The 121,896-nt window shown below is 43.9% G+C and overlaps 3 protein-coding genes and 1 long non-coding RNA gene across 4 annotated transcripts; 2 read left to right on the forward strand and 2 right to left on the reverse strand.

Moving 5' to 3' along the window:
- Positions 1 to 8,697: 8,697 nt before the first annotated feature.
- Positions 8,698 to 24,613, reverse strand: LOC137464597 (V-type proton ATPase subunit S1-like protein). The gene is made up of 7 exons (XM_068176016.1): positions 24,412 to 24,613; positions 18,423 to 18,463; positions 17,552 to 17,613; positions 15,169 to 15,416; positions 11,998 to 12,048; positions 10,926 to 11,169; positions 8,698 to 9,326 (listed from the first exon to the last, which is right to left on the reverse strand). Exons 1-7 carry the CDS (start codon positions 24,498 to 24,500, stop codon positions 9,024 to 9,026), a joined length of 1,038 nt encoding a protein of 345 aa, XP_068032117.1. The 5' UTR covers positions 24,501 to 24,613; the 3' UTR covers positions 8,698 to 9,023.
- Positions 24,614 to 36,005: 11,392 nt separating this feature from the next.
- On the forward strand, positions 36,006 to 38,146 carry RPS23 (ribosomal protein S23). The gene is made up of 4 exons (XM_068177350.1): positions 36,006 to 36,143; positions 36,757 to 36,916; positions 37,671 to 37,791; positions 37,992 to 38,146. Exons 1-4 carry the CDS (start codon positions 36,140 to 36,142, stop codon positions 38,136 to 38,138), a joined length of 432 nt encoding a protein of 143 aa, XP_068033451.1. The 5' UTR covers positions 36,006 to 36,139; the 3' UTR covers positions 38,139 to 38,146.
- A 4,109-nt stretch (positions 38,147 to 42,255) lies between these two features.
- Positions 42,256 to 102,441, reverse strand: ATG10 (autophagy related 10). Its single transcript, XM_068177476.1, has 8 exons — positions 102,351 to 102,441; positions 100,156 to 100,281; positions 95,951 to 96,070; positions 64,502 to 64,625; positions 57,953 to 58,050; positions 44,523 to 44,620; positions 43,205 to 44,254; positions 42,256 to 43,173 (listed from the first exon to the last, which is right to left on the reverse strand). The coding sequence occupies exons 2-7, from the start codon at positions 100,267 to 100,269 to the stop codon at positions 44,131 to 44,133; spliced, it is 678 nt and encodes a 225-aa protein (XP_068033577.1). The 5' UTR covers positions 100,270 to 100,281; positions 102,351 to 102,441; the 3' UTR covers positions 42,256 to 43,173; positions 43,205 to 44,130.
- A 2,343-nt stretch (positions 102,442 to 104,784) lies between these two features.
- Positions 104,785 to 108,528, forward strand: LOC137464786 (uncharacterized). Its single transcript, XR_010994423.1, has 4 exons — positions 104,785 to 106,930; positions 107,791 to 107,856; positions 108,157 to 108,285; positions 108,464 to 108,528. It is a non-coding gene; the product is annotated as an uncharacterized lncRNA (long non-coding RNA).
- Positions 108,529 to 121,896: the final 13,368 nt, after the last annotated feature.

A 121,896-nucleotide genomic window follows, 5' to 3' on the forward strand; every position in this document is an offset into this window, starting at 1 on the left:
CCCAGGCATCTGTGTCGCTATTGGGCACGAAATGAGTACACAGAAGCTTGGTCAGTTCAAAAGAGAAAAAAAGAGTTTTATTCAAACATCTGGTATTTATAGAATTCCGGAGGTGACAGTGGATTGGAGGATGGAATTGCCACCTCTCCAACCACACTGGCCAAACCAACAGTCCATCAGTTCTCTCCTCCCACAAAGAAGAATGCTAAACAATCATTATTTACACGAACAGCACGTGAGAACTCCAGCAGAAATATGCAAACATTATCAGAAGTCTAAAGAAGTTTTATGAGAACTTTAAAGCTTTCAAAGGCACTACAAAAGAAAACTTAGCACTTTTAAAAATCTGGGCAACACATCAGCATTCCTGTATTAAATATATTGCCTTCCCCACACTGGCAAGGCTCATCACAGCCAGCCGTGACCTGACCCTCTCCTGGAAGAGGAAGAAGTGCCTGAGGCTGGTGGCTGCCCCTCTGCCTCACATCAGCCGTGTGCTGGACCACGGGAAATCCCATCTGACAGCCACCAGGGGCGAGCAGGGGAAGCTCTGCCCCCGAGGAATAACTCGGCGGGAGGGGAGGCTTGTCAAGGATAAAACCACTCAGAGTTCAAGAGAGGCTGGGAGGAAAACAAGGAGAGGGAAGAGAGCAGGAGGAAGAGGGGGGAGAATTCCTTGCTGTGCTGTGAGGTGGTGCCCCAAAGCTGGTACTGGTGAGCAGCCAAGGAGGAGGCCAGGCAGGATGATGCCTTGTGAAGGCTGACCTGGAACAGAGGGACTAGATGGAGCTGAAGAATAAAGTGGGGTTTATTAAAAGGATCTCCTCCATGGATACACCTTGGGCAGCACAATGGCCACAAAAATGGATGACCAGTCGCAGCGTCTCACACTTCTGTTTTGCTAATGTTTTGGTCCATTGGCACATTGGAGTTCATTGTCCCATTCCAGCTTTAGCCCATGCAGTCCCATCCTGCTTGTTTTTCTCTCTCCAGCCCACGTTGTTTGTGCTCTTGGGCCTGGGATTTGGATCATTTGTCCTTGGTGCCCAGCTGGAGCAGGAATTGTTTGGTCTCCCTGCTCTGTGCAGAGAGCTCAGCATCCCCTCACATGAAGCTCAGAACTGCACACTAAAGCAGCACAGAACCTGAAACATATAAAAGCTCAAACCTGAGGCATCAAAGAGTGGTGTGACAAGGGCACAAGCAGAAACCAGCAGAGGGAAGGGTGTCACCAACCCTGTGTGGCAGGAGGGGACAAGGCCACAGGCAGGATGCTCCAGGGGCTAATTAGAGCAGGTGCCAGGGGGAATATCCCCCTGTCTGCCCTGGGGTGCTCTGACTCCCAGGAAAACATTGACTTTGACCCTCATTCATGGAGAAGGCCTCCAAAGCTTCAAAGTAAACCAGAGACCACGAAAGTGTGAAATACATTGTAGAGAGTTGTTTAGTATGTCACATGGGTGAGAAATTTAGGTTTTAGGATTTGTGGCATATTGTAGATGGGTACAAGATGGAGGGTACAGGGTGTTGTCTCCAGTTCCTTTCTTCTTTGCTCTTCTTCCTTCTTCTTCCTGAGTTTGGGTGGTATCTTGTAACTGGGTAGAAAAATCCGCATTGCGGGTCTCAAGGGGTCAGTTATTGGGTTGGAAAGGGAAATAATCTAGGTGTCACTTCTTAACTGGTTAGTTTAGTTTTTTATTTGACTTAAAAGACCTTGCAACACAAGTTTGTTAGCCATTTTTGTGCTGTTTTCGCGCATGCAAGGTCTGGGTGCAGACAGTGTGCTGAAGTTTTGATAAGATAATAAAACAAGAACCTGAAGATCGAAAAAGTCCCATTCATCTGCTTTCCCTGACAAAGGACTGCCAAAGGAGGGTTTCCCCCTGTCAGAGGAGCCCTCAGGGAGTTGCCCAGCGCGCGGCCTGCAAACTCACACCAATCTTCCTGAGTGACAGCCAGGAGGGGACAGCACAGGCTGAGCCCGCACAGAGAGGGGTGAGATGGGCAGAGAGAGCAGAAATGAAGCTTTCCCAGCAAACACGGGGCCAGAGGCTCCTCTCCCTGCTGGAGGGACCCCTGGAATGTTCCAGATGGCACAGGGTGCTGGGGTCACCAGCTCCCTCCTGATGTCCCCCGCTGGGAGGTGTTATAAACGCCTATCACTTGGTTTTTAAAATTTTAAAAGTTTAATAATAATAAAATGGTTATAAAAATAGTAATACAATTAGAGTAATGAAAATTTAGAGTTAGGACAATTACAAGACAATAAAAAGCAAAGAATTACGGACGTCCGGATGCTCTTGGGCACTTAAGCCCGATAAGCATGCCTTGTGAACAAAGGAATAATCTTTAAAAGCAATAGCCTGTTGCATATTCATACATCTCATACATGATGCATAAATTCCTTGCAAATTAAGAACTTTTCTGGTTTTTGTCAACTTCTTCCCCTTAATGCTGGTGGTTCCATAAAGACGGAGAGAAGGTGGAAGAATGTTTGTCTTTTCCGATAAGGAGGCAGTAATTCTTTATGGGCCCCCATCATTGTCATCTCTGTGTGAAGAGTTTCTTCATTATCTCATCTCTTGCTTGAGCTAGTAAAAAAAAAAAAACCCACATACATAGGTTCTATTTTAACTACAAAACTACATTTACCATACTATTAAAATGTTAATACAGCACTTCTAATCAATATAACATAATGCATACAGTATTCAATTTAATATTTGCGAAAAGCCAATCATAAAATATGCATTTTTCACAGAGGGGGGACACAGGGCTCTGCTCTGACCCACCCGTGCCAACTCCAAAGCCCACTGGAGGGATCCCCACTGGCTTTCCCAGTATTTCAGTGTTGCCCTGATTTTTAAAAGTGTTAAGTTTTCTTTTACAGTTCTTTTGGAAGTCTTAAAGTTCTCATAAAACTTCTTCAGCCTTCTAATCTGCTTACATATTTCTACTGGAGTTCTCACACACTGTTCATGTAAATAATAATTGTTTTACATTCGTCGCTGTAGGAAGAGAGAATTGATAAACTGTTGATTTGACCAGTGTAGCTAAAGAGGTAGCAATTCCATCCTCCAATCCACAGTCACCTCTAGAATTCTATAAATATCAGATACTCGAATAAAACGCTCTTTTTTAACCTTTAAACTTACCAAACATTTATATACTTACCCCGTGTCCAATAGCAACATTTCAGTCAGACTCCTGTGTTTCAAACGTGGCCAGAAGCGGTAGGAATAAATAAGGCACAGCAGCACACAGGGCATCTAAAAGGGTTTACACACCAGCTGAGGGCCTGATTCAGCAAACCAAGGAGTTAATCCCAACCAAGCAAAGCTTCTCTCTAAGGCTGGGTAGGTTCTGCTTATGGGGGTTTCATTCTCCGTGATTCATCTTTCAATTATTCCCTGCATTTCCTTCAAAATGCCCAGCCGTTCTTCCCATTGTGTCCTGGAGGCAATGAGATTTTAATAATTGCAACTCACTTCAGAGTTTGGCAGGATTAAAAGAGAAATTAGTGAGGTCCCAGTGTCAGGCCTAGATCCTGCATGGCTTGCACATAAAGTGAAGGTTCTCCCTAAAATTGGTTCTGTAGGACAAAGAACAACAAAAAGAAAATATTATAACGTGGCCTGGAGATGTCTTCCTGGCAGTTAGCCAGAGGAACAGAACCAAACATACTCAGGCAGTACTGGAGAATGATGCTCCAGCTACTTCCACACAAATTGCTACCAGGGATTTGTGTCATTCACTAAGCAGATTTTCAGGAGAACTGAAGATTTCCTGATCACTTTAATGACATGAAGAATCTGCCTTTGGAGAGGTTTACACTATAATTTCCCCTCTGCTGGTGACCCATTAATCTTCCCAACTCTGCAGCAAGATTATATGTGTAATTCTGCCCCTTTTTGATCTTCCCTGCAGAGTTTTGCAAAATTTCTGGGGCTGCATGGCGTATTTTGGGGACAACAGTGCCAGTGGACCTTGGCAGACCATGAGTTTCACTGTAACTGAGTTTATGCAAACCATTTCAACCCTTGAAAATTCCCAGGTGGCACCACAGGCAACAGCCCTGACACCGAAGGGCTGTAAGATTTTTTTCTTGTGTTGTATACCTCGAGCCCGTTGAAACAGATCTGAAAAGGGAGAACATTAATACCGAGGATGTGCTTGTTTGGGAATGGGTTTAAGGATTTCCACCAAATTCATTTTGCTGATTAGGGGCAGGATTAGTCATGACCCCATAGTCCCATTTCACAGGCTGTGTTTGCAGAGTGGTTGAATGTGGGGTTTTTCAAGAAGCGATGTTAAAACTGTCCCTTTCTCTCAGACTTCACACCTGTGCAGTTATGGTACAACTGGAACAGAGCTTTTCAGTCTCTTGAAGAGCCTTGACTGATATTTTGGGACAGAGAACTGCAGCTGGGAGTAAAAAACCTGCTCATTGTTGATAAGACAAAATGCTGCAAATTCCTTTTCACTGGAAAGACCAGCTTTGGCTTGAAGAAAACAATGGGGAACCATGTCCAGAGCAGAAAAACTTGTGTGCGTGTGGTTTTGGGAGGCGTGGGGTTTGGAGGTTATGGTTGCTCTTTTGTTTTCGGGTTTTTTTTTGTTGTTGTTTGGTTGGTTGGTTGGTGTTTTTTTTGTTTTTTTTTTTTTTTTTAATGAGAGAGGACTGATAATGAATTCTTTCCACTGCAGACATGCAGAAATTGCAGAAAAGCTGTAGACTGGCTCCAGGACACCTGGGAGGCATCTCAATGGGTAAGGGGCATCATGGGGCCAAACAAAAATGTTGCTTCATTTAGCTGGAAAACCTCCTTTTCCAGCTTCCATCCCAAGTGAGTATTCCTTCATATTCCCAAGCAGTTACCTACAAACGGAAAATTATTTGCAATAACCAATTCAGATATTGAGGCAGCCAACACAGAGCATGCTGATGTACCAGAACCAAAAAACTCACCCAGAAAAAGCACTCAGACAGAGCTGCAAAATGTTCAGGAAGGCTGTTCCAAATTTTTCCGGAACTGAAACTCTTTGTTAGGCTTCAAACATAACGTGAGGCATGAGTAAATTTTCACTACTGACTGAGGAGAAGCAAGTTGCAATTTCTGATTTATGATAAGTTATCACATTGAAGGAGAAAAAATTAAAAAATAAATAGTATAAATTATATATGATATATAAAATAATATAATAGAAATATAAATATATACTTATTTTTATATAATTTATTTTTACATATACTTTCTATATATACTTTATATATATATATTGTTTACATATATAAATTTATATTATAATATAAATATTTACATTATATAGATATATAAATATATTATATATATATTTAAGTGTAAATATATATATATATATATATATATATATATATATATATATATATATATATATATATAAAATTGAGCACTCTCTTCTGATTTTGCGTAGGTTTTGCCCTATAACATCAAATTTTGTATTGATTTACTGTATTGTTACAGTGAACAAATTAAGGGGTGACCTAAGAACCATTAAATGAGATTTCAGGCCTATCACACACCAGTTAAATGCCATGTCACAAGGCTTACTGGAGGTGGAGAGCACCTCAGGAGGTGCTCAATAATGGTGAAGAACAGACCCACCCTGAAAATGCCCTCTGAGCTCCTGGGGAAAGTTTCTGAAGTGAGAGGTTGCACACAGCTCTTTGGAAATCCTTGATTTAAAAGGAAAACAGCAGAAATACCAAAGCCGCTGTGCCAAAAATCAGCGTTTCAAGGATGAGAGGGAAATGCCACCATTTAAAAACCTTGAAGGAAAGAAATAAATCTATTTTTCTGGCTCCCTGGAGCTCAGTGTTACTTGCCAGCTGGTGGGCTCATGGTTTGTCTCCCTGCCTTTACAGTGACAAAGGCTCTGATTATTCCTTGTGCATTTTTAATTAATGCTGAGCCAAAACTCCACCACTTCTGTTCAAGCAACAGTGCTTAATGTGCTGCCTGAAAATCCAGTTTCCTACCAATGTGAAATTGCCAGATACTGAGGTGAGGGGCAATTACACAACATTTTAACTACTGCAGATGAAATGTATGAAGAACAAATGTTTTCATTTGCTCAATTCAGCATTGTCACAGCCTGTGAAATTTATCCTGTTTGAGCTAAAGGAAGTGAGACTTTTCCTTTCAGCTCTGAGTGGGAGTGGATGGGACCCTGAATTTGGAACACTGAATCGGATTTGAAAAGATGCTGTGGGGTTTTTGTTTGAGTGAACACATGTATGTTGGAAAGCCTGAGGTGTTCTCGTGCAGAAATGGAATTACGGATGTGGGAAAAAAGCTTGTATTTTATAAACCAGTCTGTTAGTGCCACTGCATCTTATTTCCGTAGCACACAAATAATTATAGCTTGAATTCTCCTGTTTCAGGACCAAGGCAGTGGAATGTCTGTGTTGCTCCAAAATGTGCATTTGATAAGGATTGTTTGGCCCACATGGGAATGTAAGAATACACATTTTTGTGTTTTTCAGCCATGGTGCTTGCTTTTATATGTGGCACCAGGAAACAGAAACTGCAATCAAGATGATTATTTTTTTTTCTTTTCCTTTTTCCACCAAAGCATCATTAACTTTTTACAACTACATGGCTCATCCTTCCAGTCCTGTGACCAACAATGCATTTCCTGTCTAATTCAATTAGTGTATTTATCCTTTCTAAATTCTCCTGTTATTTGAGTAGATGACACAGGGCCTACCTGGCAGAGGAGAATTACCTGGCACTGCCAGCTGCAACACAGAAAAGTCACAGCAGAGATAACTACTGTGTGTACTCCTTTCCCCGGGACATCCCAGTCATGCCATGGGTTAGAGAAAGCTGATAAACTGAAAGAATTTTTCTTTTTCTTTTTTTTTCATTTTTACCCACGTTATCTTTTATTTCTGAAGTTTTCCTCTTAAGTTACTAGGCACTAATTATTGTCTCTTGTTCAGGAGGGGCTGGGAGGGACACACACACAAGCCTTGAAATTCTGCATCACAAAATCTGGCCTGGCACATGCTGGAGATTTTGCAGTGCTGAGCATGTCGAGCACTAAGCCAGCAGATATTCGCCCTGAACACCGAGGAAAAGCAAAGGGAAAACAGCCGGGTTGGAAAAGGGGATGAGGAGTGAGGGACAGGACCAGAGGGAAATTCCCTCATTCCCAATCTCAGTCTTGTTCAACCTTCTCCCAGCAATGGTGTTGATTTGCCCATTTAAACCATGCAAGGAAATGAATGATCAGGTCAGAACTATCCTGGCAGCACCATCAGACACCAGCCAGGAGGAGAAATGACCTCTGTGGGAGGAAGAGGCTCCCCTGTGCCTCAGGAACTGGGGTTTGGGAAGCCCAGCTCAGCCAGGTGAGGTTTTCACATCAGGGACTCACAGTAAATTTGACAGTCAGGCTGCCTCTGAGCAGTGCCATGTTTTATTTTCTCAGCCCCAGGCAGGACAGCCCAGCTCTCTTGAGCACGAGGGACATCTCCTGTTTGGCCCTGGCACCCTGAGCTCTGCCCAGCATCAGCCACCTCTGTGTGCAGGACAGGGGACCAGCCTGGGCAGGGTTTAATTCTCACCTTCTCCTGCCAGCCGCACTCAGACATTCATGCTTTTGCTTGCTCCCTTCATGGAAAAGATAAAAGTTTGGCAGCAGCTGGCCACAGGCAGCCTTGGCAAGTCCTCAAAAGCTTGTCTATTACACCTGATAATGTGTCAAAGATATATTTTTTCCCTCTGAAGTGCCTCCCTAGATGAACTAATCTCCGAGGACTCCACATCTAGTCTGTGTCACCTGTACTAATAAACAGAACACATGTGGGCACCTCTGAAGGTGTCTAAAGACCACTGCAGCACCATTTGCAAAGGATTCAAACAACCAATTAATTCTGTAATCTGAAATTTTAAAAAGCCATTTGCTTGCAGATCTGGTTTTGATGGATTTTCTATCATGCCGTGGTTTCCATTACTTGTCACATAACAGCACTACATTGCTAAGAACATTGCAGTGTTCTTACTCGCTTGAAATCGGGGCCAAATTATGGCTAATTTGGAGTTCCCAAACGTTGCCCCTAATAGAAGAAAGGATGAGTGGGGTGGCAGTATCCTAAACTCTCAGAAGCAGCAGTGAAAATCATAGCACAGTGTCCTTTTCACTGCTGGCAGCTTCCACCTCTCTGTTTATAAATATATTTTCCATCTGGCATTCTCCATTCAGTTACAAGTCCTGAGGGAGACTGATGGGATTTGGTAGAAAAGAAATTTACCCGGAATTACAGGATATAATGCTTATAATCCATCTCCTGGCACGGAGCTGAGCCGGGGAGTTGAGGGTAAGCCTTTGTGAGCAGATGTCTGGTGTTTTCCCCTCAGATCCTTGGGATAAACCTCCAGCTTAGACACAGGACAGCACCAGGGTGCTGCTGTCCTGCAGCCACTATCTCATCTGGGCAGTGCATAAAAACACACCTGAAGTGGCCCTGAAGATTCCAGAGTAGGAAAAGGAGTTTATGGGGACAAAAAGGAGGGGGTGTGACTTGGGAAATTAAAGGAAAACACATCCTGAGAAAGAAACTGATGTTGTTTCGTCAGGACACAGAGCAAATATAAAATGGGGGGAAATCTTGCCTTCTGAAAGAATAAGCAAAGAGTTTGGTTTGGGGGGTTTTTAAACCTTTATTTAATTTCAAAGTGTCCATTACAGATTCTTTCTTCAAGACTTGGTAAGCTGGATGAAGAGCTATATAATTTGGCTTTTTGCTACAGGAATAAAGTCCCACAACACGAATATCTCTACCTCACAATGGAAATTTTTTTTTCTCACCTTCTTTCCCAAGGCATCTTTGAGATGATTATCAGTGAATAACTGGCTAAACAGTCTGTTACCTACTTTTCCTTTCATCAGCTGGTAAAAAAAAATCTGCACAGACTACACACAACAGTGCCAGCAGAAGGAAACACCTCTTGTTTCTCTGAGACACATACACGCTGCTAAATATAGATTTTACCAAACTGTTGGTTCCTGAGTTCGTAGGACTCGTTCCCACTGTTTCTCAGTGGCTCCTTCTCATCTCCCATGTCGCTGTCCTTCATCTGTGCAAAATAGGCAGGAGAAGCTTTGCACTCGTAGTGCCTGTCGAGGGATTTCAGGTGGATGAGCATGTGCAGAGCATAGGCCAGGACCAGCAGCAGAATCAGGGACATCACCAACCCCATCAGGATTGCTGGGGAGAAGAAGGATGCACAGTCTCTGGCGTAGGCAAAATGTCCTTCTTGGACGTTAAAACCTTGAATCTACAGAGAGAACAAGAGGGATCGTGTTAAATAAAGTACTGTGGGTTTCATTAGCTGGCAGTAAGAATTTCTGATTTAACACCTGCACAAGTTTGTGTCTCCCACTGGCAGCTGGAGCTAATGCTCAGAGTTTATCCAGGTCAGTCTTCTGAAAGTGCCAGCTCTTCTAATCCCCTCCACTCTGCTGCCCAAAGGATTTGCAGTTGTGCTTCAAACAGAACCCTCCACGCTTACTCTTGATGGCTCAGAAATATTTAATTGCAAGCATGGTACCTTTCATGCTAACTGTGCATCTCCAGCCTCACTTGCTGAGAGTCTCCAGAGTTTTTGCTTCAGACTGCACAAACTGCAACATGACAAACCAGGAAATATTCTCAAGTGCCTGCCCTAGGACAAGATTTTTCTCACCAGTTCCACATGGGTGGCATGTGTCAGCAAACCAGCTAAACTAGAGGAAGCTGCACCCAGCTATGGAAAACACCAACAAGTTTTATTTGTGGCTGCAGTTCTAATGTGGATTTTAGCACTCGGGCACGCAGGAAATTGACTGACTGCTCCACTAAATCAGTCCGTGGACATTTTTCACACAGTGACAAAAGCTTTTTCCATTCTTTTTTCAGCTCCTCATGGCCTCTGACTCAGGTATCTAAATGCAAGACACTCTAGTCCGGCCATCTTAGGCTCCCTCATTGTCAAACGCAGAAGAATTGGCACTTTCAGAAGATCATTAATCTCATCCTAAAATAAGGACTTAAGATGGGTCAGGGGAATTATCCAGGGGCTTTAGAGGGAGGCTGGGGTGACTATAATCAGGGCATAAGGTTAAAATTCCTAGGCATCAAAAGTGAAGTGAGATGAAACCCATGCCCGGGCATGTGCTGCTGTTATTGGTGCTGAGTGTGAGAGCTCAGCTCAAAACGATGCAATGACAAGAAATCAAATTCAGTCACCACTAGAGGGAACACACAAGCAGAAAGACTACAAAAAACAGCCTTTGATTTCCTTGGACAGGAAAAGTCTTAGTTTCTATTTTGTGCTCCATGTGATGCCTTGGGATTTTAGCTGTTATATTTTTCATGTGTTTGTGATCCTGCAGTTCTTTAGTGAATAGCACCAAGCTCCATATCCAGTGTCAGCTGCTGCTGTCCCATTTTGGGCAGACACAGCAATTCCTCTCCAGGCCTGGCAATCAAGGACACCTCAGTGCCTCAGGGCCCAGAAATGCAAACAAAAGTGACCTGGGGGAGAAACCTGGGCTAAATGACTTCATGAGCTGAAGCTGTAATTGTTAGATTAACCCCCAATGTGCAAATGGACCAAACTTATAGAAGTTTGAAAACCCGTTGTTCATTTTTGGGTGTAGCCACTGGGGGGCCTTTACATGCCCAAAATGTACCTGAAGGCCCTTCAATAAATGTAACTGGTTTTTATCCTCTTAACTTTGCCTGGCCTCTGTTTTCAGGTAGCCCCAAAACACATCACAGGTGAGGCACAAGTGTAAACTGTGCAGGGAAGGTGACAGCCCTTCCCCGGCACAAAGGGCAAAACCTCCCCTCAGCCTATCCATAAAATCCACCTGGCTGAAATCCATGGCATCACCTGGAAGTCGATGAAAGTGACCTCCCAGAGCTGGGAGAGGTCGTTGGCAGAGCTGGGGACCAGCAGAGCATCGTATCTCTGCAGGCTGCTGACGTGCTCGCAGTGGAAGGAGTGGGTGGCGGGCGCGTGGATCCCCGTGGCGTTGAACGTCGCCTGCACGGAGTGGTTGTAGAGCAGCTGCAGCCTGTGCAGGCTGAACCAGTTCTGCACAGACAGCTGGTAGTAGCTGGTGGTTAACAAGAGCCTGGGAACGCCGTGTTGGAAGAGAGGGGAGTAAGGAAATCAGTCAGCGGATTGCAAATGTCAAATTCGCGCACTGAACGGCTCCGCCAGGCTCGTTGGCGTGACCAGTTTGTACCAGAATGAGCCGTCCTTGGAGCTTGGGAAGGGAGGGACAGCTTTCCACAGAGAGGGGCAGAGGGGGAACAGCTGCCCAGGGAGGGCCTGGAGTGTCCCTGTCTGGAGCCATCCCGGCCCCAGCTTCTGTGCCACTGCTCCACTGGACAGGGGAATCGCACCGGATCATCTCCAGAGGTGCCTTCCAGCCCCAAACACCCTGGGGTTCTGTGGTTTGAGGTTGTTTGCTGTGGCAGCTGAAGCAGTCTGGTTTCTCCCACAAAGCAATAAGAATATGAGGGGATTTTGCCTAATTACTGGGAAAAATATGAATGCAACACCGGTATTGTACCTGCACCCAGTGTATGGAAAGTCACTTATCAAGAAATGCTGCTCTCTTCTATCACCAAGAAGCAAACATAAAGTAGGTCCCAGTCTGATGCCCAGACCACAGTGAATTACCAAGGTTCAACTAAAATCTCAGACGTGGGACAATTCTACACAAAAGAAATGACCCAAACTTGTCCATGAGTAGAAAACTCAATGTAGAAGAAAAAAATGCCTTAATAAAACAAGCCAGGTAACAGACGTGCTGAATGCAGGTGTTTCGGTTACACATGAGTTTCTTTCACATTGTTTTTGCTTAAATAAATTCTCTTTAATTCCCCAAGCTACCACATAACAAATGTATGTTACCATGTTAGTATCTGGTAAGGATTTTATTATATAAACTTACCTGATAACAAGTCCCTTTAGATTGTCAATGTCACCAAACTTCAGGGAAAGCCTAGGTCAAAAAGCAAGTAACATCAGGCTAGGAAAAAAAATCTGAGATCTTCAGAGAAAAAAGTACTACAAAATATTAAGCTCAGTTATACATGGAATTTTTTGCTCAGTCTACCCTTAAAAAGTCAGTGGGGAGAAGAACCTGAAAGGATTAAATCTTCCTCCAGTGAAATATACTCGTCCACCTGTTAATTGGAATGAGACCCAGACTACCTGGAAAGAACAGAAATCCATGTTTAACTTCCAACACAACTCAACCCCACTGCTTCCCACCTTAGCTGACAATGAGGCTCAGTGGATGTCTGTTCTCCATCTCAGTCAAGCATCACCCCTGCCTGTCATTAGAAAGTGTAAACAGAAACCTTGTCCTCATCTTTTTAAATATCAGAGCATGAAAGAAAACAGAGGTGAGAGCCCAGATTTCCACATTCCTTCCTTACAGCCTCACAAATGCCCTGGCTGTGAGGCAGCTCTGCAGTGCTCACCTGCAGCAGCCTTGGGCACCTGAGGTTCAACAAAGTGAAAGGCCCCAGCAGGTTAATTAATGCAATACATGATTAGGCTGAATATATTCTCCTCGCTTAAAAGTAATGTTTTGCCCCTTAAAACCGGCATGGAGATTCTCATTGTTCGAGTGAGACAAAAGGAAAACATAGTGAAAGCATGCAGGTTCTGAAAGGCCTCCAAAATTAAAGCTGAAGAATACTTGAGAAAACAAAAACAAAACAAAAACCAACAACAATATTAAAAAAAAAAAATAAAACCAGTCAAAGAAAAAAACAGCCAGCCCCACCATTTCATAGGTGACCTAGACTTCTTGGGTAACACACACTGGTCCTCTAAGACAGGACACTGGATCCAGACTATCCCTTGCTTTATTAAAAAGGGAAGTCAGAGATAGTTGAGGATTAGACATAGGCAAATGTGCCATTCAACTAAAAACCCAAAAATTCAGCTTGGATTATTATATCTGATACCATTCTCTGTGTTTCGAAACACTTAATTTTGCCTGAGTTTATTTTCTGTTAGGTTAAAATATTTACTAATCAAACTAAGATTATTTTCAAATTGTAGGCCAGAAGAGAGGGAGGAATGTTTGTAATCACTCTTTTATTTTTAACATAACTTTAATCCATTCTCTACCTCTGCCTGTCAAAAGAGTGCTGGATAAGTTCACATGCTGATGATGTAATACTCAAACTGCCTTGCTGAATATTGTGATGCTGGGTTCTTTTCCAATTTCACTTTTAGCTTTCTGGTAACTTCACCAAAATGTCTGTGCACCTTGTGCTGTACAATCACAAAGAGGGAACACTCACTTTTCAGTGAAAACACATTCAGATGTACAGGTAAAATGTTGTACAGGAGATAAATGAAACTGCTGGGTTTGGTCATGTTATTTTTATTGCTGTTTGTCTCATTAAAGATTTAAACTCCCTTTATGGGGTAGAATCAGTGCTGATGTTCAATTAGGATTTTTAGGCCTCCCAGAGTGGAATCTGGTGTGAGCCAAGAGGCCAGCACACTGCATGGGGGGAGAGAAGCAATCAGGCACGTGGCAAAGGAAGCCAAAAAATACCACCTGCCTTCCTAGAACAGCCAAGGCACTGGAGGATTTTGGATGCAGTGGGGTTCATGTTTAGGTCTCACTCAGGGTGAGAAGCATAAAAAGAAAAATTTTGCTGAATGCTTCTCACTCAGGGTGAGAAACAATAAGCAAAACTGTTAAATGCTCTTGATACTGAAGAAATTAATGACAGGCTGGTGTGCAGAGCTCAGGTTTCCAGACACTCTAGTGCCACAGGGCAACCTCTGATGAGCCCACTCTTTGTCTCCAGCACCTCAAAGATCACAGCCTGGGATTTGGGGTGACTATCCAAATATACACCTGCACCCTGTGCAGCACTGCTGCTGATGCCCTAGGATTTCAGCTTTTATAACTTTCACGTGTTTGTGGTCCTGCAGTTCTTTGGTGTACAACTCCAAGCTCCATATCCAGTGTCAGCTGCTGCTGTCCCATTTTGGGCAGACACAGCAATTCCTCTCCAGGCCTGGCAATCAAGGACACCTCAGTGCCTCAGGGCACAGAAATGCAAACAAAAGTGACTTGGGGGAGAAACTTGGGCTAAATTACTTCATTAGCTGAAGCTGTAATTGTTAGATTAACCCCCAATGAGCAAATGGACCAAAATTATAAAAACAATTATGAAACAATTATACAAACATTATATAACAATTATAAAAGCAATTTCACAATTATTATAAATTGTGAAAACCCATGACCCATGGTCAATTTTTGGGTGCAGCCCCTGGGGGGCCTTTGCATGCCCAAAATGTACCTGAAACCCCTTCAGTAAATATAACCACTTTTAATTCCCTTCATTTTGTCAGGCCTCTGTTTTTAGGCAGCCCCAAAAAGGCATCCCTGGCACACACACCCCATGAAGGGAAAATTAGTCAAGCGCAGCACCTAAGCCCCGCATTCAGCACCGGATCCCCTCTCTACCCCCACAGGCAGCTGTGTAAAACAGCTGGAGGTAAACCAGACCAACAGCTTCAGCCCCAGGGGCACTGAGAGCAAGGCTGGCTGCCCCCAGGAGGGACTACACCACTGCAACTGCTCTGCAAGGGCTGCTCTCCTGATGCCTCCGAGTGGCTGCCTGGAGCAGGGGCTGGATAAGATTAAGAGAATAAAGTGGGTGTTTATTAAAGGCAATCAATAGGTACATTTTGGACACTCAGAAGCCTCTCAGAGGCTACACCCAAGATGGACAGTGGTCACAAGTTTTTCTCACAATTATAAGTTCGGTCCACTTGCATTTCAGGGGTTTAATCCTCCAATTCCAGCTCCAGGTAATGAAGTCATTCACCCCCAATTTGCTCCCCACAATTCACTTTTGTTTGTACTTTCAGGCCCTGAGGCTGTCGGGTGTCCTTGAGTGTCAGGTATTGTTTTGTCTGTCCAAAATGTGAAGAAAGTAGCTATGACTATGGATTTTAAAGTTATACCCTAAAGCAGTATAGGATTTGAAAAGTATAAACGCCAAAACCTCAAGGCACCGCTCCCACATGCACTCCCCGGAGTGGCTGTCTGGCCCCAGCAGAGCAGAATTCCCCTTACGTGGCGCTGTCCTCGCTGCAGTTTGAGTCCCCCACATCCACGGTGGCATGGACTCCAAACGTCCTCTCTGTCAAATCCAGCTGGGTGTGGTTCTCAAACCTGATCAGGATCCTCCTGGCCCAGAACAGGATGCAGGGGGTGCCGTTGATGGTGACGTTCAGGGGGCTCCAGTGGCCGTGGGGGAACCCAGGGTGGCTCCAGGGTGCTCCTTCCCACTGTCCTCCCCTGCTCGAGTTGTAGCTGGCAGCCTGAGAGGGACCACACAAGAGATTTCTGTCAGAAGATGTGGTTTTAGGAGTTAGCAGAATACCTGAGGCAGCCCTAGGCTGAGGAGGCAGAGGGACACCCAGCTGTTTCCCCTTCCCACCACGGGGATGGCACCTCACAGGACACCCAGCCCCAGCACAGAAGGTGCCCCCCTGTGAAAAATGCGCATTTTATGATTGGCTTTTCGCAAATATTAAATTGAATACTGTATGTATTTATGTTACACGATTAGAAGTGCTGTATTAACATTTTAATAGTATGGCAAATGTCATTTAGTAGTTCAAATGAAGTTTTAGTAGTTAAAATAGAAACTATGTACGTGGGAAGAAAGGAATGAGATACTAGCATCGAGATAGCAGCCGCAGGACACCTAAATCTTCCAGAGAAAAAGGATTTATGGCTCCCTAATTAGAAGAAACTAATTTCTTCCTGCCTTACTCAGCCCTGAAGATGCCATCAAGATTAAGGGGGAGAAGCTGACAAAAACCAGAAAAGTTCTTAATTTGCAAGGAATTTATGCGTCATGTGTGAGATATATGAATATGCACCAGGCTGTTGCTTTTAAGGGCTGTTCCTTTGTTCACCAGGCGTGTTTTTGGCAGCTCAGTGCCCAAAAACACCCGGACCTCCGAAATTCTTTGCTTTTTATTGTCTCCTAGTGTCCTAATCCTCACTGTCCAAATTTTTATTACTCAAATTCTATTACTATTTTTATAACTATTTCATTACTAATAAACTTTTAAAATTTTAAAAACCAAGTGATTGGTGTTTTTCACACCCCCCCCCTCAGCTGAAGACTTTCTAGAGCACCTCTAAGAATTGCTTCAGGAAAGGACTCAGGTTGTGCCAAGGCCACAGCCCACCATGCTGGAAGCACACTGGGCAGCTGTGCAGGTGAGAGAGATGTCTGAGTTTACACCCACCTGCAGGCAGCTTGGCTCACCGTGGCTCTAAATCAGGGAAATACTGCTGCAGAATGGGATGGATCAAGTAGGGATCCCTGCTTTTACAAAATCAAGGCTAAAACCCAGGGACTGCAGCTTCCGTGTCCTCTGCAGACACCAGAAAACTGCCAGCCCTTAGAAGCCAAATTTCATAGCAAAAAGACAATCTGACTTAGGGCGCAGAAAGAACTAAAGAATTTAACTGCCATTCTCAAATTTCACACTCAGATTTCCAGTCACCACATCTGTCCTATCCAAATAGGATAACACACACAATATCTGCATGACTGTTTTTACCATGTCGTATGATTGTAAGTTCACATTAAAACAGGAAAGGCTTTCTGAGTCCCAGTCATAAACAGCATCTTAGCATGCTCCAGAAGAGACACAGTTAAGCCCCAAGGTTTTTTCTTGGCTTAAAGAGAGACTTTTTTTTTTTTCTCTGCATGTGTGTGCTGTTTAGATTAGCAAATCATAACTCTCAGCTCAGACCCTGAAAGATCCCTTTTGATACTGGACCTCACATATGGCACAAGGATGTTTTAGGATTAAATTTAATAAGCACTGACAGCAACAAGCTGAAAGCAAGGCAAGATCATAGTCAGGAAATGTGCTGAGTGGCTATGAGTGCATTTATATAAATGACAAGGCTGTCTCCTCAGAAGCCCATACGAGAGAGATTTATTCAACATGTTACTAACATTGGAATGCATCACTTTTGGTAAGCTTATTTTGGTAAGGAAGCCTTTCATGCTCAGTTTTTGACAAGACCTACAGCCTGGTCTCAGGTAAAAAACTCCCACTAAAAATCTGAAGTTTTGCTTCAGCTCTTCCTTCAGTACCATGAGAACGAGACCGGTCAGAGCAGTGAAATCCCACTGTACAGAACGTGGATATGTTGGATTTTGGATTGGATTTTTGTTTGGATTTTGTCCCAAACCCACGGCCAGCCAGCAACAGCAACAGCACCTGAGGTGTCACTGCACTCCTCAGAAAAGCAGAGAGTATTTGTACAAGTGGTGAGGCAGAACTGTACCACAGTGTTTTTACATGGTTTTGTTGGCTGTTTCTTGAAAACAAAGTAAATCCAATTTAATTCAGCAATGTAATTGAATTGAAAGACCTAAATGTGCTGTGAAAAGACTTCACAGATCCACTCCTCCAGGCATTACCTGTGCAATTGCCCCTTGATTGACATTAAGCTTTGGCTCCACACGACCACTGTAATGCTGACCTGCAGAAGAAGGAGTGTTATTTCATTATTAGCGTATTATAAACATCCATTTATAAACACATTTACAAAACCACACATCTATAAAATGCCGCACATTCTTATGCAAAGAGCAATCTTCTCTGCACAGAATGTGTGTGTCAGAATTACTGCTTTTGCCTTGGAAAATGCTCGACTTGCAGGAAATACTGCCTCCACTGCATGTATTTTCTAATTTACCTTTCTTGTTCACCAGAGTTCCCCTTGTTTTCATTGGACACCTTGTCACCCTCACTGGGAGGAACTCCAGTGCCCCAAAATGACAGGATTAAGTCTATATTTGTATTTATTCATCTCAAACACATTAAAAGCTGCCTTTTTCTTCGTGCAGCAAATTCATCAAAGGCTATGTGCAGAATTGCCGGGCAGAAGTGTGGTAACTGTGCTGGGAACTTTCCCCCTGCACTGCCAGAGACAGGAAGCTGTGACAAATGCCCTGACATCCCAACTCCTCCTTGCCAGGAGGGTGAAGTTCCACAAGCACAGGTCATTTCACGGGCACTCTCACAGCTCCATCCTTCAAGCACTTAAATCTCAAATTTTCATTTGGTTATAAAAAGGTGAAGGCTTTTTCCTTCCACATTCTCACTGCATTACGGAGTTGGATAGTAAATTATTATTTTAACAGGAAAATCCTTCAAAGGGTATTTTTTAAGAGAGTTACGCGATAACAAAACATGTGACAGAAGAGTCTCCCACATCTGGGAATGAAATCTTCTACAGCCACACTGACAGAACCAGCATCCAGGGATGCAGCCCACTGAAAGTCTTACCAGTTCTCTGGAGAGAATCTTGATCTGAAAATTCATGTGAACTAGGAGAGATGAGAAAAACGTTTATTGTGCAGCATCTGAATTCCAAGTCTGCAGCAAGTTCAGTGGGGGGAGCTCCTGTTGCTGCTTCACTCCACAAAACTTTCCAAAGGAAACTCAGGACTTTGGCTGGTGAAGGCCACAGAGCAGGGTAAAATATCCCAAAGCTGCTGTAGCCTGGCTGAAAATGTCTCATTTTCAGAGATGACTCAGCTGGTCCAGCCCTGACAGGCACTCCCATGTCCTTACCATGCTGTCCCATCCCATGGGATGTCAGTTTTGGGTTGGGAACAGAGCCAGTTCCAGTGCACAAGCAGGGGAATGAAGGAGAGCTCAAGCCACCCTCGCAAGGGAGGATCAGAAGCAACATGTTGGATTTAGAGCAAAAGCACGGGCTTGGCATGCCTTAGGCACAGATTTACACCACGTGAAGACAGCTCCTGGATGGTTCCAGGCAATAACAAATCCCATGGGAGTCACTGCAAGGCTGGGCTCTGGTGAGGCACATCTCAAGTGACAACTACCAGGCTCATGCATTTTTCAGCATTTGACTTTCTTCTTAGGCATAAGTCTTCAGCTGGTGTCAGCACAATCAGCTTTCCCGAGCTAGAGACTCAAGTCCTGTGGATTCACAAAACACCAACAAACACCTAAAGATCAAAGTCCAAGAAACCAGGACTCACTCAGGACCAGAATCCTCTCCATGAGTCCATGAACACTTTCCACATTACAGCAGCTTCCTTGGGACTGCATTCCCCTTTCAGTGGATTGATGTGCTCCTGTGATGGCCTCTGTCCCCTTCCCAAGACTTCCATCAGAATTCCCACTCTCCCAGCTGAGCACCAGCCCGCTGAACCTGCACACCGTGCCCTCAGTGCCCTCCAGACCAGCCTCACCTTCCACTGCACATGGGAATACACTTCCATCTCCTTCCCTTGCCCCATTTATTACCATCTTTCCAAACCAACACAGCAGAAAAAAATTTGTGGAAATATTTACACTGAGGCTGGCATATAAATATTAGGAATTAGAGCAGTTCTCAGTGTTGATGTGCAAATTTCACCATAGTTGTTGGAATTACAAAGCCAGGGCTTGGCTCTCCTGGGGAGTGCTTGGACAGCAGAGTGAACCCTCCCCTGGTGGGGTCAGGGCAGGGGGATTTGTGTGACACACGGAAGGAGTGATCCCAACCTAATTTCCATCAAAGCATCCTCAAGGGCTGACAAATGGGACAGCCTAAAGCCTACCCTGCTTGCTGCCAGGCTGAAAAGTTCACCTCTGCTCAACGTTTATCTAGCAGTGTTATGTGGTAAGCACATTTCTCTCTCTCTTAAGATTTTTCATAGAAGTATACAGAGAGAAAGAAAGAGAAAACAATTTTTATTTCTGCCCTTTGTTTTTCTTATGTGAGATGTGTTCAGAGAATTGTTTACTTAAAGTGATTGCTTGGTTGGATTCCGGTGAGGATTGTTTGAGCCTGATGGCCAGTAAGATACACCTGTGTCTGGACTGTCGAGAGAAAGTCACGAGTTGGGAGTTAGTTAGGTATGGTAGTTAGAACAAGTAGGTTTGTAGTATTAGTATCTCCTTTAAATAGTATATTAATGTATTATAGCATAGTTATAATAGAGAAACCATTCAGCCTTCTGAACTAAACTTCATCATTTCTTCCCACTGGGTTCACCTACATTTTACAACAGTGTTATTTACATGTGGAGAGGCCAACTTTGTCCTCAGTGGCTGCTCTGAAACCCCAGTGGCTTCAAGAAGCACTTTCAGAGTAGGTCTTCTTTCTCCCAGTGCTTTTTGGGTGCCAGGGTTAGTGCTAGCCTGGGGTCTTCAGGGGACTTGAGGCTGCTCATGCCAACAGCAAGCAGAGATGGGTAGAAATATTCAGATTCTGACACGCAGGTAACAAAAGATGTGGCTACAATAGAACAAAATTTGCTTCCTTGCTTAAACAAAACCCTCTCTGAGGCTGTTTTACACTTAGGAACATGGGTCTTGTAATCTGATGCAGCTTTTTTCATCTCCTCCGGTCCTTCCTCGTGACAGATCGTGCCTTCAGGCTGAAAAAGGTAATTTGGGAGGGGCATTTTTTTCGTGATGATAGCTACAAAATCAGGGCGTGCCAAAAAGACATGAACCTACATTATTTAGTTATACTGACTTTAGTTATACTTAGTTGCAGCTATATATATATATATATCTAGTTATGCTTAGTTATACTTTTAGCTCCTATCCATATGCATAATTAAACACTATATGCATATATTCATAATTAAGCACTCATAGCCATTTACTCCAGCTTGGAAATCACCATGCTTGTGGTACCTGGACTAAAATGTTGGGGTTGGAAGAAGAATGGTGTAAAACTGTGCAATTCATTCCATTCCCTGACAGGTTTTTATGCTGGGTATGGAAGAAGAAAGGTTAATTCTGTTTTTGTGACTGCCCATTAAGAAAAATGAATCCTCCACACCCCATGCAGGCACAGCCACTCCGGGAGAGATGTCACATCTCTGCTTTCAGCATGAAGACACTCAAACAGAGATGAATGTGCACAGCTGGTGAAATATTCATGTTTTCATGAGGAATGCAGAGCAGCGAGTGACCCGGGAGCCACCACGGCACCGTGACCACGCTCAGCCCTGCGCCAGGCACTGGGAGGGAGGTACCTCCAGCCTGTCGGAGTCCAGGACATCCCTCTGGCTGCCTCGAGACCCTGGCAGGGGGCTCGGAGACCTTGGCACCAAGTCAAAAACACCTGTGGCTTCCATTTTAGCCCGCGGAAAAAGCTGCCAACTTTGTGTGAGGAATTACAAGCCACAAGGGTTTGAGTAGTGTGGTATCTGAATTGACACACGGTGGAAAAGCAGAATTTTGGGGTTTTTAGAATGGGGTTCAGGGGTACAAGATGGAGGGATTTGGGCGTGTCTTGGCCTTCTTCTTCTCCTTCTCCTTGCCCTCCATGTCTTGCTGTGATGGTGACACTTTTCTGTTGGTTTAACTGTCTAACATAAGTGATATTGGCACGTTACTGTAAACATGGCACACAGAGTTTTTGGTATAAAATGTGAACACCGCCCTGAGGGCAGACAGAATGCCATGGCCGACCTGCTGGACAGAGCTCAGCAGGGCAGAGAGAGAATGTTCTAGATAAGGGACAATAAACAACCTGGAGAAGCTGATCCTACACATTCAGACTCCTTCTTTGGCCGCATGGGCTGGGGAACGAGGACTTTTACACTCTTGGGGTCACCTGGACACACAGAGACACAGGGACTCCGAGACCAGCCAGGCCCTCCTGCTAATTACTCTGTTAATTAGCAGTGCAGAAGGCATGCAGTGCCAGCAGGAAGGGAAATCCATCACCCCATGTCAATGTCACTGTGGCGCAGCCAGGCTGTCGCTGGCGCACGGGGACAGTCCCATCCTGCTGTCCCGGATGATCCCGTCCTGCTGTCCTGGTTTTGGGGCAGGCACGGGGGGATGTGGATTGTTACCAGCTCTGTCACCTGCCTCTTACACTCAGCCCTGAGGTGTCACCAGGGTGTGATCCATGGCAGGGCCACCCTGCTGCCAAAACAGCAGCTTTTCCACCCAAAAGGCCAGCTGGGGAATCCACAGGCAGCAGAGCCCTGTGGTGCTCAGCTGGATCATGTCCCGTGGAAATGAAAGTATTGAAAGTGAGAACAGGGAAAATAGCTACACGCAAAAAAAATATGCAATCCCTATTGATTGTAGAAATGGTAATTGCATGTATGAGAGAAAAATAAACTAGCCAGCACTGGAGCATTATCCACAGCAAATAGTTTCTAGCACATTGAGTTAGAGACTTTTTTACCAGCCTCTCTTACTCTGAAATTTCAAATTCATTTGATCACAAGTGGTGTATGTTTTGATAAGCCATATTTTCCCTTACCCACTGGTAAACAGCTCTCCCAGATGTACCCAGGCACGTATGTTGTATGCTGAATTTACCACACCAAGCATAAGAACCCACATGAAATTGGATTAGCCCTAATACAAAGCACTGGAATGACTAATCACTGTGTAAAACCCAATTAAATAGGATTATAAGTATAAAGAAGTGTAAATTTCCTCTTACCAGATGACATTATCCATCTATGTAAGATAACCAAGTCTGTCTTGTTTTTCTGCAAAAGTTGATAAATACTCCAGCTCTTGAGGACTTCCATGTAAACAGCATTTTCTCCACTCAAATAACCACATGAATAATCCTGGCACTCAGCAGGGGTGGAGTGTGGAGGCCACAGGCAGTTTTCATGCCTTGTCCACATTTCTACTCTTCATATCACTGCTCTGATAAAATGCACAGATGGGAAAATGCACTCTACATCTACAGAAACAGTATTTCTGTACTTCCATTACTGCAGGGTCATCTCCCTAAGACTGATAATCTCCGGCTGCAGAATTCCTCACTGGCTGCTGAACTGGTTACAGTTAATTTATGAGACATCCAATTGGAAAATAACATGTGACCTCTGAAATGCACTAAAAATAAAATTATGAAAGGTGAGGAGCACCTGGGGGCAATGCACTACTTGTAGTCCTAAGGACACTCAACATAAAGAATTTCAGTGAAGTTATTAATGTTATAAATGTGTAAGTTTGGAGAGACCAGATTCAAGGAAAGAGAAACATCTAAGAACATCTAATGTTCTAAGAAACATCCTGACAAAAAACATCAGTGACTTTTACATGCCTCTGTGTAAGTTTTATCAATAAGAAATATCTAAAAACCCCCTCCGACTCTTCTGGTTTTTTAATGTGCGATTTGACCCAGGGAGACAGATTTTCATAAATATTTTACAAAGCACTGATTACTGGGGCTGATGTGCAATTTAATGGATGTCCAACAAGGTCTGGATCAGAGCAGGATGACACTCAAGCTTCCATTTTTAACACAAAAAAGAGAAACTGAGCTCATATGACTTCTAGCAAATTAACACTGTGCAGGTACAATCCCACTACCAATGAGGCAAAATTCCCATTTGATTCACTGGCATCAAGATCATGACTTCATCTGTTAATATTTACTGCAATAAAGGTCAGGTAATGCTCTACTCCTTGTTATCTGCCAGATTTTGGTCTGATTGAAAGACAAAGAAGTGAAATTTTACTAAGAAGAGCAGTAAGAAATCTGAGAACTGGTAGGGGAGAGCAGCAAGTGAGCTATTTAATGAAAACATATTGTAGTATTTACCAGTAACTGGCTACCAGATCTCTTAATACAAGCTTAAGCAAATCACCACATGTCCTTCTTGCCTCGAATGCACAGATTTTACTGACAGCTGCAACCTTCAACAGCATGATTGTTCTGTGGTTTTGTGTTTGTTTTTGGTGACTTTGGGCATCATTCAACTCATATAGCTCAGGCTGTTTTCACTTTCTTAATGCTACAAAGCCCCCTCTTCCCCCTGCTGTGATCTGGGCTCATTGTATTTCATTAGACGCTGAAACAGCACTACTAATAATAAACCCAAATCTCCAGTAATTTTTAAAGTTTAATACTCACTTGCAATATTGAATTCACGCTTCAAATATTCTACACAAGCAGAATATTTTCGTGCCTGTGTTTCTTGGAGGAGTTTTCACACCCTTGTCATTATATTATTTATAACTCCCTTTTCCCGGGGACCAGGGAAAGTCAGTATGGGAGTCAATAAAACAAAATGAAACTTAGGGCGGACGCACAGAAAACACCCGATTTTAAACAGCGTTCACAAAATTGTTTCAAAGTTACATCTCTAACGCGCCGCCTGCTTCAAAATAACTAATTTCTGCTTTAGCCCCGGGTGTTTTCAAACCTGGAAAAAAAACCATAGCCACGTCCTCGCATTCTGAACGCGGCACGAACGACAGCGTTTAAAACCTGCGCGCACACAGCTCCGCCAGCGTTCCGCGACAGCGCCCGGGTACCGACCTGTTCCCCGCGGGGCTCTCCTCCTCGGAGCCGCCGAGCCCGCCGCAGGCGAGCAGCAGCAGGAGCCGCAGGGCAGCGTTCCCGTCCATGGGGAGCCGAGGAGCCCCTCCACGCCCGGCACATCAGCGCCGTGCTCCGGGGGCGGGACAGCAGCGGGGGCGGCGGCAGCGGGCGGAGCCGCCGCTCCATCCCCGCTCCATCCCTGCCTCATCCCCGGCTCCATCCCCGGCTCCATCCCTGCCTCATCCCCGGCTCCATCCCCGGCTCCATCCCCGGCTCCATCCCTGCCTCATCCCCGGCTCCATCCCCGGCTCCATCCCCGCTCCATCCCTGCCTCATCCCCGGCTCCATCCGCTCCATCCCCGGCTCCATCCCCGGCTCCATCCCCGCTCCATCCCTGCCTCATCCCCGGCTCCATCCCTGCCTCATCCCCGGCTCCATCCCTGCCTTATCCCTGCTCCACTCCCTGCCTCATTCCCGGCTCCATCTCCTGCCTCATCTCCGGCTCCATTCCCTGCCTCATCCCTGCTCCATTCCCTGCCTCATCCCCGGCTGCATCCCCGCTCCTTCCTTGCCCCATCCCTGCTCCATCTCCTGCCTCATCCCCTGCCTCATCCCCGGCTCCATCTCCTGCCTCATCCCTGGCTCCATCCCTGCCTCATCCCCGGCTCCATCTCCTGCCTCATCCCCGGCTCCATCCCCTGCCTCATCCCCGGCTCCATCTCCTGCCTCATCCCCTGCCTCATCTCCGGCTCCATCCCTGCCTCATCCCCGGCTTCATCCCTGCCCCATCCCTGCTCCTTTCTTGCCCCACCCCTGGCTCCATCCCCGCTCCATCCCCACTCCTTCCCTGCTCCATCCCCACTCCATCACCTGCCCCATTCCCGCTCCATCACCTGCCCCATTCCTGCTTCATCCCTGCCCCATCCCAGCTTTTTCCTTGCTCCATCCCTGCTCCTTCCTTGGCCCATGCCAGTTCCATCCCTGTCCTAGCCCCGCTCCAGCCCCACTAACGCCACCCAGATACCTCCTGAAGCAATGATCACTCGGTCTGGGGAAATTGTGCCCGGGTGAGAGCTGTTTGCTAAGGGGGAAAAAGGAACAGCGTCAGAGGGGCTCTGAAGTTGTCAGCATTCAGGAGCACACATCTTCACGGGATATGATTCCGTGCAGGTGCTTTTATTGCAGAGCTCTGGGAATCGGGGGTGCAGACCCAAATCTGACTCCCACGTGGCTCTGGAGCTGAACGTATTTTATAGTCTATCTTTATGTAACTTACATATTAATTATCAAACTTACATTGTTCTATTGTATACATTCACTTTATTCAAGCATTAATTTATCGTGATCTCTCTCAAGCCCCTGACCACAGTTTCCCATGATTATTCTTACGATTAAACAGTAATTATATTTAACTACCAAACAATCATCACATCTAACAATTCCATCATTTATCACATACTGGTCACACAGGTGCAGCTCTAGCAAGCACAAGGCCTATACTTTCCCAGGGCCTACCAAGCCTAACTTTCCTTCTAACTCCCCAAATCCCCATGATTTTAAAATCCTTTTACTATCAAAGTCACACTGAGGTTCACTTCTCATCTGTACTTAAGCCTAGCCTTAAAGGGAGGTGAGGGGGATGTTTACAAGCAGCTCTGGAATTTCTCCTTCTGTTCACAGAAAGAACTGCATGTATTCTGAAGTCTTATAATATCTTATGTCATCTACATATTATAAAGATGAGATAGGTATATGTATGTTAAATACCTTAGCTGATAATATGACTTATCTTAACTGATAATATGACTTAACTGATGTGAAAGCAAGATACTACAAGCTTTGGAGCCAAATGTTTGGAAGCAGTTTCCTTTCTTCAACACTAATGCACTGCATTCCAGCTTTCTGGATCAATTCTTTCAGCACTTTGAATTCTAAAATTACTGAGCAGTTTGGGTTGGAAGGGATCCTAAAATTCACCCAGTGCCACAGGCAGGGACACCTCCCACTGTGCCAGGCTGCTCCCAGCCCCAGTGTCCAGCCTGGCCTCGGGCACTGCCAGGGATCCAGGGGCAGCCCCAGCTGCTCTGGGCACCCTGTGCCAGGGCCTGCCCACCCTGCCAGGGAACAATTCCTGATTGCCAGTGTCCCATCCAGCCCTGCCCTGCAGCAGTAGGAAGCTCTAGGCCAGGCCCCAGCTGTGAAATGCACACAGAATTCCAGTGTCTGTGCTTCAGATCCAGACACCAAAGCCCCCACACATCACTGTGACTACAGGGCGTTGGGCCAAGGTCATCCTCAAGAGATCTGTGGGTCAGACACATTGGTACGCCTAAGAATCATGGATCCATAGAATGGTTTGGGCTGGAAGGGACCTTGGAGATCATCTAGTTCCAAAACCCTTAAATATCAGGCAGGACACAGCCGTACACGACCCTGCAGGCATCAGACACCCAGTCCTGTCCTGCTACCTGCTGATGGCACCACCAGTGAGGCTTCAATTTGCTGATTAGGAGCTCCTGCCTGTGGCATTCCAGACATTAGAGACTGATTGGGGCTTTAGCATTGTAATCATTAAAAAGGATTTGCCATCTTAATTCATTTCTCCTTCTGGGATGCAGAGGGTATCTGCTCATCTGAGAAATCCCCCAGCAGCTTGTCCTCTGTTGAGCAGCTTCTATCCAATTTAAGGAAGAGTAAAGATGCTTATGTGAGAATCCCAGATTGAAAAATGAGATGAGGGAATGTAGGATTAAGCAGAAACCACTTGAAGATAACCCCTAAATTTTCTGAGAAGCATCAGCAATGCATGATGCTAAAGTTAGAGCAATTACACCACAAGAGACACACGGCTCAGTTAAAAAATTTAAGCAGCCCAGGGAAGGAACAGAAGTGTCACACACTTTTCCAAACACACAATTAGTGAGGTCACTAATGTCCCTGTCAGATGCCTTGACACTCCTGGCTCCTAAATAAATGGAGGGAGAGGCATAGAGGGGCTTTCTGTTGGTGCCTTGAGATTTGATCCACGTGCATCCATTTCCCAAGCATTCCTCATCCCCTTAGGAGTAAAAGCTAAGAAATAAAAACTCTGAAATACAAACCAGTAGGGGCCAAAGTAAGAAAAAATTGTGTCCTTTGAGTGCAGAGAAAGTAGCATAAACAATACATGGCAGCCCACAGGTAAAGTCAGCACAGGCTGAACCCCAGATGATGCTTTGTGACAACTGAATGCCCCCTTAGCTGCATTTCCACCCCCTATGTTTCCATTTATCAGTTTATATCTGCTTTCTTGGACCACCATTTCACCTCAGAAAAAATATTGCAAATTTGCTCGGAAAAAAATGGGGTGGGGGGGGGTTGCAGACAACCCACAAAACACCAAACTGACAGCATAGGTTAAGCCAAAATAAATCAGTGAAAATATCCTGACTCTCTCGCTGCATATTAATGCTAGGGGTACTGATAGTAAATCATTAATCAGCAATCAACTGAAATATTGGTGAAGCAAAGAGCAAGAGTAAAAGCCTTTCCTCGCCCCTTGACTCTTGCTGATAGTAATAACAAATCAACATTTCTTAAAAATGCTGCTTTTTTATGAGGTTCAAGCATAAACGAATACACTCGGTACCTGAAAAGAAATCAGATCCACATTCTGGTGAAGAATGATGACAAAATCAGCATCTCTGAGTTGCTGGGGTCTGTAAGAAATTCTGAATAGAGCTTTGCATGCAGCAGTCCTGACAAGGACATCGTTAGGGGAGCTCCTGTGATTCCTTTTTTGAATTGCTGTTGCAATTTTGTCTGGTTTATGTTGAAATCAACCAGAAGAAGCTTCATCCTTGAACTTTTGGTGGCCACAAATGAACCACCTGTTGGGCAAAGTCAGTAGGAAGTCAGCAGAATCCCAGAATCCCAGCACCACTGAGGCTGGAAAATCCCTCCCAGCCCATGGAGCCCCAGCTGTGCCCCATCCTCACCTTGTCCCCAGCCCAGAGCTCTGAGTGCCACCTCCAGGAATTCCCGAGACACCTCCAGGGATGGGCACTCCAGCCCTCCCTGGGCAGTTCCAGGCCTGAGCTCTTTTCCATGGAGAAATTCCTGCTGCTGCCCACCCTGAGCCTGCCCTGGCCCAGCCTGAGGCCGTTCCCTCTTGTCCTGTTGTTTGCAGCCTGCAAGATGGGCTATGCTAGGCTGAAAAGTGTCCAGTATTCCAAGCAAGCTGCTGTTTATCATCTTTGCCCCCCTCTTTGGAGATGAGGTGTTGGTTGTGGTTACTCCTGATGAAGAACTCCTCCTCTGGTGCCTGCACACCTCTCACTCATTAGCTTTAATATTAACTTTACTCTTATTTGTTGCCTCAAATCAGACGTGTTTTTAACTATTACTTATTTCAGCTATTAAACTGTTCTTACCTGAACCCATTTTTGGTACAATTCCCTTCCAGGCGAGGGAGAGGAATGAGGGGAAGGCTGTGTGGTGTTTAGCTGCAATCTGGTGACCAGACAAGGTGCCACTTGTCTTTTCCCCACCTCCTACCCAGGCAGCCCAGACATTCCCACCCCCAGGAAGGAGGCACTGCAGCTCTTATTGTACTCTAAACAAAGCTTTTTTTGTTTGTTTGTTTGTTTGTTTGTTTTTTAATCTGCCTCGCAGGAAAGGTAATTGTATTCAGTTCAAGCCAGTGCAAAGGCTCACAGTCCTGTCAGGGCTGTGAAGCAGTCAGGGAGTGACAGGTCAGACGTGGCACCCTGGCCACCCCCAGTGTGTCACCGCTGTCCCGCCAGCCCCTGTCACACAGAGTGACCAGACGGACACTCGTGGAGACCCTGGGATGAGAGCTGTGCTGCAGGAATTGTGCACAGGCTGGGTTTGCATGGCACGAAGAGGGATAATTTATCCCTGTGGCTGCGTCTCCTCAGGCACACAGAGCACAAATCATTTCCAGCTGTTTGCAGTTACCTCCCAATGCCATCTCAGGTCACCACGAGGCTTCCTAAATTAACCAAAGCATGAGGTGTCAGCCACTTCACAGGTATCAGCACTGAACACATCACCTTTTAAATCTAATATATCGTTGCTGCTCTGATTCACAGTGCACTGACAATGCTACAGAAGCATGGGCAGAAAACTGGCCTCAAAATGCACAAAAATCTTGTCTCAGTTCCAACACCATCCTCCCTCTGGGAAACTAACCAGGCCAAAAAGCATCCTTCTGGGATAGGATGCAAAAATTAATCCTTCTACAGCTCGTTTCTGCTTCCCTGTGAGGGTGGGCAGGCCCTGGCACAGGGTGCCCAGAGCAGCTGGGGCTGCTCCTGGATCCCGGGCCGTGCCCAAGGCCAGGTTGGACACTGGGGCTGGAGCAGCCTGGCACAGCGGGAGGTGTCCCTGCCATGGCAGGATGGGATTTAGGGTTCCATCCAACCCAAAATAGTCTGGGATTCCAGGATCACCTTTTTGGGTCCCACATCCCCAAAGGATCCCATCCCTGAGAAATCCCCATGCAGACTCCAGACCTTCTTGCACCTTCAGGGAAGGGTTGGTGGGGGGAAAACCACCCCAAAAACCCCCCACAAAAATCCCAGTGTGTCACAACCCAGCTGTCCCTGGCTGTGCAGCACCACGGGATGCCTGGCATCAGAGGTCAGATTAGACAGGGAGTTTCAGGATAAGTGGTGGGATTTTGGGTGGATTTGTCTGCTTGGCCAACCGAGACATTTAATTTTAGAAGCGCTTATCTGGCAGCCCTCTCCAAAGCTGCCCACAGTGCCCTGAGGGCCGTGCCCAGGAGGGGAGTTCTGCAGAGAGGAAGGAGTCTCAGGCTCTCTGTGGGTCCCAGAACCACAGATTGGTTTGGGTTGGACACTAATGGTCATCTTCTTTCAACCCCCTGTCCCTACAGGGACACACCTTGAGGCCACCTGTGTCTGCACACATCTCACTCATTAGCCTCAATATTAACTTTATTCTTATTTGTTGTCTCAAATCAGACGTGTGTTTTTAACTGTTATTTATTTCAGCTATTAAACTGTCCTTTATCTGAACCCATTTTTGGTACAATTCCCTTCCAGGAGAGGGAGAGGAATGAGGGAGAGGCTGTGTGGTCTTTAGCTGCAATCTGGGGTTAAAACATGACATTTTGGATTAAAAAAAATAAAACCAATAAAAACGAGCAGTAATTTTAAAGAATGTGGTGAAACAAATAAAATCTGTCTCAACAGAAGTGTCCCAAAATCCTGGTGTAGTTTAAAAAGGAAGAGCAAACCCCACAGTAGCTCCATGGCAAACCATCTCTTTCCCAGATCTTGACCTTTTAATGAATATTTGTCCAATAAATACCATTTTGTCGTGGTATATTTATGTTACATTCACCAATTGCCTCCCTATTCTCCCTAGCTGACTAGCTCCCTAGTCAGCTTTTAAGTACTCCTAGTATTCCTAACTTTGTAAAGCAAAGCTGCAGCATTTCCACAAAGACAAAATGGTTTTGAAGTTACCAAACAACTACTGCATTCCAACACTGGAACTGCATCTTCAGGAGCTGACTTTTATAACAGCAATGTTTTCTCCTCAAAGTGTTGATGGGGTTTATGGTTTTGTTTGGGATTGCTTGGGGTTTCTTTTGCAGGGGGAAGTTGGATTTTTTAAATATTCAGAAATTTTTTATTAGTTATTATATAAAAACTGAATGTAAAACCAGCCCTATGTAAACACACAAAATACGTATTTTTCCACTTAAGCCATGAGCACAGGCTGTGTTAAAAATGATGTGTTTATATTTAATTACTGCCTCTTCAGAGTCATTCCCAAAAGGGAAGGGAGCGTTCATGATTTGGATGGATGCAGTCTGGCAGCATGGACGGAAGCAGCTTTCAGAAATGAGAAATACAAGCTTGTTTCTGTTACAGGACTTCGCTCTGTGCAGATCTGCTCAGGGGCAGGGCAGAAATTAAAGTCACAATGCCCCTGGATCCCTGGCAGTGCCCAAGGCCAGGTTGGACACTGGGTCTGGGAGCAGCCTGGCACAGTGGGAGGTGTCCCTGCCTTGGCAGGGGTGGCACTGAGGGGGATTTAGGGTCCCTCCCAACCCAAACCACTCCGTCATTCCATGAAAAGCTGCAAGTAAGAATCACAGAGCCACTGAGGTTGGAAAAGACCCATAAAACCAGTCAATCCAACCATCTCCCATCACAGCCAAGACCACACCACCCATGTCCCCAACACAGCTTTTGAATCCCCCCAGGGATGGGGACCTACCCCTGTCCTGGCTGGACAGCCCTTTTCAGGAAGGAATTCTCCCAATATCCAACCTGAACCCTTCCTGCTGCAGCTTTATGCCATTTTCTCTCATGCTGTTGCTTCGTCCCTGAGAGAAGAGACGAATCCCAGCTCGGTACAGGCTCACTCCAGGCAGAAATCCTGGTTCAGGCCCCACCAGTCCCTGGGCACATTCCTTGCCCATTACAGACCCTCTGCAGGACTCCATCCCTCCATTCCAGGGGTGCCAAAAGGCCTCTGCGGAAACAAGAGCAAAAAAAAAAACCCAAAACCTGCATTTTTACCTGTCAGTAATCACAATCAGGTGATGTTTTATTGGCAGTGCCATGAATGGGGTCCCATACTGTTGCATCCCAGGTTTGGGTTCACATTATGGGTTTTTTCTTTGTTAGCTTTCCAGTTCTCTGTACCCTCGTGCATCCCCCGAGTTTTTCCCTACTCCTGTGGTTTCCGTGCCCGTCTCCCCGTTCTCGCGGTCCCAATCACCCCAAAGCCCTGTGTCCGTCCCTGCCGTGTTCCCATTGGTCGCTGTAGTACACATCATCATCGCGATGTCTGTATCCATTGGGCGGGAGGGCTCCCCATCCGCCCTGTCCCTCCCCTATTTGATCCCACTCCTCGGCATGCCTGAGGCCATTTGCGTCCATGCGAAGCTGGGATCGGCTGCAGCCTTTCCATCGCAGCTCTCGCAGCCAATAAAGCATCCAGCCGCCACGCGGACGGATTTGGACGAATTCCCTGCCTCTTTGTTTCTTCCCTCGCGCCGACGGCGAAGCGCAGCCAACAGCCCACCCCGGAGCGCGGCAGCAAAAGCGCCCGGAGACTGCGGCGAGCCCCGGCCCCGACGAAAAGCTGGGACGCCCAAGCCGGGCGTTCGAGAGCTGACCGGGGCTGAGAAAAGTAACGAGCAGCCGTGCCATACACCCAATTTCATAAACCACAAGATTGAAATTTAGCAGCAATTTTTAACTGGGGTATAAAATAATAATAATAATTTAAAAAATCAAATATAATGAAGTAGTTACAAACAGAAATTTGGCAGTGGTTCAGATAAAGCATAAGCAAAACCAACCACGGGGTGCAGGGTACGGGGAGGGCTTCTCGCCCCGCCTCACGTGCAAAAAACAAAGGATCCAAGCACAACTTTTATACTGTGTGCCAATACATATTCATCAGTAGTTCCTGTAAATCTCCTCCCATTTTCAATTCTTGAAATCCACGCCACTCTACTGCACAGCTCCCATGTCATGGTCCTGTGAAAAATGAGTATTTTATGACTGGCTCTTTGCAAATATTAAATTGAATGCTGTATGTGTTATGGAGGGTTATTTTGTAATACTGTATTGATCCTTTTTAAGTAGGGTGTTAAATATAGTTTTAGGTTACAACATAATGATAAAATAGAAACTCTGCGATGTAAGATATTTTTAACTAGCTCAAGAAAAGGGATAATCAAGAAACTCTTTGCACAGAGGTAACAGCGACACGAAACCTGAAGAGTTACAGCCTCCTTATCAGAAAAGAAAAACATCCACCTCCTCTCCTCTTTATGGAACCACCAGGATTAAGGGGAAGAAGTTGACAAAAACCAGAAAAGTTCGTAATTTGCAAGGAATTCATGCATCATGTGTGAGATCTATGAATATGCACCAGGCTGTTGCTTTTAAGGGCTGTTCCTTTGTTCACCAGGCGTGTTTTTGGCAGCTCAGTGCCCAAAAGCACCCGGACCTCCGAAATTCTTTGCTTTTTATTGTCTCCTAGTGTCCTAATCCTCACTGTCCAAATTTTTATTACTCTAATTTCATTACTATCTTTTATAACTATTTTATTACTAATAAACTTTTAAGATTTTAAAAAACGAGTGACTGGTGTTTTTCACAAGTTGATGCCAGTTTTGGTTTGTGCGAAAAATGCCAATCACTCTGTCGTGGTTTGACATGGAAGTGATTTTTTCAGGAAGTTGGGTCAAACCAATCAGTGGTCAGGTTTGGATATTGGCACCTGGAGTGACCACTGAAGGTATGGACATGCCCCTGAGAGCACAGGGAGTTAAAAGCAAGAACTGCCAGGGGAGATTTCTCTTTGGTTCTGGTCAGGGTGCAGTGCAGATCTCCCCTGCCCAGCCATGGGGCTGGGTGGGGAGGGGAAGCCATGCGGCCTGGTCGAGGTGAGCTGAGAGGTAGAAGGACTGGAACCGAGCCAGCTCCTGTGGACGGAAGGGTGGAGAGAAGTGGAGATACCTTTGTTGTCCCCCCCTCAGAGGGAAGAGACAGAGAGTCCAGACGGCACCTGTAACTTTGCCTTGGCCTTGGAAATCGGCTGCTGGGCAGAGATTTCAGCCATCCGCGGAGTCTGAACTTTTAACCCTTTCCTGGGAAATGAAAGCTTTGTAAAATATTACTCCTCCTCGATTTGAAGTACAAGAGAGACAGTCTGGGATCCGAGATGATGGAAGAAGAAATTATCAAGTTGGAAGGAGATGATGGAGTGGCTTGTGGCTGGACTTTTCTTGTTAGCCATAGACTGAACCAAATTCTCCTAACAGAAGCTGCACTTAGGGGGGTGCGTTGGTGTGCCAGGAGACCTGTTTCAGTGATTACCAGCAGAGGAGTGGAGAGAACAGAGGAGAGTTGGAGAAGGTGTGGAGAAGCCCTCTATCTTCAAGGAAGAAGAAGAGGAGAAGAAGACCTCTGTTCTTGGACCCTCAGCCCCAGGGGAAAATGGGGGGGACTGTAGTCCCGCAATGAGAAACTGAACTGTTGTCTCTTTTGGTCCACGGCAAAGCATCCTTAAAGGAGCCCTGTGAGCAGTCTGTCCATGCACGGTGGTGAGAGCACTGTGACATGGAAAGGAGAGTGTCACCATGGCAGATTTTCTCCGGGCGGTTGCCATGTGTGACATGGAAACACAAGGGTGGCAATTGTGTTTCCTGGGGGGTCTGTGGCACAGGAGAGACTCCTGTCTCCCTTGAAAGATTGAGTATTTGAATATCTGAAGGGTAGCAACTTGATCAGGATCCTGGGTGGTGTCTCACTGTTGGGTTTGTTTGGAAATTAGGTGGGAGGAGGAGGGGTGTTTTGGAAGGTCTTCATCCAGGATTTAGTGTTTGTAGTTTTATAGTAGTAGTAGTTTAATAAAGTTCTTTCCTTTGTTACTAAGATGGGCCTGCTCTGCTCTGTTCCTGATCACATCTCACAGCAATTATTTGGAAAAGTACATTTTCATGGGGGCGCTGGCATCGCGCCAGTGTCAAACCGTGACACACTTGGTTTTTAAAATTTTAAAAGTTTAACAATAATAAAATAGTTATAAAAACAGTAATACAGTTAGAGTAGTAAAAATTTGGAGTTAGGACAATTACAAGACAATAAAAAGCAAAGAATTACGGACGTCCGGATGCTCTCGGGCACTTAAGCCCCGACAAGCACATTTTGTAAACAAAGGAATCACCCTTGAAAACCATACACTGTTGCATATTCATACATACTGCATGTTTATGCATAAATTCTATTTAAAATAAGAAACTCTGTCTGGAATATGTCAACTCCTTCTCCTAATCCCCACGGCGTCTTCAGGTCTGAGCAAGGCCTGAGGAAATTAGCTTCTTCTGATAAGAGAACCACGAATTCCTCTCCTCTGGAAGATTTAGGTGTTCTGAGAGTGTTCTCTCAAAGCGAGTGTCTCATTCCTTTAAAAAAAACCCCACATACGGAGTTTCTATTTCAACCACTAAAGCTTCATTTTAACTACAAAACCACATTTACCATACTATTAAAATGTTGATACAGCACTTCAAATCGATATAGCACAATACATGCAGTATTCAATTTAGTATTTGCGAAAAGCCAATCACAGAATGCGCATTTTTCACACAAAATATGCCTTTTTCACAGTTCGGCGGTCAGTTCCCGACTCCCTCCATTCCCAAGGCCGAATCCAGCTCCTGCATCCTGCGTCCCACGTAAGAAACCCACCTGCCTCCTAACAGTAATCACATGCACTTTTCCAATTGCTTCCCCAAATTATTGACGTAAGTACAGCTTTCTCAGCGCGAATCACATCCTTGTCACGGAGGCTTTTTGGAAATGGCTTTTGACGCGAAAGAAACACGCTGGGCATAACAAACCGTACACGACCCACAAAAGCGAGCGCCTCGGTGCGGGTGGCAGGAGGAGACGCGGTGCGGTAATAAATCAACGCCGGATTCCTGCGCCCAGCTCTGGTTCCACGGTTTTATTTCCCAATTTTCCGCGGGGCCAGGAGGAACGCGCGGCAGCGGGGCTCGAACCCGCGGCGCCTCTGCTCGCCGGGCCGCCCCTCGCGGTGCCGGTGGGTGTTTGGGTCAGGCGCGGCGCGGGCAGCCCGCGCGGGTCCTGGCGGGCGCGGCTATAGGCGGCGGGCGCGGAGCCTCCTCCCTCTTTTCTCGCTCGGCAGCCGCGCGGAGAAGATGGGTGAGCGCCGCTCCGCGCCGGGAACGGGGCCGGGCGTGGGGCCGCGCCCGCGGCATCCCCGGCGGTGCCCGCGGCATCCCCGGCGGTGCCCGCGGCGCTCCGCAGGCGCTGCCCGCCCTCCCGCAGCCGGCTGGGCGCGGCGCGGGCAGCGCTGCGGGCCGTGAGGCCGCGTCCGCCATTACCCGCAGCGTGGCCCTCACGCCGCCTTCCCCTCGCGGCTCCTTCCCCTCCTCACGCCGCCTTCCCCTCCTCACGCCGCCTTCCCCTCCTCACGCCGCCTTCCCCTCCTCACGCCGCCTTCCCCTCCTCACGCCGCCTTCCCCTCCTCGCGGCTCCTTCCCCTCCTCACGCCGCCTTCCCCTCCTCACGCCGCCTTCCCCTCGCGGCTCCTTCCCCTCCTCACGCCGCCTTCCCCTCCTCACGCCGCCTTCCCCTCCTCACGCCGCCTTCCCCTCCTCACGCCGCCTTCCCCTCCTCACGGCTCCTTCCCCTCCTCACGCCGCCTTCCCCTCCTCACGGCTCCTTCCCCTCCTCACGCCGCCTTCCCCTCCTCACGCCGCCTCCTCCTCGCGGCTCCTTCCCCTCCTCACGCCGGCCCCGTCTCGCCTTGCAGGGAAGTGCCGAGGCCTCCGCACCGCTCGGAAGCTGCGCAGCCACCGCCGGGACCAGAAGTGGCACGACAAGCAGTACAAGAAGGCGCACCTGGGCACGGCGCTGAAGGCCAATCCCTTCGGGGGCGCTTCCCACGCCAAGGGCATCGTCCTGGAGAAAGTGTGGGTGCTCCTCCCGGCTGGAGTGGGCGTCCCAGAGCGCCTGGGAGGCAGCTCCCGCCGAGGATGGGAAAGAACGGGGATTCGGGGTGGTGTTTTTTCCGAAAATGGTTGGCGGGGGAACAAAAATAATGATCATGGGGAAAGAATCAGTTTAAAAAGATGGGAGGGGTTGGCAGAACTTGCAGCAAAATTAGAAATGTGTGGGTTTTTTTTCAAAAGCTAGGGGAAAGCAGGATTTGTGGCAGGAATTGGAGAAAATGAATTTATTTTAAAAATAAGGAAAAAAAGAGAATTTTAGTTAAATATCAAGGGAAAGCCAAGATTTTTTTTTTTTTGTATAGGTGATAATCTGGATTTTTTTTTTGGCGGAAATGGAAAGGAAATAGTGTTTGTGTGTCATAGATCCTACCTCCTTCTTCCTTTTTTTCCTCCTCTTCGAAAATTTATTAGTTTCTTTGGGATGCTGCCACAGCTGTGGTTTTGGGGCAGTGTCTGTGATTTCCGTTATTTTAGGGTGGTTTTTTTTTTAATTACTCTGGAGATGATCTGAGTTTCTCTTTGGCTTAGGAAGTGGTATTTTATGGATTCAAGCATAAATCTAGATTAATATATATTAATTATTGATCCAGTACTTCTAAACACCTGACAGGTGTTGAGATACCGAGTACAAGGTGAAAAGGTTAATTTTGTGTTAATTAATGCCCCTCCTGGTCCTGGCCACGCTGATTTCTTTGCTGGTTGTTCTCCTTTGCAGGGGGGTAGAGGCCAAGCAGCCCAACTCGGCCATCAGGAAATGTGTCAGGGTCCAGCTCATTAAGAACGGCAAAAAAATCACAGCTTTTGTCCCCAACGATGGCTGCCTGAACTTCATCGAGGTAATTACCTAAAACGTGCTGGGGCGGGGTGGGGAAGGTGCAGAAAGCAGATTTCCTGGGTTATGGATGAAACCTGCGGAGGGCTCAGGCTTTGCTCAGCACCCCGTGCGTGCCCAGGCTGCGCTGGGCCAGGTGCAGCTGCCGCGGGAGGTGTTGGGGGCTGGCTCTGGTGCTCACACCCTGTCCCTGTCCTGTCCCAGGAGAACGACGAGGTGCTGGTGGCCGGGTTTGGGCGCAAGGGCCACGCCGTGGGGGACATCCCGGGCGTGCGCTTCAAGGTGGTCAAGGTGGCCAATGTGTCCCTGCTGGCCCTCTACAAGGGCAAGAAGGAGAGACCCAGGTCGTAAATCCTCACCGCTCTGACAGGAACACCAATAAAATCTTCGGTTTAAAGGAGTGCTCTGCTTCTTACTCAGGGGTTGCTGCAGGAGACGGCGCGGTCACAGAAGCCTTCCCGTTAAAACGTTGGATTTCTCCCTAGATCTGGCCTAAGAAGAAGCCCAGATTTATTCAGGCGTTCTTATTTAGGGGTTGCTGCAGGAGATGGGGTGGTGACAGCAATCTTCCCATTAAAACATTACATTTTTCCCTAGATCTGGCCTAAGAAAAAGCCCAAACCCTAATGTTCCTTTAGGACTGCTAATCAGGAATCAGAGTATCCCCTCGGGGCGTGGCGAACTGCATGAAGTTTTAAGCACTATTGTGAAAAAGAGCTTCCCTCACAAGGAAAATGGGTCTCTGGGAATGGTGTTTGTGGCAGCACTTCTGGTCTCAGGTGTGAGCATAGGCACAGAACTCGCCAGGTTTGGGCCCTGAAGGGGTGATTGAGCCGTCTGCCCAACCCAGAGTGTTTCACCTTTTTGAGTATAAATCAGCTGCTCGTTTTGGGCAAGTCTGCCCAGTTTGAAGACACCTGTTGTAGTACAGTAGTGCTGTGCACTGACTTGGGTGTCACTAAATTTTCACCTGCTTAGCCAGATAAAAAATGCATACTTCAGTGGTTTCTTAAAGCAGTAAAACCTCAAAACATCTATTTGGCTGAAGTCAGACTGAACACAACTGCAGTTGGTCTGCATGGTGAGGGAAAGGCTCTGATAAAAATAATACACTTATTGTGTAGGAATTCATGCGAGAATTCAGTCATTTATATGAAAATGGAAAAAAAAATCGAAGAATCCGGGCAGAATCTCTCCCGAGGTTTGTGCAGTCCAGCTCCTGGGGGAGGCAGGGGGGAAGGGACTGTCCCCACTCCAAGTTCAGAATCTCCAAATTCCAGAGGAGGAGCATTCTGCGGGTGCTGTCGTGAGGCCGCGTCGCCACCAGATGTCGCGACAGGAGCAGGGAGGAGGACAGCTGAAATGGAAATGCTCGAGCCGAGAACCTGCGTGGGTTGTGACCAAGGAAATGGGGAAATTCGGGCAAACTGGGGCTCCAGAGAGGCACGAGAGCAGCCCCGGGCTGGGCTGACCACGGGGAGCAGCCCTGGGGGTGCTCTGGGGCAGGGCTGGGACCCCAAACCCCGCGCTGGGCTCAGCCCGGAGCCCAAAGCCCCGCGCTGGGCCGAGCCCGGAGCCCAAAGCCCCGCGCTGGGCCGAGCCCGGAGCCCAAAGCCCCGCGCTGGACTCAGCCCAGAGCCCAAAGCCCCGCGCCGGGCCGAGCCCGGAGCCCAAAGCCCCGCGCCGGGCCGAGCCCGGAGCCCAAAGCCCCGCGCCGGGCCGAGCCCGGAGCCCAAAGCCCCGCGCCGGGCCGAGCCCGGAGCCCAAAGCCCCGCGCCGGGCCGAGCCCGGAGCCCAAAGCCCCGCGCTGGGCTCAGCCCGGAGCCCAAAGCCCCACGCCGGGCCGAGCCCGGAGCCCAAAGCCCCGCGCCGGGCCGAGCCCGGAGCCCAAAGCCCCGCGCTGGGCCGAGCCCAGCGTGGGCAGCAGGGCAGGGGGGATTCTGCCCCTCTGCCCCTCAGCTCAGAGCCCACCTGCAGAGCTGCCCCAGCCCTGGGCCAGCACAGGGAGCAGCTGGAGCTGCTGGAGCCAGGCCAGAGGAGGCTCCAGGATGAGCAGAGGGACGCAGCAGCTCTGCCGGCAGGAAAGGCTGGCACAGCTGCCATTGCTCACCTGGGCAGGAGAAGCTTTGGGCTGAGCTCAGGGTGGCCTTGCAGGGCCTGGAGGGGCTGCAGGAAAGATGGAGAGAGACAATTGCCGAGGGCTGGAGGGACGGGACACAGGGAACGGCTCCCAGGGCCACAGGGCAGGGCTGGATGGGACACTGGCAATCAGGAATTGTTCCCTGGCAGGGTGGGCAGGCCCTGGCACAGGGTGCCCAGAGCAGCTGTGGCTGCCCCTGGATCCCTGGCAGTGCCCGAGGCCAGGCTGGACACTGGGGCTGGGAGCAGCCTGGCGCAGTGGAAGGTGTCCCTGCCGTGGCTGGGGTGGCACTGGATGGGCTCTAAGTCCCTTCCGACCCAAACCATTCCAGGATTCAGTAATAATTTACATGCAGAAATGAAAGCAGTGTGAAGTTCTCTCATGCTTTCTTGGGCATAATTCAGGACAGACTTTCAAGTCCCAATACTCTTGTTACTGGATGGGCTTTTAAGTCCTTTCCTACTCCAGCCGAACTGTGATTCTGTGGTTGTGCCAGTGCCCAGGAATAGCTTGGACACTATAATATATATAGCTCCTGGACACTGCAGGAATAACTCGGATTAAAATGAGCTGAGCAACGCATCACCAAATAATTACTAGAGAGTGTTACAGCCTAAAAAATATGTATTACATAACCCAACATCCTCCAAAACAGAGGAGAATCCACAGCTGCCCCTGTTTTCCACCTCATCACCAAAAGTAATTAATATTTTCACTTATTAAAGCAGCTGGCCAACTGACACCAGCTACACCTGACTGAACAACAGTGCTGCTACAGGAGATGTTTTGTAACACACTTGAGGAAGGTCTTAAGAGGGTGCTCCATAAATCCATTCTCTGTTCAAACACAGCAGTGAAATCCCCTCTGCCTTTAAGGTGAATTTGTCTTCAGGAGGTGACAGCTACAACAAGCTCTCAAGTGGGGAACTGAAAGCTTCTTCCTGGCGCAGGGTTTTTTAAGATTTTCATGAAATCCAAGAGATAACAACCCATGTGACACCTTCCTAATCCTGAGCACTCAATACAGGGTTACTTTTGCAGCTCTCAGCTTCAGGCTTTTTTTTTTTTTTTTTTTTTTTTTTTTTTTTTTTTTTTTTTATTCTAGGTGGTAAGAATTTATTGCTAAAAAAATGCAGTAAAATTCCTTGAAACATTTTTAAAAGCCTACATGTTGTTAAAGATAGGTATAAATACCCATACACACACTGTTCTCTAGAAGAGAGTATTTTTGAGGAAATAATTGTAATTTCAACATTCAGAGGAAAGAGCAGTCATCCTTCCTTTGTGCTGGAACTGAATTTATACGTGTGCAATATAAATACAGATGTCCAAACAGACTCATGAAACCATCATCACAGAAAGAAGGAGGGGGAAAAAAAGTTACTGAGAAAGTTTCGCTGAAATTCATGGAGTTGCAGCAAGAATTGATACCTGATTACTTGACTGTATTTAGCTGTAATTAAGTAGCTCCACATTTCCTGCATGGTAAGGAATGCTCCTGTTAGTAAGCAAAGCCAGGCAAACTCAAATCTCCTGGCAGGGGGTTAAATGCTTACCTGGTCATGCTGACACAAATGAGGGATTATGTATGTGGCTACCAACTGCACTCCCCAGAAAAACATATTTCTTTGGCTTAGATGAACACATAAAATTAATTCCTCTTGATGATTCTGGCAACCCAGGGCAGGTATGAGACTGTTCCCTGTTACAAGAGCTCCCCAGAGGTAAAGAACCTCCCTTGATGTGTCTTCCCAGATTAGCAAAGATGAACAACTGAGCAAATTTACAAATCTAAACCGGAAATTTTCTCCTTGGTGGGAGGCAAGAGGTTCAGACAATGCATGCAGACAACACCCAAGCTCAGGTCTAAGGATCTTCAATAGTTTCACTAAATAATGAATCACAACATAAAATGTAATCACAAAACAGTGCCACGATTCACTTGATTTTTTTAAAAATTATATATTTTTTTTCATGCATAAAAATTCAGTCAACTTATCCTAAGTCATCCAGGCATAAATGTAAACAGGAAATTGGTTGCCTACCTCCCACCCCAGCCATTAAAAAGAAGATATCCAAACAAGCTTTTTTATCTCCCAAATATTTATGTTAGCCTGTATTTGTTTCTCTATCTAACCTCCATGTATTTCTATTAAGCGAGCTGAATTTTGGTTTTCCAGGCAAATTTCAGGGACACATTGATACTGATGAGACACTGCAACTGCACTGTCACCTCACTGTTTGAGCCCAGTGTAATGCCCTGGCCAAATAATCCTCCTCTTTCTTTGCAAATGGTGAATTAAGGTAGAAAGCAATGGGTGTTGAGACTTGTTCCATGTAAAATACAAATATTTATTTTCCTTTACATATAAATTCCACATTTTGAAGGTTGAGTGCTTCTACTGTTCCAGGGTATCACAAGTGAAGATGACAGAGCAAGGGTGAACATTTAACAGCTCTTAAACCTGCTGTTATCTCTATTTGTTGGTTCTTCCTCCTGTCTAAGTCTCACTTAAATTTAAAAATGAGCTGTGGATGCAATTATCAAGCATGTGTTACCAAAAGTGTTAAAAAAACCAATGTAGCTGCGAGCCATGTTTTGTAAATCTTACATGGGAAAGATGGCTTTCCAGGTTGATATGACACAGAACAAAATAAACAATGTGCTTTAATTATTAATTCCAAATGTCTGGCAAACAAATTCCACACCCGTGGAATTCAAAGGACTGCACTCTGTATTCCATATCCACCAATGGTAAGTAGTGGAAGTTAAAAACATAATCTGAAAAAAAAACAGAATCTGGGATGCATTTCACACTCCCAGCTCTGACGTGGCACACCCTAGACTCTGCGAGCAAGTGACAATTGCTGCATGTACAGAGTAAAATCTGTGTTCCAGTGTCAGCTGCTCAGACTGTTTTACACTGCAAATAAAATGGGACTGGGAGAGAAGCCAGGATGGGTGGTAGGGAAGCTCCTCGTAATCTGGTTCTCAGTGGCAGCACCACCAGGCAATTCCCCAAAAACCAACAGCTGTCAGGGGAGGCGGCAGAAGCAGTGCAGGGTAGGGAGCAACCCTGTGAACAACCACAGCTACAAGAAGAAACACTAATTGGGAACAGCAGCAGCTCCCGGGGGCACGAAGAGCTTCCCTGGCAGGCAGTGGAGCACGGCAGAACCAGATGTTCCCACACGGCTGCTCCAGGCACCTGAGCTCCAGAGCTGGACCTGCTCACTCAGCGCAGGCTCCAAGGGCTCTGCTTGTGACAGCCCCGACCCCGTTTGCTCCCTGAGGTAGGATGTGCGGGGGATATTCCCGGGATGAGGATGTGCTGTGTGCTGGGCAACACGGGCTGGTCCCTCACCAGGCTCTGCTGGAGAAGGTGGCTCCCAGGTGAAGCAGTCTCAGCCCATACCCTGGCTGCCACAAGCTCACACCACGTCCCACGAGCAATCCTCTGTGTTTATATTGCATTTTCTGCCCCACAGATGGTGCAGATTTTCTAGAGGTAAGTTCAGTAGATCCAGCAACTCTGGCTCTGGCTTGTGCATCTGTGTGCAGCCTCAGCAAGGGCAGAGGCACAGGAGGCAGGAGGTGAGTGACTTCAGGGGAGGCCAGGCCTGCGTGCGGCTGGGGAGGTGCTCCCACAGCTGTGCCAATTCCCACCATCATCAGTGGCGAGTTCTGGCCAGGGAAAGAGCCATGAGCAACCATTTCCACTCTGGCACGGCTGACCAGCCAGGAAGGATCCTTCAACTTCATCCTCGGGGAAGTCTGCAGCAGCTTAATCACACCTAACCACTCCCAGTCCTTCAGCTCAGGGCTCTGGAGAGGCAACAGCAAACGCACAAAAAAAAAAGAAGTTAAATTAAAATCCTTGCAGCAGCTATGCCAGACCCCCAGCCCTGTGCTGGGGGAACCAATATAAAACATTTCTCCACACCTGAGAGAGACCCCAGGAGCTCAGGGGCCCTCTGGACTCATGAAGGCTGTCAGCAATGGGCTGAGCACCTCTCCCTCTGCACAAATTTTCATTGCAAAGCAAGTGAGGCAACAAGGCAGGCAGGTGGGCAAAACCCTGAAAGGTAAGTCCTAAATTAACTGAACCAAGAGCTTCAAAGGAGGAGGTAATGGTTCTGCCATTCATCCATCTGATCTTTGGAGCAGGAGGATGGGAGAGGAAAGGATGATTTCCTTTTCTCTTACCTGTCAGCCACAGCAGCATCTGTGCTCTGCTCAGGTGCCAGTTTTGCATAACTCAAAGGCAGATTCAGGCCCACAACTGGGCCTACAGTACTGAGCCACAGTGTGATGTAGTTTGTGTTTCTAGGGGGAAAATAAAAACACCATCAATATATTATCCCAGCTTTTTCTGAATTGCAGACAGACTCAACAGTCACAAAACAACTCCAGATGTGGCTGTTCCTTCATTTTTCCTATCACAAATGTATTTTAAATTTCAGGCCTGAGGTGACAATACAGAAATCTTATTCTGCTGGCACTAAGGAAGTGGCTTTGGCCATTTCCACCCTGCACCCTGACTGACTTCACCTGCATTGCAGAAAGCCTTGCAAGGCCCAGCAGTGCCCCTCACCTGTGGTGCTCCTGTGAGCCTCTCAGCACAGCAGAGATGAATTCATTGGTTCGACAGGGGTGCAGGACAAAGAAAGGCTGCCCGAGGATGGGGTGCTCCTGAGAGGGAACAGAATTTGCTTTGTCATGGAAGGGAAAAGCAGAAAACTCACCATGTGCATGTCTGAAAAAGACAAGGCAGGGTGCAATCAGCCCCTGATGCAACTCTTCTCGCTTGAGAATCTCAGCTCACACTGCTCTTCCTATCACAGTCATGACAAATTAATATATATTGAATACATTACACATCAACAACATACATTCTCCTCTTTTGAAAGGGAAGAAAGATCAGCAACCAGGCAACGCCACTATTTCAGTTAAAATGTAATGGTTTGCAAAAGTAACTCAAGTTACTGTATCAGCATGTACAGAGGCAATGCTTCTGTGTAAACCACAAATGTAACACAAAAAACCCATTCCCCTCTGGAAAAAAAGGTCTTCAGCCACCCTGAGCCCTGGTGTCTTCTCAGGCTGGTGCTGGGCTCCACACATGGCTCTGTCTGGAGAGGCAGCAAGAAGGGAGAAGGAAGTGCTCCCAAGGTGGCTTCAACTTCCACTTGGTTCTGATGCTGGAAATGTTCTCATGAGGATCAATCCTTTTATGTCTAAGAGAACTTTAGAGAACTCCCAGAAGCTTCAGAATATAGAAAAAAAGGGTGTTCAGAAAGCTTTGCTTCACACTGCAAACAGATAACTTGCATAAGAATGCTACCATCTGCTGTTGTCAAAAGTGAATTCATGCAGTTTTTCTTTGACAAAGACTAGTATTTTGAACTAAAACCCCCTTTTCATTATCTGCCCAAATTAACTTAGGCCTCAAAATAATTCCAGAAAATACATGGATTGTGCCAATGGTATACCTTAAGGACAGCAAAAAAAGTATATAGCTAATAACAGTTACAAAATTATTACACAAAGTAAAAGAAAAAAAAAAAAAGGAAATTGTGCAGAAAATTTCAGAAAGCTTCACAAACTCCCAGAAAGAAGAGAGAAGTAACCCAGGTTTAAGTGACTCAACTCTCTTAACAAGGCATGAAGACAATTCCCAGAGCTGAATATTCAGCCTGAAGTTATTCCCAACCATCTTGACCCCCCAGTATTTGATTTTGCGCTGCACTCCTTGCTTCAGCAAACTACCAGTGAGTGACACATGGAGACCAGACTTGATTTTTTGAAACAGTTTATTACCTTTACCTTCCACATCATTCTTTAGTCCTTCCTCTTCTTACATGACAACAGAGTGACACTGAAAACATTCCCAAACGCAGGAATTCCACGCTACGCAAAAGACAGGAATGTGTCACACACTCCCAGGAAAACCACAGAAGCACAAGAAACCAAAAGAAATCCTGAGCCAAGAGCCATTAAGGAGCAGCCTTTAAAAAGGAAAAAGGCTGAGGTGGGGATGAGAAGCTCGCGGAGCATCAGGGAAAACACTCTGAGAGCATCAGCTCTGATTCAGTCAAAAGCCACCTTCCAAATCCTGTACACAATGGCATCCTGTGAGGCTCTGATGTGCACTCAAGGTTAAACCACTGACACAGCAGCTCTGAGGAGGAAGCATGGGGATGCTGCCAATAAAAATGCAGGAATTATCAAAGCCCTGGATGATTTCAGAATTGGCAGTGGGCTACAGAGGCTCTCACTGCCAGGCCCCCAGCCTGCTCTGAGAGAGGGTGAGGTGTCTGTGGTGGGATGAACCCCAAGACCTTCTCAAACGCTGTCAGAAGGGTGAAAATGAATGAAAGTTTGTGCTGCATCAGCTTCATTAGCATTAGCTCACTGCCTGCTGCACTTACCTGGCAGAAGGATGACACTCCACATGCACTGAAATGTATCCTGAGCAAAACATTAGGGCAGCAATTCTACCCTTCATCTAGGCTGGTCCAGTGCCAGCCTGTAAGTGTATTTTGGTTACAACAAAAATATAAAGTCCTACTGGGACTTCATGAAGAAAAAAAACCCAAAACAGTACAAACACTATGTAAGAATCATCCAACTTCTTGTTTACAATTAATCTTTTTCCAGCCAGTCATGCACCAGGGCAGTGTGAGAGTTTCAAGTCAATTCCCACAAGCACTCGCTGGTGTTGTACTGCAGGAACCCATCTGCAGGTTGCCCACAACTCTTCTGGGCAGTAATACCCTGACACACAGTTTATTTGAAATCAACAGCATTATTTTCTTGGATCTGTCTGTGATTTTGGGTCTATACAGCTATGAGGCTGATTTACAGCAGTGCCTGTTCAGCACCACACGCTGGAATCCATCACACATCTGCATATCCCTCCTGACCCTGCTGGGATGGGGAAGGAATACTTTAACAGGCAGGCACCAGCTCTGCTGAATTTGGAAGCTCAAAATGCTGCTTCATTTATTTTCTGTAGAAAGACCTCTCTATTAGGTGACACAGAAAAGATGTGTGAGGATGTTCTGTGCCTGCTGCTGTAGCTGCTGCCTCAACTCCTCCCATTAAAAAAAACTGGGAGAGAGAGATGAATGCAAGACACAAAATGTTCCATGGGGTAGACTGAAAACAAATCACACAGTCCTGGAATGGTATGGGTTGGGAAGGGCCTTAAAGCTCATCTTGTTCCACGTCAGGGACACCTCCCACTGCCCCAGGCTGCTCCCAGCCCCAGTGTCCAGCCTGGCCTCGGGCACTGCCAGGGATCCAGGGGCAGCCCCAAGCTGCTCTGGGCACCCTGTGCCAGGGCCTGCCCACCCTGCCAGGGAACAATTCCTGATTGCCAGTGTCCCATCCAGCCCTGCCCTGTGGCACTGGGAGCCGTTCCCTGTGTCCTCAACCTGGTTTGCTCAGGAATGCCAGCCCAGGCTGGGACTGAGCGAGCTCTGGCAGCTCAGCTCTGTTTCTTGTCTGTGCAGGTACAGCCCTCCACGCACAGGGGCGGAGCAGGGAAATGTCACAGCACTGATCTGAGCAGTGGCAAAGACTGGGCAGCTCCCAAGCACAAGTATAATTAAGACTAAACTTCCGTCAGAATGGATTAAGTCATTCTATCAAGCAGTCTCCATGTCGGGTTTAAACCAAAAATAAACATTATTTCAGATAAGGGGTAATTGTCTGTAGGTTTCTGCACCGTGCTCGGCTGCTCTCCACCCCAGCCAGCAGGAATTTTGTTGTCAGTACATCTCTTGTAACAGCACCATTTATTTTCTCTGTCATAACTGGAGCTCTTCCAGGGGTAATGGCTTCTATTTTCTCCAGTGCTACATTAAACTGCCTTCAAGCATCCATCACAACATTTATGGTCTCTCCACTGATGATAGTGCAGGGGATTTGTGCCTGAAACTGCCTCTTTCCCAGCCTGTTTTGCATGATGTTGCTTTGCAAAAATAAATTCACACAGGGGTGTCAAAAAGTTCATGCAGGATCCTACCAGCAAACACCACAGCCACTGCCAATTGATTCCAGACATTTTCCCAGCAGTTACCAGGTCAGGAAAACAGGCAGAATTAATAAAACATGCCCCCATAATCTCTTCCGTTTAGGAAAAGGAAACAGTGTTGCAATTAATAAAGAGGATGTAAGTTTTTCCCTTCCTTCCAATTTCTGACCACATTTACTGAAATGTAATGCAGAAACTTTTAAGTAAAAATTCTTCACTCAAGATCATACAAGTAATCTATGTTCTTGAATTCATGGTCTATCTTCTTTTTTATTCCTCATTTTCAAACACATCCATAATAACTTACTTGTTAATATAATCCAACTCAACACATTCAGAAAGAAGGCAGGAAGATTTCTCTCTTCAGACTGACCAAGTCCTACAGCCAGAACAGCAACTGCACACATGGAACTTCAAACGTGTGCAACTTGAGGTCAAAGGGATTTTCCTCTAATAATGGAATTACTACAATGGAAAATCTATTACTACGGAATCACCACGTTGCAAGCGCAACGTTAAGGATCTGTAATGACACAGGGAACTTTTATAACCCTGACAGAAGGTGTAAATCACAGTAATAAAGCTGTTGGTAGCACAGTAATTGCACAGGGCTTCTCCTTCCTACTCACTTGGGGTTATGCTGGATTTTGGCAATCAGGAATTGTTCCCTGGCAGGGTGGGCAGGCCCTGCCACAGCTGGGGCTGCCCCTGGATCCCTGGCAGTGCCCGAGGCCAGGCTGGACACTGGGGCTGGGAGCAGCCTGGCACAGTGGGAGGTGTCCCTGACGTGGCAGGGGGTGGAATGGGTTGGACTTTCAGGTCCCTCCCAGCCCTAACCAGTCTGGGATTCTGTGACCTGGGATAGATCAGTTGTATTTCTGGTCACTGACTTCAATTCACAGCCAGAAGCCAACTCATCCTGCTGGCATAACTGAGGCAAGTTTCCCCAGCTTTCAACAGAACGCAGAAACCCTCCCAAATCCAGGAGCTGAGGGTGGAACAACCTGCCCTGCCTGTGACAGTGCTGAAGAATGACCTGGCAAGTACCACTGGCACTGCTCTTCTGCTTTTCTCAGACAATCAAAGCAGATCGAGCAGGGGAGAGCCTGAAGGGAGCCTGATGAGACAAACAAGTGCAAACTAGCCCCAGAAAGCAGATTTCTGTGGTTACTGAGCCTGCCTTGGTGGAGGAGTCTGCAGAGTGGTTTGATTTACACCCCAGCTCTTTGCAGGCAGCAGTTGCAGTTGTCCCCATGATTTAATGTCCCTGTTCAGAGTGCTCCCTAAGACCCACAACCAACCTCAGTGATGTTTTTTTATTAACACCTTCACTACTTCCAACACCACACGGCCAGTTCAGCTGGATCCTGTCCTTCTTGCATCAAACACCAAGTCCAAGCTGAAAAAGCAGTTAAATGGCTACTTATTCCTGAGGAAAGCAGAGATGCTTTGGCAGATCCTACAACACAGAAACACAAGGGCACTTAACACAGCCAGAATTTCTCTGAGATGAACCACGCCCACCACTTTGCATCTGCTCCTTCAAATCCATCATGGATCCCAACAAAGGTGCCTTCCAAACCAAACCATTCTGTGACTCTGTAAAATTCATATTTCATGCCCCAATTCTGCCTGATTCTAGAGTATTTACAGTTTTGAAGAGGTGGTGATTAGTTTTTACATTTTATAACTTTATTATTTTATTAAATATATTTTTTTATTATTTTATTACATAGCTAGCAGAAGATCCCTGAAAGGCAGGAGAGGTAATGCAGGACAAGCAAAACAGTAATCAAGAATAGCCAACGCTGCTGGTCCATAAGTACGCATTTTATATATGCATAATAAGGTTTAAATTATTAATTTCAGGAACAGGACGAATCAAAGCAGTAGGTGACACTCAGGCATGTTTCTAAAGCTTAACAAGCTTCATTTCAGGCTTTAAAGCTTCTCACAAGCACGTAACTTATGCATTTAGGATTTTTCTAGAAAACTTTATACTTAAAAATTGGCAGGTCCATAGTTACATTGTCAAGAAATGGCATCTCAGCCATTTTCCTAAGAAAATAAACAGATGATTCTCCTTCCATGCTTGCCAAAAGTAGATTAATTCAGTTGTCACCATTTTAGTTATGTAGCATATAGTCTTAATTAATTACTATTTAAAATCTGTTCTTAAGTTATGAGATTCATCTAAGGTGCAAAACTGAATGATCCAACAAGCTGTGGAAGCATGGAAAAGACACTGGAGACAGATTTCCTACCCTGATTAAAAAATGGTAAGGGGGGAAAAAAAATCCCAAAAACGAAAAAAAATCCAAACCCATGCTGGCATTTTACAAAAGTGGCCTGAAAGGGTCCATCCCATAATCGCAGAGATTCCAGAGGATGCCCCAGCAGCATTTCCTGCCTCCCCCAGCAGCACCAGGGACAGCACAAGCCTGGGCTCCCTCTGTGGTTCACTGCCCCTGCACTGCTCCAGCAGATCTGCACCCCGGGCACTGCAGGACACACTCCTGCCAGGTAATTCTGCATCCATTTATGGACAAGTGGCCTCGTGAATTTGTCTAAATGCTTTTGAACTGCTGACACCATCTGCTGCCACCACTCCAGAGTGCAGGTGTTTAGGTATAAACTGCTTTCTGTTAGCACAGATACCTAACTCCCATTTCGGTGGCACTTAAAATGCTTTTTTAAATTAATAAAGTAAAAAAAAAAAAAAAATACTGTTTACAATGCCTTGTGGCCACTCCACTGGCCCTTCGACTGGATCTGAGTGTGCCATAAATGATCCTCACTTCTTTCATACAGTGTAGTCAATGCTGTTGTGTAATTTAGGATTTTTCCATAAGGGGGGAATGTTCAGTAGGCAGATTCTTTCCAGAAGTGAATGGCCAGCAGTAGTGACTTTACCCATTTTTTTTTTTCAATCCCAAGAACAGAACCCACCTCAGCTTACAAGGAGAAATGCCACACCAGGCAGGGAATGTGCTCTTACAACTTACTGCACAAATCTCTGCTTGGGAAGCCCTCTGGAAGCAGAGCCACAGCTAGATAAATTACCTGTAAATGCAATGCACAGCACTGAAACAGATTTTTCCAGAGAGGTAGAAAATAATCAAGAGAATCAATACTATTACATTGTAATTTGTTCGATTAATCACAAATCTGCGTGGAAATTATTACTGAATCTTCAATTCAGAATAACTCAAGTAACAATAGTACTGGGAGTTGAAAGTCTGTCCTGAATTATGCCCAAGAAACCGTGAGGGAACTTCACACTGCTTTCATCTCATCTCTGCATGTAAATTATTACTGAATCCTGGAATGGTTTGGGTCGGAAGGGACTTAGAGCCCATCCAGTGCCACCCCTGCCACGGCAGGGACACCTTCCACTGAGCCAGGCTGCTCCCAGCCCCAGTGTCCAGCCTGGCCTCGGGCACTGCCAGGGATCCAGGGGCAGCCCCAGCTGCTCTGGGCACCCTGTGCCAGGGCCTGCCCACCCTGCCAGGGAACAACTCCTGATTGCCAGTGTCCCATCCAGCCCTGCCCTGTGGCCCTGGGAGCCGTTCCCTGTGTCCCGTCCCTCCAGCCCTCGGCAATTGTCTCTCTCCATCTTTCCTGCAGCCCCTCCAGGCCCTGCAAGGCCACCCTGAGCTCAGCCCAAAGCTTCTCCTGCCCAGGTGAGCAATGGCAGCTGTGCCAGCCTTTCCTGCCGGCAGAGCTGCTGCGTCCCTCTGCTCATCCTGGAGCCTCCTCTGGCCTGGCTCCAGCAGCTCCAGCTGCTCCCTGCGCTGGCCCAGGGCTGGGGCAGCTCTGCAGGTGGGCTCTGAGCTGAGGGGCAGAGGGGCAGAATCCCCCCTGCCCTGCTGCCCACGCTGGGCTCGGCCCAGCGCGGGGCTTTGGGCTCCGGGCTCGGCCCAGCGCGGGGCTTTGGGCTCCGGGCTCGGCCCAGCGCGGGGCTTTGGGCTCCGGGCTCGGCCCAGCGCGGGGCTTTGGGCTCCGGGCTGAGCCCAGCGCGGGGCTTTGGGCTCCGGGCTGAGCCCAGCGCGGGGCTTTGGGCTCCGGGCTCGGCCCAGCGCGGGGCTTTGGGCTCCGGGCTCGGCCCAGCGCGGGGCTTTGGGCTCCGGGCTGAGCCCAGCGCGGGGCTTTGGGCTCCGGGCCGAGCCCAGCGCAGGGCTTTGGGCTCCGGGCTCGGCCCGGCGCGGGGCTTTGGGCTCCGGGCTCGGCCCGGCGCGGGGCTTTGGGCTCAGCCCAGCACAGGGCTTTGGGGTCCCAGCCGTGCCCACAGCACCCCCAGGGCTCCTCCAGGACGTCTCCCTCTGCTCAGCCCCAGCCTGTGCTGGTGCCTGGGACTGCCCTGACCTGGGCCCTGCTGAGCTCCTTGAGGTCTCCATGGTGCCACCACCTGTCCTTGGTGTCCACCTGGACATTGACTCATTGACCCCAAATCCCCAAGTGCGACCACCCAGCCCCATCCCTCACCCACCCAGGGCTTCATCCACCAAACCCATGGCTCTCCAGCCCTGAGACAAGGATGTCATGTCAGGCGGTGCCCAATGCCTTGCACAAGTCCTGGCAGATGCCATCAGCTGCACATCTGTCAGCTGCTTATCCATTAAGCTTCTGCATTTACTCTACATTTAGTTTTAGTTCATTATTTGGTCTTCCCCCTCAATTAAATTAGTTGGACTAGATTATTGTCCATGAAGTCTTATGAGGAAAAGCATGGCTAAACTGTAGGACAGCTGAACATTATTAATCAGTGGCTAGTTTTAAAATAAAACACCCTTGGTAGCTTGTACAATACTACAGCTTGGTTTAAACCCAGGAGTTCAACACATCGTAGAAGATTTTATTGAGAAATAAATACCCACCCAGCTTTGCCATCCTCGTATCTTCCCCCTGTCAAATAGCTTTCCAGTCTGTACTGGTAAGACTCCCTTTTCTCAGGAAGTTGTACTAATAATTTTCCAAAAATATTAGCAGGGGATCCATAGCAACTGTTGATGCAACTCAAATTCGTTAGGAGCGATCCTAGCAACCTTCTGTTAAGAAATACTGTATACAGCCTCCCCCACTCAGCAAAATCCCACAATATGGCAAGAAAGATTTGTGTGTCTAAGAATAGATACCTTACCACATTTTTCAAAATGACTGAGCCATAATGATTTAAATCCTCCCTTCACATTTTCAGCAAGATGTGCCTCTACAACACTATATCAATGTGTTCTGTTCAGAGTTTTGACTCCTTCTCCTTTTTTAAATCACACTATTAACATTCCTGACATTTTAGAAATAATGTTTATTGATTTTTCTGTTAACACTGCTATAAATTAAGTGATGTAATGGACAGGATTATTGAGGTACTATAAAGAATGTGTCCTCCAGATTCCTAACTCCTGGTTGAAAAAGACTCTGGATTAACTCAGAAATAGGTGCAGTTCTCTGTTGTGATTTCCATAGTTTAGGTTTGGTTGAATACTTTTGATATGACAGAAAGGACATATTAAAACTACCTGCTAAGTATCAAGTGACAGAAGAAAACCACCTCGTTTAGATGAAACTGAGAAATGAATGGTTGAGAAAAAAGAGATGCAAAATTCCTGATCACTCACTACTCAGAAATGTAGGATATAGTCAGTATCAGAATGCTCTGAGTTACCTTATCTGCAGCAACAGCAAATGGCTAAACCAGGAAAATGCTGATTTACTGTTGGCAAATCCAGACCAAGGTGTCACACATGAATTGTGTCCCCTCCCACGCCCGGGAGAACTTTGGTAGCAGAGGCAATTCCAACTGAACAGTGCTGGTTAAAAAGGAGGGGAGTCATGTATGGGCACATGTGCTGCACAGCTTCCAGAGCCCTCTGGAGTCCTGACTCACAGATTAATTTTTAAGACTATTTCTGCAGGATCTTCAAGTCACCAAGTTTTGCTCTTGTTTTATGGGGTAGTTTTTCAACCCCTGAGCCTCCTGTAATAATGCAATTCGATTTCTATCCTTGGATGTTTGGTTTTACATTCCACCATCACTAAGCATTGATCAAGCCTTAGCACATACACTTGATTGTGTTTATGACTTTGTTTCCTCAGGGGAAGGTCAGGCTTTATTACAACATCACTCTGTTAAAAACAAAATTGTTGGTGATGCTACTGACTGTGATCAGCTTCATTCATCAGCTTACAAAATTCTCTTGCTAGTTTGCTTCCACACAGAAAAAAAATAATGGAAGGCATGGATTAGCAGAAGAAAAAGAATCAAAAATGAACTTGGGCCCCTGTGTTCACAGAATTAACTGTATTAATACTCAGCTTCATCACAGTCTTAGCAACATATCTGTCAGAGAGTTGTCTCTCCCCCTGTTGAAATCCTTCTGCTTTGTCTACACTTTTATAAATATCCATCAGGGCAAAAAAATTATGAAGATTCTGTAGTGCCTTTACCCATTTTTTCTTCAATCCCTTATTCCACTATTATTAAATTTCAGAAGGTGCTTGAGAATGGGCCTCAGTTTACCTCCTAGCAGGTGACTGTATCCACCACTCCAGCATCATTCCACACACTGTGGAAAATACCAGGATGTGAAGGCTACACCACTGTCCTGGATCTTGATCTTGATGAAGGCACTTCCAAACAGGTGTGGAGCCCTCAGCCACAGCAGGATGAAAATTCGTGCCCTCACAATGCCCATCCCACGCCCATCCTAACGATAAAAGCCTTTCAGTCTTGCACTGCCAACTCCACAGAGAGGACCCAACCAAGGCCACACGGCCTGAAGTTCTGGCTATAACCACAGAGTCACTCTCTGCTGCTTCACATCCTCCACTCATCTTCAGAGAGGCTTCAAAATGACAAAAGGTGAAATGCAGCCTCTACAAATTAGCTCAGTGTCAGTTATCGGGGTTTTGTTCTTACACCATGCACTACCATGTGACAAAATATGTTCACCTTTATATTTGGGAAGATTTTATCCCCATTTGTCTCATTTCTGTTCTCCACTCTCTGTTTTTGTTTTGTTTTGGGTTTTTTTTTAACTTTTTTCTTGTTCTTGTGAGGTTTTATTCTCTCAATTTACCTCACTATTTAGCATTTGACCATGGCACTTTTGGGCTGCTGCCTTCTTAATTGGGACATTACACCTTCTAGTTATTGTATTTATTACAAACAGAGGGCCCAATAAGTTTGAGCTGTTGAGGCAGTACCACTATGTATTTGTGTATACTATCCTATAAATAACTAATATAAATATTATACATCATACATATAATATATGTTTATATGGTATTTAAATTACTAATATAAATAAATAACACTAAAAAGCACCCACCAAGTTACAAGTAAACAATTCAGGAGATGGGGCTGCAGTATCTGTAATTCCACTTCTGAATCCTCCTAAAAAGAAGCTGAAAATCACAGTTGGCAACATTTCTGGAAGGCAACAGTAACCCATAAATACTCCTTAATTTTCCTGTCATTGCAGAATTAAGCCACTTCCAGCTCACACAGATCTTACCAGGTGTGCTAAATTGATGTCATTATAAGTCATCAGGAAATACCCACAGAGACCTGTAGCAACATTTGGAAGTTTTGTTAAACAGCTGTGTGTTCTAATTGATTTGTATTATTTAAAACAGCTAAAGCAAGTTATCGCCGGATGTAGAGAAGGGATGACTGAAGACCCCAGGGAGATTTAACTCACAAGAAAGCCAATCACAGGAACTTCATTTGAGCATTTTAAGATTATTACTAGAGGAAGTGCAATTAAATCATCACCATTTATCAATTATCATTATAAAATACTATGCAACCTTATCATGTTAATTTATTTATGAGAAGGTAACTAGTTGACTTCTGCTTTTTGCAGTAATCGAGTCAGGAAAAATATTTCAAGATGCTTTCTCTGGAAATGAGCATAGCTTTCCACCATCATCAAAAGTAACTATAAAAGTCCAAATTTTACCTAAAATTTGCAAATGTCAAATATCTCCACTCTTTGCATCTTGTCTCAGTTCCTGAGATGTATTTCATTATAGATGTGTTCTACCACAGGGAGTATACACCAAAATACAGTTGTATCAGAAATGTGCACAGGTCTGGCACCCTCGTTTCATCAAATATATGGGAAAAAAAGTCACAAAAAGTCAATAAGCTTTTCTTTTCCTGGTCTGCCAATCACAGTGCAGATCAGCTCTAGTTGAAAGTGAAGTAACATGCATGGACCCTTGGCAAGCTCAATTTTTCCTCCCAGTGGTGGAGTGCTTGTAGCATCTAAAATTTGTATCTCTTCCGGATTAAAATCCTAAACCCTTTTTTTATTCTGCTGCTCATGTGTTCTGAGTGCTCAAGCCTGATTTGATGAGTTTGCCCAGTGACTTGCATTATAGGATCTGTGTCCCTGCAGGCAAAGCCTAACCCACATAACAAAATGGGTCAGCAGAAAAGCAGCAAGGCAAGACAAAACTCTGTATTTCAGTCCAGAACCCCGATTCATTGGACAGAGAAAAGCAGGTTTTTTTTCTTGTAGACCTGACTCTTGTTTTGATCTGAGTCTTGCAGGATAGTTTTCATTATCTTCCATAATCTCCTTATTTCACAGAAAGTCACGTTTTGCAGCTGTTAACTCTGCTAATTTATCCAAAATGTTCTTTCTGTGTTTGTCAGTGCACTCACAGCTGGCTGTACCACCTCTAGAGAGTGTCCCAAAATCAGAATCATCACTACACACATTCTGCCACCCAAAACTCCTGTTTGTGCAGGAATCTCTGTGTGTGTATCCCACACATACCTCCAGTTATTAGATGCAGGACAGTTTTTAGTTTACTGTCCCTTAAGAAGCAAAAATAATCCCCGTGTGGGAGTGACCTGATTTTCCTTTTGGCTTCCACAACTCTGATTTCACACATTCCAAACATCCCGTTTATGCTTTATTCTCAGTAGTGTCACATTATTACATTATGTTATTGAAACCCAGTTTCCTCATCTTCATTCACAGAGAAGCCACGTAATTAATGCTTCATGTGAAAAGTGTGTATTGTAAGAACCTGCCAGCTCACAACTGGAATTCAGACACACACAGCAATCACCAGAACACCCATGGCTTGGTGGCTTCTCAGGAAGCTGTTACAAGATAAATAATAGTCTGTGGCTGCAAAAAAACAAGAATTCTGCTTGTGTTCCCATGGCTGAGCACCATCTACAAACAGGCATCCTGTAATTAAACTGTGTTACTTGAATTAAGGGAGCACCTGTAGGACCCAGTGGATGTCACATCCTTGTCATGCTGCTGTGGCAGGAGACCTGAGTGCCTGGAAAGAGCTAAAATAAAAAAAAAAAAAAAAAAACAAAGAAGGAAAGGGGAGGGAGAGAGGACACATTGGTATCTTGGTCTGATGGGGAAAAAACTCACACCTGGAGAGTCTCAATTCTTTGTCAGATTTGCTCATGAGACCTGGAGCAAAAGGAAGACACCACAACAACCAGCTGAGCTCTGAGCCACATGGCTAGTAGACAGCACCAACTTATTTTTGGATAGGAAACCAATTTTCCCTTGATCAATCCTGAAGACTGCAAGTCTATTTAAAACTGAAAATTACACACAGCCATTTTTGGTAATTTGATTACGAGACAATCCGTGAAATGTTACACTGATATGTTTTATTTACATAAACAAGTCTGCTTTTGTATTTACCCAAATTCACAATTACTCAGAAACTGCCTGAATTTCTGAGGACTGCCTTTGGAAAAGTATTTTAAATGTGAGATACTGTCAAAGCAAGCCTTAAATGGTGAACACATATATCCTTCAAAATCCAGGACTGAAACTATTGCTGGTAAATGGTTCAGCACAACATGATATAGACATATATTTTTTTTAATTATTTTATTTTTTTTTCCTTTTGTCCAAGAGAGGAATAAGGCCACTGAGGACCCAGGCATATATTTCATTCCCTAGTTTCATGAAGGACCAGAGGATTCTCACCTGCTGTGTAATAGTGTCCCAGGGCCCCTCCTGCAGACGAGCCTGGTAGGATGCATGAACACTCCCCCATATTTCATCCAGAGTTAAAGGCCTTCCATCTGGGGGAAGAAACAACCACCTTTAGCCAAAGCTCTTAGGCATGTTGTATCTTTAATACAGAACAGCAAAATTAACACTGAAAAATGTTCAAATCCTGCCTGAAGGTGCACACAGAACCTCCCTAAATTCCCTGTCTGGTTTTCTTCTCTGTCACCTGAGAGCAACAACTCACTATGCTGATTGTAAGGTGTGTAGTGTAACTGTAAAGCTTTGTAAAGCAAAGCTTTGGTAAGGTGGATTTAAAACCACAAAATAACATGAAGAATCACCCACTGTAAATATATGCAACTCATAGTGAGAGAGTGAGGAAAATCTAAAGAACAAAATTCTGCAGATAAAAGTTTACTACGTTTTGTTGTGTCCACAATTGTTTTCTTGAGCTGCATTTATATAGCATTTCTGCATCGGGTTTTTAGCTGTGATGCTAGAAGCATGCCAAGATATTAGTGTCAACCAATTAGAAAATAATCATGTCTATTTTTAACGAACATTTGTTTATGGCAAACGGCGTGTTTCGATAGACTTTCAATAAGTAGCTTCATCTTGGCATTTATCAGGTGTCAGAAACCATAATCCTCTGATAATCAGTTTTATTGTACTGACATTTGTATGTCTGCAAAATGAAAAAGATTTATTCACACAATTAATATTTGAATGCCGTGTTTAGACACAAATTCAAAGCAGCTGCCTACAGCCTGTTTTATTTCCTGCACATGTTTAAAAAAACACAGGAAGTTCTGAACTTATATAAGCACAATATAGCAGAATCATGGGGCAAATGAAGTATCTGAGGGGGTAACAGCATAATAATCAGCTTTTCCATGCTATTCTCATGAAGGTAAGGCTTGTTAGACCATCACATCCACTGTCTTGGGATGACAGATACCAGAGCTGTGCTGGGGACACTCTAACATTCACAAAGAAATTTGCTACAACAGCATAAATTTATTTTAGAAGGATGTATTTACACTCAGATCACCTGTGTGCAGGTGATATGAAATACCATGCATACCTGTAATTTTGTTCTCTGCAGAGAAAGTCCAAGTGTAAAATCTACAATAACACATGTTCTGGTGGAACATCTGGACTGTGTTCTGTACACCTTTGTCTGAGAATTTTTATAACAACACTGAGCAGATTCACATACACGTGCAATGGATTACTCTGACTCTGCTAATCCCATTTTTAGAAATGATCAGAAGTTACTGAAATATTAACCCTGCTGGAGTTAAAAACAAGTTTTGTCTTTACCACATGGCGAATTCATTGTATTCACGAGCTCCCAGACTTGCTCTAAACACAGATCTGTGTTCTTTGGGCTCTCTTACCCCCTTCTTCCAGCACTCTCACATGTTTAGCAGCCCTGTTACACATTCTTACAACCCACTGAGACCTCAAACATCCAGCTGGTCTGAGAGAGCAGTCAGTAATTGTTGCTGCTGGCAACAAGGGCCCGCTGTGGCACCTGCTGAGCCAAGCAGCCTCTTGCCTTTGTGCCTCTCTTTTTCCCTGGGATGGAGCTGAACTGAGAAGTTCAGCCAGAACCTGAAGGAAACAGCAGCACCAAGCCAAGAGAAGGGGCAGGAGAGGAAGGTGAAGGCTCCAGATTCACCCATCCATGCATTTATTTAGTCACCATCCACCCACAAGGACACAGCTTGCTGTGTGCCCCAAGGCTTATCCCAAGTTCAGCTGGGATAGTTTTATTATTTACACTGTTTAGACTACAACAAACTTTTCTGAGAAAAGCTTCTTGACTGCCCAGCTGGGGTTAACTCAGTCATGTCAACACAAATAAGAAATAGTTAGAAGGCAGAATACTGAGTGCCCTCTCACAGCAGCAAGGTGAGGCTGTCAGGCCACACAGGAGCTGCAGTTCTCAGCTGGACCTTAATTTCTGCAAAGAGCAGAAATTCTTTAGGCAGACAAAATGCCATATTTATTTTCAGAGAAAATTTTCAGGCTTCCCAAGTAGCTGTATTCTATTTTCTTCATGTGTAGTGAGGACTTTTGGTAATTTCAGAGATCCCCAATTAAATTTTTTTAACTCAGCTTTTAATTAAGCTTTTAATTTCTAAAATTTTCAGTTAAAGGTTATTTGACGCTTTGGGTGAAACAGTGCACAAACTGTTTTGAGGCTTCATTCTGATGTATTTTATAAAGACACAATATTAAGAAACCACTACCAAATGAGGAAAAAAAAAACTCATACAGCTTAAGAGAATATATGGTCACAGAAATTATTCAATTTCAGTTATGTCCAAAGCCACAATAAAACCAGTTCTTACAGGATATGGTCTTTAGAGCAGCTGTGTTTCTGAGAAAGGACACGGTGGTTACATGTTTTTGAGCTCAGGAAGTAAATCTGTATTCTGGAAAGCACTTCTGTCAGGCCCAGTGTGGTTGTGAATACAGAAAGTCATGCCTTCAGGGTTGGAGGAAGTTGCCCTATCTCAGAAGCTCCCTCTCTCTAACCACTGATTAGCATGGTTTTTATTGGCAGGGATTTAGCTGCCACTGAGCTGAGAGAGTATTTTGAGCAGGTCAGCCTGAAAACCTCATTCCTTTCCTCTTCTCTAGAGGAGTGAGGGTGCAGTCCTTGTTGACTCCCATTAGTCCTGCTCTTTCTTTTCAGTGTTTAGCCAGCTCTCCTGCTGCTTCCTCTGCCTTTGCAGGAAAAAGGAGAAGTGTGAGACGAGCCATTATCTTCTCTAACACAGGGTGATTCCTGAATGCTGCCTGTGCTCACCTGTGCTGCTGATACCTCACCGTGGGTTTTCTAATGTATGGCAAGAGGGTTCTGAATGCCTGGCGTCAGATGGGGATGGTTCAGGAAAAGACTGAAGCTCCTTGACATCTTAAAGAGGAAAATACTCTGCTGATTAAAGAAAGCTTACTGGACCTAGCTCAGCCCATCTGGCTGATGCCAGCATTGAAGGGGAAGGATAATTGCCTATACCATCTGTCTCCAAGAGGGCTAATTGCTGACATCAGATATCAGCAGGGGTTCATGCATTTCTTCAACTACCTATTTGGTAGTCTCAGAAGCCAGGGGAAGAAATAAGGGCTCTGTTTCTGGACGGTATGGTAGGCACAGGGCTGATTTTGGAGAAATCAGCCTCTGCCCTGAGCTCCTGACACTTGACTGTGACTTCAGCAGGTCTGAAATTAGGAATAAATGCCATGCGGCAAGGATCATGAGGCAGTGAAAAATGTTTCTTATGTATATACAGACTGCCTAAAAATATCTTCTTGTACCCTATAATGTTCCCAAACACCTCTCCAGACAGTCTCATCATGCTTAATCACTATTTTCAACTGAAGGATTTGTCCTTGCACAGAACAAGATCTTCCCTGTAAATCCATCCCCTGAGACTACAAAAAAGTTTAGATGTCTCTCAAAATGTTTTAGCTCTGTTGCAATCAAAATTTCAAACCTTACCTTACATCACCTTATGTAGCAAACTTCATCTCACAAACAACAAAAAAAGGTCTACAGACGAGCTCAAGAAAGTAAGTTATTTAACCCAATTTAGACAGCAAGGGCAAGGATACAATGCAACTTTTTCCCTTCTGCAGGAAGAAGCGATCTGTAATGCTTGAATTACAGATCTTCTAGCAGAGAGGAGTGAAAACCGGATGTCTTCACTGGCACAAGCTCCTGAGGATGCCAACCAAGCTGGAGATCACAGGAAAATCCTCCCAGCAACTCCAGGCTCCGGGAGCCTTTTTCCTAGGAGGGACTGAGAGACCAGGTAAATGGAAGCTGCACTTACATGCAGCAGGAGAAAGGCAGGATTTCATTAATTTCAACATTCTAGAGAAGTTTGTAAAGTGACTGTTGGAGTGCAGATTTGGACAGGCTGGCATCAGCTGCTGTGATACAAAGGGAGGAAGTGAATGCTGCAGAAGCCCTCAGCCAGGCTGAACAGAAGAATCGTTGTTTCCCAGGTGTGATGGGCACTGCAGACACTGCCAGGGAGGAAGCAGAGCTTGGAATTCCAGCTCTGTGCCCTGTGCTGGGGAAGGCAAGATGGGGCAGGGCTGTGGAACCACTGTAAGGATTACAGCTCACCTCCCGAAGCCAGCTCTAATTAGCACGGGGATCAGTATGGGCAGGATCCCAGGGGAACCAGGAACAGTTCACAGGACACTTGTGAGGAACCTCTCCTGTTGCCCAGTCTACAAATAATGGTAAGAATTTAGACTGGGAAATTGAGGTAAGTCTTGGGGAGATTGTTCCTTGATTGGTGCAGGTGAGCAATGCAGTCAGCATTGCTGACTGTCTGACAAAGTGAGGAGCCCATCACACGGACTATCACCTCAAAAGAAAAAAAAACTCAGGGCATTTCCCAGAGTTTTCCTCACAGCAGGATTGGGACAAGACAAAGGATACTCTGCCCAGGTATCTGAAGTGATTGTGAGCACGTGCCAGCTGTACATTTCCAAAAATCCCACTCTGGGACCTTCAGACAGCACAGCACAGGCAGACCAACAACGTGCAGGGAAGACAGAATTCTTCATTTTCAAAAGTAAGCTGCCCATAATTAAAATCAGAGAATACCAGCTGGTAACACTGTAGGAAACACACTTACTGTCAGCATTTAGTATCCTGCTCCCTTCAAGAGTCAGATATTGTTATAATTTAAAAGAGAATGTAAAGTGCTGAAGAGAACCCAGGTGACCTTCGGAAGCATCTAAAAAAAGCCCTTGTTTTCCATTGTGAAAGGTTCCCAAGAAGTGTTTTAAAGGGTAATTGTACTTGCAGGAGCAATTACAGTTCTGTACTGCAAGGGGAGCTGTTGGCACATAATACCATGATTGTGCATTAGATCACCCACTGGCTCCTGTAATATCCACTTCCAGCTATAAGGAGTCATGTTTCAACACCTCCGATTCCCTGGTGCTGACAAGCTAAACAACTTGTTTTGTCTCTGTGAGCTCTTCTCTGGTGATTAACTGCTTATGGTGAATACTAATTATATGGAAGTACAGTACAGTAGAGATACTGTCCTACTTCCTCTACCTGCACCATTCTCCGTCCTCTTCTGTAGAGACACTGCACCATAAATTCAGCAAAAATCAAGAAGATGACATTTTTCAGGACCACAAATAGGCTAACACGTCTCTCACAGCAAAACTACCTTCATCTTCCTGTCTGCACAATAAGTTCAAAGGCAAAACACTGCACGTTTGTAAATGCCTGTAATAATGCTGGAAATAAATTTGCAACAGGATGTGTGCAAATGAGTTTTGTTGGTGGTGAAGGCAGAGCAATGTCCCCAGTTCCCCATGTCCCACTCTGAAAATTTACCCCAAATTATCCATTCCTGAAACTGCACCTCAGACTAAAATCTTTTCACCAGGGAGCCTACGAGAATTTGTTCTTCAATTTTGAATCTGAAGTGCTTTTTGAAATGCTAACACTGCAAAATTAGAAACCATTAAACAATATAAGGCAGAGAGTGATTAAATCTACTAAACACATTCAAAGCAGCTTAAGCTACTTTTTAATTAAAAAGGAAAAGATATCACTGGCAACATTCAGACATCTTTATCTAGATAAAGTTAAGATATTGCTCAAAACACAGAAGATGCTGATCACAGAATGGTTTAGGTTGGAAAAGAGCTCTAAAATGATCTAGTCCAAGCCTTAACCCAACACAGCCACGCTCACCACTCAACGTTGCCCACAAGTGCCACAAGCTGGTCCTGCTGGCCACACCACTGCAGGCACAAGCCAGGGGCCAGTGGAGCACAGGTACCCAGGCTTGGGGCAGCGAGGAAGAGAGCACAGCCAGTGCTGCAGTGTGATCACTCCGTGCCTGCTCATTAAATGAGCGACACCAACAGTGGCCTCCCTGGGAGGCTGAGTGTTCCTCCTTCCTCCCCTGACAGGATGGGGGCTGAAATCACAGTGGTTACAGCCACAGAGCAGTGGGTAGCAAGATGTACATACCAGGGAGGAGACAGGATCAGACTGTTTCAAGAGACAGCTTCAATACAAAAAAAAAAAAAAGTCAATATCCTATCGGTATTACTTTATTTTCCCTTAAGCAGCAAATTTAAACAGAAAACAGCATACACTTTAAAAGACACGTTTAGACCCCAGCCTTGTGGCTCAAACTGTGGCTCAAGCACTGCGGTTATGTCCACTGATTGCCCAGCCCAGTTTAAACCTGCAACACTAGTCATTTCAAGAAAAGAACAAGAAAAATGACCAGCAGTTTCAGTCAACCACAGGCAAGATGCCAGGAGCCAAAGATCAGCCTCCCTCAGGCTGAGATGATATCATCTCCTCCATGGTCCTGGAGCTGTGAGTCCAGAGCATTGAAAAATTCTCTGGTGAGCAGCCTCACCTCTTAGCTTCTTATTACATCTCTTCCTCAACTTAATACAAAATTTTCAACATCTCCTGCACCCAGCACACGGCATCTATGCTGGCCTTACCCAAAAAGCAGGCTCTGAAATACAGCACGGGCACTTGGTAGCTGCTGGAGTAGAGGACGTGGTACTCATAGCGAACCACTTCTGCGCTGCAAGCCCCAGCGGCCTGAGGGTCATCCAAGGGCTCCTGAAACGACACACGTGCCCACAGCAACACATCAGCATTTGTACCCAGGGAAATTGCCACAAACTCAGTAAATGCGCAGGAGAGAAATAATGGCAACCACCCCTTTTTCACGGCACTGCTCGTGCAAATTCCCAAGGGAATTTTTCAATGCTAGCAAGAAAATCAGAGGAGTCTGAAAGCTACAAAGACATCTTACACACTTCCTTCCACAAACTGTGAGCTATTTGCAAGCCTTTCCAGAACTGTGATCTTTCTAAGCTGCACCAAGGCTCTCTCTAAAATCTTCATGGCACAGTAACTGGCACAATAAGGGGACTACAGCTGTACCTGTCCTCATTACATTCAGTATAGACCATTTTAGAAGTGTATCCTTAAATAATCTGGTTTTGCTTGCCAAAAGACAAATCAAATGTATCCACCAAAAATCCTCTGATCTACTTTCTTTAAAGGCTTTTTGCCAGGAGTTGCTTTTGCTAATAATATAAAATATATAATATAATGTCATTATAATAATAACATAAAATGTAATAACAAAACTGAGATAGTTTTTTTTTTCCCTGTTAGTGTATATTCCAGGTGTAAAGTACTAAAAGTTTATGGTAGATTTGAAACAAATCAAAATAGATGAAACTAATTGCATTGAGATATACCACAGCTGCAGCACGAATTTCACAACATTTCAAATTAATATTCCAACAGTGCTAAGCATGCAGTTGTTTGGACTTTTCTAAAAGCTGTCATAACTCAATGTCTCTGAAAATGGAACCATTAAATTAATAATGCCATTAAGATTAAACATAAGAACAAACTTTTCAAGTCCACACTCTGGGTGTGGACTTGTTCAGTGCTCAAACCCCCAAATTTACATGCATGAACTAAGCAACCATAATGCCCCACAGGTTGGGCGTGCATTTCATGACTTGGCTATTGCCAAGCAACCCTGAATATTGACTTATGGTATCTGTCCAAGCAAAACAGAAAAAGACTGAGCAGAAAAGAAGAACGAACCAGCATCCTCTGAACACAAAGTTCATACAACACACCAGAAATTTAAAGCTATTTTGCATTTGTAGCTCACATCCTTAGTCAAGTCAGCATGGATGAATCGATATGTGAAAAAAATATACAAACTGATAAACTTTAACAGTAATGACCCCTAGATATTTTCAGGGTTTTTTTCCTGATGCGACTTTCCCCAAATTTAGTGTGTATTAGGCACCCAGATGCTGCTGAGGCAGAGGGACAGAAGTCCACAAGTGAAAGCCCAGACCTTGGGAAGCTGCAGACCAAGGAACTGCCCATACATTTTTGGACACGAAGTGAAAGCATCACAGATGGCCACGGAGCAGAGGTTTCCTGCTAAATCCCAGATGTCTGCAGGAAAATGGTTGATTTTTGCTTATGGGGAAACAAGTGCCTAAAGCACTGAATGGGAATGTTTGAAAACATGCTCTCTGGGTTAACCTAGTTTTAAAAACTGTATGTGAAGAGATCCTAAGGTCAACACTGCCAGAAGGACAGTGCTGATTGCTGTTCTTGATGTCACGGGCCAGATAATGACAGGTGTGATATGCCCAGTTCCCACATACATGAGTGACAGGCCAAGAAGGGACATTCTTTTCCTCCCCACACAAATCATTAGTGGTTATATGTAAAATACAGATTTTAAAAAAAGATGTAAGAAAAAAAAATCTTCTCTATGTAACACTGAACCTTCTTTAAAATTGATTTTAATGCTTCAGTAAGAATAGCAAAAGAGACCATCAGCAGCCTGTGGGAAAACAAAAAAACCAAACCCAGCTACAGACTGGTTTTCATGCGTGTAGGGGTGGGGAAGAGAAAGAGTCTGTGCTCAGAACTGAGCCTACATGGTGCTTCTCAGGCATTAATGTTTCATCAGATACCACGGCCTTGCCTCCTGCTTAGTCACCAGCTTACCCTGCCCTAGAAGATACTTCTGGAAATGGCAAGACTACCTGTGTTAAATACCACTGTTCTAGAAAAAAGACTGTGCATAAACTGCATTCTGTACATAATGGTAAAATGACTAATTTGTGACTATTTTAGATCTGCACACAAAGGCAAATAGCTGAATCCTTCTCAGGGCTACTCTAACCCCCCTTCCTCTCAGGAAACAGCAATTTCACGTTTTCTGATTTTAAAAGACACATCATTGATGTGCAATCGTGCTCTTTACAGTCTCTGCAAGTACGGCCCACAGTATTTTTGCAGGGAAAGTACATTTTGTAGCCTACAAGTTTTTGATGGTATCTGTGTAGCTGATGAGATGAACTTTGCCAATGAGATGAATAAAATGAGTACAGTCATTTTAGGTGATCTTTGAAACATCTAAAAATCTACCAATGGGTCACTAGAACCTAGGAGCCTCAGGCAGTTCTATGGCAGCCCAGACCTCATTTTCACTCTTTAACCAGTACTGATAAAGCCATAAATATAAAACACAGGTGTAACTTATTTTTAAAAAAGCAAAACTGACACTTTATTTTTACGTATGTCATGATAGCCTATTTTAACTCTTTCTCTGAATTACTGTTCTAGTTTCCTTTTCCTAATTTCCTATTTCCTATTTTCCTATTTTTGAGCTAATGCTGAATTTTAGTTACTGTACTAGACAACACTGAAATCAAATTTAAATCTGGATGGCTTTGTAACTGCTGCAAAACATTAACATGTACTGACACCACAAAAAAAAGACAAAACACAAACATCAGCCTTAAAAAATGTCATATACAACACTAACCAAAAAAAGCATTTTAACCCAACTGCAATCATTAAAAATGATATGAAGAAACTTGTTCCTCAAATTTTTTTGTTTCTGATTTTCAAATATACTTGCATGCCTGCCATGCTTCAAGTTAAAACTGTGAATCCAGGACTGGCTGGCTGTTTCCTAAACAAATTGGGAAGCTGTCATCAGGAAGCATCTGCTCCTCTATTGCTCTCAGGTAAAATCACTCCTGTGCTATCATAATGGACTATTGAGCAGATGTTTAAAAGCAATGTATGTATTAGAAAGAAGATAAGCAGCAACTACCTATTTAATTACATTAGTTCCATCATAAATGAATTACCACTGATTTTAATTGATATAAAATTGTCCTCAACCTTTAAGTATCCCCAAAACAAATTAAGTTGATTTGTCCCTTTTAAAATGCTAAATTATTTAAATCAATAGGTAAGAAACATTGCCAGGTGTCATTCTGAAGGCAGAATAACATATTTCTACTATTTCTATTCCTCTTGATGGGGAAGGCAAGCTTAAAACCTGTGCTAACAAGTTAATTTGACAGCAGGAGAGAGTTAATTGTGGTTTTGGGTAGTTTGGTGGCAGCAGGGAGGTGTGGGTTAAGGTACCTTTGGAGGGAGACCATGAAGGAAAGGCAAGGCAGACAGGGTAAACTTTGAAGGTGACAGAATCACCTAAAAAAAAATGGGTTTCCCTACTGACACCAAACATTCTCCTATCTCCACCTCAACTGCAGAGGCCCACTGAGACAGACTTTCTTGCTCAGCCTAAATCCCCTTAGAAATTAAGAAGCAGGCCCGCTTTTGGGGGAAAAGGTAAGAGAAGTGGTGCAAAAAAACATTCATCCTGGATGCCCAGTCGCTGTTGCCCTTTTCCCAATTCCCGTGTCCCACATCTTCTTTCTTGCTGCCTTGGCCTCTGTTTACTCCTGCCTTGTCCAGGCTCCTGGGAAATGCTCCTGCAGGAACACAGCAGGACTGGGAAGAGGTGACATAGGCAGAGGTACTGGTAATGCCACTTGGAGTGTGAGGAGGGGAAAAAGGAGATGCAACCCAGATTAGTAAGCAAATTTCCCTTCACTGCTTGGAACACATTTATATCTTATTTCATTTCAGCCTCTAAAGTTGAAAATGTATCACTCTTCCTCTCTCTTCAGAGGTGCAGAGCCACCACTGAAACACAAGAACTTTCAGGAGCAGGTCTTCCAATACTTTTCCCCTGGCAAACAGGGAGATTTGAGCACAGAAACTGAATGGTAGGACAGTGTTCATCAGGGAGAATTAAAGCAGGCTGATGAGGAGGGCGTGGCCATGTGGTGAGATCGTATCTCTGTTCTCCTCCTGGCTGTTCTCCCAGGCATCCAAACTTCCACATCCAGTTTTTGCTGCAGCCCCCCGCGGGTCCAGTCTCTGCAGGACATCTTCCTGCAGGTTTTGCTCCCTCCTGTGCAGGATCTCAACTCATCCCCCAGCCTGGAACAGCCCTGAGAGCTGTTTGTCACAGGGGTCAGCGAGGTGACCCTGCCTGGGGAGGGGGACACTGAGTGCATTTACTGATTGTCACTGTTTTTCATCACTACTAAATGTATACACTGTGCCCAAATTTACGGGCTCTAATCAAAAGTAGCCCACTCTACCACAGCCTGTATAAATGCAGACATCTCCCTGAAGAATTTCAGTGTCATATGGATGTTGTATAAAACCCTTTACCACCAGTTGCATCATTTTTTATGTACATTGATAAACTGCTCTCTTAAGTGAAGAACACATGTGGGATCCAACCACCTCCAGGTGCTTTCTAGTGCTGACATCACTAGTGACAGATGAGGGAAACACAAGGATACCAAAAGTGGTCTGAAGCATAATGAAGTTATCTCATGGATCTATTTTCTGTGTGCAGCTACAAAATCCTCTCCACTGTCTTGGACTTCTTACAATTTAGTCATCCAAGTGAAGAACCTGGTTAAATACTCAATAACAGAGAAAGAAAGTGGCTCTTAAATCATCTGGTGATGCCTGAAATACTGTGTGCAAGGAGCTTTCTTTTGCAAGACACAGCTGCCCTGAAAAGCCACTATGTCACCAATGGAGTCAAGCTAAACAGGTAAGGTAGTGGATCTCTGAAACATGCCATTTTCCAAAGGGAAATATTCTGACTGAACTCAGCACCCTGGCCGTGACACTATCAAAGCATCCAGTCATTTTCAAAGTATTTCCCAAAAAAAGTTCCCCCCTGCCCCCAACCCCAATCCTTCTGTAATTCACGCATACCAAAACACCAAAACCAAGACTTCCACCCCAAAAAGACACGGCACATAAAACTGCAGTAGTTCCTCATGCATGAACAATCATTTCTAACAGCTGGAAATTAGATTTGTCTTTTGATTGCTTCAAAACCACTATCACAAGTGAGAGCAAAGCCTTTTCAAGCAAAAGAAGCAACGGACCGTGAAAACAGAACAGTTGTGAATTTTGTCTTCATATAAAGGTGGGGAGTTGTTACAAAATCACTCCACATTCTTCCTGAGTTGTCACATATAAAATGCAGAACTTGGTGGCTTTTCTCCTCCCACAGAAGAAACATTTTCTCTTGTTTTAATGTAGAGAGTACAAAGGCTGATCATGGCTGGAACAGAAGCATGGTGTGTTAGGAAACCTCTTCTGGTGGGAATGACAGGAAATCTGGGAAATGAAGTAAAGAAATCCAAGGAGACAGAGGGACACAGCTCATCTGCTGAGGGAAGATGGGCCATCCCAAAGTACCTACAACTCCTGAAAGGAAGATCTCCCTGAAACTACAGACACAGACCTGACAGAGGATCAGAGCAGCCCCACCTGGAACCACCTCCACTGCTCCCCGCCAGTGTTCTATGCCAATGTTATTCCTCAGACTGGGGAATTCACAGCAGTTTTCTTTCCATGGAAGTATGGTGGGATAAGGAGCAGTCGGAGATGGTGATGCCTGTAGCCACTCATTTTTGCCTCCTGCCTTCCAGTAACAATCACAGCATCCTAGGATCACTGAGGCTGGAAAATCCCTCTCAGACACTGAGCCCCAGCTGTGCCCCATCCTCACCTCGTCCCCAGCCCAGAGCTCTGAGTGCCACCTCCAGGAATTCCCGGGACACCTCCAGGGATGGGCACTCCAGCCCTCCCTGGGCACTTCCAAGGCCTGAGCTCCCTTTCCATGGGGAAATTCCTGCTGCTGTCCACCCTGAGCCTGTCCTGGCCCAGCCTGAGGCTGTTCCCTCTCCTCCCGTCCCTGTTCCCTGGAGTACAGCCCGACCCCCCCGGCTGTCCCCTCCCATCAGGAGCTGTGCAGAGCCACAAGGTCTCCCCGAGCCTCCTTTTGAGGATTTTCCCATCATTTTTGTCATTATCTTCCATTTGCACCAACTGGAGTAAGCTACTACTTTGAGGTTAAGTACTATTCCACAAGATTATTGCTTCTTTGGAACTGAAGTGCTTCCAGGTCTGGGCTCTGTGCTTTACAACAGGCAAAAAAAAGAAAAAAAAAAATTAAACTAGAAGACAACAGTAGCAGTTCAGCTGTATTTTAGGTCAGCTTTATTTTTTTAGAACAAGGATTATTATTTCTGCTTTGTGAATCACAGCAGCAACCCAGTTTTGGCCACGCTTAATTCAACAGGGAGACTGACAGCAAATGCCTACAAACCTTTTACTTTTTAGAAGACAAACTCAAATCCTCATTAATTTCTCAGATGGGAAACTGTATGAAAACGATGCCAAGACTGACAGACAGTGTTTAACAGTAATTCTGGTGAAAAAGTTACAGACAGAAATGCTCAAATTATCACAAAATCTGGCGCTGTAAAAACAAGACATTTGAAATTAAGGGTTGCAATTAGAAGAGCCCGCACTGGTGCCCACCCAGGACACTCCAAGGGAACAGCTGTGACACCAGGACAGTGACTTACTGCAAGAAACAGAACAGTTGGATGCTGACCACTTGAAAAAGGAAATGGCATCTGATTAAGTTAATATCTGACAAAATGATACATCTTGAGAGTTACTTGAGATGCTAACCTAAGCTTGGCCATCGACTATATTAGATAAGCACAACCATTAGAAACAATAATCATAAACAATGTGGCTTAATTACAACTGGCTTATTTGGATGTGAAAGATCCAATCCTATTATCTGTATGTTAGGGCTAAAGCACATGTGTTATTCTCTTATTAAGAAAACACAAAGATGATACTAAATTATAACAATCTACTTCACATTTAAAATAGCCTGAATTCAAAAATTTTAGCTAGCACTAAAAATAATTAGGAAATTACTCAAAATAGTTGTGAAGTTAGTCCTAAAATCTCCAAAAGAAAACCTGAATTTGTTCCTACAGTTAGACAAAAAGTGATAGCACATTAGGATCCACTCATTGTTTGCATTTGGAAATATCCAAGTATAAAAACTATATTCTTAAATGGAACAGGGGCAGACCCTACCAAGTCAAGTATGTTCAGCTTTTGCCCACTCTGAAAAGCTTTTTGTCACATTCATAAATGATACAATACAGATGTATTTACCTTCAACTCTGTACTCACTGCCACAAAGAAAATACAAAATTCTGAACTCAGACTGGGGCAGGTCAAAAGCCCTTAAGTTCATTTTCAAACAAAATACCCTGTAAGAATACTCCAAATAGTAAAAAACACAAAGTTACCAAATGTCACTGATCACAAACACACCAAATGTATATTGGAGACATTCATAGAGGCTGGAGAGAAGTACTGAATTACTTCCTTTATTAGTCTGATCTCAAATGAAAACTGCCACGGAGTGTTACATGGTCTTTTCAATTTCCAGAAATGTGGTACATAATAAGTCTTGATGCAAACGTAACCACTTGGAATTTGCTTTACAATTCTTTAAAGCCAAGTAGGAAATCTGCATGAATTATTGACAATGTTTTTGTCTGGAATGACTCTTCTAACGGTCTCCATTCAAACTGTGTTTTCTTTGACAAGAAAGCCCAGTCCATAATTAAGAATACCCAAGCATTTCCACTGCTTTATGTGGTGGGAAACATGGGATCAACAGCACCCACAAACACAGTGACCAGACAACACCACTGCAGCAGAAGGGTTAAAAACACCAAGAAATGGTACAGATGTACATAACTGCACTTGGCCAAGCTCATGGATTCAAACAAAAAAAAAAAAAAAAAATCAGCTTAATGGCTGAATTGTTAAATAAATTAATCTGATTTCAAGGAATTATTCCTGTAGTTGTATGGCTCAGAACTAGGTGGAGGGACCTCAAGAAACTGTTCTGTATGAAACTGTTCAATAACCATATCAAATTTTCCCTTCAAACTTTATAAATAATCTACATAAAATCCTTCAAGAAATTAGCAAGTTGTTAAAAAAAATGTTCAAAATCATTACCCCACAGGATGGGAAACAAGAAGCAACGAAAGAGCCACTAATTGTACACATGTGCAGAGAAAGAGCCAGAATGTGGCTCTGACTGTTGGGACATTTTATCTGCTCTCATTTCCCTCAAAAGCTGCTCTATAATTTATTCCTTCCATTTGATTAAGGTATCTCAGGGGTTATTCCATATATTTATCCCTGTTTGCAACTAACTGAAATCATAGCTAAGACAATGAAGTACAGACTTGGTTAAATTGCTCTTGCTTCTCAAAACTGAGATATTCCAAGTGTCCTGAAGGCATTCAATTCCAAAACAGGAAGCCAGAGAGGAGAGCACTCAGTAATTCTAATCATGTGCAGATCTCTTGGAAAGTACTTTCCTAAACATTTGCTGCAAGAACCTTTAATTGTACTGCGTGCTGCTGCTTGTACCCCAAACAGGGTCCCACAGCAAGATATTTACTACTTAAATTGTCTCTGGTAATGTACAGGAATCAACTGGAGACAAACAGGACCATGCTTCCCTAAATATTAAACTTCAGCCAAGTGCAAAACCAGGGAATTTGGGGAAGAAAAAGCAATTAAAAATATGTTAATGTATTTTTAACATCCCATCCCATGGCTTAATTCATAAGACAGAGGCTACAAATTGTAGTGTTGCACCAAAATCAAAGACAAGTTAATTGATTTTTTTTTTCCCCTAACTTCAGTTTATAGGTTTCTGCAACTCAACTTCAATCCCTGAACGAATAATTTTAGAAAAAAAGCTTGGTGTCCATATGATATTTCAAACAGCACTGCTGGAGTCCCTATTCCATCATGTTTTATGTAAAAGAAGAGTTTCTGACTTAGCTGAGTCTGGAAGTAACACATGAGTGGATCAGGAATTAATGACTGCAGAAACCAGCTCCCAGGGTCTTTCATAAGCTGAATTCCAGAGGACTCCACCCAATTTACAGAAAAAAAGGCTAATGATGAACTTTTACATCAATTTGCTTGTTTTTACAAACGTCTACACACCCATGCACAGCATGAGTGCAGGTCTGTGGAACTCTTTTTTACAGCAGACTTCTCTCCCAGAGGATTCTGCTTTGGATTTTGTAGAATCATGGAATCATTTAGGCTGGCAAAGACCTCTAAAACCATTGAGTCCAAATGCTGATAGGCATTCACACAAAACTGACCTCTCTCAATAAAAAGACACCATGGCCACTCATATTTAAAGGATCCTGGTACAGTTAGTTTTAAATCAGGAAAAATGGAAAGCTGTTGTGAGACATTTGCCTGTTACCCAAACAGAGAATAAAAGCACAGATGAAGAAACACCAAAATATCAATAAAATAATTTTTAAAAATTTTTTTAAAAACCAAACAAAAAAAAAAAATAACCCACACAAAAACAAACACAAATTGCAGGAAATTATGTTTCTAGTGGTTTTGGATGCAATGTTGGTATTATTTCTTCACCTAAAATTCCTGAATTAACAAACAAAAATATTTTTATGTGGATAACCAAAAGTTCTAAGATGATCATAGGACAGCTGCTTACATAAAATAAATCTGACTCAAAGATTACAATTACATACAAGTAAAAACACATGAAGATAGGTGCATATATGATATTAAGTTTATATGACTGCTGGGTCTTGCTCAATCTCTCAAAAATAACCAACTGCAAGACACCAAGTCATGTGGGAATCTCATCTGCCATCAGACTGGCAGAGATTATTGAAATTTTAATGTCTTGAATGGAAAATCAAGAGCGTGTTCTGCTTTCTAGGATCAGACAGGAATTTTACAAGCTCAGGAAGCAGCGGTCAGGATTTTATAACAGGTCTTTGTATGGTGGACAGAGAAATGTGTTCTGGCCTGCCGTGTCCAGGTGACCACAGAACCACAGAACAAGCATTTCATGGGTCCTCTTGAACTCAGCATCTGTTCAGAAACTGCCCATGATAAGCTTTCTAAATCTATGTTTAGATTTTTAAAAATATCTGAGAAATAAGAGAGATCATGAGTTAAAGCAGAAAAAAATAAATGGGGAAGAACTGGAATTTGTAAGAAGCTTAAATTTATTTAAATCAGAGGTACAAAAACTTCCTAAAATTTACACCCTGAACTACTGAAAACAATATAAAGGATAACACTGCAGATCTGAGTGAATAATCACCTCACAAATGATACCAAGAGTATGAAAAGAAAACCCCTACAGAGAACAAAAAAGACGTATGACAAGCAAAAAAACCCAACTTCTTGAAGCCCAAGTTTAAAGAAGAAAGTAAGAATCTGCCAAAATTCAAGTGGTACTTACAAATGGCAAAAGGGATTAGAACAATTTCTGAAGGAAAGAATAATTCATCATGCAGAGCTATGTAGAAATTGGATTAAAACTTAACATTGGTTTGTCAAAGAAAGAGCAAGCCAAAGGAACCTGATACCTTCCCCTGATAAGATAACTGAGTTAGTGGACAAGGAAATGCAGGAGATGCAATCTGGCTGGATGCAGTAAAATATTTGATATCAGGCCAAATGGGAAGCAGTTCTTTAAAGTGGAGAAGATGGAGATTATGTTCAAAATGTAATACACAAGAAAGTGGAAAAGGGGAGAGAATAACACAAAAAGCTAAAAAGAGAATTACTGACCAGGAGACAGTCGACTCTACAGCTGGGCTGTAAAGTAATCTTAGTTACAATATTCCCCCACAACCTGAGCACAAAAGCAGGAGATTGTTGACAAATTCTGCTGATGATACAAAGCTGGGCAGCACAGTCAATAGAGCAGGAGATGGAAACTGTGGCAGGAAATGGAGTTTATAACACCAGCACTGCCACGCTGAGCTTGCCCACGAGCTGATCTCAGCTCTGCTCTCCCCTGTCACACAAGTATTGACAGGGCCAACAAATCACAAGACAAATGCCCCTCATTCCCTGCTGCCACCAGGGATCCCACACGCACTCCACAGAGCTCATTGCCTCAGCCGTGATTTACACCCAGAGCGGAGAACCAGAAATGCTGAGATTCGCCCAAATGCTGCCGTTTCCACTCCATGACAAAATCCGGTGTCTTAACATTTGTCTTTTTCTTTAATCAATACAGAAGTTAAATATGAGCACTTTTCACAGGACAAAAACCTTCTGGTCTGAGATGGTAAATATTAAAATAGAAAATGTCAGAATTTCCAAATTAAAGTGTGCCATATAAATCTGAACTGGCTCACTCGGAATCAGCTGGACATTCAGTTTGATAATCCTGGCAGTGAACATGAGGGCATTAGTGAGAAAAGATTTTACAAATACAGCTCTGCTGGGCAATGCAGCAGATTATTAAACTTGCTAAAAAAAAAAAAATTCAGAAAAGTTTAAAACCTTGTCATATTTTCAATAGGATTATTCTGATTCTAGATGAACTACTTCATCTGTCTAATTAGAATACTAGGTTCCTGGAAAAAATCTGAGTTTGTAGAATATGGATTTTCCACTCAGAAATTCTCTTGATGCCTTCACCCGTACTGCAATCACACATACTGTATCCACACAGCAGTAAGCAAAAGAAAAGTGAATGTTCATTAAAACTGCAGTCATAACTCTGAAAAAAGAGAAAAATAAAGCCACTTGAAAGTCACAGAAAATCCATTATTTCATACCAGTACATTAAAACATACCACATTATGCTAGACAGAAATTTAGCCCCATTTTTCTTGTTTTTATTATCTACCAACTTTAGTATGGAAGAGGAATGCACTACACTAAATACTGATTATACACAGTTCTGATGTGACCCAAAGTTTGTTCCAGCTTCCAAGAATAGCTGACCATCGGTAACATAAATATCAAACAGCTTTGTCCTGAGGTTATTTGTCCTCAAAAACAGTCTTTAGTGATAAGACTTTTAAGCTGCACCATGTTTGCTCATCCTACAGCTCCACTCTTAAAAGAAGTTAGGCAAAATATTCAGCAATAAACCCAAGAAGACCAAGACACAACAGGAAAGGCAAGGTCCTAAATGGACTTTTTTATTGTTCAACACAGGAATAGTTGAAAGGAGAGTAAACATTGCAATGCAGAGATGGATTAATTCAAGGTAAAGTTCTTGCCTTAATGGTTTCATTGAATATTTTAAGAAGGTTTTCCAATACAAAGTGACAATACAGAGCTCACTGAATATTCCATATCAAGATTACTTTTGCAAAGTTATTTCATTCTGTCTGCTTCTAACCCCTGCAAGTAAGAGCTACTCTGTGAAAACAGAGACAGAAAAGGAAAAAGCTTTGATCAAACGAACATTTCAAAATCACAACAGAAAACAGAGAGTATAATTTAGTTATCCTGATCCCTACTGCCAACATGTTGAGTATTTCCAATCATTCCAAAAAAAAAAAAGAAAAAAAAAGTACACAAAAAATCAAAAACCCCACCCCAATTAGTGACTTTATAGCTCACTATTTTAGAAAAATAACTTCAAAACTGGTTCTGTTTATGAACATCAGCAACCTTTAAAACAACCTTTAAAACAGCCTTTCCTGATGGCAGGAAAATACTGAACACATATTTTAGAAATCTTTGTTTTCAAATCCAAACATTCCAAAATTTAAATCAAATATTACCAGGCTGTAATCATTCAGCAATAAAGAACCTTTGTATTTTAAAAGTCCTTTTAGTAACTGTTTAATTTTACAATTGAAAATGGTGGATGCTGGATGCTTCACCACAGGTGAGGACAACTTCATCATGCCTCAGACAACCTTGGAGCACACCCTGGCACCTTCACAGCTTTACCAACCGTAAAAACCGTGCTTTGAAACAATCTAACAAATCACTTTTTGAAGAATAACAACTCTAAACACTTACTTAAAAACACAGTCACTGCCAGGTAATTCTGTGAACTATCGGACATATTTTCAAAGCATGGAGACCCTCACATCAGAAAGAATTACACTTTCAGCAACCTTGAGGGACAGAATGCAATAATACCCAAAGCTGCAAACAGCAAAATTTATTCATTTCTTCAGGTGGTGCAAGACTTTTATCAGATATAACCCAGGAAAACACTACAACTGTGTCTGTAGAATTAATCGTATTACCAGGCTAGTAAGTAACTTCCAGTGTAAAACCAGGATGCTAGAGAAGCAACAGTAAATGCAAGATTTGTTTGTATCTTCAACTTGAAAATGTAATTTCAACACTAGGAAAGTTAACACTTTTGAAAATTGTGTATTCTATTCAAAAAAGCATTAATCACAGAAATAGGTGCCAAAAGCATACTTAAAACACAACTGAACATATTCTTCTCCCACATTTTCCTCTGTAGAAGAAAATACCAAATTTTTATATAGTCTTTGGAGGAAAGACAAACACACACAAAAAAAATTTTTACAACAAAAACTAAAATACATATATTTCCTTAAAATTATGAAGGATGAGGAGTGTGTTACATAGCTTTCCAAAACTGACTGACCAACTATGATGTATTTGCTTTGCTCCATTTTGCCATGGTTCAACAGAACTTCTGTGTCTTTCATCCCTTTAATATTACGTGCTTTCAAAATAACTATTTTTTTTGTTTATCTCTTAATCACACAGGCACTAAAGGAATTGTTGATACTGCAGATATTAAGTAATAGACAAAGAATCAAGCCAAATTAGGAATGGGCAAAGGGAAAAATCAGATGCTAGACAGAAACATGTAACTTTGCTAACCTAAAATAGAAAAAAAAATGGTAATATTGAATTCTTAGTTATGGAGATGAGCCTGAAGAAAAAGCATATGCCATGCTGGGAAGTGAAAAAGGTTATTACAGATTTTAATTTGGTTTTAAGGCGTAAGGTTAGAATCTGTTGAGCTGCCAATGTTTAGCACAGCTTACTTAACGCCCATTCTATTTTATATTTATATTTTCTATTTCCCTCCAGGTAAATCTTTTGCCTCTGATATTTTACACAGTAACTTCTTTAGTCCCATGAACTTGTTCCTTTGAACAAAAGCAGTGCAATCCCATCTGAACCTGTGCAGAAAAGCAAACAATTATGCTGTCTGCTCCAAGCCCTGTCATCTCCATGAGGAAACATGACAGTGTTCATATCATTGCTACTGGCTGACAATCACAACTGGGAACTGAGTCACTCAGACAAAATCAACCTAAAAAGAGCATATTAATATTAGATTTTATCACATAAAATTATAATTCTGTCATCAGGGTTAACCTTTTTTTTTTTTTCAGTAACAACTTCAACTAAGGCACTCTGTACAGAAGCTGCCAGGGTGTTTTCCTACCACCTGAGAGCTTCCAGGTGCTCATATGGACCCCTCCAGTTGGCAAGATTCCTGCAGAGCTCCAGAAAATCCCAAACTTATCTCAAGTTCTGCATGACTGCTGCTTTCCTGTTACACATCCTCCTTGGACAAGACTGCCTGTCAGTTCTGGTCCTTTTCTACACCAAATGACTGAAAAATAAAAAAAAATTCCACCCAAGAAAGGAAAATACTATGTTGTCAGTAACAGAGCTAGAAAAAACATTACCAAGAAAAAGGTAAAAATCTAAAACTTTGAATAATCTAAAATTGTGTGTCATTAAAAATGGCATTTTTAAAGACCAGAGTGTTTCGCTGCTCCAAGACAAAGCTTGACTACAAAGGTGAAATAAATGGCTAACCTTGCAGCATTCTCCTTCTTTAATCCATCAGGACATAAAAGAAGAAACTCCTAGCCGAACTTCACATGAAAACAGAACTTGGGAGACAGTTTTTTAAAAGAATAAAATCTGAGGGATTTTGAGGATCACACACTCTCAAAATCAGATCCCAGGCTTTCAGGACCCTTTATCTAGGCCAAAAGTGAAAATCTCTCTCACAGATCTATGTAAAGATGAGAGTCCTGTTTCACACAGGGAAAATATTCATTCTTGTGCAACCTCTGCTTTGATTTCCTTGCTTTCCAAGAAGCCTTGCAGAATCTGATTTTACACATAAACAAAGGCATTAACTCTGAAGGTGCATCCTGCACTGCAGCCACAGATTACACAAATGAGCAATGATCTGTGAAACAGGAGGCTAGGGGACCTCCTAGGTGATGAAGTTCAGTATCTCATTACCACAGGTATCAAACATCACAGAACGCGTTTTTCTACATTTACATACTTTTATCTGCAAACTAACTGACTTCGGGATACTATTGCTCCTTTTGGAAAGCTGTTTCAGCATCCCACTTCTCTGGCTCTACTGCATGTTTATCCAAGTTCAGTTTATAACTGCCAACACGATAGTTTAGTTCAAGGAGCTTTCTTTCATTCCTTTGCATTTCAAACCTTTTTTGCCCAACGTATTAACAGAGATAAACCATATTTCCTTTCAGGTTTTCTATTTTAACACTAAACAAGAATTCTTCTGGTCTTTTCTCTTTTCCCAATTTGATTTTCCCAATCAACATAAAAAATCCATTTTATTCTAATTTTCTTTATTTTTTGTTTCAGTGGGAGTAGCCGTAATTAAACATACAACATGACAGACAAATCCTCAACATCCTTGTTTAATACCAATTTCATCGGAGAACAAGAGCCAGACAGAACCTAAACCTCTCTTTATTTCATTCATGCCCATCAGCAGTTCACAGTAATCCTACGATCAACTAAAACACCCATTTATTTCTCCTCCTCAGTCATTTCCAACTAACAAGCCACAAGCTTCTGAAGCAGCATTACCTTACCCCTACTCCCCAAGCACATGACCTTATACTTTGCAGCACTAAATTTCATCCTGGCTCTGTTGTGCCAGTCCTCCAGCTCCTCTGGCTCTCTCCACAGGAATTTCTTACCTTCTGCTGTATTGACAATGCCTCCACATATTCTGCCATCAGCAAATTTCATTAACCCTCTCCAACTCCCTGTCCTGCAATTACAACTTAAAACATGAGATTTGTCTGAGGGTGAAATTTTGTGGTATTAACACACAGCTTTGTTTTTCTATAATAAAATTTTACCTAATTCTACACGGATTAGGAGCACTGAATTGTCTTTGCCCAGTCACTCAGCTCTTTTGCCAGATCACAGATAATGTTTCAATACATCCACTACCTTCTGTAACATCACCTTGCATTCCATCCTATTTCCATATTCAACCTTTAATTAAATCTTCTTTAAGGATTTATTCGAAAACTTTGAATACCACTGATGCTAAACTAATAAATATACAGCTTTTTGCATTTTGAAATAGAAAAAAAAAACCCAAAACCCCACAGATTTCCGACACCTGACAGAAATTCTAGGGTAGAAGTTATCTCTTACTTTCTTCTTCATGATCTCCTTTCAAAAACTGTTTCCCCCTTGATTGAAGTATCTACTATCTACAGTAGTTACTCATCAGACCTATCCTCACCAGACATCCTGCCTCATCTGAAATAATCTTTACTGGAAATAGGAATTTATTTCCATTTACCTGGTGAACAGAGTAAAATATAATTTTGTCTGCAATCTTTTCCCTGGGCTAGTTACTCTTTCTTTACTACTGCTATATGCAGGGTTAAAAAACCTTCTGGTATTTGTCTCAGCATCTTTTCAGACCTATTTTCCATAAATAAAGCAGGTTCTCTTTCTGAAAATTCTTGAATCTAAAAAGCCAAACTATACTTTTGTCCCATTCCTAGGTGTTGGGGATTTTTACTAATGATCTTGGTACAATGGCTGCCTCTCAGACTATCCTACACATTTGACTGAAGAAAGGTGAAAACCATTAAACCTCTTTCAGAAATTAAAATTTATCCTTTGGAAATTAATAAACATGAACACTCAAGTTGTCCATTTATTTATTTTCAACAGAATCAATTAATGATATATCCTTCTGAGCCTGTTTTCTCAGGCTAGGTGTTCTGTAATTCTTACTACTTGCTAAAACCAAGTCTGAAGGAGTTTCAGGTTTTGCCCAATAAAAAACACAGAGCTTGTTCTCTCTTTGCTGAGAGAAATCCATCAGCTGATACATACGGAAGACTCTCACCGTTTTTAGAAAGAATAACCAGAATGGTAATTAAATTTAATAATGCCATAGTTATCAACAAGCCACTGGCAACAGACTAGTGGGGAAAAATAATTCTACAAGTCTGACTTCAAATCCAATTAGTGACCTACTCAAATCTTGTTTCAAATGTTCTTTTAAACTAAAAAGTTATAGATCCTCTCAAACTGACTTATAGTCCCACAACAAGTATCCCTAACCTTTTTTCTTTGAGAGAAGTGTTGAAGAAGCTTTCTGGTTTTTTCTCATTATTTAAGAAAATAATAAGAAAATACAGAATACAGTTCTGTATTCAGGACCAACTGAATACAGCTGTATCTACTCTATAGAGAAAATATTTTTTTATATCTAGATTTTTTATACTGGTAGGGGAAAATTTAAGTAAAAGACAATTCAAAAAATGGACAGGGAAAAAGGAAAAAAAAAAGCAGGGAAAACCCACCCTTCTGCTGTCCTGCTGCTGAAAATTAAACTATTTGCAATCTCATTTCTGGCATTATGAAGCTACCAAAAAAAAAAAAAAAAAAAAAAAAGCCAGTCAAATACTAGAATGGGCTCATCCCCTTCCTTATCAAAGTATTGCATCAGCACACTTCCCTCCTACTCTTCACACTTCTTTCTATTCATCCATTCACTCCCTCCCTCTATGACTACAAATTATTAATAAGTTCAGCTCAAAGTGTCAAGTGTTCAGTTCTTAATAATTATTATTTTAAAAACTTTGAAGTACTTGATTCTGATTTGATTTGCTTAAGCGCTTTGTTGTATTACTCATGCATGGCCATTAAATGTTCTTTTAACATATCAGAAAATTGATTATGCTTTTTATTACATATTATTTACATCTTTGAGGAGGGCTGTCCTTTATGAAGGGCCTCACACGTGTAAGGGAACGGCTCATCACAGCAAGATTCCCAGACATGACTGCAAAAAGAGATGATGGAACACCTGCTACAAACTGTTTACACATGGTAACAAGGTCTGTGAACCAGAGCTGCCTTTGAAAAACAACAGGTAAAAGTGAATTCTCAGAAACAGTTTAAAACACCAATGGACAAAATCTGAAAGTACCAGCTAACTGAAATAGTTAGCTGGTAGCTTCCAGAAAACTAAGTATAACAGAACAGAGATTACATTTGAAGGTAACGAAGTACATTAACTGACAAACATCACCAGCCACCCCGCTCAAGTTATTTTTCTTCTTTTTTACCAAGATTTCTGTCACAGTATTATCTCAGCAGTTTTCAGAAAGACGTTTTTTAAAAAGGACACTGAAGTCTAGTTATTTTTAGAGGTATTTCCAGAGATGGGTTTCAAACAAAATTCTATAATGAGACCCTACTGTGGCAGCACTTTCTATGCAGAGACAAGGAAAATCAGCAGAGTTGGTAGATGAGGTAAAAAGTCTGGCACAGGAAATAAAGTCCAATACCACAAATCTGGTTAACAGTGGAGAAAAAAAATACCTTGCCAAGGTATTCTCACTGTTCATAGGCATTCAGATCTGCCATTCACAGGAACAAACGTTGTATCAGCTACAGTTAAGCTGGGCTCCCCCAAAGAATGCAATGTTTTCATATCCATGTACTTTGCAAATTGTGCCAGGAATACAAGGGTGCCTTTACTCACATTCCATCAAATGCACTCTCTGTCTTCCTAAAGCACAGGCACTTGAGGAAAGAGGGGGGAAAAAATCAATAGCAAAAAAACAGTCTCTTTTTTAATGCAAGCACAGTTCTTTAATCAATTCATATTTATTATTTTGTATTGCCTCAAATTCAGATGACAAAATATTTTGAAATTGCTTATCAAGTTGCTTGCTAAATACTGTAAGCCCAGAATTACCTGGAATTACTTTGAAATGTTTAGTCTGGCTGATCTTTTCTATCCTTCAGATGTGCATCAAGTGTTAGGTCCAAGGAAGGAGAGGGCTCTTGCCCCAGCTGGGACATTTACAAAAGCCTTTGTCATCTGGATTCTCTGGCACACAGTAAATTACCTCAGGCAGGGAACTTTCATGGCCTGTCCTCCACTCAGCCACTTACCTCCATAAAACTTGCAGGAGCTTAATTATCTTTATAAACCTTTACTTTGCTCAAATGGGGTTAGCATCACTCCACAGAAAGAATTTCTGAGAAGGGGCAAGGGCAGAGAGTGAAGCACACATCACAGAAAAACAGATCAAAACAGGTTTTCTAACACAATCCAAAGGAAAGTGTTATACCTCGCTAACCATGGTGTAGCAGACCTTTTGCAGTCTCATCTTTCCAAGGTTTAACATTTTTCTCAGAATTCAAATTTGTGCAGTTATGGTTTACACAAAAACTACATCTGATGTTAAACAGCAAATGTGTTTCTATCCTTCTAAAATACAGGACAAAACCTGGGGAATATGGTATTTAAGCATCTAACAATGGGCAGCAATTAGAAATATTTTAAAAATTATAAACCCATGAGACAGTCTGCCATTTACATTTGTATTTAAATGGACAGTAGTAATAATAGCAGTAGTATTATTTTTTTTTTCTGAGTGCTAAATATTTCTAGCTTATACCAGATCATGGGATTAAAATTTTGATTCAATATTCCTTTCAATTTTTAACTACACTTCAGCATCTTAAACACTGGACTAATTAAACATACATTAAACATGTATTAGAACACATGCTGTGACTCTGCTGAAAGACATGAATCCTGCAAAGGAGATGTTTAAATATATCCCATGCATCCTACCAGATTTTGGGATTTCATATAGGAAGTTTCTCTAGCTCTTTTCTTGCTCTTTCTTGTAAACCTGTACAGCTTAACTTTGCCTTAGCTTCTAAATCTTGGACAACACCTTCAAAATCAGAGGTTCTCATTCAGATTGGCATTGCTCTCTTTAAATGCCTTTGTGGCCTGATTTTCCCAAACATTTGTGCTCAGAAGCTTCTGCTGAAGAGAGGCAAAGGGCCCACTGCTGCCAAGGTTCAGGTCAGCTCAGACAGCTGCCTCAGCTTCCACAAGTGCTGGAAACTGTACGGCCCAAATAACAACGTTTGATTCTTCTGACACACCACCCTTCCAAAAAGATCAGTATTACCTACCAACATCCCAAAAGTATGGATTTCACTGAGTACATAGGAGGGGAAACAAAAGTTTCACAAGCACTAACTGAAGTACTGACGAAGCTGGAAGATGGAATTCAGTTTGCTTTATCTAAACACTTAATTCAGAATCATTAAATCAAATTCAGGGCTAAAGTTCCAAGTTAGTTGGTGAAGAAATAACTGGTTTTGAAGGTCACCATGACCATCTACCCATGTCTGCACTGCTGCTGCCTGAACTCAAGCAGATAATATCTTAATTTAGAGATACTCAAAAGCACAAAACAACCTCAAGAGTACACTGTGGTGACAAACAGAATCTTAAACTTCAGAGCATTTCCAAAGGAACTGAGTCAAAAGCAGGCACAACCACTGGCTCCCACATACCTGCCTGTGAGAGCTAAGCTTTCATCCTAAAAGCCCTGAGGCCCTCAAGGGCAGACCTGGTGGCTGGTATTTCAGACACTGCACCTGCAGCACGTGGAAATACAGCAATGCCAGATCCCACAAACAATACAAGCAGCACCAAACCTTCCAGAAAATAAAAAAGCTGGAAAAGACCAAGGCATATCGTACAGCACCTGAAAATTTACATATACTGGAATTATTGTTTCCAAGGTCATCTCAACGCAGCCCCAGTACTGCTCACAATTTCTGAAATCAACACAAGATTTACATAAATGTACATCACTACATAACATTCAATTAAAACGTGCAGAATGCTGGGAATCCCTGTAATGCTTCCAGGAAAACTATTACTAAGTTAATCTACCTGCTCAACACTGCAGGACTGAAGAGACTAATTTAAATTATGGGATAGGATCATGTAAGAAAGGTGATGGCTAACCCATCTTGCTACAAACACATCACCAAAGACTACTGCTGTATGAACATAGCGACTTCAGATGTTCAGGGAAGACCACGAGTTGGACATTTTTGAGTGGTGTGTGCTCAGAAATTATGTATGAATTCCTTTATCTCATGGTCTGGCAATAAGAAATGGGTCTTCACTTGCTTTAGTTCCTTAAACCATTCCTCCCTCTCAGAGTGACACCTTCCACTCAGTTGCTATCTCACCTTCCTGAAAATTAACCAGTCCAGATGCAACAAAGAAAATAACCACCAAGATCCTAGGAAAAGAAGGAAAACCAAGGCTGTAATGCTAGCTAACACAAGCCAGGAAATTTAAAGCCGAAATTGAAATTTCAGCCTGAGATAGACGTTTTGGCACAGATATTGCATGATTTTCCTTTGAGTATTGTCAGTCAAGATCCTCGCTCCTGGGACTACACCTTCACAGCACATTCCAAATATACACAACATGCGGAGAGGCTTTGAGAGTTGATGGTATTTGCATTTGGACTGACATCTCCTTGTAATATGTTTGACACTGAGCACTTCTGCAACAAAGAACCGAGCCGCTTTCAACCCAAGTCTTTTCCAAAGAATAACGGGCAACTACACAAGAATGAATAAGTGAACAGTTTGCTACAGCAGTGAATGCCTCCGAAAACAGCAAGTTTGCAGGCACCAGATGGAAGAGAACATTATTGCAATTCCTGCATCCCATCGTGTAACAGCCAACAGAGCCGTTAACGCTTTCGGGTGATTTCTAAGCTTTTTTATGTGCTTTCCTTTGAAGGTGGGTTTTTTTTTTTTTGTGCCCTGTCAGTCCGCAAGCTAGGTTCAGCTGTCTGGGAAAGAAATTTTATTGGCAAGCTACCAAATAGGGAAAAATACAAAATACAGATGGAAACACTAATGATCATATTACAAAAATCACTAGATGGACACAAAGCTTATGTTAGGAAGTAAGACCTACAGCAAAAGTCTTTTGTCTCTCAGCTTTCGCTCTCCCATACTAGACACGTCTGCCTTTCCACAACTTCATTGATCACTTATCCCAGAAAAATGTCTATCTCATGATCTCAACAAGTTCTTACACTTTATTGTTTTCCTCTTCAAACAGCAAACTTAAGTTTTATTTAGTGTACAACATTATATCTTCTTCAGAATTCAGAGAAAAACGGTGGTATGAGATGTTTGAGTCAACTCAAATAACTCACTTTCATTGCTACCACCATGATCCATCATGAGAAGGCCACCCATTAAGTGAAATACTCCCAGTTACATCCATTTATGCCAAGAAGTGTATTTTCCATTCCCAAGCATTAATGTCCCCTGTGCTCAAGATGTGCTCTCAGTATATTGAACTCAGTAGAAGTGAGTGTCTCATTTAAAAAGTCAGTGAGCATGCCCAAGTGCTGCCTGAACTAGTCCCTGGCAAACTAGGGCAGAAAGATTACACAACATTAACAAAACTAATTCAAGTGGAAAAAAAAAAAACAACCCTGGTCTGTATTAAAGATCTATTGTCTTGCTCATTCAGGAAAACACCTGCATCATAGAAATTGACAGAACCAAATTAACTCCTGCCATATAGTGGAATAAAAATTTTGAAATTGGGACATTCATAATCACGTTGGTACCAAATTTTAGCACCCTGCATTGGCAACATCATGTTGAGTACCAGTGCAGTACGAAAAAAGTCTTCTGTTATATACACACTTTATATATAGACGTTTTTTTAAAGTATATATATTAAGTCTTGACTCCTACAAGGTAAAAAAGCAGTGTCTTCTCTCTATGTGTTGGTCTATATGGGGAAAAATAAGATATTTTTATGATTCATGAAAAATAATTTGTAATTCTAGAACACATTTTCCTGCACAAGTTCCTAAGTTTCAGTGAACTTTAATGCTCTTTAGTTATATCTAGACAGGACCTGACCTCAAAATCACACACTGATTACCCAGTGTAAGTCTATAATGTTCTCAAGAAACACCATGTTCTGACCTCAAGAAAAAAGCTGAATTGCTTTATTTACAATATTAATACAAACCCGCAGTAGCTGCTTCTTAATTAATAAGGCTAACAAAAAGATTTATGGTAAAGTAAACCTTATCATGCAGGGGGGGAAAGAAAGTATGAGACTGCATCTTTTTCAAGAGCAGAAAATCACAACCATTCTTTGTAACAAAGGAGGGAAAAGAATTTTTTCATGTATCTTGAGAGTTGAGAGACAATGAGAGTGAGATGGTGTTGGGAAGGAAACAAAACTCACAGTTGGACCTCACAGCTAAAAGGACAATAACCATGAATTTTCCACAAAGCAGCAACATATGGAAGTTTGGCCATTTAGCCTGGTTCTCAGGAAGCCACTCTGAGGCCCTAAATCTGCAATATTCTCTCTGAGCCAACACGACCTGTGTGCTGCAGGCAAGCAATCCAAACACACTGAAAGATAATCACATGACACTGCTAAAACCACAGGCACTTGGCCAAAATAAAATCATTGTTCCAATACAGATGAGCTTCATCATCCCCAGAAAATCAGAGCATAACTTTCAACCAGTACAATTTAATTTAAGAGAAACAAAAGCAGGCATATATGCAAGGCTGGAAACATGAAGTGTTTTGAGGTTCACCATTAAAAGTAAAATGCTAACAACTGACCAGATTGTGATTTTGTTTCTATTGTGGTAAAACACTATTGACAAACACTACAGTGTCGTGTCTCTCATTCGTGAATCAATGTCATTAAGTATTTGAAAATGTGTTATTTATCTACAAAATTTTCCTACACCCGGCATGGCCAGGTTGTTACAAACATACTGGAGATTTCCTTTCAGGAATGCAAGAATGTTAACATTAATCTTTCTGTGATATTTAACATCACATTTCAATGCATGTGCTTGGAGAAAAAATCCTTCTGTAATGTGTGTATTTCAGTGATTAAACAACTCTGAGCAACTATGACCAGTATGAATCACGTTCCACTGCATCCTAAAGTGTCTTGATATCAAAACTGCATAGAAGTTGGGGAATTTAGATCCCCCCCAAAGTCTTCATTCCTGTTATTCCCAGGCACACAGCATTGCTTAGGATATGTCACAGTGGTACTGTGTCACAACATGCTTTAGTTCAATGTGTTAAATAAAAGGAAGCCAAAGTGTGGCCAAATGTGCCAACATAAGCACTGTTGATATGACCATCATTTCAGGATCTCCTCCATTCATGGCATTTTGAACATTTTGTGAGGAGAAAAAAAGAGGGAGAGAGAGGAGGTGAACAATGTAACAAAGGAAAAATGGCTTTTTTTAAAAACTGTCTCTCCTATTAAGACCACAGCAGTAATATTTTTTAAATTGGAAACAGAAAAAGAGATTTTAATTTCTCACAAGCCTTTCCACTGATAAAACTGCAGAAGCTGGGATCTCTTGATGTTTTGCCCAGCTATCAAGGCATGCCAAGCATCAAAACATTTGATGGAAGAGTCACCAAGACTTGTAAAAAATCATATTAACCCAGCAAGTTGAAAGGAGAAGCACAGAGTCCACGTAGGTGAGTGACTGTGTGGCTTGATATTGCTGCTGTATATGCAATTACACACAGTTCTAAGGTAAATTAACACAATTTACTTTGTGAAGACAGCCACAGTTCAAGTCTGCTCTGGCACAACTTTTAAAAACTACTTTTTACAATCTCATAATAATGACTTACTGTACAAAGAAACCCTAGCAAAATGTACTTCTATGACATTAAATTAAACCAGAATTATTTAATAAAATTTTAATTTGAAGAATTAAAAAAGTGTAAATACTTTGATTTTGACCTTGTCTAGATGCTCTAAAAGGATCATACGGATTTTTCAAAACACCTTTCCAGATACCATGAGAAAATGCATTAAGTGGAAACAAAACAACAATACCCCTTCTTAATATCTAGAACACAGGATCACCAGGACAAAAGGACGAGCTTATAAATAGCTTTGTCTCTGGCATTACTACTCTCTCAAAGTTCAGATTCTGGGAAAATCACCTTCACTTCCCACAGCCTCAGAGTGTGCTCCACAGGAAATGAAGGTTTATTTACTGCAGAAGAAAGACATTGTGCTGGAATGACATCATGCCTTCAAACCAGGGTGACTCCAACTAAACTGTCACATTCAGTTACCAAACCTTAATTAGAGCATCTTTTCCTGTGTCTGATGCAGCATTTTTTTTCCTAATATTAAGTGACAGCTCTGAATACCAAGATGGCAGATAAAAAGTTGAAATCACTCCATGCTAACATCTAAACAGAAAACTAATCACTTTTGGGGGGTCATACAAAGTGCTCCTTCAGCTCTCCCAAAAGCATCATAATTAGTTAATAAACTTGCTTTTGATATATTTCCTAAGATTTGTGGAAAAGTTATTAGTGGGTAAAACAGAACAGCAATCAAAGAATGTGCAAGATAGAGAATTCAGATCAGGGTCCCACCACCCTCAACAACAGTCAAGCCAACAGCATGTCATCAAAGCTGTTGGAAACTAAATCTAACTACTGCTAACAAGATTTGCCAGGATTCCAACGTGACATGCAGAAAATGATGCACAAAGGTCTGTGTGTGGGAGACAAAAACCTCCCGTGCCTCCAGAACTTTACAGGAGCAGAAGCATTCGAACCTCCTCCTTGAAGACTCAGGCATCCCATCACAGAAGGAGCCCCAAAGCAGGACTGGGACTCAGGTGGCTTCTGTCTCAGGAATTCTGCTGTTTCTGAGGTCTCTCCAGCTCGAGGAAGGGGGGTAATGTCTACACCAAAGTTCCTTCCAGCCTTGATATTTCTAAACAATGCCGTTATTTTGCCAAGCCTTTCCATGCAGACAACAGTTAATAAAATCCACACTGGAATATTTTCTTGTGGTTTAATAAAGGCTAATTCCACTTTCAGATTAATAGATTTTTAAGCAAAATCACAAGGATCCTCACTGTGTTTTTGCAATACGCTTTAGAACTCTTCAGCATAAGTGGTTTCTTGATTTATTTTTTACAGGTCTCCATTTGTGTTTCATTTCTGTGACATTTGAAAACAGTGCTGGTACATGACCAACTTCACCGCTCTTGAGCCCAACACATTTACTACAAATGGAATGGGTATGCAATACTTGATTTTCTTCCTCTTTATTAAGGTACTTCCATTATTTCCTGCAGTGAATGCTGGATTCTATTAAATGTATTTACATTTTTTCCTTAAGCACTGTTTGCTGGGTTTTCACTTAACCATCCAACAAATACTGTGGTTATGCAAATGTTTACACTGTGTTCATCTTATTTATTTTTGCACAGGAAAAAAAAAAAACAAAAAGGAGTTGTTCCTAATTGTAAAAATACTGGATTTGTTTAGAGAAAAAAGTATTTTAAATTGCTAAAAATTGTCATTTTCTATCTTCTACAAACTTAAAAGCACAGCTGAACAGCAAATTATGGAATTAAAACGTTTAAGAAAGGTGTCAGACTCGTTCCCACATCCCCCATCAGGCAGATCCTCACCAACACTCATGAACAGCTGCCAGCAAAGGTGGAGCCCACAATGCAGCAAATGCATAACTTCATCAGTTTTTGCTGGGGCTCAGTGCTTGTTTTCCAAAGGCAGTATCAGGTATGAACAGACCTTCAGCATTCCCAACCTGCCCACTCCTTTATAAAGTGGCAGTGGCTCCAGCTCCAGGAATGGTTCCATGCTGACTCACTTCTTCTGCAATACCCAGAGGTGCTCAGACAAACCACACACTGAGAATTATTACTCCGAGTTATTGCTTCCCTTGGGCTATTTGAATAACAAACAAAGAGAATGCATAAAGTGAATCCAGATTTTCCCATTTTACTCGTTCAGAGTATAAGCTCTTTGAGGCAGGAGAACTACCTTCACTTTGAATCTTGTACAGTATTTTTCACCTTATCAACAATTCATGCAATAATGTATGTAACTGTTCTGTCCTTGCTAGAAAAGAAGACACAGTCCCATGTTCACTGATAAAGACCCTGACAGATGTCCTGGGAGGACAGATTTGATTTGGATCAAGGAAAAATACATACTGAAGATTGCTGTTGAATTAGCCAGAACGCTTTATGGTGGTTACACAAGATTTATGCTGTCTGTGGAAAAGTACAGATGACACTCAGCTGGCATAAAGTCAGAACAGCTCAGAAAGACAACAACTGATTCAATAAAAATTTAACCAGAACAAAATGGCAACTTAAAAATTTTCAAATGGCACCCGTGTGTTCCTATCTGTCCTTTTCTTTGTATCTCTGGCTATTTTTATTCTTTTGGAAGATACTCTGAAAGGTTTATGACTCTTCAGCTCATATCCAAGGGACTGAATCTCATCTCACTGGTCAGAAGGGCATCCTCCACCAACTTGGCCTACAGTTGATCATCTGTCACAATGTCATTAGTCGTTTCTGTTTAGCAATCAGAATGTTGAAATAAACATTGTGATTAAAGTAAAACCACAAAAAACAGAGGATGGCATACCAGAAGAACAGTGTGAATCCTTTTCCAGGAGGATGGAAAAATGGAAAAATAGGGTCTGCCTAAGACAGGATCCCCAGACACCTCATTAAGATAAACAGCTTGACAACTGAGACACTGCCAAGTATAAAAAGACAAACTTCCTTAAACTGTCTTTAAGTTGCTACTTCACAAAACACGATTCTCAACTAAGTATGAGCTCCACCATCAAAGTGAAATCTCAGCTCCAGTGAAGACACCAGCACACATCCCCTGTGCTGCAAGGAGCCCAGAGACACCTTTTTGTTGTAGGGGGCTCACATGACATCATGCAGGCATCTACAGCCACCTAGCTTAACCTTGATCACCCCTTAGGAAAAACACACAGTTTTAGACTCATCCTCTCTTAGAGCAGACACCTAAAATAGGTCAACTGATTTATACCCAAAAATGGCTTTTTACCTCCTCAGGCTGAAACAAAGATTTAAGTGACAAGCTCTAGATTGCAGATACCTAAAATAAGCAGAAAGAAACCCACATAGAATTTTATTCTTGGTTTTCAGATGAAAACAAAACTCGTATAAAAGGAACCAGCACATAATACAGACTGCTGTGTGGAAAAGACCTGAATACAAAGTTATTCATCACTCCTTCACCAGGAAGGCTCCTGATATTTACAGACCAGTCAATGAGATGGAAAGTTGGAAGCATTAACTGTCCGTGCTAATCAGTGAGGTGAAACAAATTCCAAGTAAATTGGTCAAGTTTCCAGTAGATCCCACAAGAATAGCACATTTTTGACACTGTGATAACTGATAATTGATTTTCTATTTGGATAAAGTTACTTCACGCTGTTTGTGTGTTTTCTTTATCATATCAATAGGTTTCAGTGTCTCTTCACAGGCTAAAAATGAGCAGAAGAATGATAATTTTGCCCCTCTGCAGTTTAAACATCCTAACTGTACCCCACTACAACAGGATATATTTATGATTTATTCCACATCACCTCCTCCCTGATGTGTCTTGGGTTCAATCCCTTACACAGGAGTTAAATCCTCACTATGGATTACTTTCCCATAACTTCACTTCAAAAATCTGTCTTCTGATTTTCCTCCAAATGTTCACCTTGTCTGCCAAAACTAACGGGTTATTTCTAACCTTTGAACTGGATTTCCAGGATGAGGGGAGGAAATTCTTCTGGCCTCTTATGCCCTGGCATATTCCACACCACATATTCCATTTTTTTATATGTGACAACACTGATTGTTCCTAACAATGGAAGTTGATTACTCAGATCTTAATTTCCATATTTTTCCTTTCTTACTGTTCCTGGTTAATTATACTACTATATGCACATGCATCGTATCTTCCACACCTTGGAGGAGATCAGATCAGACAGATGGAAATATTCCAGTAAGATACAAATAACAGAGATACAATATAGAAAAATCAAGATCATAACAGTAATTCTGGAACTGAAAATTGTAAAATATGCAACTATCAGTCAATGTCTGGTTTTTTTTTTTACAAAATAAATTTTATTTCCTATTTAGAGCTTTTTTAAGCCCCAAATGTATAAAAATAAAATTTATTAATTTTCTAAAAAAAAAGATTAAATATTGAATGGATGTAGGAGAAGAAACCTTTCCAATTTCCACCAAGACCACAACTTTTGCTTTTCATCAGAATGTATTTCAATAACTTATTCAAACAGATTGCAGTAATTCTGTAACACCATGTGATTTATGGATACAACATATATTAAAACTAAAAAAAAAAAAAAAAAAAAAAACCAACCCAAAACCTAACACCTATTTAAATAACAGATTGTTATTAGAGTGGAATTGGTCTCTAGCACTCAATATCTGTGAAAAAGACCATGCATCTTACACAGGAACTACTCTGCCTAAGAAAATGTAACCTCTCTACAGTCACCATTTTCATAGTTCTTGGTGTTAAACACACAGCTTTACTTTACACATCCAAAGCAAATTTCATTTTCCTATTTGATAGATTAAATAACTTTAACAGTCTGGTTACTCTTCAGCTCAATGCAGAATGTAAGTTTTATATCATCTCTATTAGGCATTGAATATTTTGGAGAAGAAATTAATTATTTTTCTTATGGTTTCATAACCTCCATATTTTTCTGAGACCTTTCTCTTGTTTCACTCTTCATCCTTACTGCTCCTACACGACAGGCACAAAGGCTTCTTCTCCCAGAGGGTCCTTCCAACTTGCACATTATTACTGTGGCTCAAAACAAAGAAATCTTTCCAAATATCTCAAGGACTACTCACTTCAGTATCTTGATAGAACGCAAAGTTGGCCTGGAAGCTTATTTCAGTGTATTATTTATTATAATATTTCAGTGTATTTAACATTTCAGTACGTTAGAGTCTCTGATGTCTTTTTTGTTTTACGATATTTTCTGTAACTGACACCAGAAGAAGGACTCAATAGCTTTTTACAGGTGTTCTTTTAAAATGCACTCTGTAATGAAGACTTGATTCATTATTTAAGGAAAAAAAAAGTCAGAATAATCAAAAGCAATTTTCAATATAAACAGTAATCTGTTGTTACAAGTCAGGACTGAAGTATACAAACACTGTTGTTAATGACAATTAAGCAACAACCCCTGAAGCACTGATACCCACCTTCTTTTTACAAAATACTAGAATATAATTTAGAGAAAAACTTGAAAAATGCCTCATCTATTCCTTAAATGACTTGGATATCTATCCCTCTTTAAAATGCAGCTGAAACCTGTGAGTGAGCTCAAAAATCAGTAGAAATGACTGTATCACAGACTAATAGCACAGTTGTTTTAAGTGCCATTTCCTTCAGAAACCAGGCCAAAAGAATACTCATTTCAGACCAGAAATGTCTTAAATGTACCAGAGTCTCAGTGGGGAAAAAAAAAAAAAAAGCAATCAGGGAAAGGAATTACAGAAAAATGTAACTGCAAAGTTTACCACATATACCTATTCAACAGCTTACAGCATACAGAATAAATTGCTTTCAGTGTATTATAACACAAGATCTATTTTCTTATTTATGATAACAACATAACAAAGCAGGGAATCCCTGTCATTTCTATCCTGATTAGTCAATAATTTTGAGGTCTAATGAAGACTCAAGCAAGCAAATAATTATTCAGATCAGTCCAACCAGAGTTTAATGAACAGTTTTCATTTTCTGGAAGAAAGACATTTATTCTCTTTCAGAAACATCTCATTGCCTGCCACCAGTTTTAAAAAATTGCTCAGTCTTTAAGTCAGTTCCACAGTAGAAAAGTAGCCACTGAATATAAAAGTCTTATTGAATAAATATCACTTCAAATAAGTAATAACCTCAGTTTCCTTTATTCTTTTAACTAAAATTTACCTCTAAGATAAATAAATCTTGATTTTTCCCAAACATACACACACAAAAAAAGTTTCCTTAATGTTAGTGAATCAAAATGCTAAGAAATATTATCCTGTGAGGAGAACACCTACATAAAAAGGATGCTGGAATCTTTTTCATTTCTTCTCAATTTTCATCACCAATACAGTTGTACATCCCAATAAGGTATATTAATCAGTTTTCCTATAAATGTAGGACAATTAATTAAAAGCCACTGGTAACTTCAGATCTGAAGTCTTGCTGGAAGGACTTACTAGCATAGTGGTTTTTAATTTTATTACTTATTTTATAAACACATAAGTTCAAAAATCTGTACTTACTTCTACATGTGCAAATAACATTTGTTCAGTGTTATCATTGTTTTTCTCCTTGAGGTCTGGTGAGATGTGTCTGTTTCTTACTTGGAAATGTGTCTTACTAAGATAACCATCACCAAGGTCCTGCGTTCAGAAAAAGAGAAAGAAAAAAGAAATTTTCTGTAACCAAAATGCTAAATGCCTTCACTGTTCTAGAAAATAAACAGAGCATGGTATTTAGGCACAGGCTCCAAGTCTTTTTATAGGCACTGATGACTGCAGTGCTCCTCAGCACCTTCTCACAGATAGTTTACACCAGTTCTTGGTGTTGAAGTAAGTCAAAGACCTCAACAGCAAAAATAAAGTTTAATATAGCTATTAATGGAACAAGACAACTGCACCCTGGGGATCAGGAAAAGTGCCAAAGAACGGGAAGGCAGTGCACCAAGGTGATGAAGAGATGAGGAACTATTAACGATTTTGACCTATTTCAAAGAATTCATGCCAGGATTAACTTCCCAATTCTTGCGAGGCTGGTTTGGTTTTGCTCTGTTTCTCCCTCTAACTCTACAAAGTTCTAAAAACAAAACAAAACCGCTTCAGAACTTATGTATGCAGAGTCACAGCTTGTTTCCTCCTCTTGATCACCTCTGAGGTCAAATGTAAGAAAAAACAGAAAATGCTGGGCCTTCTCCCAGTTCACATTTTATCATTTTGCTTCCCAGGCCACACAGCCCACAGTTGTTCCTTATACAATCCCAGAGTGGCACAAGAAAGGTTTAGGAGTTTTCCTGCATTGCTGGCCTGTCTACCTGCACATTTTATTTTTCCTAATTAGGAGCAAGAGGAGAGAAAACACTTAATAACGGCTACACACTGAAAGGAAGAAAGCACATAGAGAACACAAAGAACGGTAGTTGCACATCGAGGATTTATTTCTTAAAGGAAACAAATAAATTGGGAGTTTATTAGCTGTTCCATTACATTTTATTTTAGACAAACAGAGAGCATATGCACAACATCTGATGAAAAAGGATTCTATTCAAAGCAGTCTTGCTACAAAATTCATTAACATAGCATTACATTTCTTGACAGACTGCAAATTTAACTGTGATTTAACTCTCTGGTTAATTTGTCTTTGCTGACACAGTTTATGCCATTTATTTTTACCTTTAAACCATCACAGGTTTTATACTGACACACCAGTTCTCTCTTTCCAAAGACACCACAGATTAAACATACCTCCAAAATCTACTATGAGCTACTTGTTTACTTTGTTCTGATCAAGTTTCACGCATTTAAAAAAGGATAATGCTCTCTACATGTACTTTTTCCATTGATTTTTAAGCAGGAATAACAGTATAGGCAATTACATTGCTCACTTCTCCTACTGTATGCCTTATTTTCTCAACAAATCTTGTTAAGGGCATGAACCCACCAATCTTCCCTGCAAGTCCTTGCTGTGGAGCTAAGTGCAGCCTGTGCAAGGAGGAACCCAGAGCACAGAGATTGGTGAAAGAAAAGCTAAGCCTAAACTGGTGATAGAAAATCCACTTCTTTCACTCTCCACACCCTCTCAAGCGTCTCCTCGTGGAGTTTCCCAACAGTGCCAGCAGGAGGAAAGACACCTGTACCGGTATTTGTCCCACTAAGAGCAGCAGAGGAAGGGCTGCAGCCACCCACAGAGGTGAGATGCCCCATGGCACAGCGAACTGTGCCAGGGCAGGGCTGGACTGAGCCTCCTCCTCCCTGAACCAGTTCCTGCCCCCAAAGTTCACAGCCCTTGCATTCTCTGAGTGCCACGAGAAAACTGGATGGATGGATGGACGGACGGACGGAGACCTGGAGCCAGCAGTCTCTGTAGCTGTGTATCAGAGCAGTCAGGAAGGAGCATCCCTCCTGCTGCACTCTGTAGTGTTTTGTTCTCTTCCATACCTCTATAAATCACAGCTGTAGCCAGAACCTTGATCCCACTAATGTGCTAAGGGAGTCCCTTCCTACTGCAGCTGTAAAAAGCCAAAGGGAACTAATGCAGCTTTTGGTATGATTACCTGGATTAAGCTCACTGAATATGAAACAAACATAAAGGGCCTAGTTTGCTTCAGCTAAATCTCGACCTCCACAGCAAGATTTAACCATTTATCCTTAAGAGCAGCACCTAAGTTCAGCTCCACCAGCTCCTGCAGTAGAGGTGCTCTTGGCTTTTTTACAGCTTTCTTCCGGTGGAAAAAAAAAATCCCAAACCAAGAAAACACATTATAAAAATAACATCATTTAGAACATTTCACTTACAGCTATAAATACAGGGTTCTGCCTGGGCCATGTGAGCTTATGTACCAAGAGTCAGCTCCACGAGAACAATGAGTATTTCATCATCTAAATTTAATCTCCACAGAAAACACGGCAACACAGGAACTCAGTTCTACCAGCCTGGTTCACTTGTGTGGTCTCACTGCTATCAATGGGTCTATTCACGTGAGTCAGGAATGAGGAATGGGATCCAAGTGCATTACATCAGCAAAATTAAGAGTGCCCCAAACTACCCACAACACATATGCCAGTTAAATTTAAAAAAAGGGCAAAAAGACAATGAGACATCTTGTTGAGGAAAAGCTTTCTTCCCAGACTCCACACTGTAAATGGATGGTCTCCATGGCCAGGTTTTTATCACACACTGAAATCACAGAGTCGCAAACTTGGCCCATTAAAAAAAGAAAACAACCCTCTTAGAATTTTTTTATATGAGAACAAAAATCTATCTCATTCTGCTATTTCCAGCAAAGCTTCTTATTTCACAGAAAGTTCAGACTTTGACCCATGTATTAAATTCCCAGTAGAGGCTCAGAGCATCTTTCTTTGTTGAATAAATCCTCACAAATATAGCCTTGAACTGAAATCTAAAGTTTCAAATGGTTTTCTGTAAGAAAGGGTGCATTGTAACACTTGGCTAATATTTGCACTGTTATAAAAACTCCTACATAGAACAAATCTAAGTCCAAGGTCCTCCCTCTTACTGAAACTTTCATTGTCTGTGATGAGAGGGTGATGAGAGGGTTACAAATATTAATGTACAACTACACATGTAAAAATGATGGCACACATTGGAAAAAGCATGACTTTTCTCAAAAAAATTAATGAAAACATGGGAAACCACTGAAGCCATTAACTCTAAAAAAAAAAAAAAAAAAAAAAAGCTAGATTAGCAGATTTTCCGCAACAAAAAGAATACGTAAAAAAGAGAATATGAAAACCTACGTGCTGGAGAAAGCCATCACGTATCAATACATCTTCCTATACTGTAACAATAAATTTTTATATACTGTATCAATATATATTTATACACTATAATATATATACTGGATAATTTGTGTAGCTATTCACATATTAGTCTGACATTATCCTGAGCAAAATAACAAGAGTCATACAGAACTCAGTATATGAAAAATATGTATAGTAAAAGCATTTTTCTTAAAGAAAACAGAATTTGTCAGTGTAATTTCAGAAGACATGTTTGGTTGATAAACATACAAGTTGGAACAATACATGCTCAGAATTCCCTAAGGTATCTGTGGATTCCACAAGTGGAAATTTAAAAAAATATAGGAATCCCACACTAATCTTACACGTGCTATAGGATAAAAATTTATTAATTCACAGATCTCAAAGTCTAACTTAAAAATGGGGAAATCATCATAAAATAAGTGATTCTAATGGGGTCCTTTGGGACTAGTCTTAGCCCTGTGCTATTTAAAATTTTGATTAATGACCTAGAAACAATGTGTAGTTATTATTGTAGAGGTTTGAAAAGTTGTGGAGAAGCAGCAAGTAATGAGGATTGATCACTAATACTAGCAGATAATTCTAGTTGCTGTATGCAACTGACAGGTATTGTAAGGGAAATACTAAGCTAAGGATCTCGAAAAAAGGCTATGTGCTATTTCAGCCTAAAGGGTTAAAGTGAACCTTGGCTATAAAACCACACAAAGTTGCCCAGAGTAGGAGGGATTAAATTTCACATTCACGGTCTGGTCCTGCCCACAGCTGAAAAAGGGTTTTCATGGACTGGCCAAGATTCAGAGATCCACAGCCCTCTTCAATACCTGCGCTGGCCTAAGCCCTCACATCAACACACTTGTTGCAATTTAAAGGATGTTTCAGCTTGTGGTGGTTGTCAACAGGTCAAAAAGCCCACCAAGAGTTCCTAAAAGTCAACACTCTGACTGTTTTACCTTGCTAGTTCTCCACTCCCAGCCATCTCCTATCTGCTGCGAATGTTTAACAAAGTCTTCACAGAACTGCTTGAATCTTTTCTCCCCCAAAAAGAAGTCTTCTTCACCTGCCATGCTACAGGACACCTGCAGAGCAAACCAAAGGTTAGTGCTGGCAGATGAGAAGAACACCAAGAAGTTTCACTAATTCATAGCAACTGAATAGTAAAATAACAAAGAACAGGGAAAAAAAAAACCCTATTGCTTTAAACAGCACAAAGACTTCAATTCCATCACAGAGTCATGGACCTGCAGGACAGCTGAGGCTGGAAGAGACCTTTGGAGACCTCTGGTCCATTCCCCCTGCTGCCCAGGATTGCTTACATTTGGGTTTTGGCTATCTCCAAGGATGCAGATGGCACAGTCTCTCTAGGGAACCTGTTTCAGTGCTCAATTACCTATAGCAGGGAATATATTTACTTCTGTTTAACTGGAAGCATTTACCTATCAGTTTTTGCTTGCTGCCTCTGGTGTTGTCTCAGCTGAAGAAAGTCTGGCTCCATCTTCTTTATTCCCTCCCACCACGTATTTATGGACATTCAGAAGATCCCACTGACCCCTCTCTTCTCCAGGCTGATTCATCCCAGCTCTCTCAGCCTTGCCTCAAACACCCAACACCATTAACCACATATGGGGCTCTGTGCTGGACTGGTTCCAGTATAGCGGTGTCTTCCCTGTACTGGGCAGCCCAGAGCTGCACTTTTACCATGTACGTCCTTAATAGTGCAGTGCAGCTCTCTGTGGCCCAAAAATATGGCTTCAGAACCTTCCCTGTCCCTCAAAGGGCTTTCTCATAGGGCTTGGAAGATAAAATTTTTCTCAGAGAATTTGGTCATTTTTACTTGCCCCCCCCCCTCCCCTTGCCCATTTCAGTGAGGATGTGTCACAAACAGAGCTGGTTTAATGTGTTTGTGGACATCAGGCAGCACTGCAGCACCACACAAAAAAAAAAAAAAAAAAACAACTACTGAACCACTGAATGGTTTGGATGGAAGGAACCATAAAACCCATCTTGTTCCATGGGCAGGGACACCTCCCGCTGTGCCAGGCTGCTCCCAGCCCCAGTGTCCAGCCTGGCCTTGGGCACTGCCAGGGATCCAGGGGCAGCCCCAGCTGCTCTGGGCACCCTGTGCCAGGGCCTGCCCACCCTAACAGGGAAGGATTTCTTCCCATTATCCACTCCAAATCTACTCTTTCCAATTTTAAAGCCATTCCCCTTGTCCTGTCAGTGGCTATCAAAACAATAACCTGTAACCATTACAACCAGATCACACCTCTCCTTAACAAGAAATACAATTGACACAGCATCTCCCACAATGCTCATTATTTTTCAGTATCTGACCCCGAGTCACATCATCATTCTGTCTGCCCACGACAAAAATTATTTACTAGCACTTGAAACACATTACTCCCAACAGCAGTTAACCCAAGGCTCTGTGCCTCCCGGATGCCAGGAAAGGGCAAAAGCAGGAAACAGACAGTGCAGGTGTTTCTGCAATTCCCCAAGTGCCCCAGCCCTGATGAAGGAATGCAAATCACCCTCGATCAAAAACGTGAGGAGTGCACAGTTCCCTCACAGGGCTGAAACGGAGCTGTCTGCTTCTGGAACACGGCAGCTGTGAAGAATCACCGAATCCCACACCCCTGGAGCTGGAAGGTTCCTCTGGAGCTGCCCCTGGGCAGTGGCACAGGAGCGTGTCCAGCTGGGGCTGGCATGGCTCCAGACAGGGACACTCCAGGCCCTCCCTGGGCAGCTGCTCCAGGCTCTGCCCCTCCACGCACACAAGTTCTTCCTCCTGCTGCCCTGCACCTCGCTGCCCTTTCTTTTAGGGGCACTGCTGCTCCTGCTGCCGCTGGCAGCACCCAGCAGAGCCCGGCCCATCCTGGGGCAGCCCTGGGAGATGTTGGATGGATGGATGGATGGATGGATGGATGGGATCCCCTGTCAGCGTTCCCCTCTGCAGACTCCGTGAAGGAGCCCCAGGCCGCCGGGCCCGTCCCGCTCGGACACGGGCCTGGCCATGGGCTTGGAGCCCAGGTGAGCCCCGCACAGACTTTTTTTTTTCCTTTTCCTCCTCTCCTCGGTCTTCCCGGCCCCGGCGCACAGGGTCGGGGAGAGCGGGAGGGACCAGCCCCGCTCGCCGCCCCTCACGTACCGTGCGCTCCTCCTCCTTTTCCCTTTTCCTCCTCTTTTTCCACCTCCTCCTCCTCCTCCTCCTCCTCCTCCTCCTCCCGCCGCTCCGGGCGCGCGCCGGCCCCGCCCCGCCGCGCATGCGCGGCCCCGCCGCTCGGGGCGCGGGGGGGGGGGGGGCTGGCTGCGCGTGCGCGCGGGGCGGGAACGGGGGGGATGAGGGAACGAGGGAATGAGGGGGATGAGAGGGAATGGGGGGGATGAGAGGGAATGGGGGGGATGAGAGGGAATGGGGGGGATGAGGGAGTGAAGGGGATGAGAGGGAATGGGGGGGATGAGGGAGTGAAGGAGCGAGGGAATGAGAGGATGAGTGAATAAGGGAGTGAGGGAATGAGAGGATGAGTGAATAAGGGAGTGAGGGAATGACGGAGTGAAGGAATGAAGGAGCGAGGGAATGAAGGGGATGAGAGGGAATGGGGGGGATGAGGGAGTGAAGGAGCGAGGGAATGAGAGGATGAGTGAATAAGGGAGTGAGGGAATGAGGGAGCAAGGGAATGAAGGGGATGAGAGGGAATGGGGGGGATGAGGGAGTGAAGGGGATGAGAGGGAATGGGGGGGATGAGGGAGTGAAGGAGCGAGGGAATGAAGGAGTGAAGGAATGAAGGAGCGAGGGAATGAAGGGGATGAGAGGGAATGGGGGGGATGAGGGAGTGAAGGAGCGAGGGGATGAAGGAGCAAGGGGGTGAAGGAGCGAGGGGATGAAGGGAGTGAGGGAATGGAGGGGTGAGGGAATGATGGAGCGAGGGAATGAAGGGGATGAGAGGGAATGGGGGGGATGAGGGAGTGAGGGAATGAAGGAGCGAGGGGGATGAGAGGATGAGTGAATAAGGGAGTGAGGGAGTGAAGGGGATGAGGGGATGAAGGAGTGAGGGGATGAGGGAGTGAAGGAATGAAGGAGTGAGGGGATGAAGGAATGAAGGAGTGAGGGGATGAAGGAATGAAGGAGTGGGAATGAAGGAATTAAGGAGTGAGGGGATGAGGGAGGGACGAGTGAGGGAATGGAGGATAAGAGGGACGAGGGAATGAGAAGGATGGGGGGATGAGGGAGTGAGGAAATGGTGGATGAGAGGGATGAGGGAATGAAGGAGCGAGGGGGATGAGAGGGACGAGGCGGGATGCAGGGAATGAAAGGTCTGAGGGCGGTAAGGGATAGGAGGGGATAAAGGGAATGAGGGACGAGGGGACTGAGGGCCTCTAGGGCATGAAGGCTGAGGGGGCTGCAGGGTTGAGGGGGACAGGCGGCGTGCGGTGGCAGAGGCAGGGGACGAGGGTCGAGGGACGAGGGATGAGGGACGAGGGACGAGGGATGAGGGTCGAGGGATGAGGGTCGAGGGACGAGGGACGAGGGACGAGGGATGAGGGACGAGGGACGAGGGACGAGGGTCGAGGGACGAGGGATGAGGGACGAGGGACGAGGGTCGAGGGACGAGGGATGAGGGACGAGGGATGAGGGACGAGGGTCGAGGGACGAGGGTCGAGGGACGAGGGACGAGGGACGAGGTGCCCGCGGAGTGTGGCGGTCCCGAGGGCGAGGAGGGACCCTGGGGCTGCAGCCACCCACCCCAGCCCGGTGAGAGGCGCGGGTGCCCAGCCAGCCCTGGAGGAGCCCTCCGTGCTGCCGTGCTGCTCCTCCTGCCCTCCGTGCGGCTTGGCCCAGCTCAGCCCAGGTGTTTGGACACCAGGCGCTCGGCAACAGCCGGCCTAGTCACCTTCCTGTCCCCGCTGCGCAAGCACATAATGTTGTTACTTTTTGAGGATGAGGTGGTTTGGAGCTAACGTGGCGGGGGACGGGGGGTCACCTGGGCACTTCCTAGGCCATTTCCAGGAGGTGCCAGCACTATTCCAGCGTTCCTCCCATTACCCAGCTGCGCTGTTTCGGTAACTGCCTGAAGGTCTGAGAATCTGGGAGGAGCATCGAAGCTCTTCTGCTGTGCAAATGCTGTTAGAATTATTTTTAAGTTAAAGAGTCTACTAAACCATACTTTTTCCAGTGGTAAGGTCGTGCCTGGCCCAGCTAAGCAGTCCAAGGTAGCGTGTGCAGAATGCACTACAACAGGATAGACATAAAATATTTGTTTTACCTATTTAGCTATAAACTGTTGCTTTAAATAGTTCTAGGATTGTTGTGTGTATAGCAAACCACAGCTACCCCACCAGTCTGGAGACCACACTAGTCAGGGAGAGCTTCTGTATGCAAACGGTGTGTTGTGATGTGACATTTTCCCAACTGTGCACTTCCTAATTTCCATGTAGTTTACTGGGTGTGGAGAGCTCAGGACGGCAAAAGCTTTTCCTCTTCCTCTTCCTCTTCCTCTCCCTCTTCCTCTTCCTCTTCCTCTTCCTTTTTTTCTCTTTTTCTCTTTTTCTCTTTTTCTCTTTTTCTCTTTTTCTCTTTTTCTCATATTCCTGAGGTTAAGCATCTCTCTTTGTTCTTAAAATCCCTGTTAGCAGCCAAGTTCTCCAAATGAATACCAGAGTCCGTGTGTAAAGATGATTTTCACCACTTCTGATCAATGAAATATTCCATCTAAGTTCGCAGTTTTCAACATCAGGTGTATATATAAACAAAGTTTTACTTCATTAATTTATTCTGGAGAATTATCAATTGTATTATGTGTATTCATTGTATTATTTGAACAGATTATGGTGCCTTCATAGATTGGTATCTTCAATGCATACACCATTTTTAAAATCAGCTACATAGTTTGGGTGATGCCGTTATAGGCTGTGATGCTATAGCCCTTATTTAATCATCAGAATTAATTATTTATATCATTCTTTACTGTTTCTTTTAATTTTTTTTTTTAATTTGTTGAGTAAAACACCATGTTGTCACCCACCCCTGAGTTTTGGGGGAGGATTTTTCACTGTGGAGCATTCTCTCTGGGCCATTTTTGCTAACAGTAAATGCATGTGGTAATGAAAAAACGTCACGTAATGTGCATTTCCTTGGAAGCTACAGCTCCTGGTTTCTAATTTTAGCTTTGTTACTGTCTCTCTGGATTATCTTAGGGAAGAATCATTGGGTTTGAGACATGGCTCACATAAGAAGTGGCTGAGAGGGCCCTGATTTTGCATCGAAGCTGGCAAAGGAGTTGCCATGGCTGAAGAAATAAGGCTGAGCAGAGTGAAATTCTGTTCTTGCAGCACCTGGTATCAGCTTGGTCATCTCCAGTCCCGTTGCCAGGGCACTGCAGTAGATTGCAGTGTGTGCCTCTTTATCAAGGGAAATACATCTGCTGCAGCTCTGAAATTACTGGACAAGAAGTCCCAAAGTGGGGGGTTCTCTCCTCTCCTCTCCCTCCTTTTGCCTGAAAAAATGCCTCAGGTTTCCATCTCATCTCTGCCAGGCAAGAGCATTAATAGCCCTGTTCCTTGTGTCGCTGCTTGGATGTTTATATACTTAAATGCATTAAAAAGTCATTAGACCATTTAATTTTCTTCTAAATATATTACTATGCATTTAGAATGTATCTGTTTTTCATACATTATCAATGATGATGATAATGATGAATGAGCAAAATCATTGATGCAAATACCAAATTTTTATCCAATATCAAAACAAATAAATATTCAGAGTGCATAACAGTTGCTGTAGGAACTTAGTTGACTGGGAATTTTAGAACTGAACTAAATAAAGATCGTGGAGAATAATCCTTTATCAGCCCGACTGAATGACCTCTGAAAGGTCTGTTTCATCTCCTCATCCTGCTCTTTTGTCCCAGGAAAGGCGGCTCCAGCCCAAACTCCTTGATCAGTCGAGCAGTTCATGCAGCGCTCCACTCTCCAAAGGAGAAAAGATGACATTACAGCTCCCAGACTGGCAGAATTAACACCATCTACATTTCATTCCATGAATCTTCCTCAGTGTGCTTCATCTCCTGACAAAGTAATTCTTCACAGTAATTCTAGTGCTGCTTCTTACACTTTGTTCTTTGATTACTTTTAATTTCTGACACCGAGTGATGTTGCTAGGACAAAAAGAGATAATAATCTGTTATTGCCAGTGCCTGGCAGTACCCGTGTCGCAAAGTATTGTAACAAAAGAATATTTCCAGGTGTGCCAAATCAGAAATAATGGTGTAGCCAGAGTCAAATTCTTCTGAGAATGTCTAGTGAGGCTGCTGGACAGCATGCTCAAACCATTTCACTTGTGCTATAACACAAAGTTTCTTCATTTTCTGTACTAATATGTAATAAGAATTAAAAATAAGATATTCTGCATTTTTCTGCTGTGTTCGTTCAGGAGACTTAGTAGTCAAAATCCTGTCCCCTGGCAGAACTTGGTAAGTGGGCAGTTACTTTTTCAAAATTGTTAACAAACACTATTTTTCAGTAATCACTGTAATTCTGCTCATCTTTTGTGAGGTACACAAGTAGTGTTATTTTTCCTTTTGCTGGCAGAAAAGGAGGAATTAGGTGACCTGTTGAAGACTGTGGTAACTGCTGAGATGAATTTTGTCAACTAGTACTCTGTGCCTTCGAGTGTTTGAGCTCTTGGGCCCAGTGACTGTGCTGAAAGTTCAAAAGGAAATAAACTGAGAGGTACACAAACAGCATTCATTTTTCATGAAGGTTTTTATTCCACTCCAGTGGCAAATGTTTCCAATCATCACTGAAGGAAGTACAGTCACAATGCAGCAGTTGTTCCCACTTTCTGTTTTTAGCAATTTTTCCTACCTTTTTCATTTTACATAAAAGTTGAATAAATCTTTCAGAGTTCAGATTTTTTTTTTTAATTTGCTTTGTATTCTCTTCAAGTTACTGTTATTCATGTTCCTTTCTTGGTTTTTTTTTTTTTTTGGTCTGGTTTCTGTTTGTTTGTATTTGGTTTTTTTTGGGTTTTGTGGGTTTTGTTGTTGTTGTTGCTATTGTTTTTTTCTCCTATTAGCCCAATATATATCAAACTCAACTCGAGACAGGCTATCTAGGAAATACTGTTGCTATTTTGCATACAAAAGGTAGCAACAGTTGAAGGTCTTGAAAGTGTTGTTCCTGGGAAGGGAAATTGAATTTGGGGGGTGTTGCAGCTAATGAAAAGGACTGCTTGATGAAGAAAGATTTTTTTCTAATTAGCTCACAACTTCTTGGTCAAAACAGCAATAAAATATCTGCAGACAGTGGAGCAAAGGTCATTAATATTTGAAATTACAGTAAGAGGATACACTTAGAACTAAGGTAAATATATATAATTCTAATAAATAAGCAAGTTAGTCTTTCTCTCTTGTTTTATTACACCAGCAACTACAATGCCAGTGTTGGGTTTGCTAAAAAGTCAGAAATAAGTTCAAAGTGCAGTGTGTGAAATATTTTTGTAGGTAGAGTAGAACTAGGATTCCTTTTATGCAAATAACATAAATTAAGGCTATTGCTAAACTTCAGAGTAAATTACTCTTCTGATACAGGTCTAAAGAATTCTTTTACCTAAGGAGACTGATCCAGTTGAAGACTGAGAGGGAAATTCTACACAGGTGAAAAGTTTTTTTGGTTTTTTGGGGTTTTTTTTTTGTTTTGTTGGGGTTTTTTTTGTTTTGGTTTTTTTTTTTTTTTTTGTTTTGTTTTGTTTTGTTTTTGAGGGGGGGTGGGGTTGGTTTGTTTGTTTGTTGTTTGTTTTTTGTTTTTTGTTTTTTTGGAAAATAAAGTAGTTCAACAACAGAAACTATCCAGAAGCCAAGCAAGAAGTAACACATGATTAAAAGTATTTCTGTATGTTTTTGTTGTGGAATTAACGTATGCAGTACATTAATGCAGTACAGGTTGTGTCCCAGCAGGCTGGAGTTAACACTCGTCCTTGATGTCACACCACTGCATGCACACAACACCCTGAACAGCAGGGATGTGTGGGATCTGTATGTTTGACCCCAGGATTTCTGAGGATCACCACAGGACGCGTCCCAAGAGTTAGATTTGGTTTCATTTTTCTTTCTTCCCTATTTTTTCCCCCTTGCCTGTGACAGCAAAGGAACAAGCCCTGGAACTGAGGCTCGTGCTCCAACTGCGGCCCTTCCCAGTGAGGTGGTTACCCACGGAGTGTTATCACTCCCTGTTATTTTAGTAACAGCTAATTTCTCTTATGAGAGACCGTGAAATCCTTGTCTGACTGCTCAGATCCCAGGAGGAAATGCCAGTTACATACCTAGCAGTGGAGCAGCACAACTGCAGTGTGCTTTTGGCACCCTGGAGACACGCCAGAGCTGTGAAAACACCTCCTGATGGCAGCTGGGTGAAAACTGTGGGGGCGGTATCCGGGGTTTGGGGGGTCAGGGGAGGGGTACAAGGGGCTTGGCGGGAGGTTTGGGGGTGTCTGAGGGGGCTAAAGGGGAATTATCGTGTGTTTAAGGGAGGTCTGGGATGTTAGAGAGGCTTGGGGGAGCTGTTAGGAGGATTGTCATGGGTTTGGGGAGGTCTGGGGGGGCTGTGGTGTTTTTGGGGTAGCTGTAGGGTGGTTTTTGTGGGTTTATGGGGGTCTAAGGGGGGCTGGAGGCGCACAAGAGGATTGGGGTGCTCTGGGGTGTTATAGATTTGGGACACTGTAGGCTGTCTGGTAGGGGCTATAGAGGGATTGTGGGGGTCTTTGGGGAGGTCTGGGGAGGCTATAGGGGGTAATGGGGTTTGTCACGGATTTGTGGTGGTCTGGGAGGGTCTGGGGGAGCTATATGGGGGCTTGGGGGTGCTGGTAGGTCCGTAGGGGTTTTGGGAGTGAAGAGGAGTTGGGGGGGCTCTGGGGTGTTACAGATTTGAAGGGGGAATGGGGTGCTATGGGGAGCTATGGGTGCTATGGGGGTTCTAGAGGGACAAGAGGGTTAATGGGGAGGTAAAATGGGGTGGGGGGCTCTGGGGCAGTTGGGAGGGGTTCTGGGGAGTTACTATGGATGTGGGGGCTCAGGAGGAGTCCGTGGGGTTATAGCGGCTTATCATGAACTTGGGGCAGCTCTGGGGGGTCTCAGGGGGCTATAGGGCAGATATGGGTTTGCGGAGATTTGTGGAGCTACAGCAGGGGATTATCGTGGGTTGAGGTGGTCTTTGGGAGTTGTGAGGGGGTTATGATGTGTCTCTGGGCTTCTGCACCCTAGAAAACATGCAATGGTCTATGGACGTGGACCTACCATAATGAAATTAAATTGCTTTGTGCTGTCAGAGGGCATGCTGGTAATACTAGTGTGAGTTTATGAATAGCAGACTGGAGCTGCCTCTGTAAGAAACTCAAAAGTTTACTTGGGAAAAAAAAAATGTTATTAAATATCTCTTAAGCACAAGTGCGTAGCCTGGTGATGGAATGTCTGTAAGCATTTCAAAGCCACTTGTTGAAAATGTGAGTTAAATGGGTGCAGAAACAAAGTACCCTAAAACAGGGGATAATACAGTGCTCCTTCAGGCCTCCCCTCCCCGAGGAATTCTAATTGTTTTACTACTCTCTAGCACTCCAAATACAACAGTTGTGGCACTGGAGAAAATCCCAGTTTTAATGTCCTCGCCAACAGAAGACCATGCCCCCTAACTACACATTTTTAATATACCTTTCTCCCATTTGTTAATGATAAGAATTTTCTTTACAGCACAGGAAAGACCTGCTGCCTGAAATGAAGAGGTTCACATGTGTTAGAATATCATGTCTATGCTAGACTTCACCAAATACTCTGTCAAATAATATAAATTTATTTATAGCACTCATGCTTTTGTTTATCATTATTCGGACAAGGACAAGGACTTTTTTTCCTTTTTTTGAATTATAGAGTCCAGGAATTCACCAGAACCTCCAAAAGTCATATCAGCAGTTAAATTAGACGTATTATCAAATCTAGTTTTGTTTGGGTTTGGTGGTTCTTCTCCCCATAACATCTGTGCATTTATTCAGATAAAGTTTGAAACCTGCAGCATGCTGCATAATCACTGCATTTATCAAGCAAGATGATCCTTTGAATGTTGCTGGAATACTTTCCTGACCCTGAAACTGCTGACAATTTCCACGGCAGAAGTGTGTGCAAAAAAGGGATTTGTTGGGCTCCAGCCCTCCAAACCGTGTCAGTAGAATTTCAACACTAGGTTCTTGCAGTTTCAGTACTCTTGTCGCCCCATCAATACTTACCTCAGAATTCCTTACTTTTGGTCCATGACTCCCAAAAGCACTGGCCCCACTTGACCAAATTTACCCTGGCACGAGGGTTCACTGAAGTATTTACCTACAGCACAGTTATTCCACACGGGAAGATTTCAGGCAGGGCAGGGGGTGGACGTTATCCAAACCGCTTCCAATCCCCAGCCCCAGCCACTGTGCAGCACTTTCGCCGGGTAAATAATACAGCAGGAGCCAAAGGAAGTCAGGAGGAGAGGAGTCTGAGAGCAATCTGTCACCGAAATTTGAATGACTTATTTAATAACACTGCGAAGTAGCACACTTTAGCTTCAGCAGCTCATCAGTGTGCTCGGCGCTGACAGCTCCTGACCATAACAATGGGGTCCACGGGCCAAGCCCACCGCCGGTGCGGCCCTGCTGAAGTCGGGGCGGCTGTGTCAGAGTTCATTCAGCCCAGCAGTCGCTCTGCATTATCCGGGCTAGCGCTGGGGCTGCAGCACCCGAGGAATGACAAGCCCGGGTAAGTCCTGTAAGACTCAGATCAAATCACGCTGAAGAGACCGATTTCTCTTCCCAGGAATTTTCACAGAAACAGCTACATTCGAGAGACGAAGCCAAAACAAGATGCAAAATTAAACGGTGGATCCCTGGTTTACGATGTACACACCTGTACGTGAATTTTAGAGGCCAGAGAGGTGATTATTCTGCGTGTATGACTAGTGGAATGTGCCTCCGAGCACCAGTTCAAAGGAGACCCACCCAGCAGCAGCGACCCCGAGCACTGCTTCCCCAGCCATGGTTCTTTTGTCTGCCGACCCGACAGTTTACGCAAATCCAGGTCACTTTCTGCTTAATCCCTTTTATCCCAACTCATGCTAACTTCTTCTGTCCCCTCACCTGCTCAGCCATACAACGTGGCTTTAGGGATAGGCGTATTTCGTCTATGTAAAAACACATATCCGTGCATGTTTGCAACAGCACCTGCAGACGTTGTCTGTCTGGTAAATTATCTCGCCTTTTTCAGGAAAACGTTCACACACTGGGGTGGCTAAAAGCACCCTGGGAGATGACAGCTCGTTGTGGGTTTCCAGAAGCTGAGGAACACCTGCTCTCTCCTGTTTTATCAGCGGGGGAATTGCTGGGGGATAACGGTGGGGCTGGTGTCACCCATTTTCAGCTCTCGCCTTCTTCCATCTCTGCCCCTGCTCTCTCTACTGCCTTTCACAGGGCACTGGCTCCTTGCTGCCATCTCCACCTACCTGCGGAATGAGGATGAGGAGGATAATGGAAGAGGTGTTTTGAAGATCAATTCAATAGTACTTAAGGCCCTTTCAGGCGCTCAAGTGAGAGCATGGGTGTATAGAAAATCAAAGTATAATTATTATGAAAATGTACAGTATTGTTCAGAGTAAAAGGGAAGGGAAGGCAGGATGATGAGATAATCAGACCGCTGTAACTGAAGGATTTTGAGACGTGATAGTAAGTAAGTAAAAGGAAACATTTTTAATTGAGCTTAGGGAGGGTATTTCTAGGAAGAAGTGGTAATTTCCCTAATTTTTTTTTTCGTGTTAACCTTTGAGTTTGGGCAAGCCTCTAAGACCATCAAGAACAACCTTTAGCCCAGCACCACATGTTCACCACAAGACGTTTTTCCCCAGGTGCCACAATGTTGGTGTCTGAAGGAGATGTGGCAGTGTGGCTGGGAATGGGAAGCTGTAAAATGGTGTTTTAAGGGCTCAAGCCTGTAACCATATTCACCATATCAGTAAATAAAACATTAACAAGTCTAGATTCAGATCCCTAATGTTTTGTTATTATTGGTAATATTATCAAATAAAGGCTTACTAGAGATAATACAAGTTTCTTATAATTGTGAGTCTTTTCGTAAGAACCCTGTCATCAAAAAGCACCTGAAGATTTACTGTGCTTGAATTTATTAGAGATGAAAGGTCCAAAGTGACCCACATTGCCCTCAGTTCCCTTGGTTCCTTTTGAGGAGCCAATGTTACTTCAGCAACGAGTATTCCTTTCCAGAAGACATGAAATGGAGCACCTCCAGCTCAATCCAGAAAAGGCTAAAGGGATGGCATTTATAAATCTCACGTTGCCACAAATCACATCAACTGTAACTGTTCTGTACGTGATGTAAAGTCAGACATAAATGAGATGCAACACTCAGAGTGTGGAACTCATGTTACCCAACATTTCATTTATTGAATTTTGCTTGTTTGGATTCCACAGTATCATGAACATTCCAGTAGCAGCCCTCTTCCTGGGGTTTCTATTTATAGCATTCTCTCTCTTCACTGGATGCCCCTCCACCTTTCTTCCAAAGAGGCATTAATTAGGGTCTTAAAGCAGAAGTCATATATCTTTAATAATTTAATTTAGATACAAAATATACTCAATATTCTTGCAAAAGACAATATTTTTTTTAATAACTCTTCGCTATGCTGTGAAGGAGGGTGCATTTCTAAACGTTCCTCTTTCACATTTTCTCCTGTTTTTCTCTTACGTATTTGGGGGCTAACAGCCACCATCTCCACAAATTCCAGATTTCACACATGCACATATTTAGCCATAAGGCAATTCTGAACTTTCAAAATTAAGCATACAGCTATTCCCCGTAGGATACAAGATTTCTTTTGCATTCTAAATAATTTCTGTCTTCATAGCAGAACTACTTAGCTCTGAGTAGACTCAGACTTTGGCACTGAATTGGAGAGACAGGTTTGAAGGAGAGACTCTTGGATGGATAAGGTCCTGGCTGGATGGCTGCATCCAAAAAGTTACAGGAAATCACTCAGCATCCAAGTGGGAACCAGTAACCAGTGGCACAATAAATTAATATCAGCACCTAAAAGGGCGCTGGAGAGAGAATTTGGGTGAGGATCTGGAGGGACAGGACACAGGGAACGGCTCCCAGTGCCACAGGGCAGGGCTGGATGGGACACTGGCAATCAGGAATTGTTCCCTGGCAGGGTGGGCAGGCCCTGGCACAGGGTGCCCAGAGCAGCTGGGGCTGCCCCTGGATCCCTGGCAGTGCCCGAGGCCAGGCTGGACACTGGGGCTGGGAGCAGCCTGGCGCAGTGGGAGGTGTCCCTGACGTGGCTGGGGTGGCACTGGATGGGCTTAAGGTCCCTCCAACGCAAACCAACCTGTGATTCCATGATTCTACAACTCTAAAGGAAAAAAAACAAAGCCCAGAAATATTCAGCCACCTTAATCCTGAGCATGCTGCCAGTGCAGCCCTCAGTGCAGCTCTCAGTATTGGAAACAGCAGCAGTGGCACTATGGAGAAATATTTCTTCCCTTCTATCTCTTGCTGGGCATTAACTCAGGCACCAGTTAATAAACTCGGTGCTGCAGTTCTCACTCTGCAACACCCCACACCTACTGTGCTCCTCACCAACCCCTGGCTGCCTCCCTGCTCACAAGAGGTTTAGTTAGCTCAGGAAGGAAAACTGCAAGTGAAGAAGGGGTTTGAGTAACAGAGCTGAGTATTTCTTCCCCCTGACTATTCGAGATATTTTTTCATTGTGGAAACTTTACTCCAAAATTACCTCTTCGGTGTGTGGGAATCAGACAGATAGCAATTTTGAGAATGTCTTGAGGGAGCAAGGTGATTTGAGTGATGAGACTCATAAGCCTTGTAATTACCGTAATTATGAGACCATACCTCTACAGGTAAGAACTCATAAGTAAAAACATTAGCATGACCATTTAAGAAGCTCAGTAATTCATTCCAGGGCATGTGGTTACAGTGCAATGCTTAACATAAACTTCATGACTCTGCTGGCACTTGGCCTTGCCTCTGGAGCAGGTATCAATCCTCCAAGTCTGGGTCCTTTTGTCCCGTGCTGCTTGTGTGCAGTCTTTTAAATACAAGTCTGCAGCACCAGCAGTTACAGCCGGCCAGACCTTACCCAGTCTTTTAGACATTGTTTGAGCTGCAGCTTTATAAAGAAGTAGTGGAAACACTGGAGTGTTCTGGCTCAGACAGATTCACTCTGAGAAAGCCATGTTCAAAAGGAACCCAAAACAGGACTTTTCTGTCCTGCATGCGCTTTACTCCAATCCTGACCTGCTGCCTAATGGGGTGGATGAGCAAGAAAAGCTTGGCAGTGTGAAGAAATGCCCCATTCTTGGCTATTCTGTGCTCCTTTTTATGTTTGTTTGCCTGTTTACTCAGCACTGCAGTGCCAGGTTGTATCTTCTGTCAGCGTGAGCAACGTCACAAACCCTCTCACTGAGAGAAGGTTGGTAGGAAGAAGGAAGTCTCTCCCTGAGCAGACATGCCGAGGCAGAGAGTGCAAAAAACACAGGGTCATTAGATGGGATATTGTTAATATTCTTCAAAGTTTGTATCCATGAGCTATAGCACGAACTGCCAGCCACAAAGTGATGGTATCATGTGGAAACTGCAGACGATCCTTTTGATCGCAGCGTATACAATATTTCTTGAAGGTGTGTGCAGGACAAGTTTGTACGAATCAGAGCTTGTTTGGGTTTTTATTTACACTCATTTCCCCGAGTTTTATTTCTTTGGGGAATACCTGCATTGTTCACCACTTGCACATTCGATGCTAAAAAGCATATTTTATCACCCAGTGTTTTTTTCCGTTTCATTGTCGCAATTTTGTTTGGACTTTGAGTCATTCTGGTCACACAAAGTTACTACTCCTTGCTGAAATCACTCTTAGTGTCAATCAGTTTCAGTTACCGCTGAAATTCATTATTTAAATTTTATCGATGAGGAGTCAGTATAATACTTGCAATCCAATTAAAACATGCTTGGAAAGTTAAAGAAAGCAGCAGTTTTCAATCAAATTAAAAAAAAAAAAAAATCACTGCATCTGTCCTCCCACAATCCATCATACAAAGCAAAACCAGCCTCATAACCTTTGCATTATCTCTGCCTTTGTTTTTGTGCTGACCTTGCATTTAAAGGTTGCAATAGCTACTTTCCAGATAAGGTAAGAATTTGGAGGTTGAGATAAACATGTTCTTAAGCATTTTCTTTCCTCCGGTATTTGTTGTTGTTGTTTGATTGTTTGTTTGTTTCGTGGGGGGGATTTTGGTCTGGTTTGGGTTTTTGGTTTTTTTTTTTTTTTGGGGGGGGGATGTTTGGTTTTTTTGTTTGTTTACTTGTAATAAAATAACTCCCCCAAAAATTTGCGTTCCTTATCACCCCAGGATATGTTTTCAAGGACATTAAAAAAAAGAATATTGAAATGCACTGTTTTGAGAAGAGGCTGAAAATTCTTTTTGGTTTTATTCTGACTGAACTTTTCTCTGGAATCTTCACTCTGATTTTGGTTCTCCTGTTGAGGAGAAGTACCCTTGAGAATTTTAGGGGAAATGTTAAGGGATTAAAATTATATTTATTATTTCTTTGTTGCCATAAAATGGAAATTTTCCAGGATTTTAGGCGGCTTTCCCTCTAGAAAAGGGGTCCTCTGAAGAGCACCATTTGTATTAGCAAAACTGTCAGTATTTTATACGAGCTGTACATAGAACTAATGTGTTCAATGCTATTACATTTGCAAAGTATAGTACTCAAAAGTGTCAGAACAGAGAATTTAGCTTCAATTTGTTAATTTTAGACATCAGCATTCTGGTGGGGTAATTAGTGGTTCATCTGCATTGTGTTTGCCCACCTTTTTGAGGGCACAGATTAGATTAAACTCTTTTAATGAGCAGCCATGTATTTTTTAATGCTCTTTTACTCAGTCTCTGATCTGTTGTTGCTGCTCTTATTTAAACCCTGGTTGGAAAGATAGAATTATTAAATTGATTTTAAGAAGAAAGCCTCCCACTCAGCCAGAGGAACCTTCACTGTGGGCAAGCGTGGTGCCAGGACCTGGGCTCCCTCACAGGGATGGAGGGGAGGGTTTCCAGTGTCACTTTGGGAGTTTCTCTGTCCTCCCCAGCCTCTCTGATTTCCCCACTGGCTATCCCCTCATGATTCCTGTAAAATTGCTTCTCTGGTGCTGGCACAAAAAAAAAAAAAAAAAAAGGGCTTTTTGCCGTGGTGGAACGTGAATCCCTCAGGAATCCCTGTCTCATTGCTGTCCTCCTCCTCCTCCATGTGCAAGGAAAAACTTCCTAACACATCATGAGGATTTTTTCCTGGCAGGAAAAGGATCATTCTAAGTATTCCCTTTAAAAAAGAACCAAAAAAATTCTCAAATGAACTGATTTATGCTTTTTTTTTTCCCTTCTTCTTTATTTCTTTCTTCAGACAAAAGAAGGTTGCCCAAACATTTCCTTGCTACAAATTCCTCTCACACCCTGCCTTGAAACACAGCAGCACGAGCTCTGCTCTGGTTTCACTCCTTCCCCCTCAACTCCCAGGAACCAGCCAGTGCTCATTATACCCTGCTCAGTTAATTTCTTTACAGGGAATACAGCTGTACAGCCAAGCAACCTGCTGCTCTCACACGGGCTGCAGGCTCCCATGCTCCCATTATTCCAGTTTACAAAGGTACATTATTAGAATATTTTCAAAGATTACTGCAAGCCTGGCGGTGTTACATCCAAAAGTACTGGTATCAAGACTTAGAAGTGTAACATGCAGCAACCATTTCCCCCCCAAAACAGAAAACATAAAGGGCACTCAAAACGGTACCTGGACCTAGGAAACTGTTGGAGAATTTTTGTAAGAAACGTACCAAAATAAACTTGTTTGTTAGCCAAGATCCCTGTTCTTCTCTTACCAAACTCAACCCTGTGACTCCAGATTTAATCTTTCTCATCAGCAAGCAAAAAGCTCTTAATTTTGGGGCACTTCCTACTGAAAAGGTTACCCTTACATAAGGACAGTCTGCTCCAGGACTGTGCAGTCAATATCTGCTTTGCAGCTCGGGTCTGCACCACTGGTGGGGTATAAACACAAAGTTCAGTTTACACCCGAGCTCCTCTGCTGGCCATATTCACGTTTTGGAGAGCCGCTGAAATGCTAAATCCACATTTCACCTGCCTATGTATTCTTACTGCACATACTGAGGAATTAAGCCACGTGTGAACGGGCGTTCGGCCTACTACTGGAGTAATTTCCTAATACTGAACATTTTGCCACCAGAAGGGAATATTTAAGATTTTGTCCACAGGGGTAACTGAAATACTGTGCCATGACTCATGACAAGAAGACTGGTAGCCACTGTACCAATAAATAAACTGCTGCCCAAACCCAAAATAATTCAAAAGATAATTACCATAAATGATGGGGGTAAAAAAAAAAAAATCAGCAGTTGTTCCTTCTAGCCTAAGAAATTTCTCTAATAATTGGACAACACAATGCGGCTTTTTGCAGAAAAAGAAGTACACATTGAGTATTTATTGTAGTTTAATCCATTAGGCACTGTTTAACTGCTTATCCAGACCTCATTTATCTAGTTTTTAGCACCTTCATTTTCAAACCCAAATCTACGTTTTAGCTAACCATAAAACCAGCACACCCTCTCTGCACCATGCCTTCATTAGCACTCTGCTGCTAAGCATGTAAAAACACGACAGAGACACCATAGACCAGATTCCAACTGCAGGCAAGGCATTCTTGGGTTAAAACTGGCATCAGCACCTACGTGAAATCTGCACGGAATATCACAGAGATGGCTATCAACTGCACTGTGGAAGAACAAAAACTTGCCATGAAAACTCCAGAAAAACGTGAATTTCGTCTGCATTGGCCATGAAAGAGTTTGCTTTCCCAACTGCTTATTCTTCTAATCTATTATTATTATTGTTATTATTATTACTGTTTGTTTGTAGTAGCATAATTTTTTTAGAAAACTAATCCTGTACCTGTGAGATCTGTGGGACTTCATCACCAGCTTCTGTGGGAGCAGCTGAAGGGTCCTGCAAAGGAGCCTCATGCTTACAGACTCTGATTATTAAGATTTTGCCCAGATACCACCCTCCTCATGAGTGGCAAACGCTGCATCTGGATTAAGAATGTGCACAACATGCACTTAGAATGAAGTTAAAATGACAGCAATCTTTGTGTAAGATATGGAACACATTATAGTTCTGACTAGATTTAGGAAAACACTCCTGCTGCCCTGGATTTATCTTTAGTGTCAGTGCAACATGTTCTCTACACTTGCATTCCTATTAAACTTGCATTAAACAACCCTGCAGGATGTACTTACACGTGTAATATTTGACATTATACATTACAACCATATATAATATAATTGATGTGCAATATGTATTTATATATAATATGTATTACTTGGTTCTGTATCTGGAAACTTGTCCTCCGGTGTGGTTGCTGATATCTCACCTGCACTCACAGCTGGCAAAGAAGCAAATGTTCAGCAAATTATTACTGGAATTCCAACTACTTTTCCCCAAAATCCGTGTTGTAGTAAATATAAAGACAAAACAAAAAGAAAAAAAAGAGAGAAAGAGAGATAGAAAGAGAGAGAGAGAAAGAAAGAAAAAGGAAGAGAGAAAGAAAGAGAGAAAGAGAGAAAGAGAGAAAGAGAGAAAGAGAGAAAGAAAAGAAAGAAAGGAAAGAAAGAAAGGAAAGAAAGAAAGGAAAGAAAGAAAGGAAAGAAAGAAAAGAAAGAAAGGAAAGAAAGGAAAGAAAGAAGGAAAGAAACAAAAGAAAGGAAAGAAAGGAAAGAAAGGAAAGAAGGAAAGGAAGGAAAGGAAGGAAAGGAAGGAAAGAAAGGAAAGAAAGGAAAGAAAGGAAAGAAAGGAAAGAAAGGAAGAAAGGAAAGAAAGGAAAGAAAGGAAGAAAGGAAGAAAGGAAGAAAGGAAGAAAGGAAGAAAGAAAGAAAGAAAGAAAGAAAGAAAGGCCACTTAGGCACTAGCACAGTATTTCCAGAAAGTTTAGAAGAATTCTCTTGAAAGGGCAGTGAGAGATTCCTGCTTTGTGCTCAGGCAGCTCGACATTCCACAACACATCAGTGAGCTTTCACTGGTATAGTCATGGGTTTTTTTTTTATTTTAAAAACCCATAACACAAGTTGTTCACCAGCTGCAATCAAATTAAGTTTAGAGGAACTCAGAGTATGACTGATCACCTCAGAATAAGGAGGTTTGTAGGGGACCTGAGGAGTCACAGACAGGTACTCCCACTCTACCTAAAGGGAAAGAATATTCCCTGACAGGTTACGATAAATATCCTTCGATCAACCTATAACAAATGCGCTCTAGATTTTTGTTCTTCCTAGTACACAACACACAACTACTGTTTCATTCACCAAGCCGGTCAGGATGAGTCTCCTGCTGTCCCTGGAGCGCTGGCTGTGCTGGGTGCCAGCCCTCAGAGCCCTCCTCCTCCTCCTCCTCCTCACACCCTGTCCCCCACCGCGCACACACACACCCACGGGCATCCTCACTCCAGCCTCCATCTCCTCAGAGTTGCTTTTCCCTGCTGGGGGACGCTGGAGAGGACGGAGCGGCCGCCGCAGGCAGCGGGAGCTGGGCGCGGAGGGATGCTGGGCTGGGAGCAGGCAGCGATTCCTTCCTGAGCGCCTCCAAACGCCCCGCGGACCCCAGCGAGGGGCAGGAGCCATCGCCTCGGTTCCCAGTGCTCTGCCTTCCTCCCCCTCCTCCCCTTCCTCCCTCGGCCGTGACCCCGGGCTGCGTCGGGCCGTGGCCGGAGGGTCCCGCTGTCCTCAGCGTGCGTGCTGAGCCCCGCAAAGAGTTAATGCTCCTTCCACAAAGCCTTCCGAGGGCTCGGAGGACACGGAGCCAACAGAAAGCCACTCAAACCACCAGCCCCCGAAACCTGCCAAACCCTTCGCACTGCGTGGAAGCAACTTGAGCAGCGAGCGCGGGGAGCGTGGAGCGCAGCCCCGGCCTGCCCGGCGCTGCAGGTGCGGGCACACCTGCCCGCCCTGCCTGCCCACCATGAGCCTCCCTGCTCCTGCCCGGCTCCCGGCGGGACAAGGACGGGCATTTTCCTGGGCACCTCTCGTCCTTCCCAGGCTGGCGCGGATGCCTCCAGTGAAACCCCACCCGCGACGCTGCCCTCACCCCGAGCGACACGCGGCGAGGCGAGCGGCAGCCCCTTTCCACACGTGTACTGAAACACTCCCCCCACACACCCACCCCCCAAAAAAAACCCAAAAAAACCCCAAAAAACAAAAAACCCACCAAAAAAAAAAACAACCCACTAAACCACTGTGCCGAACCCCCGCACCACCCAACGGGCAAAGCGGCGGCGGCACATCCCCGACCCGGGCTGGGGGGGACGCCGGGGGAGCCCGCGGGGGTCTGGGGGCGCGGGGGGCAGCGCCGGCGGAGCCGCAGCCGGCGGCAGCGCCTGTGTCAGCACAACCCGGGCGGGAGGCGAGGCCGCGCCAGGCGCCGGGCGGCGGCGGGAGGCAGCGCGGGGACGGAACAGCAAATGCTATTCAGCCCCGGCAGTTTCAAGCCGCCCATGCTGGGGAATTGCCGGAGCTGCGGGCGCCCAGCGCCGGCTCCGCTCCGCGCGGCCCCGCGCCGGGTGCGGGACCGCGGGGGCGCGCGCGGCGGCGCGGGAGCGGCGCGCGGGGCCGCGCTACCCTCCCACCCCCCCCCACACCCACCCGGGAGGAGGAGGAGGAGGAGGAGGAGGAGGAGGAGGAGGAGGAGGAGGAGGGGGGCGCGGGGGTCGGGGGTGAGGGGGGCGCACGGCGCCCTGAACCCCCAAAGACTTGCCGTGCCTTCGCGAGCGCGCGTGTGTGTGTGTGCGTGTGTGTGTGTGTGTGCCCACGGCTGGGCTCTCCGAATCTGGAGACATTTTAATATTTTATTCAATTTTTTTTAAATTTTTTTTTTAAAGTAATAAAAAAAAAAAAAAAAAAAAAAAAAAAAAAAAGAGCAGAACCCAAGCGCGTCCCCGTTCTGGGGCAGGGCTGACAGCCGGGGTCAAGAAACAGCTGCTGGAGTTAATGTTTCTTCCTCCCACTCCGGCTGATGGCGGTGCCCGGCCAAGGCGAAGTGGGAGCGGGAGCGGTGCTCGGGCTCGGCCCGGGGGATGCAGGACGGCCCGGGGGCGCAGATGTCCCGAATGCGGGGTCCGGGTCCCCCTCGCCCCCTGCCGCGGCCGGGCGGGCGCGGGGACGGCGCCGCGGCGGCTCCGGGGCCGGTGCCCGGTGCGTGTCCTGCCCGGGCTCGCAGGGACCCCGCGGGCTCTGCCCGGGACCCCGCAGCAGTGACCCGGCCCCAGCCCTGCCGCGAGCCCAGAGCCGGGGGGAGCCCGGCCCAGCCTCTCCCCGGTGAGCTGGGTCCGGTCCCGGTGGGCCGGCGGAGCACGGGAGGCCGTGCTGCCCCTCCTCGAGCACACGGCACTCTCTGGATTCCAAAAATGCTTCCCCGAGTACATGCTCAGAGGCAGGTTTCTGTCTTAAAGAATCTCTGATTCCCAGAATTCCCACTGACACAGCTGCTTGTCTCCTTCCCGGGATGGAAGAACCTCCCTGGGAGCGCCGGTTTT

The sequence above is a fragment of the Anomalospiza imberbis genome, chromosome Z (assembly GCF_031753505.1).
Source record: "Anomalospiza imberbis isolate Cuckoo-Finch-1a 21T00152 chromosome Z, ASM3175350v1, whole genome shotgun sequence".
NCBI classification, from domain to species: Eukaryota; Metazoa; Chordata; class Aves; order Passeriformes; family Viduidae; genus Anomalospiza; species Anomalospiza imberbis.

What these genes read in the sequence shown, in the direction of transcription:
- LOC137464597 (XM_068176016.1), bottom strand. Translation starts at nt 24,500, where the DNA reads ATGGACGGGAACGCTGCCCTGCGGCTCCTGCTGCTGCTCGCCTGCGGC. An exon ending in GAGAGCCCCGCGGGGAACAG is followed by an intron (nt 18,464 to 24,411) that starts GTCGGTACCCGG and finishes CATCTCTCCTAG; the next exon opens with TTCACATGAATTTTCAGATC. An exon ending in AGATTCTCTCCAGAGAACTG is followed by an intron (nt 17,614 to 18,422) that starts GTAAGACTTTCA and finishes CTTCTTCTGCAG; the next exon opens with GTCAGCATTACAGTGGTCGT.
- RPS23 (XM_068177350.1), top strand. An exon ending in GGCATCGTCCTGGAGAAAGT is followed by an intron (nt 36,917 to 37,670) that starts GTGGGTGCTCCT and finishes TCTCCTTTGCAG; the next exon opens with GGGGGTAGAGGCCAAGCAGC. An exon ending in GCTGCCTGAACTTCATCGAG is followed by an intron (nt 37,792 to 37,991) that starts GTAATTACCTAA and finishes GTCCTGTCCCAG; the next exon opens with GAGAACGACGAGGTGCTGGT.
- ATG10 (XM_068177476.1), bottom strand. Translation starts at nt 100,269, where the DNA reads ATGGCAGGTGAAGAAGACTTCTTTTTGGGGGAGAAAAGATTCAAGCAG. An exon ending in TGTTATTTGCACATGTAGAA is followed by an intron (nt 64,626 to 95,950) that starts GTAAGTACAGAT and finishes GTGTCGTTTCAG; the next exon opens with GAGCCCTTGGATGACCCTCA. An exon ending in TTTCAGAGCCTGCTTTTTGG is followed by an intron (nt 58,051 to 64,501) that starts GTAAGGCCAGCA and finishes TTCTTCCCCCAG; the next exon opens with ATGGAAGGCCTTTAACTCTG.